The sequence below is a fragment of the Marmota monax genome, unplaced genomic scaffold (assembly GCF_021218885.2).
Source record: "Marmota monax isolate L192 unplaced genomic scaffold, Marmota_monax_Labrador192_F-V1.1 WCK01_AAM20220418_F8-fsc00002, whole genome shotgun sequence".
In the NCBI taxonomy this organism is placed as follows: Eukaryota; Metazoa; Chordata; class Mammalia; order Rodentia; family Sciuridae; genus Marmota; species Marmota monax.
In genome coordinates, this window is record NW_026693571.1 from 9,711,096 (window position 1) to 9,855,274 (window position 144,179).

Consider the following 144,179-nt stretch of genomic DNA (forward strand, 5'->3'; position numbering starts at 1 on the left):
GAAATCCTCCAAGACTACCAAATTTTGTTAGATTTTTTAGCCCAACTTTGAGGCTTGTGGGTTTGTGTGAAGGTCAGAGAAGTCTGTGTACAATCTCACTTATACACATTTTCATATAAAAATATTATGGAAAAAGGGAGAGTGGGGTGCAAATGAATTTTTTTTAAAAAGTTGAGTTCAGGTTTTTGTGAGTTCAAATGGTTTTGTTTTCAGCCAAATTAATATTACAGTGAAAAGTGAAACTATTCTGTTTGCCTTAGTCATGCTGGGTGGTCAGGGGAGTTACTCAAGGTTTATCTACATAGATAAGGATAGGTCCTTATGTCCACTCTGTGGTCAATCAGAGAATGTCCAAGATTCATGAGGTTAAGGAAACAGTGGATCCATGAGACAGTGGATTATGGAAGAGAGTCATGGGGAATTTACCCAGAAATCATCCAGTTGGCAGGGCATGATGACGCATGCCTGTAATCCCAGTGGCTCAAGAGGCTGAGACAGGAGGATCGAAAGTTCAAAGCCAGCATCAACAAAAGTGAGGCACTATGCAACTCAGTGAGACCCTGTCTCTAAATAAAATAAAAAATAGGCCTGCGGATGTGGCTCAGTGATCCAGTGCCGCTGAGTTCAATCCCCAATCCCACCCCTCCAAAAAAGAAATCATCCAATTGGGGAAGCTTCCATGAGAAATAGAAAGAAATGAAACCAAAGTAAGGAAAACAAGATGAAGACCTGGAGACAGGACTCAATGTGGGGGAGTTTAAACAGTAAAATAAAAACCTTGGTATTAAGTACAGGGCTTTTTACCATACAATGGACTTTTTTCTAAGAACTTACATGGAGAAGAAAAAATCCTTTATGGTTATTTTGCAGAGACTCCTTTGAAATACAAATAACTTGTTAATTTGGTCATTTTGTAAGTATGGAATTTCTTTAAAAAGGCCCAACTGTTGCTTGTGTGTCCAACTGAGCCATTCATTGGTAGAGCAAAATTTAGGTTTTGGCCAAATTGTTATTGCTTATCTGTTTTGTGAAAGTGTTTGTACTGTATTTATAATACTCAGTTAAGGGCTGATTGCTATTCTTTTGATATCATAGCTATTTTGTATTTGTCTTTGATTTTTAAGATGTCCTTTATGGAGGACAGGCATTTCAACTAGCCCTCCCTCTACCTGCCAAGTCACAGTGCTGGGGGTGTACAAGTGAGAGGAGTCAGGGGGTTGCTCTTTGACCTGAATGGAAAATATTAGAGGGCAGGAAGGAGCTGGAAAAGCATTGATATGACTAGTAGACATGTTTTCAGACTTTTTGTGATAGACAAGTTCTGCCTTACTGGGAGACACATGAAACCCACTCCTCCAAATATTTCCTGTGGAATCACACCACTAGGCTCTCTTTTTATTTGCATTTAGCCACAGCTATTGGCTCAAGAAAATGGTGTGACCTGTTGTCTTTCCTGTTGTAGACCTCATTTGGCTGGAACAACAGAGTCATCTTTTAGGACTTGCCATCTGAAAATCAATGTAGGAAAGAAAACTGAAGAGTGGAGACAGGCTGGCATTGGAGATGTCCGCCTCTCTGGGACCAGGCACTTTAGATTTAAGGAGCAGGCCCCAGAGTGTTCCATGGCCCATTCACAGCATGGCCACCACCTCATCCATCCCACAGATGGTCCAGGGTGCTTCTGGGTGAGTGGCTGATGTCACATATTTGTTTGATCCAACTAGCTCTTCAGTGTTTGACAAAGTGAGTATGGGGGAGAAATATGGGGACAGGAGGAGGGAGACCCTTTACTTAGAAGTATTTATCCTTTACTTCTGCATTTCAAAAGTGCTGACAATATTATTCCTCACAAGTAATACTGGAAGGTAAATAAACTAATACGAATGAAGGCAAAAAATCCCACAGAGTCTCTGCTCACAAACCATAAATATCTACTGGAGTGAATCGGACCCTCCCTCTTAGTACTGTTGCTAATCCCAGGCTCTGGTGGCAAGTGGCACATGGTGGGAAGCCCAGCATCACTTGGGAATGCATGAATTGCTACAGCCACATGATGAACCTGTGCCCAAATTGGCCATCCTTCCCGAATCTGTTGTGTTACTTGTTAAGAAGCCTCTCAGCTTCAAATCCATCCTTCCATACTCCATCAGGGACCCAGAAAACTACATTTTCCACTTGCCAGTTGGTTCTCTGTGAGATTCTACTGGTAGATTCTATTAGTGGGACACTAGGCAGGAAGAGGGAACATGGTAGCACAATTGGTTTCTAACTCCAGCTTATAGCTGAACTTCCAGAACCTGTCAAACTATCTCAGTATCCTACCATCCTCAGCAGAGAGGCATCCATACCAGCCAGGGAGACCCCTCCTCAGAGGTCTAACAAGTCCCAGCTGTATGGGGTATCTCTTCATTTCTAGGGCCTGGTAACCCTAACATCCTCTCTGTGTTCCTCTAACCTTGAAGTGGGTGCCTTTTGCTTTAATACACTGGATGCTTTTAGACTTTTGTTCTTGAGCACGTGTTCTCTTATTCTCTTACATTTTAACATAGAGCTTAGAACAGTTTGCCCAATGTTGTTTTCTCACATGTTACATCTTATAGATGTTTATGTGTAGAGATTTTCCCCATTCTTTATATTAACTGATAGTATTTCTTTATAGGGATGCAGCATAATTTTTTTAACTAGTCCTCTCCTGTTGGACATTTGTCATATTTCAATATTTTGCCAGTTTAAACAAAGCCTCAATGAATGGCATGGCAAAATGACATACATCATACCATACATCGTTTTGCATACATGCCAGCATATCTGTGGGGCCAATTTTCTGAAATGACATTGCCTGGATCTAAGGGTATGTTCATTTAAATATTGCCAAATTGCTTTCCATGGGGACTGTACCAATTTATACTCACAGTAACTCTGAGCATAAGAGGGTTTGCTCTCCTCAGCTTCACCAACTGGGTTTTATAAACCACCCACTGAAGCTGATAAAAACGAGTCTTTCATTAAGCTCCTGAAGTCATGGCTGTGACAGTTAAGGACCCGCTCCTTTTAAACACCTTAAACATCTAGAACACGACTTTGCTGATCCATACATGGATGCTTTTTCCAGGCATCCAGCTCAAGTTTCCATAAGGAGCACTTGCCTTTTCTTCTTTGTTATCTCAGCCCAGAGTGAGGCATAGAAGTCAAAATCTTCCAGATTCCATTTTAGAGAATGTGATCTTATTTTTCAGGCAGTGGGAATCTGTTCGAAAGATTTCATCAGGAGAGTGATTGAGGTGAACGCACTGATGGTGAAGGGTCCTGAGCCCGGGAGAGGGGAATCTGGGTGATTCATGATGGAGGACCACAAGGACAGTGCAGCAGGTGTACAAGGGTGTACAGAGACTCAAGTAATCAAGAAAGGAAGACCAGCTGATAGAATGGAAAGAGACAGGTGGTCTGAGGAGTAAGGGAGAAGTTAAAGATGATGTCATGAGTTTTAGCTTGGTCTACTTGGTGAATGGTGAATAGAGAAGAAGGAATAAGTAAGAGGTTGAAGGAAGGTTTCCAATTTCAATTTATATTTGGGCTATCCTCTTTCTAATTTTTAATGGAAATTTTAAAAATGTGTAAGAATGTTGAATGAAAGTAGAGTGAACACATATACATATTAGCTAGATTTTTTAAAGTATTAATGTTTTGCCATATTTGATTTGAACCCACCATACACACAGAGAGATATTTATTTTTACAGAAACATTTCAAATTAAGTTGTAGGTATCACAAAAAATTTATCCTGAAATATTTCAGTACGTATCACCCAAGAATGAGGACATCATCTTTCAAAAACACAATGCCATTATCCTGTATAAGAAATGTCTGTAATTTCTCTAATAGTATCTAATTCAATTTTCCCATATTGTACCCCAAATATCTTTTATACCTGTTTTTTGAAAGCAAAGTCTAACCAAGCTTCATGTATTGCATTTGGTCAATATCCTCACCTTAGTTGTTTTATTTCAGAACATTCTTCATTAAAAAAAATAATATTGACACATTATGTTTTTGAAGAGACCAAACACATTTGTCTTATAGAGATCACACAATCTGGATTTGCCTGATTGTTGCCTTGAGATATCATTATCTTGTTTCTCTCTCTCTCTCTCTCTCTCTCTCTCTCTCTCTCTCTCTCTCTCTCTCATCTTTTACACAAGCAGTAAGTTGGAGATACAGACTCGATTATATTTGGAATAAGCATTTTTCCAAGAATAATTTATAGTAATGCCATATAGATGCTGTTTCTTCTCATGAACAAATAAAGAATATCAGGTTGTTTCACAATTAATGATACTACGTCTGATTACTTGGTTCAGATGATGACCATCTTATCTCCCCATTACAACAATACATATTACTTTTTGCAATTTGCAACTGTTTGGCAGGGTGATATTTTGGCTTATGGCAAATATTCTCTTGTTTTTTACAGCCTATGTTTTGGAAAGCTGACCCATGGGACCAGAAGGAGTTGTCCAGTGAGCAACTGGTAGAGCTGAGAGTTGGAGTTCAGAGACAGAACTAGGAGCCATTAGTTGAAGCGAGTGAAGAAGATGGGGTCATCTAGAAAGGGTGTACAGAGAAGATAAGACTGGGGATGTGCAAAGGAAGCAGAGCCAGCAAGAGATGGGGGTGGCAGAGGGGGATCCCAAATGAGACTATGAACAAAAAAGACTGGGAGGTAAAAATTTCAAGTGCAGGATGGAGGGATCTATAGATAGTATATTTATCTTGTGGAGAGTCTCCTAAGACCAAGCCTGGAAGGAGGTCTGGATTCAGAAGAACCTTAGTACAATGCTTGGCAATAAGGACAAGCTGGCTGTGGGGCAGAGTGGGGGGAAAGAGCATCTTCAGAAATATGCACTGTGGTTATGGGGAGGATTATATTTTGTTTGCTTATTTGCCTAATGCAGCATATTTGATCCTATTTGAGGACTAATGGAAAGGAACCAGTAGAGAAGAAGAGATTGTACAGCGATAATTTAAAAATCATGGTGCTGAAGGAGAAGGCAGAGGAATGCTATGGCCCCCTTCAAAACAAAAGCAGAATCAGTGGGAATAGGGCAGGGCAGTTGCTGGGGTTTTTTGTTGGTCTGTGTTTTGGTACCAGGAATTGAACTCAGGGGCACTCAACCACTGAGCTACAAATCTGGCCCTATTTTGTATTTTATTTAGAGACAGGGTCTCACTGAGTTGCTTAGTGCCTCGCTATGTTGCTGAGACTGGCTTTGAACTCATGATCCTCCTGCCTCAGGCTCCTGAGCTGTTGGGATTACAGGTGTGCACCACCATGCCTGGCTGCTGAGTTTTTTTGTTTTCTTCCCTTTTTTTTTTTTTTTTTTGAGTATGGGGTATTGAACCCAGGGGGGCTTTACCACTGAGTCACATCCCTAGTCCTTTTCATTTTTTATTTGAGACAGGATCTCACTACATTGATTTTAGCCTCACTAAATCTCGAGGCTGGCCTCAAACTTGTGATCCTCGTGCTTCAGTCTCCTGAGCTGTTAGAATCTGCTGAGATTATACTTGTGTACCACCACGTCCGGGAGCAGTGACTGTCTGAGTATGCTGGGGAGGGATTTGGAGGAGTCCTTACCCAATGACCTCAATTTTCTCAATGAAGTGAGAGATTATCTCTCACCTTAAAAGACAGCAAGTGTTGGGGTTCAGGGCTCCAGAGAGACTGCAGAGTTTTGAGCAGCTGCAGTTGCAAATGGGTCAGGAAGTTAGCATATGCCCATGTGATATTAGGGAAGAGGACTGCGAAGAGTGCACCAAAAACATGAATGAAAGGTCTGTTCCTCACACATCTGTAGCTCATTAATAAGACTCTAGCTTCCTAAAGGGTCCTCGTTTGATTTTCATCTGCCTCTGGTATAGGTTTACACAGTGGTGTCAGGAAGTTTCCGGAAGTTGCCATTCCCACCCTGTCTGACAGCCATTCCTCAGATAGACAGCCCTCCTGCCCCTCATCTAGGCCCTGAGAGATGCTCGAGAATTCCGACTCACAGAAACCCATTGTGACATGTCCGAACCCACAGAAAATGTTCCTCCTGTGCATTATTTATGACTTTCCTGCATTTATATAATATCCAGCTTCCTGAAAGTAATTTGTTTTGGATTGTGTAGTGCTGGGCAGCACATCAAAGGTATGCTAAGCAGTGGTAATAAAACATTGAGGTTTATGGTCACTGAGGTATTAAATATCACTCATAAATTACAGGGTGAGTATTTTAAATGAGCTATGGCTCTGAGAACAGTAGGCGCCCCATCTCTACATATATTAATTGCAACTGGCTGGCTTATTAATTATCAATAGTTTCAAAGGCTTTGTTGCTGTCATTTTCTTTAAGGAGCCATCCTATGCCCTCTCTATGACTCTGTGAGTGTGTGTGAATAGATGTGTTGTATGCATAAGGTGGCATTGAGCACAATAAAAATGTGTGAAGATACCTTAGAATGCTGTAACACCGGGTAACCTTTCACTTAAAAATCAACTGTGCCTCCACAGGAGCCGCTGGCACCCTGGTTGCTATGTGACAACAAGGGACTGTGCTTACTGCTTTGGACTCCAAGAGCAAAGTTGCGGGGACAGCTCAGATCTGTTTCATTTCAGGTTCTGATCAGGTTGACCTTCAGGTTCTAAGGCTCTATTCCAATGATCGTTGCCAGTTCACTCCGTTGGCATGTCCCTATATTTCATGGGCTCCCTTTCGCTTTGAAAACCCCAACATGCTCTTGATCTGCTCATCTTCACCATTGCTTCACCATGGTCTCTGAGTTCTGGCCTTCTCTTTGCAAGCCTCTGCATATTTCTTCTAGGATGAGTTCTTCCAGATTCTTGGGGTTAATTATCCAATCCAGAAAGAAGCCCCAGAGGGCACCCAAGCACCATACTTGGAAAGGGGCTGTGCCAAGTGGATCACACTATTTCTTAGAAACTTAATTTAAAACAGACACAGAGTCAACACAAGGGAACCTTGAGGTGATTTCCCTAGCTTTATATATTGGGGACCAAAGTTATAACATGTACTTGACTTGAGAGGTTTAAGAAGTAGGTGGTCAAGAATATAAATTAGACTCATTGTTGGAGGCCTTGGCACTTGCTGGCTAACACACAATTTTCACTTCCAGGTGCCTCTGTAGGGCTACCTTTGTCCTATGAGGTGAGGCCAATCTATATATTTTGAGTTTGATTTCAATCAAATGAAAATAGAAATCTCAGAGAGGACAGGTGGTGGACATAGATAATCTTTTAGTACTACAGATTAGACCTGTTCTGGTCAATATGATAGCAAAATGTGAAATATGGTGAGACTGAGGAACTCTATTTATAATTCTACTTAATTAACTTCAGTTTAAGTGAAAAGTCAATACTACATTCAGTTATTAGGGAAATTTTAAGTATGTTTTGAACAAAATAGGTATGTGAATCCATGTTTTCAACTGTAAATTTTATGACATGAACACAAATAAAATATATCTTATGAAAAAATAGATGCCAAGTAGTAAGCCAATAGTCAAGTATAAAATGCACAATAGATTTTTTAAACTATTTAAATATTTATAAAAATATTTAAAATATATTAATTGTATTGATTACTGGTTGCATATTTTGAACATATTTAGTTAAATTAAATCTGTTATTAAAGTTAATTCTACCTGTTCATTTTTAAAACATGTTACTAGAAAAATTCAAATTACACATGCAGCTCACATTATGTTTCTTTTGGTCAGCTCTGTGTTAGAATAAATACTTCTTGGGGAACACAGGGACCCTCTAGCACATTTCTTCTGCATTCTACAGTCTCAATTGTACCAATTGCTTAGCACCAGTGGGGTAGAAAGTAATGATATACTAACTTAAAAGAAATGACGGAGACTGCAAATTTAGACTGAGTTTGAGTTTCTCTCTAGTAATAAACACCAGTTTTCTTGTTTTGAATATTTCAAATGTTATGTAAACAATATTTTTCTGTATGTTTTTGTCATGAACATTGTTTTTTGAGAATGTTCCACAGTGATCCAGAGTGATACTAGTAGCTCTAGTGAATTCAGTCTTACTGCTGTATAGTATATAGTATTCCATTATATGAATATACCAATAGTATATTCAAGTATTCATATACTTGATGAAGGTTTAAAGTCTGTCCACCACTTAGATTTTATCTCTCACCAATACAGACAAATGATGCTGGAATGTTCTTATACATTGTTCCTTGTGCATGCATACAAGAGTTTCTCTATATATAAGTGTATAAGTTTAGATGCATTGACCCTGACTGGATTTGCATTTTCAGCTTTGCTAAATAGTAATAAATTATTCTCTAGGAGTTGTGATGGTAGACACTCTCACTGACAGTGTTGCTTTATTTTCTTCTCTACATGTGGTATTCTCAAATAAAAATCTTCAGCAACTTATAATGTGAAACTGCCTCCTTTTTGTTCATTTAATTTTTATTACCCAGGCATCCTTTCATAGTGATTGAACAGTCAGGCTTCTTTTGTGACATGCCTGTTCATAACCATTGCCCATTTTTCTATTGGGTAACTTGCTTTTATGAAAAACTCTTCTATAGGTTATGTGGAAGCAGACATATAGGGGACAACTTTGAGCTTGTCAATAGCTCATTGTTGCTCCTTTTTCTAGATTTGTGTTTCCTTTTGGCTAAGTATTTATCTTTTCAGTCATTTGAGATCAAAAAAGGACCTCTGTCTTTCCAACTCCCCACCAACTTCTGCATTCTACAGAAACTCTCCACTAACTTCTGCCTTTTCTGATAACCAGAAGGAGTGGCACAGTGAGAAGAATCAGGCAGGATGTTGAAGCCATGTGCTGTGAGCACCAGAAGAAAGGACACAGCAAAGCAATCACGATTTCATCGCTATGGTTGGCAAAGGCTCTTGTGTATTTTTCCTTTGTTAAGGATTGAAGTTGCTTGTTTGCAAGAGACAGAGCAAAAAACTACCATGGTTAGCTCATGTAAGTATTGAGAAGGTTCCATTAATTTCATTAAGAATATAATTAGATAAGAAATATGAAAGAATTTGAAGACTCCAAAATCTGAAAGCAGTAACAACAACTAGTTTGATAATAGCAAAAATGTTTTAAAGCTTTTTTTGATCTATAGCTAAATATTAATTTGAATCCATAGGACTGTAATTTTTAAGTGACAATAGGACACAAAGGTGTCTTGGTAATTCTAGTGTATGTCTTCACAGACACTTGTGAAGCAGCCTTTGAATGCTTTTCTGTGGCTGGGAACAGCTTTTGTTTCTTAGGACACTGGGTACCATAAGTATAGATATGGTTATTAAATGTTAATAGTGATACTTAGTATTTATGTAACAGCTTTCATCCAACAACCTCAAAGAACTGAGCAAACATTAACTCATTAATTCCCATAGGAACCATGAGGCAAGAGTTATTATATTGCTTTTACTGATGAAGGAAGCGAGGCACAGAGAACTTTGGTAACTTTACTTACTCAAGGTCACATAAGACCTTAATGCTTTTACCAAGAACAGGTCTCAATCTTATACTGTTGGTTCAAGTTTGTCTAAAAAGAAATTTAATTTTCAAATAGTTTCTGTTTTTCCTTCCCCCTCTCTATTTTCTCCTAGTGAATTGTGTTAAATAAACAATACAAAAAGAGAAAATACTTAAAAGTTATTTCCAGAAAGTAGCATAATGTCATATATTTCTGGAGACATGTACATTGAACACAACAATAAATGACTGTGGCAGAAGAGAACAAAAGATTATATAAGGCTTATCAAGGATGTTGATTTAAAAAAAAAAAACCTCCAATCATTGCCTTAAAAGTATTGTCCCTCATTTCTTTAAAATTGACTAAGAGCCAGGCATGGTGGGACACACCTGTAATCCCAGCAGCTCGGGAGGTAGGAGGATCACGAGTTCAAAGCCAGCCTCAGCAACTTAGCAAGACCCTGTCTTGATATAAAAATGGGGCTGGGAATGTAGCTCAGTGGTAAAAGCATTTCTGGGTTCAATCCCCAGTACCAAAAAACTAAAAAATAAATTGACTAAGACAACTCTATCATCTAAACAATAAATCAAACATTATTTTTTTTCTACTTGCCTAGTTGCATGGACCTTCACTAGTCTACTTGCAGCCCATTGTATCAGACTCTGAGTTTCTCTTTGTGCTGAGCTAACATCTGATCTCACTGCTCTTAGTTCTGCTTTCTGGCATGACTCAGAACTAGTCTAATCCCTCTTGGATGTGACAGACCTTCATGATGATGACAGACCCAGACCTTTTGTCCCCCCTTGCCTTTTTCCTAGAGCAAGCAGAGTTTCTGCAACTGTGACTCATATGTCACTGTTTCTAGGTACACCCATCACGTTCATCCATATCTGACACACTCCAGTTGATCAAGGACTCTCCTAAAATATGGTACTCAGAACTGAACATAATATTCCAGATGTGGTTTGAGATCGGAGAACAGCTGTTCCCACTAATCAACCACACCAGAGTTCTTCCTTTATTTCAAAACTGTGGTTTAATCTTCCTGCAGACTTTTTTTTTTCTTCAGGCAAAAACTAAAAACAAACAAACAAACAAAAAGCAAAAGCAACCCAATTTACATTGTCATTTCCTAAAGTTTTATTTTTCATTATTTGAATAGTTTCTATGCCCATTTCCTAATTCTCTTTTCCTAGTGTATTTCTAAATTTCATGAAGGTGGACATCATGATCATATAACATTTTAAAACTGATTACAAATGGAAAGCCTAAACTTAAATAAATCCCCCCTCCCAGGCAGCTGTTAGACTATAACCTTAGCACATGTGCCTGGAAATGTGGGTGTGCCTTTAATATGTGTCAGCGAGTTATATGCTAAACACAATAGTGGAGTTTATTGGTAATATATCAATTTAGAAGTGTGTGTGTGTGTGTGTGTGTGTGTGTGTATGTATTTCTGATTACAAAAGAAATGAAGTTTATCACAGAGGTTAACAACCCAAGTTCTTGGATCAGGGTACAAATGTAGGTTTGAATTCTGGTCTTACCATTTATGAGGCCTTGGGCAAAACTATATAAACTTTAGTTTCTTCATGAGTAAAGTGAGGGTAATAATAGGACTTCTCTTATAGAGTTATTGTGAAGCTATTATGTAATAATGAAATTAAAAGTCTTAGCACAGAACTTAAGCTAGAGAAAACACACAAAATATAAACTCTTCTTAAGATGGAAATATTTGGAAAGAAAGAGAAAAAGAAAACACAAGTCTCTTTATGTAATCTCCAGCTCAGTCCAGAAATAACTACTAACAATATTTAGAATATATTCTTTAACACTTTTCTGTGCTTTTTCTACTCCTGAATAAAAGTTTTTTTTGTAGAACAAGCAAGATTTGAAAACAGTGAAAATTCTGATGTATCCTGATAAGCACTAACACAATAATATGTCAATAGTTACTACAGATGTATCTGGGACTCCAAGAAATATACAAATTTTTAGGTCTTTATCATTAGAAGTTGCTTCAGATTAATACATGATGGATAAGCTAGTCTATCTTTTCTATAACTAGCTCAGGAGTGGACATTATTGACACAGTGGGCATGATGAAGGACAGCCTGTGGGGTCACACACACACCTATGCCTGTGTCCAGGATGGGTCTATGAATATGTCAGGACCAAAGAGCATCAGGTAAAGTGTGGTCCTCAGAACCTGTGTGATTTATAAAATTAGATCCATCAGTGATAGCAAATCTATTTGCTGATGATACAAAAGTAGGACCTCAAAACTAGTAATCTAATCGGGTGATTTATATTCTAGCAGTACTTTACTAAAATTTGCTTACTAATTATTTACAAAACCTATCTTTTTAAAAAAAAATGTTATTTTCTTTTTTTTTTTTTTAGTCATTGATGGACCTTTATTTTATTTATTTATTGAGATGTGGTGCTGAGAATCAAACCCAGTGCCTCAAACATGTCAGGCAAGTCCTCTACCATTGAGCCACAACCCCAGCCCCTAAAGGACATATCTTATTGTCCTAGATGGAATCTTGCATTAAGTTGGTTTGATTCTTTCCTAGGGACCCCTAACATTCCCTTCCTGTAATGTGGTCTTTGGTCTGGAAATAAAAATCTATGGTTTCCAAAGCAATTTTGTTTTCGGCTTGTCTGTTGTGCCTGACATGTGTGTTACAAGACACGGGGCCACACTTGTTCAGTGGGTCTGGATGGAGCCTCCAGATTCATTTCACACCCCCTTCACACGGGCTCCTGCAACTGCTAATAATATCCGGCTATTACCCAGCAGGGCTGGACTCCAGCCAAAGTGGGGAGACTCCCAGGCTCAGCACAAGACCCTGAGGCACCCTTTACCATCATTTTCCCAAACCCCTGAGCCACACCATTCCCATGTAATAAAACTTCTAAACAGGGTTTCCAAGCCAAGGGGGCAGCCCTGACTCCAGCAAGCTCTCGCCCTCTTCAGCCACAGGTCAGGCCAAAGGAAGGAAGGCAGAACATCTGCCAGATGGTGCTGCGAGCTGCGAAGACGGCTGGGGTTTGAGGAGCAGAGTGGGAGCAACCATAGCACCGTATTGACTGCAGGGTATCAGCACAAAGGCTGGTGGCCGTGGAGGCTGTTGGAAGAGCGGCCTGGGACGAGGATCCGGCAGAGTGCGTGTGGCGTGAGTCACACCGACAGGTGTGTTATTATCCACGTGATGTACTGGGTCTGGAATGCAACTTAAAAGGCTGTAATGAGACATTGCCCATAAACATATTAACTGCTCCAAATAACGTGGCACTAAAAAGTAAGGGCAGCTCCATTCTGATGAAATCTCTGCTCCCTGGACCCAAAGGATAAAATACAAGTAATGCATAAACCGAAGAAATAAGTGAAGGTCCGGGAGGTGCAACTTCATTTTGGAGCAAGCCACTCTGTACTCCCCATTTCCCAGCATAATCCCTATGATTATTATAAACAGCCTTCCCATGTTGATATCCTGTTAGTTCTAAAGAAAATCTTAGCCCTTTTTTACAATCCCACCCTAGGATGTAAAGTCTTCCTCTTCTCTAAGCTCTCATTTGACCACAGAGGAAAGAGCAAGGGGTCTGTCATAGCTTCCCATTTTCCTCCCTGTCTTCAGGATCATAAAAGGATGTGTTTACAATCCACTTTACTGACAGGGAGGCCTTCTCCAGCCCCAGGCCCTGGATATAATCACTAGCAGTTGTTCCCAGCTTCACTTCGGCTGACTGTAATCCCAGGAGACCTGCAGTGACTGTCCTCAAGGCTGGCTTCCATTAGTCCCTGTAGCTGACACTGCCTGGACCTTTGCCTTCAGCCTATACTTGGCTCTTCTGCACTCTGCAGGCCCGTTTCTATCTGCCAAGTAAACAGGCTCACTGGAGTGCCCCCCGAAAACCCCAAGGGACATTTTATTATTGTCAAAGTTTCCTTAGCAAAAACTGACCCAAAAGGCTGCCTTGACCAGTGATTATAAGTTGGATGGTTACTTGTTCCAGTGCATCATGGATGTTTCCACCTTTGTTTCTCTGCCTATGGGACCTGAATTTACATCTTGAATCCTGCCTTACCTTGTTCCTATTTGACTGTTTTTCCTTTTGCAGCATTATCATCACCAATAATAACACATATAACAGTACCTACATTTGCCCATACTGATTACCTTTTCAAAGTGTTATTGCATATTGCATTCATCTCATTGTTTTGTGATAACTTTATAGACAGTTGGTTTATTTCAAACAAATTCAGTACACTATTAAAGAGTACCAATTGCATCTTAAGATGGTAATTTATTCACTCTCTTCATACAAAAGACATTGGATGCTGGCTTCAGGAATCAGTTCAAACTTTGGCTAGCATCTGATTTGAGAGACTAGGTTTTCCCAAAGATAATTCTTTGCTTACCTAAAGTTTTATTTTGTTTGGTCTTGAGTATAAGAAAGGAGGGAAAAACTAACATCTACTAAGGCCGAAAACTTGGAAGTCACCTTTTCATAACTGATTTCATTGAGTTTTCCACTGATTCTAAAAGATAGTTTATATTATGACCTTATTATAGATGAGAAATTGGCCAGATTGCCTACGGTCATGGAGTTAATACATGGCAGATACAGAATTTAAATTCATTTCTGTAGGGCTCAAAATATTCCAATACCAGGCCTGAGTTTCTGATGTGAAATGCAAGATGTTAAGAATCTCAAAACCATCAGTATTCAGCATTTTAACTTATTTGAAAAATCAAACACAGTTGTCCTTAGGTTTCCATAGAGGATTGGTTCCAGGACCCCCTGCAGATGCCAAACTCTCTGTTTGCTTAAGACCCTTATAAAAAAAAATGGTGTAGCATTTGCACATAACCTACTCACATCCTCCCCTGTACTTTAAATGATTGCTAGATGATTTATAATACCTAATATAATATAAATTCTATGTAAACAATTGTTATATTGTACTATTTAATGAATAATAAAAAGAAAAAAAAAGAAGTCTGTACATATTCAGGCAGATGCATTTTTGATTTGTAGTTGCTTGACTCCTTCTATGTGGAACCCATGGAAATCAAGGGCAGACCATAAATTAGATGAAATCCAGTCACAAGGACAGAAGTAATTCTTTTTTTAACACACATAAAATAAGACATATTTACTGTGCTGAACAACAGATTTTATTCTTTATTTTCCCCAAACACTAAAACAACACATAGTTAGTAATTCAGTGTACGATATAAATTGATATGTACAAGTAGTTGTCCCCAAAATGGCTGTTTTAAGTCTCATTTTGGGAGTCCTAATAAACTTACATTTAGGGGCTGGGGTTGTGACTCAATAGTAGAGCGCTTGCCTAACACATGTGCAGCACTGGGTTTGATCCTCAGCACTACATGAAAAATAAATAAATAAATAAACAAAGTATAAAAATTACCTTGAATTTAAATGACCTTCATTAATAAAGTTAACAACAAACAACCAAAAGGAGTCACTTCAGAATAATCTTAGTGTAAAAGACCTCAACTTTTGTATGGGGGATTCTTGATTTGCCTCTCTATATCTGAGCTACAGCAAAGCCTCAAGTTCCTTTTTATTTAGGGTAACATTGCTAGGGTCCTACTTGAAGGTGATCATTCTAAATTTAATATTGCAGCTTTCACCATAGGGCCTCCATTGAAACAGCATTTCAGTAGGAAGGAAAAGAGTGTGGGAAAAGAAATTTTAATGCAGACCAAAATTATTATATGAAATGAAGAAATGGTAACAGCTCACATGAGATTAGCAAGGCTTAATAAAAGTCTAGTGGGTAAACTTTACAAACATTCACTTCCATGAGGTGATTAGAGACAAGGTGAATAGACAAACCACATTTGGAATAGAAGCTCTTTAGAATGGGTGTAGATCTCAAGATAATGAGGAACTTTGTGTTAAATCACCATGTGCTTATCTGGTATTCAACTGGATATATCAATAATCACCTGAAAGGGTTTCCCAATACTGAGTGTCTTTTAAACACAATTTAAAATATGCGAAAAATTTTCCTTATGCATCGACCAACTTTTGGTGAGTTTGATCTCCACTTACTCTGGTCACATACACAGAAGCAGAAACTAAGCAGTTAGAGCTGTCTGCTTTCACACTTAATGGGAAATAAAAAATTCTAATACAACTTTTAAAATGAATATACTATTTTTATTGTTCAGATTGAACCTAACTTTAGCATCAAGAATTTGCTAATTGAAAGGTTGTAGAGCTAGTAACCCCAGTGTTATCTGCAAACCATTGGAGGAACATTTTACACTTGAAAGTATTTTCTTATATTCTGTCATTTGCATTGAAAGCATAGGTTTTAAATGGTTAAGGAAAACACATCTTGTCTCATCCTCTGGGACTACTTCAGAACAGGCATGCAGTGTTGCAGGCCACATAGAAAGTAGGCAAGATAGTTCCAACTCAGAGCCTAGTCCCTGGGGAGAAGCACTTGGTGGTTCACCCTTAAAAACTCCCATTTCCCACAGTTTTGGATGGCCTTGTCATCCTATCACCCAGGACTCTCCTTTGGGCCTCTGATCTCTGTGACTATCCATGGCTCTAGGCCAACTTCTCAGCTAATCCCTCTCTTGACATCATGGGACACCCCAGCAAGACACTCTTCTACAGGAACAGGAGGATAGAAATAATGTTGCACAGAAATACAACTTTTAACCTTAGTAATTTACTAGGGACATTGGTTTTCAATTATATCACAAAAAGTATAATTAAGAAATAAATCTGAAATTATTGAAGTTATGTCAATGTGAATAGAAAGCTTTTATTATTATATAATTTAAGTACTTCAATTTACGTATTTTATTTTATGTATGTATTTATATATTTATTTTTCAGTACTGGCAATTGAACTCAGGGGCCCTTTACCATTAAGCCACATCCCCAACCGCTTTTTTTCTTTTAATATTTTTTAGCTACACATAGACACAATATCTTTATTTATTTTTATGTGATGCTGAGGATCAAACCCAGTGCCTCACATGTGCAAGACAAGTGTTCTACCACTGAGCCACAACCCCAGCCACCCCAACCGCTTTTTATTTTTTATTTTTGAGACAGGATCTTGTTAAGTTGCCCAGGCTGGCCTCAAACTGTCAATCCTCCTGCTTCAGCCTCCTGAGTGATTACTCAGATGGGATTACAGCTGTGCACCACTGCATCCCAACCAACTTACAAATTTTAAATGATTCACCTGCATTTCTATTTTACTCTTGAAGACAAGATTCTGAAAGTATTCTTAGCTATATCATTCTTACTATAAGACCATCTGTCTACAGATGAGGTAAATTTGGACAAATGTCCAATAAATGCTAGGGTCCATCTTGTCCCCTTTACACTCATGTACACAGGAAATTTATAGAAACTCAAGTCTATAGATTATGCATTTTATTTCATTTTAAAATATATTAAGTATGCATTTTAGATGAAAAATTTAGCTGGAAATGAAACTCAAGCTATGAAGAAACACTGTAAACAGTTTTGGACCTCGTGACAGGGTTTTCTATGGTTTGTGTCCTTAAGAGGATCTGAGATTTTTCTGAGTCAGTTTCCACACTTGGGGAATGGAACCAGATAATTATTAAGGACCCTTACATTTCAACCCTTTGTGATTCTATGGTGCACAGCAAAGTGATAGGCTAAGTTCCACACTTATTTCTCTGTATGACTATTGCTTGGAGTTGCCCAGAACCTCTCCTCCTTTCGGAAACAGCACTTGCCCCTACTCTTGCTTTCCAAATGCTCCTATCTCTGCACTGCCCCAATGACCACCATACACATTGCATGTAATTTTAATGAAGTAGTCATGTGACCTCAGGGTTGAGGGAGTAAGCCTGAGACCCAAGTAGGGCCAACCCAAGCTTTTCCTTAGAATTTTTTTTATATAGAAGGTAGATATTTACTGTTTCATTTTAGAACTCACCATTAGGATGTGGCCCTAGAGCTGACAGTCCTCATATCCCCCAACATGTTAAAGAGCTAGTTAGCAAGGAGTCAGGCCTGAGGCATTGGCCACTGGCATGGGGCAAGAAGAGGAGAGAGGTGTTTGACTGACCGACAGTGCTCAAATTTCTGGACCTGGTTGGCACAGAGGTCAGCTCCAAGGTTGCCTTTCTATGTTTGGTGAGGGGATCTACAAAGACCACTTCTCTGGTAAAAGCTTTTAACTTTAGAGTCAATGTCGTAACCAAAAGGGTCCTAACCAATTCAATTTTCCCTCTCCTCCAACTGTTGATTTTCTGTATTCCAACTCTTGTCAATTTAATGAAAATAGTTTTTATGATTCCAACAGCTTTACAATTCACTGTATCCTCAGGCCTTTTGCTCTTGAGGTGGTGCAATCAAATGATAGACTTACATCAGTGCTGTAAAACACAGTGATTTCAGCTTTTGAGCACTGAGTTTTAAGAGATGGATACCTTTAATCATGAACCAAAGAAATCTCTTTCTCCACACGAACATCTGAGACCGTCTTCAGAGTCTTGATTTTCTGAAAGAGGGAAATGAAGCAAGAAGTAAACATCCAATAAATCACTCAGTCTCTGGATAGAACTTCTTGAGTGAAATTAAAGGGTTGGCAATATCCTCTTGCCAGTGTCCTTTTGTTGATACTAGGATCAACTACAGGAGTTACGAAGGTCTTTTCCTGGTGTTATATGCAAGGCAGCTAGCTGGAAGACAAGAGGAGAGACAGAGCCAGCGGATGCCTCTGAAAACTCTGATTTGGCATCATGGAGATTTTCTGGTCAATTCTGGAAAGATCACTAAGCTTTGCATTTAGATATGGCTATGAGCAACTCTGGCTCCCAGGGAAACCGAATGTGTGGGACTCATCAAGCAAGTAGAGAGAATGATAGGTAGACTCACCTCATTCAAAAGCAAAGGGGGAAAAAATCACAAACAAAATCTCCAATGTACAGCCAAATGTAACCTGGGAAGAGGGGTCTTTCTGCCTCAAAAGTGAGAACCACTCAAAAAGCCCAAAGGAAACCTCTGAGTTTGAGTCTAGTGCATGGCAGAACTTACAAAAGTTACAAGAGCCCGTGAGAAACTGAAAGCAAAGACCATCTCCTCATATGGGAGGAAGAGAAAACCAACCAGAGGTACTCTCCACCAGAGATACTTAAAGAAAGACACTTGTTGTTTTTCATTTTATATATGACTTATTTGCTTTAAATGCACCTGAATTCAAACTGCAAGTTGATGTGTATAAATGCTGAGATTTTCATTCATTTTTTCATTTTCTTTTACTTTTTCTACAGTAAGAGCAGTGTATAGTCTCATAGTTGGGATTTGATTTGTAGAAATATAATTATCACTGCAGCACCTAATAATAATTTTAGGAATGAAAGCTTTTGCATTGCCACGCAGGATTACAGAGGAACTTACTCAAAGAACCACAATTTTGGTTATTGTAAATTCAACCCTGACAGGTTTATAGGATTGAGCATCCATACAATTTATGGGTGCCTCATCCTTTCTCTTTTGTCTCAATCATTTAGATACTTTAGTTCTAAAGTCTTATTTCAGTGATGGGAGGTACCACTGAAATGATCTGGACTAATCTTATCTCTTGAAGATCCAGGACACACAAGGCTCAAACAGATAACAAGACTTGCTTGGTGTCACATAGGTAGTTAATAGTGGAGCCAGAGCTAGAAGTCAGGTCCATGAATGCCCCTTCTCCATTCACACCACTGTTCTGTGAGTTCCTCTGTAGACGATGGTCACTGTGAGTGGAGAGTTTACAAGAGGAAGCAGAAGGGACAAGCACACCTATTCAAAGGGACCAGGATCAATTTGAATAAGCAGATCAAACTGTGGCAAGGGCTATGTTGTGGGTCAGTGGTAGAGTGCTTGCCTAGCATGTGTGAGACACTGGGTTCAATCCTCAGCATCACATGAAAAATAAAAATGAAATAAAATAAAGATATTGTGTCCATCTACAACTAAAAATATATTTAAAAAACAACCGTGGCAAGATAAAAACTTTTTTTTCTTACTAGAGTAAAAACTACCAAGGACTCATTTTCAAGATGTTGAAAAATTAAATTACTGTAATTGCCTTTAGGGCTTTGATAGTAACTAACATTTATGTATAGCCTTTCATCTGTAAGTTCTCAAAAAACAGTAATGAGTATGATTAACTCTGTTTCACAGATGGGGAAACTGAGGCACTGAGTGGAACAAAAAGTTGCCCAAATTTAGACAGAGAAGTAAGAATGAAGCTTAGCTTATGATCTTCCTGTAAAACATAGAGCCATGGAGGTTTGAAATGGGTCTGTGGTTATGATGTGGTTCTACCCTCCAAGGGTGGAAACTGAGGTGTAGAAAGGCCTAATGATCTAAAGTCACAAAGCTAGTTAAGACATGACCCATAATAAAAGACAGGTCCCACTGAGTCCCATTCCCTCCTGCATATGGCCTTAATTCCTGCTCTGACAGATGGGAAGTGAGTCCCAGAAGCGACTTCCTCCTGCCCCGGGCATTTTCCAACTGCAGAATGGTGCTTCTTCCCTCATCCTCACAAGGTATAGTCATCCGTAGGACAGTAGGACAGCTGGTTGTTTGTCCTTCATCTGAGGTGGTGAAGATGCAGCATGAAACCCGGTGGGTAAGGAAGCCCACCCAGCAGCCTGTGCTTTAACCGCTGAGTGGAACCTTCCAGATTCAGCTATTTCTGCTAGAGGGGGATGTTGTCAGGCTTTAGAGTGGAGGTCCAGTAGTTATTGAAGTGGCCCAACAGCGTTTGGTGGCTACAGTCTGGACTTACTGGTTCCACTAAAGATTCTTCATGATGTCTTCTCCTTCAACCTGAAAATGTGGAGGATTCTTCCTTTTACAGGCCTCCCCTCAGCAAAACACCCTCTTATTTGTCCTTGAGTCTTTGGGCCACCACAAGAGATGGCACCTTCACTACAGTTGAAAATCTGTTCCACATCAAAGCCACCCTTTCTTTTCACCGACTCACAGAGCTTTTTATTCCCAGCCCTCCTGAATGCTCTGAACACCACCAGTGTTTACATTTTTGTTCAGCCTACACGTCTTTTCCTGCTTAAGAACCATATGCCCTATCGCTGTAGTCATGTGGCTAACACACCCTGCTTCCTTCCTTTTCCTCCAGCTCTTCTGGCCTCTGACTCAGTTACACCCATCCTGGCTGGTGATACAGTAGGGAACATTTAAAAATATCGGTCCTTGCCAATGCCCTCTGACATAATTGTCTTGTGCACAAGAGAAAATATCCCAGCCACTCGCAGTAGTCCAAAAGTCAGCAGTGTTCCTCATTACTGATCCCTTTTGCTAAGTATTTTGGTAAATGTTCTGATGGTGACCACCACAGAGTTTGTTTCATCTGAAGTCTGTACTGTTCTTGACTCTCGAGAACAGCAGTCGGGAAATAAGTTAGTGATGTTTCAGGTTGGAAAGAATAGAGACACCAAAAAGGTCGTAATGCAGGTCTTACCTCAGATTCAACATAGAAATCCAGACTATTCAATAACACTAGGTGGGAAATTAGCAGCAGTCATATGGGGGGCAGAGCCATTAACAGCATTCTTCTCTGATCCTATTAAGTATGAAAGAGTGAATTTTCCAGAGAATTTTTCACTCTTTCATAGGAAAACCTTTAAAAGATCAAGTCACTCCATCTTCTCAGACTGTGAATAGAACTGTTAATTCAGTCATTTAACAAAAATATTTAGTGAGTATCTGCCATCTGGGGAGATGTGCTCAGTTTTGGAGACAGACTAGTGAGTAGAACACATAGTGCCTGCCCCATGAGGTTTACAGACCAGCGGAAGACTGTGCATTAGTTGCCTACCTCAATTGGCATTAAAAAAGTTAAATATCCCTGGATATTATATAGGGTATTATACAAGAAGATAGAGTGATTTGTTATTGAGGTACTTAGTAATAAGCCCTGCTAAATCTGAGAGCCCCAAACGGCCTTGCCTTTGAACCAGCTGCCTCACCAGCAGGGGGTGCCATGGCACACTTGGACACAGTAGTAAGCCAGCCTTTTGAGCCCTCTCTAGGAATGAGGTGGACTAGAGGACTCTTCACTGCTCTTGAACCATGGAACATTCAAAGCGGGCCCAGTACTCTGTGCTGTGTGCATAATCTAATTTAATACTCACAGTATTCCTAAAAGTAGGTTTCACTGCTTCTGCTTTATGGAGAAATGAAGTCAGATAGGGGAGATTGCTTGTGCAAGGTCAACTGCTAATATGGAGCCTGAGCTCAGATCCATGGACTCCAAAACTGTTACTTTTGCTAGACCATGACATGCTGTCTTATACCAAATTTTGCCAAAATCATCATTTGTGTTATAGTGAAGATGTATTTTCCTATAGAAAGTATGGTTAGATCCACAAAGAGGAGTTTTGAGGTTACATCCATGAGGAAAGATTTCAGTAGTAAACTATATTCCCTCCACCTTTTCTTTTTTGGGGGTCTTTGCAGAAACATTCAGGCTCAGATGCCTTTTGATTACGCCCACACCCCTACATCAGTTTCAAAAGACATATTTCACATCTGGATCTACTATTTCTTTCTTTTCTTTTTCTTTTTTTTTTTTTTCTTTTTGCCCCACTCCAGACCACAGCAAAAAAGAGCAACACAAAAACACGAGGAAGAGGGAACCACTGTAGGAGCACTCACATGGGAATAGTTATTTAGAAATCATGTCCCTGAGCTCCACTTGTTCTGCCTCTCTGATCCAGTTTATCCCCAATTCTCAAGACAATGTAATAGTCTGTCATACCCTAAAGGGGAACAAAACTGTACTTCAAAGCCCAGAAAACTCCACACTAACTTAAAAGAAATGATCAAGCAATTTAATATGAAAATGAGTCAAACTTATTTGAAAAAAAAAAACAAACATAATTTGAGGTCTATTGAATGAAGCAAAGAAATAATTGAGTTTTTTTTTTTTCAAGCAGACTGTTTTGGAAGGAAATCAGGCTTTTGTAAGAAATCCTATGCTTGTTGAGTGTGGTCAGGTGGTTGCAACACGGGCCTAGAGATGGAAGATTCACGGACTCCTCTCTGAATGTGAATATGTGATGAACTCTCAGCCATCAAAAAAGTTGCCTGTTATCTCTGTGACATTGTTTGTCTGTAAAATCAGTATAATATTTAGGATATGATTTTTAAACTATTGATCCTCATAAGATCATGGGAATTTGGAGCACATAGGGGATCATCCTGCCACCATATCATTTGGCTGGTAGAAGGGCACTGTTTGACTAGTCACCAGTGAAAAGGAGGTGTGTGTTTACATCAGTGTTCATGAAACTCACATAAAATGAGTTACTAATGGGCACACAGCCCAACAACCATGAAGACACAAGGTCAGCTTGTGGAAGGAGCTAAGGAGGGAGGTGTGGGGAAGAGCTGTGTATTTAGTTGGAACCTGAGCCATCAGGAGAGGTGCAGGAGAGACACAGCCTGAGTTAGAATGGAGAGCTGGCTATAAAAATGAAGCAATGAAGACGGGAAAGAGATCAGGATTAAGAGTTGGAGTGATGGACAAGAGGGTTGCAGAAAAAAATTCTTTTCTCCATACTAATGAGGATAATTTTGCATTACTATTAATTTGTAAGTACCCACTATATTCTAGAGTCAGTATCAAGCTTGCATCTGACATACTCGTCTTTAAGCAGAGGACTTTCAAGTCATGGCTTGTTAACCTAATACCAGTAACAGGGTCTCGGGCAGGAGCCACAACCCAGAACATTTCCCAGTAGGGGAAAGAATAGGAACATCTGGCATCAGGCACTTTCCTTGAAAAAACTGAGAATCTTGTGACACTACTGAAAACCTTTGGCAGCATTAAAAACGTCCCAATTTAGCAGAAGTACCATCCCAATTAAGAAACTGTTATGGCCATTAAGAGACTCAAATGAACTTGCTGGCTAGGGCCTATTTAAGCACATTTACTGATTTAGTGTACTATAGTGGTTATTAATAATCCTCAGCCACTATATGCTTTTCTCCGTGCTCTGGGGATTCGATTTGCATGGACCCTTGAATGAAGATGATACTGGAAGGGAAAAGGACATCATACTCCAAGGGAAATATTTGGGTATCCAGAATAAGTTCGGTTGGAACTGCTGACACAGATGCCTAAGCTTTTCATGGAATCCGGGGCCCTTGCCTCCCCCTGGCCATCCCGCTGCTGGTGATCTAACCAGCCCTTAAGAGTCCTTTGGTCAAGCTCTCTGGCCCTGCTTCCTCCCTTTGCTTGGCTGGCAACTCTCACATAGACTTCAATGGCCAAAAGCTGTCAACAGTTCGTAAAAGGATCAAACACCTTAAGATGTTGTATACAAGTTCCAGTGATGTTTTCAAATGCACTTCCTTTCCTAGTTCCTCACAGATAACCTTTTGGCATCCAGTGAAGTACTTTGGAGGGTGGACAGCCAGTCCCGATTTGGGGGAAATTTTTTTCTGCCCACTAGTTGTCATCGTGCATGGTTTGGTTGGAGAGAGATTTCATCAGGAGAACCTTGTGACGTTCCCCTTGGCAACCTTCCTCTCCCTAGGGAAGAGGGGTCAAGGAAAGGCCTTTTGATGGAGATCCATTGTGAAGGACTGGGCTCACTTTCAGGCCAGTCATCAGAGCCCCTAACCATTCCTCCCTCCGCAAAGGGAAGTAAAAGAAAACAGCTTTCCTCAATGCCTTTCATGCCAGCCTCATTTCAAGCAAAAAGATTTTCCAAATTATGTAAAGATTGTAGTTTTGCTTGTTCATTTATTTCCAATTCAGAGGTGGAATATTGATAGAGTGCTCAGAGAGGACTGAGACATAGAAAGAGGGTTTCTCTGGGATTGCATCCTTGCTGGTGGAGTTTTCTTGCTTTCTGGAGCCAGAGGCAGTGAATGGAAAAGCTTGCAGAGGAAGGAGACCCACTACAAAGAGAATCTGGTTGACTGTCCCATGAGAAATCTTTCCCCAGAACCTCCACTGCGGCCTGCATCTTTTCTCATTTGGGATTTCTAAGTGACCCACAAAACAGAAAACGACTTAACTGATTTTTTTTTTTGTCTCAATTCTCCCAAAGATGACAGAGAGCTACCACCACCCTGAAGGATGCATAGAAGTTAATTCTTTGTATACAGTGGATACCTTATAGGACATAGGGCTTAATTCCATCCCTGAAAGGAGAGAAAAAAATTGTTCAAGGACCACCATACCTAAGGCCCAAGCCTAAAGACAGACCCGAAGCAAAGTACCTTTTCCAGAGGCACAGTTGATTAAAGACATCTAAAAATAATTGTATGGGGCTGGGGTACAACTCAGTAGTGGAGCTCCTGGATTTCAATCCCTAGCAGAGTATAATAATGATTATAACAACAACAATAATCATTGTATGTACTTGGAGTTTAACTTTCATATAGTCACAAAGTTTAGGGGAAATTATTCCCAGGGAATCTAAGAAAATTTCCAAAGCCTTTTAAAGTTTTAGATGGGAAGGTCAAAACAAAGAGAAGCAGAAACACTCCACTTTGGATTTAAATGACCCAAAACAGCACATTTCCCCATATTAACTCTGTAGATTCATTAATTTCTCCTTCTTTCCAATAGCAAAGAAGCAAACATTTTGTTGGACACTGTCTGGGTGATGGGCATTAGGGGTCCAGTGACTGTTTCAGCCATCAATTAGACCCTATCTGTAGTCAAAGTGTTCATAGTTGGTGCAAGGATTAAAAAATGCATAAACCATGGCCCTGGGAATTAGAGACACAGAAGGATGTGAGAGAGTTGGAAGGAATGGAGTCTTCAAGTTAAACCTATGCATTAAACATATGTATAGATTGTAGGAAGTGACTAATTTGGGGATTGGTTTTCCCAGGCACATGGTGTAGAACTGAATCAGCGTGGTTTATCATTATGTGCCTGGTGGGAGAGAGGGTGATGACTTGCTCAGTGCTGGAGAATCGGAGGTTCCAGTAAGGCATTCTTGCAGAGGGATAAGGGGACGACAGCTGACATAGGTCTGGGATTCAGACCTCACCAGTGATACAGATCTGAGAGTTCTTAGAAGTTCTGGAATATATTTATCTAATTCGTGGAAGATGTGTTTGCTGAGGACAGGAAAGATCCTTATTTTTGATCACTTGATAAACAAAGCTCTATTTTTAGGTAGCAGCTTCTGTCTTGCGCATTCAAAGCATGATATAAAATGCAGCCACCAGCAAAACCCATGATATTGACTTTGATCTGGAGAAATCTTTCCAGGCTTGCTGCTTTAGGCACCAAATTCAACAGCTTTGACACTGTTTTCCTGGACACAACTCTTTTCCATTTTCAAATGTTCTAATTCTCCAGTTTTCCCTACACACTTGACTTCCCTGAGAGAAACCATAAAGCCATCTGTGCTACCAATATGTTCTCTTTGGAAATCCATTTGATTATGCTCCCATTTAAAGGGAAGATTAAATAGGAAGATTAGCTAATAGATTTTAAGATAATTGGGTATCCAAATAGTCAAAGTTTTGCCAGGTTCCTAGTGGCTTAAAAAAAACTAAATTTGCTCTTATATCATAACAGATTACTATAATGATCTGAAATCCTAACTCTGACTCTGACTATAAACCACTATACAAAGAGTGTGCATAACAAATATTAAAATATTGTATTTCTTAGGAAATGCCAAGAAAATAATGTTATTGGAGAAATCAAATTTAGCACAGAGTAAAAATGAGAGATCATAATATCATTATTTTCATCTAGGTAAATGAATGACGAAAAGAATTTCTAATGGTGTTCTTTAAAATTACATGTAGTAATTTATTGGTGCAGAAAAATCAGGGTCATATAGATTAAAATAGCAATTGATTCAAAATAAGACAAACTAATTCTAATATCTTTATAAATGTATTGCTTCTCAGAAAATGTTCTCTATTACCTGGAGACATCCCTGTTCCACATGATCTTAGGCAAATTACTTAGCTTCTGTAAGTCTTAATATTCTCACTTGTAAAATGGGGATGCACTGGAACATTTTGGTTAGAACTGGTGCAAGGAATAAATAAGATAATAGACTGGTACGTAGTAGATACTCAATAAATGCTAGGAGACTATGATAGTGACAAGGACCAAGAAGAATTTTGAATTGAGATGTGACTCACAATCATACCTTATTAAAACATGGCATCAAACAACATTATAAAACACCCTATTTTTTACAATATGATGCAGATGGCAAGTCAGAGCTGCTGCATATGGCAACAGTCTGTGCCCTGCACAATTCCAGGGGCTCCATTCAGAGATAATGACGTGCACAGAGAGTTTTGCATTTATGCAATGTAGTGGTCCTGGCTAGAGCAACAAATTGCAAACCCACTTGGGCGATGCATTTTCTTTTCTTCTCTCCATGCATTAATAAAGAAGTTGTTTTCTCCTCATTTCATCTCAAAGCTCCTAAGCCTATGTACAGTTCTTCACCTCTGATAATTTACCTAAATCGAGGATTCCAAATAAATGCCTCCATGGGGCGGCAGTTAAAATCGTGTGAACTGAACTGGAGGTCCCACCTAAAGGAATGCATGTTTAAATGGTTTTGAAACACTGCGCGGCCCAAATAAAACACATCTGGATGGCTTAGCATGCTGACCATCTGTGCAGCCCTGCCTGAATCACTTAAACTCAGTTTTCTTAACCTAGAAAAGTGAAAGATGGGATCACTCTCTTACTGTGACTCAGGAATGCCGATCACAGATGAGCCCTTTTTCAGTCATCTCAGTCTATCCCCAGAAAGTACAGTCCCTGAGTCAAGCTGAGGACAGGGATTTAGAAAGAACGGCCTCTGCTTTCCCCTCCTCCCCTGGCTTACCATCACTGTCTCCTATTTATTGATTCAAGCATGGCTTTTTTAATTACTTAAGGCATATCCATTGTTGTAAAATACAGATTTAAACAATACAGAAAAGCAGAAAGGAGAAACAAAAGTCACCTCTAGCCACATCTCTAGTACACCCACATACAGATTCGGTTTCCCCTTTGGTGCACATTTCTTTTTAAATTTGTTTTTAAGATATTGATGGACATTTATTTTATTCATTTTTTTATATATATGGTGCCGAGAATCGAACCCAGTGCCTCACCCATGTTAAGCAAGCGCTCTACCACTGAGCCACAAGCCCAGCCCCTGGTGTGAAATTGGGGTCGTTCTGTACATCCTCTTTTATAATCTATCCTATGTGGTTGATATATTTCTCCAATATGTTTTCTTTCATTGAAATAAATGTTTCATTTTCCAATACTTTACAGAAAACCTGCAAAGTTAGTGCAAAGATTTCCACCTACTTTGATCCAGGTCCTCTTATTGTTTACCCCTTTACAATGCTACATTGGCCACAACTAAAGACCCAGTATCAATACATTAACAGCTAAACAAACTATATACTTTATTCAGATTCAGCTAATCCCCCCACCCCCGTCCCTGCCCCTATCCCTCTTCACACCCAGGAATCTGCTCAGGATGCAACATCACATTTAGTTGGTATGCCCCCTTTCTCCTCTTGGCTGTGACAGGTTCTCAGACTTCTTTTGGTTTTGCTGGACTTGACATCAAAGGAGTCCTGGTCAGATATTTTATAGAGTGCCCTTCAATTTAGATTTGCCTGATATATTTCATGGTTAGGCAGGGATTAAGGGTTTGGGGGAGGAGACCATAGGGGTGAAGTTCCATTTTCATCACATCATGTCAGAAATACATGCTATCAACATGACTTACCACTGACAAGGGCAGCTTTGATCATCTGCTTCAAGTCGTGTTTGCCAGGTTTTCTTCACGGTGAAGTTCCTCCCCCACCTTTTGCTCTTTGGGGCGTGTGTATGTGTGTGTGAATCCAGGGGTGGTCTTACCACTGAACTACAGCCCTTGTCCTTTTTATTGGTTTATTTCTTTGAGGCAGGGTCTCACTAAATTGCCCAGGTTGTCCTTGAACTTGTGATCCTCCTGCCTCAGTCTTCTGAGTTGCTGGGTTGACAGGCCTGCATCACTGCACCTAGTTACAAGTTCTGCTTTTTGGAGAACTTGCCCATTCTCAGGGTGTGGAATTAAGCTCCACCATCTTGAGGGAGAAGACTCTACATAAATCATTGAAGATTTTTCTGTATGGAAGATTTGTATTTCGTTTATTTACATGTGCAATCATTTATTTACCTCAGTAGGGATTCATAGCGAATTTATTTTAAACTCTGAGTTATAATCCCATACTATGTTATTTATTTTGTTGCTCAAATTGCTTCAGGCTTGGCTATTGGGAGCCATTTCAGGTTGACTCTTGGGTCCCTTTATCATGCCTTCATCTTTTCTCTTTTAGTACTGAGGATTGAACACTGGAGTACTTAACCACTGAGCCATATCCCCAGCCCTTTTTATTTTTTATTTTGAGACAGGGTTTCGCTAAGTTGCTTAAATCCTTGCTAAGTTGCTGAGGCTGGCCTCGAACTTGCAATCCTCCTGCCTCAACCTCCTAAGCCACTGGGATTACAGGTGTGCACCACTGAGCTCAGCTCATCCATTTTTTTTTTTTTGAGTACTTCATTACTTATTGGCATTGAAAATTGTTCCAGACTCATCTTGTATATCCCAAGTTCTAACCCTAGGATCAGCCATTTTTCTTGATATTAGAAACTAAGATCTGAGCAATAGATGTGTTTATTACTATGATGTCACTGTTTTTAGGCCCTTTAGCAGATAAAGCTGGGAAATATAGTTGTGTACTAATCCATGTGTACACACATAATTGTTACTGTTACATTCATCTATATATTAAGGGAAATATGAATTCATACTGATGTTTCCAACTCTAATTTACCCCCTCATTCTAGCTTTGCTTATCTGTTATTACCCTCTTCAACCTTCAGAAATCTGCCTTCTACCATCTGCTATTTGTTTATTCAATGCCCATAAACATGTACAACTGTCCCAAAACTGTTAACAACTTTACTGACTACAGTGTTTAGGTTCAACTTCTTTTGTCTTTTTAAAATCTGTTCTGTTTAGATATACAAGATAGTAGAATGTGTTTTATTATACTTACATGGAGTAGAACTTCTCATTCTTGTGGTTGTACATGATGTGGAATTTCACTGGTTGTGTGTTCCTATATGAACATAGGAAAGTTATGTTCGATTCTTTCTACTTTCTTTGCTACTCCTACCTTCTCCCTTCCCTTCATTCCCCTTTGTCTAATCCCCTGAACTTCTATTCTTCCCTTTCCCTCCCTTATTATGTGTTAGCACCACATATTAGAGAGAACATTCAGCCTTTGGTTTTTTGGGATTGGCTTATTTCACTTAGCAAGATAGTCTCCAACTCCATCCATTTAGTGACAAATGCCATCATTTTATTCTTCTTTATGGCTGAGTAACTTCCACTGTGTATATACACCACATTTTCTTTATCCATCCATCTGTTGAAGGACACCTAAGTTGGCTCTGTAGCTTAGTTATTTGAATTGAGCTGCCGTTAATTTTAATGTGTGCACATCACTCTAGTATCTAATTTTAAGTCCTTTGGATATAAATCGAGGAATGGGATAACTGGGTCAAATGGTGGCTCAATTCCAAGTTTTCCAAGGAATCTCCATACTGCTTTCCATAGTGATTGCACCAATTTGCGGTCCCACCAGCAATGTATGAGTGAACCTTTTCTCCCACATCCTTGCCAACATTTATTGTTACTTATATTCTTGATAATTGCCATTTATCTTTTATCTTACACTTTCCAGTTAAAACATCAGTTTTCAAAGTTTCTTCGGGCAACATCTTTTTCCACTCTATACTTTCAATGAGGTTATGTCATAATTTGTAATACAATTATATTCTTTTGTTAGAGTCTACATTCTATTCTCAGGTCACTTGACCCCTTCATTGATTTTTTTTTTCATTTGCATGTATTAAGGTTCTCTCTGGGCTGTGAAATTCTCTGGGTTCTGACATTGGCACAAAATCATGTATCTACCACCATGGTACCACACTGGGGGTTTTATCACCCTAAAATTTCCCAATGCTTCCCCTAATCAAATCCTTCTTTTTTCCTAAATTCTTGGCAAGCACTGATCTGGGTGTGTGTGTGTGTGTGTGTGTGTGTGCATGTTCCTACAACTTTTACTATTTCTAAGGTAGCATATGAATTGAATCATACACTCTATAGCGTTTTTCCTCTGGCTTCTTTCACTTATTCAATGCATCTGTGATTCATCCATGCTGTGTGTGCGGAAAAGCACAACCCTTTTATTGCTAAATAGTATTCCATTATATGGATGTTTTACAGTTTGTTCATTCATTCTCCTACTGGAAGATACCTTGGTTACTTCCACACCAGTAATTATGAATAAAGCTAATATAAATGTTTGCACATGGGTTTCGGTGGTCATAAATTTTTAAATCAGTTAGTTCAATGCCTAGGAAAGTATAACAAGTCTGTGCTTAACCTTTTAAGAAACTGCCTCCACTGCCTTCCAAACTGGCTGTGCCATTTTGCATTCCCACCAGCAATGAATGAGAGTTTCTGTGGCTTCACATTCCTCACTAGCATTCAATATTGAAGAGTTTTATGGATTTTAGTCATTCTAATAGACATGTAGTAGAATCTTGTTGTTTTAATTTGTGTTTCCCCGATGACAAATGATACTGAGCATCTTCTCATCTGGTTTTTGCTATCTGTCTGTTTTCTTTAATGGAGCGTTCACTCAGATCTTTTGCTTATTCTTAAATTGGGTTGTTTTCCTATTGAGATTTAGAGTTCCCTATATGTTCTAAATAAAGTCCTTATCAGAAACGTTACTTATAAATATTTTCTCCCAGTGCATGACTTATCTTTTTATGATCTTTTCAGTGTCTTTTAGGGAGCAAATATTTTAAATTTGTTTAATTTTCCAGCTATTTTGTGTGTGTGTGAATTATGTATTTGGTATTGTAGCTGAAAAGTCTTTGTCCAGATCAAGGTCACAAGGATTGTCTCCTATGTTTTCCCTAGATATTATATAGTTTTACACTTCAGTCTATGATACATTTTGAGTATTTCTATATCACATGTGAGATATAGGTCAAAGGTTAAGTTCTTGCATGCAAATACTTAATTGTCAAGAATTATTTGTCGAAAAGAGCACTCCCTCTCTACTGAATTGCCTTTGCACCTTTGTCAAAAGTAGGTTGACTATTTTCATATGGATCATTTATTTCTGGCTTTCTATTCTGTACCCTTGATCTATGTGGAACATTACCTAATTCCATATTGTCTTAATTACTATGGCTTTTTTGTGAGTCTTAAAATTGGGTATGGGAGTCCTACAACTTTGCTGATCTTTTTCAAAATTGTTTTTGCTAAACTAAGTCCTTTGCATCTGTGTGTGTGTGAGTGTGTCTCTGTATTGAAATCAGCTTTTTTTTTTTTTTTGATAGTTTTGGGGATTGAACACAGGGTCTCAGACATGTTAGGCAAACACATTACCATAAGCTATACCCTTTGGTATATCCAAAAGTTGATTATACCAAAAAAAAAAAAGCTAGGATTTTGATTTTCAATCTGTTGATCAAACTGGGGAGAATGGTCATCTCAGCAATATTGAATGTTCTAATCCTTGGACATGTCATGTCACTCTATTCATGTAGATCTTCGTTAATATCTCTCTTCATATTTTTATGGTTTTCAGTATACAGATCCTGCGCTCATTTTGATAGACTTATATCTAACTAATTTGAGGAGCTACTTTGTAAATAGTAGATACATTTAAAACTTGACATTCAACCTAATATAGTCATCCCTCAGTATTTGTGGGCAATTGGATCCCTTGAAGATACCCAAATCTGTGAATGCTCAAGGCCCTAATATAAAATGGCAAGGTGTTTACATATAACTTACATATATTCTGCTGTATAGTTTAAATTATCTCTGGATTACTAATGCAATGTAAATACTACGTAAATAGTGGTTATACTGTAGTTTTAGAGAATCATGACAAGAAAAAATCTGTATGTTTTAATTTCAGATGTGCATTTCTTTTTCAAATTTTTAAAAATATTTTTATCTAGTTGTTGATGAACCTTTATTTTATTCATTTATTTATATGAAATGCTGAGAATCGAACCCAGTGCATCACACATGCTAGGCAAGCGCTCTACCACTGAGTCCCAGCCCTTTTTCAAATACTTTAGATTTTTAGTTGGTTGAATCTACAGATGTGGGGTCCAGGAACACAGAGGATTGAGTGTATAGAGCAATACCTTTTTTAACATAAGAAACAATGTATTTATCTTTATAAATTTTAATTGACACATTAACATTTCTAAAAACATAATATGACTTTTAAACATTGACCTTGTGTTCTGAACCTTTTTTCAGCTCACTTACTAGGAGCTGTTTTATAGATTCTTTGGGATTTTCTACATACACATCTGCAAATAGTGACAATTTTATTTCTATGCCTTTCATTTTCTTTTCCTGCTTTATTGCATTGGCTAGACCTTGCAGTAAAACATTGACTAGAAGTTGATATAGAGAAGTGTTTTGTGTTGACCTCCTCAGTGCTCTGTTCCTCTTTGGTAGCCAGGCTACTGTTCTGGGCTCAGCAGTGTTTTTGTTTGTTTGTTTGTTTGTTTAGCTGTTCCTTTCTCATGGCTGTGCTGAGATTTGAATTTTCCCTAGTGTCCCAGCACAATAGTGTAGATAACCCAACCCCTCACTGATTAAGGGTTTTGTTCTCTAAGTGGGGACCTCTGGGTGGTTAACTGCTTCCAACAGCAGTTGCTTCTCATGGTCCTCTTGGCTGCTCCACAAGAGACACTTTGTTAAAACTCTCCATTCTTTCTGTGGGAGCACCTGGTGAGATTTGTGGAGAAAACCCTAAAAGAAGTAGGAATTCCCCAAATTTCAATGCATAGGCCAGTGTCCTATTGTCCTGTACCATGTCACCAACCACCCTATTACTGTGTCCAGTTGATCTACCTCTTATAAACTGTACATCTACCTCCATTTTCCTTCAGTCACATGGCTCTCCTTGGATTGGAGCTCCGTTGGTTGTCCTGCAATCTCAGCTCCTTGAGTTCAAAGTTAAACTCATCAACTTGCAGTTTGTCTAGCTTCATAAGGATAAGTCCCAAGCTTTCCCAGTTTTTTATATCTTTCAACAGAAATGAAAATACTTTTTTCCTTTCTTTCTTTCTCACCTTCTCTCTCTCTCCCTCCCCTCACCCCTCTCTCTCATGCTGGGATTGAACCCAGGACCTCACATATGCTGGGCAAGAGCTCGATCACAGAAGTACATCCCTAGCCTGAAAATAACTTTTTTTTTTTTAAATAATAGATGAAGTCTTCTGTACGTTCACACAGGGTCCATAAAGATTTGCCTTTGGTTCCTAGCTTAGTGTAAAGAGAAATTTCACAGGGCCCCTAACCTTTGATTCCAACAGATTGAGAAAGAGAATGTCCTAAATTCCTTTCTGCATAAACTTATTTGGGTGGCACTGACCCCTTTGCTTTCAAATGGAGCAGTAAATCCTCAAAAGGATACACTATGGTGTACATTCAATCTAAAAAGAAACTGGAGGAAGTTCTCTGTGAATTTCAGGCTGCTGTGACCATTGAAAACCCAACAGCCATTATCCTCCAGGGACACTGGCCAGGAAAACTGTCCTGCAGTTTCTCTTTCCTGGGATCCAGCCCTTTTACTGGGAACTTTATTCCTTGAAATCTCAGGCATCTTTCCAGGATCCTCCTGTTTTGGTGGTTTTCTATCCCAGGATTAAATGCTAACACTTTCACAGGCATCTGATGTTAACCTGCTCACCACTGCTCTGAGTAACGCCAACCCCTCAGCTCTATGGACACTGAGACATCCTATGCTAAAATGAAGCACATGTTACATGGTGCATGCTGGCTCTTGAGGTCCTACTCCAGTGTGGCACTATTTTCTCTGAGTATTCGTGGGAAGTTCTGCCTGATCTCTACTTCTACAGGGACTGAAAAAGAACAGCAGATTCTGCTGAAAAGGCAGAACCAAGAGGAGTTTCAGGGAGAATGTCTCAGTCTGAAACAGACTGAGTCGGCTGAATTTATTAAAGGACATTCAACTTGAGGTCACAGGTTTGGTGGAAGGTGTCTGTGCCTGTTCAACAGTTGCCTGATGAAGAACAGAGCGCTCAGATTGCTGCTGAGGACTGTTCTGCAGCTGCCCAGCCCCAGAGTACAAAACTAAGGTGGATGGGGAAAAAAATCTCAGTTTGCTAAATAATAATAATAATAATAATAATAATAGCAACTGTAATAGTAATAACATTTGAGATAGGAAGAAATTTAGAGAGATTCCACTCCAAGGGATCAGCAAAATGAGAAATTTTATCTAATGTTTATTTCGCATTTGCTCTGGAACAAATGCTTTTCCGTGCATTTTATCAATCAGTCCTCATAAGAAGACCTAACAGGTAGTACTTTCCCATTTTATAGATGAGGAAACTGAGGCTCAAGCAAGCTAAAAAAGTTGAGCAAAGTTGCAGAGCTAGAGAATGGTCTGTACTTTCACAAAACCATGATGAGGAAGGCTGTTGGAATCTTGATGTTGTCAAGGGGAAAAGGACCCTTAAAGACAATCTTTTTCAATTCTTTTTTTTTTTTTTTAATTTAGACAATTAGGAAACTAAAACCCAGGGACCAACATCTCTCAGGCATTCAGTTACACTGATTGCAGAGGCAGAACTGAAACTCAGGTGTGTTTACTTTTAATCTGGCTCTGTGTCCACAATTCACAAATGCTATTTGATGAGACCCAACAGACTTCAGGAAAGGCTTCCTCTATGTAGTGTTTTTACCCATTGACTACAGGTGGATCTGCAGCAAGATTCACATGAATGTACAAACTGTCTTCTTCCTAAAATGGACCCCAAAAGACTCTCTTGGCAGCCAGTTTCACTGTGGTCATGTCAACTGGCTCTGTGTCCTAAACAATCACTTGCTTCAAGTGTTCCTATCCACTATGGCCTCCATCACCCTGAGGTCCTCCGAGCAAGAGGTACAAGAAAAAGAGGAGACTGGAAAGAAAAGAAATAAGAAAATATTATTCCAAGGGGAATTATCTGTAGTGACAGATAATCTCAAAGACAAAGGAAGTTTAAAATGTGTTTTGAGCCAATATTACCTCGAAGTAAAGTTAAGGCTTCTATGAGTCCTCCTGAAAGAATCACACTTATTTGAATGTTTGCAGTCTGGCCTGTTACTTTAAAAAATGATTCTTATTAGTTTATACTCTCACATCATATTCATTTTCAATCCTTTACAATGCCAAATAAAAGAGAAATAATAACAGCTTATGTTTGTATATTGTTTTACAGCTTACTAAGCACTTTTACAACCATGATCTCATTTGATCCTTATAATAATGTTGTGAAGCAGTGAAGGAAGGTTATTATTAATTCCATTTTACAGATGAGGAAACTGAGGCTCTGAAAAAGTAAATGAGTTGCTCAAGATCGCTCAGCTAGAAAGTGGGGCTAAGGTTAAAACCTGGCATTTGAGACAGATTTGGATTAATGAAGAACTGAGTGTGGCCAAAGATAGGAAAATTTCCATTTCACAGATTCAGGATTCAAACTACAGTTTCAACAAGCCCAGGTCTGCAAGACCTTGAGGACATTTTAACATGGTACTACATGGGGAGGGCAGAGATCTGAAGAGGGAACTGGTTGTACAGCTTTAAGACAGGAATAACTTTTATAATATTATTTCTATAAAGAGAAAGGAGTGAGAGCTAATGAAATGGAAATCCAAGAAAGCCTTAGGAAGGTCACACAGAGCCAATAGCCAAATGACTTCGTTTGCCTTTTCAGACAAAAAAAAGGAAAAATGGAAATGAGGGGAAAATATCAAAGCAGACTGATTTCTCTGGACTCTTTCAAAATTTAACAAGTATTTCTTTAAAAAAATTTTTTTAATTATTTTATTTTTATGTGGTGTTAAGGATCTAAGCCAGTGCCTCACACATGCTAGATAAGCACTCTGCTACTGAACTATAGCCCCAGACCCCCCAAATTACCAAGTGTTTCTAATCCCCCCAAAAGATATACATAACTTCAGAAATACACCCACATACTTCTAGACTAAGTTGTTGGTAAATATTTACATAATTTGGGGATAGAGGAATTTTTTATTTTTGTTTTGTTTTGGTACTGGAGATTGAACCCAGGGGCACTTAACCACTAAGGCACATCCCCAACACATTTTTATACTTTAATTAGAGACAGGGTCTCACCAAGTTGCTTAGGGCCTCCCTAAATTATTGAGACTGGCTTTACCCTCTCGATCCTCCTGCCTCGGCCTCCTGAGCTGCTGGGATTATAGACAGGTGTACCACCACACCCGGCTGCAGGAAGTCTTCTAAGCATGAAACCAAGGTACAAATCATAAGGTAAAAGACATGATCATGCAAAATTTAAACATTCCTCTCTCATACATCCAAATAAAATGAAATGCTAGAAACAAAATTAAGCAAAAAGAACAATTATAAAAATATCTGGAATATCCATGACAAAAGATGAATATATTCATTTTCAAAATCTCTAACAAGTTGATGATGATGATGATGATGATAATAATTATTTAAAAAATAAAGATGAAATGAATTCCCGATTTGAAAAACATGGGCTTATCACCCGAACAGGAAACTCAAATTTTAGAAATATATATGCAGTCAGCATATGATGATGTTTTCTACCACTAGTTATAATTCTATCAAGGTAATCTAAAACAAAAATTTTTTATTAGTGTGGGAAGTTTTTCATAGTAAGTGTACAAAAGTTTACAAGACCTTATGTCCAACACTTTCTTTTTAAAAATGTGCATCTTCAGTACCAAAAGAACAGTGGTAAGATGTAAACAGGGAAGGGAAAGGAGAGACAGCCGCTGGGAATGGGAAAGACAATAGGATGAATGGGACATAACTTTCCTGTGTTCATATATGAATACATGACCAGTGTAACTCCCCATCACGTACAACAAGAATGGGAAGTTATGCTCCATGTATGTATGATATGTCAAAATACACTCTACTGTCACGTATAGCTAAAAAGAACAAATTTAAAAAAAAAAACATGTAAATAAGAGAAAGCAGGTAGTAGGGACTGGAAGGGTAGCTCAGTGGTAGATTGTGTGTTTAGCATGTGCAAGGCCCTGGGTTCAATACCCACCATCACTGCCAAAAAAAAAAGGTAAAATAATAATAAAAGCTGCAAAGGGTCAGATATATCTCACTTATCTGTATTATATAACATACATATAATGAGGTGGGAAATATGTATATTAAATTTTAATGGTGGTTATTTCTGAATCAATGAGACTACAGATGGGTTTATTGTTTATCATTTTGTTTATTCTCTGGTTTTATAAATAAGCACAATTTACTTGCATATGGAAAACAATAAAGTTGTGCTAAACGGAAAGAAAAAGCTGTAAGTAGTAAATCTAGAAGGAGGAGTATGAACATTTTTCTTTTTTCTTACTCAATTTAAAAAAATAATGAACATGAATTACTTTTGTAATAAAGAAACTAAATTGGCCATTACACCCGGAAGCAGGAAAATGGCCTCTTGTTACACAATTATTTCTATTTAAAAATTACATTGAATTTAGAATATTTGGATTTCCAACCTCCTTGTCAGGAGCATACTCTGCCAGAGGTGGGAAGACTCCACGAGCCATTTGAATAAATAGCTGGAGTTGGCTTTCCCCCCACCTGGTGTTCTTGCCCTTCAGCGTAATTCACAAGGTACCTCCTGGCTTCCTAGATATAATTACTATGCTCTACAAGGAAAGGAGGTACCTGGATTATTATATAAACAGACAGCATAATCATAAATGGTATCTTTTGGAATTTGGGATATTGCCTGCTTTAAATTCACAGCAAAAATGAGATCTATATGAATTCGGAATATGCTACGTTAGAAACTTAAAACTTGGGAAGAGGCCATTCATTGAAGTGGTTAATACATAGACTTTAAGGCAACAGATTCCTCCCCTCATGACAGACCCATCTTTCTGGAATAACCTTGCCCTAGGCATCCCCATGGACTCAGCCCCACGAACAAGCACAACCTGCTGCACACACCATTGTTGAACCAGATAACAGATAAGGGGAAGGAGAAAACATTCCCATAGTCAGCCAAGGGACAACCCCAGAACCCAAAGAAATGGCAGTTTGACAAAACTTTATTTTCTGCCTCTACAAATTCCAAAAGATCAGATCACACTCTTGGAAGTAGAGGGATGATCTAATATACTTCAGGAGAGTTTGGATTCTAAGAATGTTCTTTATTTTCCCATAGCTCCTCATGGACAGTAACTTTGCAGAGGCCTTTCATCTTCCTGAAGGTCAGGGTAGCAGATGTGATGCACCCACCATGTTATGTTTCTCCTACCCCGAGGTGAAGACGAGTCTCCATGAGAAGGCCTGGGTAGTGCAGAAGGTTGAAGCAGAGGTGGTTAGTTAGCTCTGCTCCTGCTGAATCACATTCGTGACATACTCCTTGTATACGGGGCCACCAACCACTGCCACTTCTCACCCCCAAATCTGCTATCATTGCCTCCCAAGTAAGAAGGACACTGTCCTTGGTGGAAGTGGTTTATGTTGTTCTCCATCTCCAGATATTCCACTGGGATTCCGTGTGTGTGTGTGTGTGTGTGTGTGTGTGTGTGTGTGTGAGAGAGAGAGAGAGAGAGAGAGAGGAGAGAGAGAGCGCACATGCATGTGCAGGGCTGTGAGGGTCTCATCTGGAACACAGGTAGAAACGTTTGCTTCACTCTGGCAGAACCTGGCCGGTAGCTGTGGAAGATATTTCATAATAATAATGATGATGCCACCTCAGACTTTTCATCTTCAAAGTACTTTACAAACAGTAATTAATTCCTATAATACTCATGAGGTAAGTAAGTAAACACCATTATCCCCATTTTATAGATAGAGAAACTGAGGTGAAGTAGTCAAGCTAATGGCCCAAAGCCAAAAGGCGACTGTCTCTCAGAGCAGGGGATCAGAGGGAAGAAGCTCCTGGTGTCTGCTAATACCCTCGGGCCCACATCAGGAAAAAGTGGCCGTGGAGCTGAAGGTAGCCGGAGGCTGAGGGAGGGCAGGATGTCCCGGCAGGCCCAGCTCCGGCCTCATTGCCCTGGGAAATGAATGCTGCTATTCATGGTGTGGGCAGCTTGTGGGCATGGACTTCAAGATCCCTTGCAAAATAACAACAACAAAAAACCCATTGAGGCTCCTTTCTCCTTGGACCACGTATTTCCTGAGTTTTTCCTTGAAATCAGGAGATGCATAGTACATACACGCCCTCAGGAAGCAAGAGAATTCAGCCCACCCTCCAATTCTTGGGAGGCGACATTCAGCGATGTGACCACAGACCAGGCCGCACTGCAGAAACCTTCTCCTATGGGTTTCTGGCCAAACTCCTTCACAAGACACTGCACAGCCATCTGGCTGGCTGCACATGGAGCGTGTATCTGGGGCCTCCTCACTGCTGGGCCTCCCAGCACCCTCCCTGTGCTCAAGATGGACGCCTCTCAAGTAGCCAGCAATTAGACTGAAACCTTATATTAATGCTGACGGAGGAGGAGCTGGGAGCAAACGTGAATTTAAATGAAATGAAAATGTCTTATCAAAGGAGGAAACTAGTCTCAAGGAAGTGAAAGTCTCCGGCCAAACTTCCACAGGGCTGTAGACCTGAGCTGCACCCAGAACCCCCCTGCAGGCCAAAATCCCAGTCCCTGTGGGTCACAGGGACTATCAAATACCCCTCTCCTTTTTTTTTTTAACACCTGCTAAAAATTGCTGCCACCTATCCACCAGCCTGCCCTTCTCCTTCTGCAGCCTCCAAGTTCCTTCAGTAGCTTCAAGGTGGCCCTGACCACCCACTTCACGTGGGTGGCAAGTCTAGAAGCTGCTGCTGTAAGCCTCGTCTAGATGGCCCTGGTGTTGGGGCTTGGCCCCTAATGAAAGCTAATAGTCTTTGAAGTGCTGAAGCCAACAGAACAAATAGTTATAGCAGGCGGCTCCCTTCTCCCACTTTGGCTCCAGGTTGTGCCTCTGTTTGGCAGTCTGTGCCCTGCAGAGCTGCAGAGAAAGGGGGACTTTCCCTCCGCTGTTCTCCCTGAGTCTCCCATGGATGGAGGGGAGGGTGGATGACCCCACCACCTCATTCACTTCTAACCTGCTCTTGGGACAGCTAGTAGTTTATAGGTGGCCTTCCTAAGTGGGAACTCCCACCAGCAGCCTCCCAAATTGAAGGAACCTACATCTCCAAGACAGAGACGATGTTTACCAGACAGGGCAGCACCACCCATGGCCGTGACCTTCTGCATTCCACCCAAGTGCAAAAAAAAAAAAAAAGAACAATTCTAAAAGTAACCAAGAAGGCTAAACACCATGGTTACAATAGTTCCTGACCCTTGGTTCCTGGGCAGGCAATTCCTCCCATCAGACCAAAGAGCAAGCAGAGCCCTGGAATGGACTCCACATCCCCTCCCTCTCTGAGAGCCAGGAGCCCCGGGGCTGGGCGGGTTCCAGATCTGGGCACCATGCACGTTGGCTCCCCACACAGTGACACACTCCAGGTGAGCACCGGAGAGAAGGGCAGAGCAGCGAGGCATAACTTCTTACCACATGAAAGGGGCGGAATCGGCCTGCTGCCAGATCCCTGTGCACAGTGACAAAGCGTGTCACACCTCGGATTTTGAAGTTCATAAATAGATCGACAATGTTGATACTTCAGGGGGATGGTGGGTGGGAGTTGGATTTCTGTTTCTCCAACTCTGTAATTAATTTATCCAGCAATGAGGCTCTGCCGATGCCAGGAGGAGAAAAAGAAGCCCTCGAGGGGCCGTCTGTGGCTTTTCCTCAGAGTGACTGGGTCCTGCTGGGTTGGGGCTGCAGCCTGGACGTGAATGAACTTGAAGTTCTGTGTGTGTGTGTGTGTGTGTGTGTGCGTGTGTGATATAGTGAAGGGCTATGTGTGGTGTGTGTCTACCTATGGTGTGTGGAGTGCTATGACCTACTAATACCTGTGATATGAGAGTACCAGGTGTGGTGTGTGCCGTGTGGAGTGTGTGTGTGTGTGTGTGTGTGTAGTACATGTAGTACATAGAGGTGTTTGGAGTGTGTGTGATGTGTGAAAGTGTGTGGTGTGTATTGCTGTATGTATGTGCATCAAGTGTATATGTGTGTGGTATGTGAACAGCTGTAGTGTCATGATATGAAGCACAATATGAATGTGCTGAAGCATGTGTAGTCCATGCATGTGTGCTGTGTGTACGTATTTAACCGGGTGTGGAGTCCTGTGTGTGTGTGCTATAGAGGGAATGGGTTGTGTGTATGTGGTCCATGTGTCATTTGGTGTATGTGTGGTATATTTATGTGTGCTGTGTGTGTGATGACAGGGGGTGAGGTGTGGCGTGTGTTATATGTGGTGTCTATAAAGTGGTGTTATTCATGGTTCCTGTAAATGTACAGTGATGCTCTATGTGGGGTGTTTGAGTGGGTGGCGTGGGTGGGTGGCATTTCTGTGTAGGTATGCACAAGTGTGTGTCATGTGTAGTGCGTGTGTGTGGTGTATGCTGTGAGTGTGAGGTTGCGTGGGGGAGGTGTGCGCTCGGCCAGCAGGCACTTGTGCAGACAGGCCAGGCCCTTAACTCTTTGATGTCAGCGCAGAGGCATCCCAGCTGGCTCAGCGTCCTGCCACTCTTCCTCAGGGAGCTAAATCCTGGTGCAGGAAAACGAGCCCCGCCCTGGAGCTCCTGGGGAAGGGTTTGAAGGCGTGGCCGTCTAACTGGGGCTCTGCCAGCTCCTGCCCCCCAGGCTGCACTGCACATCAGTCCTGCAGCGCACAAAGAAAGGGAGCAGAGGGTCAGGAGCCAACTGCAGAGGAGCCCTGGGCCCTGCCTCGCGGGCCCAGGGTTCACACACAGCCCGGGCCCAATGGTAGAAGTATGTCAATTAGCCTTAGTTTTGACATCTGTAAAATATACATAGTAACATATTTCTCTGGTGATGAGAATTTCATAAGATAATGCTGCCTGGTGAGATAATATTCCCGGCTTTGGCTTTCCCAGGAAGATGTGTTTGCTCAGAATTGGGATTCTTTGGCTTTCTTTGGGTGTTTGGAAGTTTCATTTCTCATCTTATACCCTAAAAACACTCATCTCCAAAGCTCAAAACTAACCGGCAAAAAAATATATAGCTGAAGACTTGCTCTTGGCCTCGTTGTCTGTTTCTACAGCTTGCAGAGAGTGCATCAGGCCCGACATCAGCTTTGTCATCTCAGGAACTGGAAAGGGATAGAACAGAAATTCTTTGAGCTGCTAATTCCAGCCAGACATCAGGACCCATATTTTGCCATGGAGCAGTGTTCAAGTCAGAGGGGCACAGAGTTTCAAGTTTGTGCCCATGGATTTCTGTGTGACCTTGGAAAAATTACTTCAGTTCTCTGAGCCTCAGTGTTGTCAGATCTCTAAAATGGGGTAAATTGTGTCTCATTCGTAGCATTATTTAAGAATTTAGTGATGTATGAGTAATCTAGTACTTAGAGTTAAAAATACATTTCTCTTCAGTATGGAGGTTCCTCAAACAGACTAGGAATAGAACCACAATATGACTCAGCTATTTCACTCTTCACAATTTATCCTGAAGAATTAGAGTCATCATACTACAGTGACACACGCATCCCCATGTTATAGCAGCACAGTGCACAATAGCCAAACTATGGAACCAGACTGGGTGTCCATCAATGGATTAATGAGTAAAGAAAACATGGTATATATCCACAATGGAGTTTCATATTGAGTCACAAAGAAGAATGAGATCATGTTATTTTCAGGAACAATAGATGGACTAGAGAACACATGTTAAGTGAAGTAAGCCAAGCTCAGAAGGTCAAGGGTCATATGCTTTCTCTGATATGTGAAAGCTAAAAGAGAAAAAAAGGAAAAAGAATGGTGGAAGCAGATCTCATGATAATCAAAGGCAGATCAAGAGAGGAAAGGACGGGAGGCGGGGAGGGAGAGGGAAAGTGCTAGGGAGGGATATGGGCCAAATTTCAGTGTCATATTGTGTATTGTGTGCATGGACTAATAATATGTAACTGCAAACTCCATCAGCATGCACAACTATACTGCATCAATGAAAAAAGCAGGAAAACACACTCTTTCCCAGCTAGCCCCCCAATGCCCTGGTTAGGCACTCCATCCATCCGACATCCATCCATCCATCTGACAGGTAAGGCCATTTGTCTCAAGTGACAGCTACTAAGCAATGGACCTGGTGCCCAAGGCTGTCTTGCTAGCACTCTGCTTGGTCCTGCTCTTTGTCCCTTCTGTTTCCATCAAAGTCTTCAGAGCCTGTCCTTGTAGCCTTCAGAGCTGCAAGACTCATGGAAGATGGCTGGTTACCAAGAAACTGTCATTCCATTAAGCTTATGTCCTGGAAATATTTTAAGAAGAAACCCACGAAGAAAAAAAAATGGTGCCACAGACTGGCATAAAGAGATTCCCTCCTTTAGTAGGAACTGAAAAATGCCCAGGATGCATTGATGGGCTGGTAGAACGATATTTGGGGGATGGAGAAAGTGTGGCTGAGTATAATCAAACCTGACAACGGGATATGGTAATTACCATTGTGCCTCTGGGCCTTTGCATGGGCTATTCCCTCCAGTAGGAGCACTCTTCCTCCTTCCCCCTAGTCACCACCTATACCTATCCCACTTTGTAGTTCATCACATTGAACTAAGGATTTGTTAGGGGTCCCCGCTGTTGTGCACTGCCAAGGACAGATGCCTTGTTCTGCTCACTGCTGTTTTCCCTGACACCTGGCAGGAGCCCCGGTGCTGACCCATCATCTGTTTACGCAACACACGCAATGTTGGTGGCACGGATGTCGCCCAGTCCTGGGCTGGTGTTGCTGGTACGGAGCAGAATGAGGCACAGGCTCAGGGATGCGGGGTTACATGAGCCAGTGTCCCTGAAGAATGGAGAACCACTTCCGGTGGTTCACAGAGAACTAAATTAATGCAGAGAATTGATTCCACAGGTGTTGGATGACTCAAGAAGCCAAACAGAAGAAAGGAGAAGAAAACCAGATGTTAGCTGCAACTGGAAGCCACGAACACCCCGAGATGGGAGGGACAAAGGAGGAGGCATGAATTCCAGGAGCCCAAGTCAAAACCACCTAAGGGTACAGAGGATGGTCTGTGGGAGCAGGGGCCACCAAGGACGTGCAGCCATGGCCAAAGGCACAGGCCTTTGGGAGAGAGAAGCTTCTCCTTCCACCTTCCAGTCTCTGGCCAGTGCCCCTGCCGGCCTTACCCTGCTGGAAGGCAGTGGAGCAGGAGCCTGGACAGGCCTCTTACAAGGTCAGTCCCCTGCCACACAGAGCAGTGCTTTGGAAGGTTGGGTTGAATCTGAGGGTAAACACACCAAGGTTCAGCCCACAGGGGTGGCATTACATTTTGTGGGAGGGGACAAATCTGGAAGGAATTCAACGTCAGTGTGAGAATAGGCTGTGGGAATAAAAAAAGTCATATAATCTCACTGGTTTCAGGGTAGGTAGGTGGCTGTGAGATCTCGTGTGGCATTGCAATTAGCAGCTTAAAGCAGTGCACATATATGAGTGCCAGTCTCCATGGGCTGGGAGTCTGGGCATTGTTTAACTGGGTCCCTGTTCAGGGTGTTGAGATCAAGATCGTGGCCAAGGTACAATTTTATCCAGAGACTCAACTGAGGGAAAATCCACCTATAAGCTCACTCTTGGCAGAATCCATTTCATCTGCCTGGGAACTCACTCGGGCTATTGGCAAAATCCTTTTCCTACTAGGTGTAGGCTCTGGGCCATGATGGCTGTCTGCTAAAGGGTCTCTTTAGGTGCTAGAGCTGCCCACAGTCCTGAGCCACATGGGCTTGTCCAACGGGGTCACTTGCTTCATTAAGCCCAAAAGGACAGCCTCTAATGCCAGTCTGCCAAGAGCAAGTCTTCTATAACATAACATTGCATTTTCTCTACCAGATTCTGTTGGTTAAGATCAAGTCATGAGTCGTATCTGCACTCAAGCAAGGGGATCAATGAGAGACATGAACTGTATGGAGGTCAGGGATCACGGGAGCACCTAGGAGCAACCCACAGCTGCTCAGCTCACACTATAGTTTCAGGCACATTGGTCCTGAGTTTCTTCTTCTGTAGATGTGAATTCTTCAGAGCACTCACAAATGACTAAAGCAATAGGGACCATTTTGTGATGTTTTATCATCTAGCTCAGAAGATTAGCATTAAAATCCACAGGCACAGCACCTAGTGCAAGCTCAGTGACGGTAAAATAAAAATTTGCTAAAGCAACTCTCATGACAAATGAAACCTTAACTTTTAGTTTTGACTCCTCAGATACATAAAAGTTTTAATATATTGCAAACTCTTTCCAAAAAACATTCCAGTTCTAGGAATTTATTCAAAGCAAATTATCATGGATGAGTTCAAAGATTTAGCTACAAGGACATTAACCACAGCATTGCTTATCATGGGGGGAAAAAACCCTACAAACAAGCTTTTGTTTTACAATAGGGACTTGGCTAGATAAACTGTGATGCTTTCACCCAATCCAGTATGATGCCCTTTGAATAGGATGTAGAATAATATTGAGATACAAGGGGAATTATTTACTATATAATGCTAAGAAGAAAGAATAATCTTTAAACATGATCACAGCTTGTTTTTGCTCTGCTTTGTTTTAGCTTATATAGGCATGGATAAATACTTATTTATTTATTTATTTATTTATTTATGGTGCTGGTGCTGGCGATTGAACCCAGGACCCTGATCATGCTAAGCAAGCGCTACACCTCCAGGCCCCCAGGCGTGGATAAAAGACTGGAAAGATTTCTTCAAAATTATAACGATGATGATATCGTTGGGTAATAAACTCAGATGTGATTTTTATTTTTCCTTATTATGCTTTCTAGATTTTCTACCGTAAACATTTATTACATTTGTAAAAGAAGAATGTTCATTTTAAATATCTGTTTTTCTAAGTAAATATTAAGAGCAAAGGGTATATTCAAAGCAACCTCAATAATTACTATTTTGCGGCTAGTATTAGAGAATGAGATAAATTTGGGTCATAGTTCTCCGGGTTTGCTAGCTCTGTCACCTCAAGCAAATTACTTTCACTACCTACGGTTTCCTTGTGTGGAAAAAATAATACCATTCACTCTATCTAGCTCATAGCAGTGTCTACAGTAATGATTAAATAGATTAAGTAAGATCATGTGTAAGAAAGGACAGGCTAAGTTGTAAGCAGTGAATGACAAAGTATTTTTCTCTGTGGCTTATTCCAGTTAAATAAGGTAAGACATAGAGAGTGTAAGGAAGGCCCTCACACCTGTATGGTGAAGGATGTCATGGAACATCGTTCTGCAGAAGGACCACGTTCAATTACAACCTCTTGCAGGTTTTCAGGTCGCTGTGTCTGAGCAGATGTTGTTTTCCCTTAGGGAGCCGTGTGTCTTGAGTACATCAGTTACTTAACTTTTACTATCCTGCCAAACCTTACAGGTTCCCTACAGGCCTGTTTCTGCCATGAGACTGATTGTCTCTAGAACTTTCTCCAGATCTGTCTATGCTTTAGGGACTGATGTTTTCACAAGTACAGCGTAGCCAAATGGTATCCTCCAACATGGGAAAAATGGGCATCAGATTTTTCCACTCTGAGGGCTGATAACATTCTTAGGTGAGACAAGAGTGAAGGACACAGGTGACACACTATAACAGTGATCTCGAAGCCATGCTACCTTGGTTGAGTGGCAGCACTGGAGAACAAAAAGAATCGTGGGTTCCAGCATCAACTGACTTGATCTCTTGGGAAAGTTTTTTCATTTTCCTGAGTCTCAGTTTATTTCTCTTAATTATTGAGGCAGTTTTTGTTTGTTTGTTTGTTTTGGTATCAGGGAACCCAGGAGCACTTAGCCACTGAGCCACACCCTTAGCTCTTTTTTAATTTTAAATTTTGAAACGGGGGCCAAACTGAGTTGCTTAGGGCCTCTCTAAATTGTGGAGGTGGCCTTGAACTTGTGATCCTCCTTCTAAGCCTCCCAAACTGCTGGGATTACAGGCATGCACCACTGCACTCAGCTTGAGGTAGTTTATAATATACCCTTTGCTCCTAATATTTGCAAATGAACACTTAGATATTTGAAATGAACTTTTTTCTTTTATGAAAATAATAAATGCTTCTAGTAGAAAATACAAAAAGCATAATAAAGACAAATAAAAATCACGTCTGATTTTATTACCAAGCATATCATATGACACTTAAATCTCATGGGACAACACTTAACCTTACAAGGTCTGAGAATTGGGAACCAGCACAGTGCCTTGCACACAATAGGTAGTCATCAATAAGTAAAATATAGCCAAGTGCAATGGCTTATGCCTGTAATCCCAAAGGCTCGGGAGGCTGAGACAGGAGGATTTTGAGTTCAAAGCCAGTCTCAGCAAAAGTGAGGCACTAAGCAACTCAGTGAGACCCTGTCTCTAAGTAAAATATAAAATAGGGCTGGGGATGTGGCTCAGTGGTTGAGTGCCCCTGAGTTCAATCCCTAGCAAAGAAGAAGAAGAAGAAGAAGGAGAAGGAGAAGAAGAAGAAAGTGTAATTATTTGGGACAAGCTGGAATACAGCAAGCAGAGAACATTCTTGATTTACTTCAGTTTCTCATTGCTCCCGGGTAGAGAGGATGACTCCATCATCTAAGACGTGACTTCCCAGGGCCATTGTTTTAGCCACTGCCCACACTTAGGTGACTGGCTATCAAATTCCAATCTTTGGAAAAAAAGCATGTTAAAATAAAATCCCATGTGGCTTTAAAGAAGTCCAGTAGGTGAGAGCTTGTTTCTGCTCACACTTACAGATGTTTTCTTGAGCTTTCCAATAATATGCCTACTTGAGCTTTTTTGCAAGAGATGGAAATTCCAGACCTATTGCCACGAACCTTAAACAGTGAATCAAATTCTATCCTTCAGCCTTGTCCCCAAGCCATTAGTTGAATAAAGAACCATGAAAGTTGCATAGTGTAAAGAAAGAATGCGTTGCTACTTCTATGGATAAATGAACTTGCCATCCATTTGGCCATATCACCTGCCCCCAGCAGGGCCTGGCCTAGAACAGGGCGGGGACAGGTACAGTGAATGATTCTTCAGAGGAGAATAGTCAGAGTCTTCTATGACCAGGATCACTATACGACCAGGATCACTATACCTGTCCTTAGCTAGATCATTCCCAGTGACCAGGGTTTTCCCAGGGATAGCTGGGCATCCTGTCCCTTTGCATTGAAAACTATGGAAATCTTGGGGTGTGGATTTTACCCTTTACAAGAGGAAGGACCCTGATCTATTTTAAACCACCTTGGGCAATTAGTGGCATAGATTGGGTTATGTAGAATAAAATTGTGTTTTGTAATGGGAAGATCCCATGAGCTAAAGATTCTGAATGCATTTCTCCTTAAAAACACAAAATTAAGGATTTTCCTCTGGTGTAAAAGACTGAAAATATAATTTCTAAATGCCAAGGCTATTTCTGCCTAGAAGCCTTTTTTCACATAGAGAATTGCAGAGAAGATCCTCTTTAAGTAATAAGAAATGAAAGAGGTTTAGTTTTACATTATATTAACTTGTTTCCTTCTATTATAAAAGTGATACATGCTTTTGGTAAGAAATCTATTTTCACACAACACATAAGGAATTTAGTATATTTTAATGGCAAAAAAAAGACTCTTCTCTTCAACCTCACTGACCCTCAAAGCCACTCTGCCACCCTCCAGAAGTGACAACTATTAAAGCCAAGTATGTGGGCCTCCAGAAGTGTTGATGCTTATGTGGCATGCATATGTGATATTATGAATTTCAGACTTTTACAAATGAAGCTGCTATAAATATCATGTACCAGTTTTTACATTATATGTATCTTCCATATTTTATCATGTACCAGTTTTTATTTTCATTTCTCAGGGATAAATGCCCCAGAGTACAATTACTGGGTCATATAGTACTTACATGTCTTGTTTAAGGAAATTGCCAAACTATTTTCCAGAGCGCCTCTACTATTTCATATTCCCACCAGAAGTTTGAGGGATCCAGTTTCTCCACATCCTTGTCAGCATTTGGTGTTGCCACTGTTTTTTATTTTCTTCATTTTGAGAGGTGCGTAGCAATATCTCATCGTAGTCTCCACATGGGTTTCCCTAGTGGAAAATGGTGTTGCACGTTGGTTGTTCTATGTGCTTATTTACCACATGTGTATCCTTCTGTGACTAGCTCTTCATGCCTTATGACCATTTTCTGATTGGATTGTTTCTTCTTTTCCTATTGAGTTTTGAGAATTCATTATATTCAAGATACTAGTCTTTTGTTAGCTCTGCAGTTTGTAAATATTTTCCTCCTGTCTCTAGCTTGTCTTTTAAGTCTCTTAACAGGATTGTTCGCAGAGCCAAGTTTTAAATTTTAATGGAGTTCAAGTTGCCAATTTTTTCCTTTTCTGGATCATGCTTTTGGTGTCAAGTCTAAGAACTCTTTGCCTAATGTTAAATCCCACAGATTTCCTCCTGTTTTGTTTTAAGAGTTATATGATTTTTTTTTTGTCTTCTCTATGTCTGCGATCCATTTTGAATTACTAATTTGTGTGTAAGAGTTAGGCTTCGTTTGTTTGTTTGTTTATGTGTGTCCAGTTACTTCACTTCATTTGTTGAAAAGCTTCTTTCCTCTATTGAATTGATTTTTGCACCTTTGCCAAAAATAACTTGGGCACATTTGTGTAGATCTCGCATTGGGGTGTCTACTCCATTCCTTTTCTCTGTGGGTCTCTAGCTCTCTCTGCCAGCACCATGGTATCCATTATTGTAGCTACACAGTGAGTTTTCAAAAAGGACAGACCTAGTCCTCTTATTATTTTCTTCATTTTCAAAAATGTTTTAGCTGCTCTATTTTCTCTGCCTTACTATATTATATTTTAGGATGATCTTGTCTACGTGTCTAAAAATTCTTGCTAGGATGTTGATAAAAATTGCATTAAACCTGTATGTCAACTCAGAAAAAATTTACATTTTTATTATGTTGAGACTTCCAATGAACGTGAATACAATATATCTCACTATTTATTTAGATCTTTGATGTCTTTTATCAGCATTTTATAGTTTTCAGTATAAAATTCCTGAACGTGTTTTGTTAGATATAACCTCAATATTTTATAGTCTTTTGCAATGCTGTTATATTTTTAATCTTGGTGTTTGTGTATCTGTGAGTACTATATAGTAGTATATGTACATCTTCATCCTGCAATTTTGTTGAACTCATTAATCCTAAGCAGTTTTCTAGATTTCTTGGGATTTTCTATATAGACAATCATGCCATCTGAAAATAAAATCAGTCTTATTTATTTCTTTTCTGATCCACATATTTTGTTTCCTTTTCTTCTTTATTGCACTGGTTAGAACATCCAGTACTACACTGATTAAGAACAGTGGGAGCCCCTGTCCTTGCCCTGTTCCTGATGTTAGGGCAAAAGCCTTCAGTCTCTCACCAGCAACCTGTTAACTGCAGGTTGTGTGTAGATGTTCTTTGCCAAGGTGAAGAAGTGTCCCTTTGTTCTTATTTGTCGGAGAACTTTTATTATGAAAGGGTGTTGAATTTTGGCAAACATTTTTCTACATTGATTAATAGAATATGATTTTTTCCTTTAGCTTGTTAATATGATAGATTATGATTGATTTTTCTATTATTGAATTTAAAATTTCTTGCATTCTGCAATAAACCCACTGGGTCATGATATATGGTATTTTTATATGTTGCTGACTTCTATTGGGTAATATTTTGTTAAGTACTTTTGCATCTGTGTTTAAGAGGGCATTGGTCTATAGTTTTCTATTTTTTTTTTTTTTTTGCTCAGACTTTATCTGGTTTTGATATCAGGGTAGTACTGCCTTCATAAAATGAATGGGAAGTCTTCCCTCCTATTTTCTGGAAGAGATTGTATAGAATGGGTCTTAATTCTTCTTTAAACATTTGGAGGAATTCTCCAGTGAAACCATCTGGATCTGGAGATTTATTTGTTGGAAGCTTTTAAATGACAAATTTAATTTCCTTAACGGAGGCTACTCAAAGTCTCTATTTCATATTGAATGAGTTGTAGTAGCTTGTATTTTTCAAGGAATTGGCCCATTTTATAAGTTGCCAAATTAATGTGTAGAGGTAATCATAGGACCTCTTTATTACCTTTTGATGTCTCCAGGGCTTGTAGCGATATCCCCCATTTTGTTCATGATATCGATTTGTGCTAAGTACTAAGATTTACCTCTTCCCTTTTTTAACATTGATCTATATATTCCATCATCGTCAGAAAATACATTTTTATGTCAGTGTTGAATAAGAGAAGCAAATGTGTGTATACATGTGCATGTCTTTATATTTATTACCGTAGTCATGGTATCCATAATGTTTTCAGTCTATATTTTATTGTAGCTGTTTGAGTGATTGCTTTAGGTATTACATCATACGTGGATATAAAAACTTCACTTCCCTCCATGCCCTTTACGCTCCCACATCTATAATGGGTTTATCTGAAGTATTTCCTTTGCCTACGTCCAGAGCCACACTGGAGAGTGTCATCCTGTTTGCTGCAGCTGTCAAACGTAATTTCAAACCCTCGAGAGGAGAAGCAAACTCTATGACAGCACCTCTATTTTTATTCGCCATTTTTAGTCTCAAGATTCCTCTGTGTATTTTTTTTTTCCTTTTTTTGTTTGGAGCATTCTGCTGGTGGCAGGTTCTCGCAGCTCTCCTTCATCAGAGAGTGGTTGTCTTTTTATTCCCTCTGATCTCGTGGTTCCAGATGAGAAATCTGCTGCCCTGGGACCTGCACCTGTGGGTCAGGTGTGGCTTCTCTTCTGCTGCCTACAGGGTTCTTCCTTGCTTTGTATTCAGGAGTTTGACTGCTATGTGGCACAGAGTAGATTTCTTGGAGATCCTACTTGAGATTTACTCAGATTTCTTGAAGCTGTAGATCTATGTCTTTTTCTTTCTTTCTTTTTTTTTTTTAACCAAATTTGAGGTGTTTTCAGCCATTTTGTTTCTGGTGGTTTTCAGCCCTGCCCCTTCTCCTCTCCTCCTAGGACACTGACAATAGGATCATGAGATCTTCCTTTGTAGTCCTACCAGCCTTTGAGAGTCTGTTCATTCCCTCCGAAGTTCAGACTGGGTAGCTGCCTTCCATCTTTAAGTCCATGGATTCCTTCCTCTGTCCCTTCCATTCTGCCATCCAGCCTAGCAGTTGGGTGGGTTGTTAAGTTTTGTTGTTTTGGACTATTGTGTCTTTCATTTCTAAATTTCCATTGGGTTATTTGTATTTTTCTTTTCTAAGACTTTCTATTTTTTAATTTATTTTAATCATGTTTGTGATTACTCATCAAAGCATTGTTAGAAAGTCTGCTTTAAAAACCTTATTAGGATAATAAGGTAACTGGACCATCTCTGTCACCTCAGTGTTGACATCTGCTGACAGTCCTTAATCATTCTGTTTAAGATCTCCCTGGTTTTTTGGTACAGTAAGTTTTGTTTTGTACTAAAATCTGGGTATCTAGGGCTTATATGGTTCTAAAACTTATTTAAAACTTCTATTTTAGCCTACAGCAGCCCCACTCTGGCAGGGGGAGGAGAGCATCGCCTTATTTTTGCCAGGTTGGAGTGGACAGCTGGTCCCTGTCTTAGCCTCTGTGGAGCCTCCAGCCACAGAGGTGGGAATCTTGGCCTCTCCCCACAGGCCTTCTCTGAGGGTCTCCTCTCTGCTGGGCAGTGGCCTCATCACCTCTGGGCAGCTGTGCCTGTCCTAGCTCCCTGCTAGACTCCTCTGACACCATCCTGCTGGGATTGGGCAGTGGGGACACCCATCTAGGCTCTCCCTTTGGCCTTTGCTGGAGGGGTAGGAGTGGCAAGGGATGGTGGTTTGTGGCTGGAATGGAGCAGTTATTGTCTAAGTTTTCTGATTTGCCGCACTGCCTCACGACTTATGCACTGGTTAGAGAGCTAATTTTCACTGGGGCCTCTTTTCTGTCTGTTCCCATTGGTGTCACCAATTACCAATTTCCTCAGCTCCAAGTCTAGGCTAGCCAAGGCAGGGAACTCTCCATTCTGTGGTTTCTAGGGTCCCGGACTCCTTAGCTGGTTGACCTTCTGGTCACCTCCTTTTAGAGTTCTCTCATCTTACACACACACACACACACACACACACTCTTCAGGGTTTTTAGCTGTCCTTGGTGGGAGGAATAGGGAAAACTGTATCTACTCTACCTTCCTGGAAGCGGAAGGCCATGGTTTACTTTTCTTTTAACAGGGACTCAAATAGTACAAGTTTTCCCTTGGGCAATAAAGCATGCAGTTTTAGCAACTACAAAGAACTAACGGAAGACTACAATTAAGGAAATCTTTAATTTTGAAATTAGCTAAATAAAATCATAGTGTCTGTGCGCTTTAATATATAACAGGGAAAACTGAACAATGTCTGTGTATTATAGGCCCAGAATCAGGGAGGCAAGAGAGCTTAAACATTGGTTTAATATTTTGAAACAAGCTTGGTTTAATGTTTAAAACCGTGGTTTAATGTTTTAAACTAAGAGTGCAAATCATTATGTCTTATGAGGTACCAGAACCATCAAAATGAAATTAAAGACCTAGAGTGTTCCCAAACTGTCACAAACTCTGTGTGTTAACCTTTTCTTCTTCTCATTCTTCTTTCTATCCTTCCTCTTCTCCCTCTTTTTTCCCTCCCTCCCTCTCTTCCTTCTTTTGTTCTTGTACTGTTTGTTCCTTATTTTTGCTGTCTTACATTTCTGCTTCCTGACTTTGAGTCTGTCTTGAGAACCAATTGATTTGAACTGTGGTTTAGAAAAATGTCAGAAATCTGTGGCTTATTCCAGACTAATTGCAAGGACATTTTAGCTGAGGAGAATCCTATGGAGTCACCCTGAATGGAAACTTGAAATCTCATTCTAGAGCATCTTGTTTTCTGGTTTTTCCACAAACCCTGTTTAGAACAGTGTTTTCCAAACCTTGTTTACATCCCTTGTTCACAAACTTCACCAAATCTTCATTCCACTTCTCTAAATTTTTTACTTTAGAATTTTTAAACAAATTCTCTTTATAGCTTCTTAAACTTGTTTTAAAAATTGGAAAGAAAAAATGGAGAGAGAAAGAGGGAGGGAGGGAAGGAAGGTAGGAAGAAAGGAAGAGAGAAAGGGAAGGAAAGAAACATTGTACTGGTAAAGATTTATTTAAAAAAAATTAAAATAAGAAGGGACCACAATCTCCCATTGTAAGCAAGCACATATCTAGCAAATTTAGAATGAGGAAATTCTCTGTGCTGCCCAATCTCCCCCTCTTATTCCTGATAGTACTGGAAATTCAGTTCTCTTGATTTTATAAAAATAAATCTCACCAATTTGTTGGCATATATATGATTCATGGCAGAGAACTGTACCTTAACTTTATTCTTGTGTCTCCTTTAAAATCATCTCCTTGCTGGGCGCAGTGGTGCACACCTGTAATCCCAGCTGCTCAGGAGGCTGAGGCAGGAGGATCACAAGTTTGAAACCAGTCTCTGCAATTTAGTCTCACTTAATGGGAATTTGTCCCAAAATAAAATATAAAAAGGGCTGGAGATGTGGCTCAGTCATTAAGTGCCTTTGGGTTCAATCCCCCCCCCCCCAAAAAAAAAGTCATCTCCTTTAAGCATTGTGTCTCCTTTAATCACGTCTTCTTTAAAATTTATTGTCTGGCTACTTGAGAACTCAGCAGGCCCTGTAACTTTTCTGCTTACTCTTAGATAACAAACCATCCTAGAGTCTCAAATCAGTAAAGAGAGTGTGTCTTAAGATAAGAATCAACTCTTCAATTTTCAGTTGAAGACCAGACCTCTCCTTCTCTTCTTGCTGGGGCCTGTAGTTGGAAGCCACCTGCCTGCAGAGAAGGGAGGATGTGACCAGCATCTCTTATCTAGCCATTGATACAGACCCCAGCTGGGTGACAGGGGCAAGACAGGACAGGAAAGTCAGTGCACCAGTCCTTCTTTGGCTGGGTGGCCAGGTGGCAGTGTGCTGTCTGGCACTAGCAGATGATTAACATCCTTTCCAAGATTTTCCTCCTTGGATCCCTCCCTCCAACAACCACTCTGGTGGCCTTGTCCTCATGGACCTCTGTCTCCCTCTTGCTGGGGCACTCTTGCTGTGTTGGACATGAGAAGGCTTCAGTGCATTCACCCCCTCAGATGTGACCCATATCTAGTCCTGGGAGGAGCACCCACACACCGTTGTCTCTGAACAGTTGTGCCACCCACCCCCAACTCAGCATCACACTCCTGCATCTGCCATCGAAGCTCTTTGCCACCTTCTCTTATACTCTGTGCTTCCTCAGGGACCAGACCCAAGCCCACACTGCCTTTGTTCTCCAAGCTCTCTGACTGAACCCCCAACAGCCCCTCCATAAGTAGAAGGTAAGGAGAGTCTCACCCCAGAGGGAGTGGGGGGGGGTCACTCAGCACCAGAGGCTCTCCCAAAAGAAAGTTCCCTACAAATACTTCCTTCTCTTTTCCCAAACCTCTTTTTGGCCTCAATATGGCTGAGGGAGTCATAAAAGTATAGAGCCAGTTCTTAAATTTTTCTTTAAAAAAATCTGAAAGCAGTGACCTTGCACCTCACTTTGGAATTTCAATTCCATATTTTTCTCAGTTAAAAGCTTTAAGTTCACACCCAGCCCAGGAACAGAAACTCCTTGACCCTCTCAAATGACTCGTTAGTATTTCAGGACTATTATTAAATCTTTCCCTGACCTATTCTTTCAGAAGCTAAATGGTCCTATTTTTTTACCGCCATTTCCCCCATTCCTTTAATAACTTGGCTTTCTTGCTTCTGATTTCCCTCATTTCACCATGCTTCAAATAATTTCAACTTCCAGGAGATGAGCACAAAGATGGGTGCATAATGTTAGTGATTTTGTTTTATTTTTATTTATCATCTTTAGTAGCTCCTACCTTCACATATTTCAAAATTCAAATGTTACAAAATAGTATCTATACAGTGACAGTTTCTTTTCCAGCCTTTAAGCCACCCTGCACCATCCCTCACCCAAGAATAAGTACAACTAGTTCCTCATGAATCTTCCCAGGGATGCTCTGTGTACATCCTACCAATTGTATATCTCTATCCTGGCTCCCAGTCACCCTACTTCCACCCTTGTCCTATAAATAATGGATGCTTTCCCCCTCCTATATAAGAATATCTCCAAAAGCCTCCACATCAGAGGAGAACTTCCTCATTCTCCTCAGCAACCACATTGTAGACAGACCTTTGATCAGATGCTCCACCATTTATTTCACCAGTTCTTTAAGTATCTAGATGGCTTCCAATACCTCTCACAATGCTTCGTTGAATACTCTAGTAAATACATCATTTAGCTCATGTGAGAATATATCTGCAGGATAAAATTCTAGGGAGGGAATTGCTGGTCAAGCATGTGTACAGTATCATTCTAATTATGTTGGCAAATTGCCTTCCATTGGGGCTGTGCCAGTTGTCTCCTCCTAGCAACACAGGAGAGTGCCTGTTTTCCCATCCTCTCCCCATTTAGCACCAGAAAATATTAAATATTGATTGATGGGTGAAATACTGTAGCTTAGTTGAGTGAGGCTGAGCAGATAAATGCTGAATACGCTCATTTGTGTTTTCTTATTCTGCGAGCTGTCTTGCACAGGGTATTGGAATGCTTACTTGGGAGGTGTTATGGTTTGAATGGGAGGTGTCCCCCCAAAAAAACTCATGTGTGAGACAATGCAAGAAGTTTTAAAGGTGAAATGATTGGGTTATGAGATCCTTAACCTCAATCACTGAATTAATCCCCTGATAGGGATCAACTGAGTGGTAACTGAAGGCAGGCAGGATGTGGCTGGGAGAGGTAGGGTGTGCCTTTGAAGGTACGCATTCTGATTCTGGTGAGTAAAATCTCTCTTTCTGCTTTCTGATGTGATGTCTTGGGCTGTTTTCTTCTACCACATTCTTCCACCATGATGTCCTCTATCACCTTGAGCCCTGAGGAATGAAGTCAGCCATCTATGGACTGAGAACTCTGAAACTGTGAGCTCCCCAGATAAACTTTTCCTCTCCTAAAATCATTCTTGTCAGGTCTTTTGGTCATGGCAGCAAAAAGCTGACTTAAACAGTAGGATTATCTCAACCGCCATGCAGGTGATTGGCAGGAGATCTTCTATGTACAAGTCATCCCTCAGTATCCTGGAGAATTGGTTCCTGGGACCCCTGTCCCCAAGGGTACCAAAATTCATATATGCACAAGTTTCTTATGTAAAATGGCATACTATTTGCATATTAACTCCATGCACATCCTCTTGCATAACTTAAATCCTCTCTAGATTAATTATAATACCTAATACAATGTAAATGCTATGTAAATAGTTGTTGTACTGTATTGTTACATGTTCAGTACAGATGCAAGTTTTTCCTAATATTTTCACTACAGGGTTGGTTGAGTCTATGACATGAAACTCTTAGATTCAGGGCCAACCGTTTGTGTGCATGTGTGCATGTTTGCATATCTATCTATCTATCTATCTATCTATCTATCTATCTATCTATCTATCTAAAGAGACAGAGCAAGAGAAGGGGCCAGGATTGAACCCAGGAAAATGTCAAGAAACCTGCAAGCAAGAAGCATGGACTATTTGTAGCAGAACATGATGCCAACTTGGACAATGGTAAACTTCATTCAGCAGGGTGCACAAACAGTGTTTAGATCATATCCACAATGCAGGCAAATTCCTGGATGGGTAATGATTCCAAAGAGAGAATTATTAGCAGGTATTATGCTCCAGCTGTATATAGCAATCAGGAAATTGCAATACAGGAAAAAAAAAAAAACCTTGAGAATATTTTGTACCCTCCAAGACAAGACTGTTTATAAAGCAAGTATCATCACCGAAGAAATTTGTTCTTGCAATTATTGAATCTAGGGATATATGTATGAATATATACATATATGTACCCACAGTATATATTCATCATACACATAATATATACGTATATAGAGTGTCAAGTGTCAATCATTGAGTATCTGATGGTAGAACTGTTGTTTGAATTTTAAAGTTTCACACAGTAAACAATTACAAAAATAAATGAACAAAAAAATGATTTCTGCCAGTAAAATGTAGGAGGGGGAGGGCTTGCTGTTTTACTGGAAGAGACATTTTCTTGCAAGTGTATGTGGAAAAGTCACTGGCTAGAGATCCCAAGCAATTGGCAAATTTATTTAAACTTTTACAATACATTTTTAAATACCTTTTTTAAAAGTAGTCTTTTAATTTTAAAATTTTCTGAGAGAAATATGCAAACTGACAAGGTATTGAAAGTAGAGATGCAGGAAAATCTCTTTCCAAGTCATTTTAGCTCCTTTCACTAATCTTTGGGCAAATCGACTCTTGAATAATCTAAAGTCACTGAAGTTGTCCATCTTTTGATTGTGTGACCCAGCCAGGCATCGATCCCCTCAGATGCTGTTATTGATGGCAAATGTAGCTCCTTCAGGGCTTTGTGACTTTGGTCAGTTTCAGCTCCAGGGTGCTTTGATAACACTTTGCATGGTCCACGAGACTCCAGGAGGGCAGGCTGGGATGTGTTTGGGGCTTGAATCCAGAAGGAGAGGGAGTCTGGGAGCCATGTGCATCTAGTTAAGAATAGGAATCAGCACAAAACAATATTAACTTTAGAAATGAGATGAAAGCCCGTGTGTGCCAGCTTTCCCACAGAAGGGGAGACCCTGCGAACCGCCAGCCCCTTCAGCACCGCTTTTAGATGGAAATGATTTTGTGGAATACTGACACAAAAGGAAGATACAAACGAAGTGAAGAGCCTTAGCGAACAATTACATGCAAGTAGGTTACATGAAAATATAGTCTCAAGTGTATGATATCTTGTGAATATTAATTAAGGAAATTATTCTCAGAGCAGCTAGTGTTTAAAACAAGATGTAATCTCTGCTGAGTGGCCCCGCCATTCTTTCTCTCAGTGTTTAACTTCAAAGGGCTTTGGAGTTGGGGCAAATGAGATTATTATTACTTCAATCTAGAGAGGAAGCCTCTTCTAACCAATTGGAGGATAAATTCTAGAATTACACATAGCAGTTAATACAAAGAAGAAAATAAGATTCCACCCTGGTGAGGATCTTCCTGCTAAAATAATGTCTTATAACCTTTTTTATCTGATCTACTTTCTCTCTACAAAAATTCTACATTTCAAATTGTGCATGTCTCCAGCTAGAGAAGGACAGGACCAGCTAGAGATATGATTTTTCCATATTTTTATTGGTGCAATATAATTATACATTATAGTGGGATTGGTTGTTATGCATTTATACATGCACATAATATAACAATGTAATTCGGTCACTATCATTCCCCAGTATCTCCCCTTTCCTTCCCCTCCTCCCTCCACCCGGTCCCTTTTGTCTGCTCCACTGGTCTTCTTTTTGTTTTCATGAGATCCCCTTGAAGATTTTAAAGCTATTCTCCTCTACTGATTTGGGGCCACTAGAAATAATAATATTACTTAGTAATAGTAGTAAACACTCATACAGGTCTGTGTCTGGTACTAAATATTTTGCTTATATTAGCCCCTTTAATCTTCACGAGTTCTTTGGAGGTGTATGTGGGGGGGGGGGTGTTCCATGATAAACAAATGTGGAGATGTAAAGTGGTCCTAATGGGTCAGATGTGGAGCTGGGATTTGAATCCTAGTACCAGAGTAGAAGTTTAGCCATGATACCATGGTATACTCTCCCATAGTTACAGCTCATATGAGAAAAAAATGGAGGGAGGGCAAGCTACGTGTACCAGAATCAGGATAATGATCTGATGACCAATACAACTCTGAAAAGGAGGATAAAGACCAACCTTTAAAATAAAACCACACACCTTATTAGACAGGACCAGTAAAAATCAAATCACATTCACAGATTATTAAGAATGTCCACATGAATTTGGCAGATGCGTTTTGTAAAAACGGTTCTGGGGAAAATAGCCAATTACCTACTGTTAACATTTTAGCTGTTGGTGAAATCAGTGCCACCACCACTCAACTTGTTCCACAGATGCTGGGCATGGATGGGTGCAGATGCACCCAGATGCTGGATGGATACAGCACCATGGAATGCGAGATGCAGATGTGACTAAACTGGCTGCAGACGTGGGTTGGCCGTGGATAAAATCTATCCATGCCAGGTTCCCCAGCAGAGTTTTCAATGTCATGGTTCCTTGATCCTCAGCTGTCACACTCCATAGTGAGTGTCAGAGGAAAGTGAAAGTGTGTTCTGCCATTTTTGGGCCAATTTGAGACTCAGAAAATTCAGATGGTACCAGTTAGAACAGGATCTAGAGGATACTGGATACCGAGGTGGAGGGTGCTTTTCAGAGCCACCTCAATGCCTGGCATTTGTGCCATACACCAGTGGCACAAGCCCACTCCTGGATGTCCAAGTATATTCTGCAGGACCCATCTTCAAGCCACTGGTAGTACTGTCCCTCTCCTGAATATCCCCCACAGCCCAGCTTTCCAGAGGTTAAGACCTTCTCATGACTGACCTTCAACCTCAGAAAATGAGGTAGCCTCTTCTTTACTGTCCAGTGAGTCTTTGTCCTTTTGCATTTATTACTTATTGTATCTATTTCTCCTCCTCTCTCTCCTTCATTTAATAAAGCATAAGGAGACTATGACCCATATCTTTTGCATTTTCACTTCTGCTGGCTCCTGACACAGTGCAGGCACATTGTAGTAACTCACCATGTTAACTGTAGAATGAATGTTTATATCCATGAAATCCAAAAGCCCCAAGATATGCTATCTTTGGTCTGCACACCATTTCAAAAATAATAAATATTTTGTGAATATTAACAATTTCAGAGTTTGCACAGACCAAAAAATGGATTATTGGCATCTCTAAGACAAGAGACCTGACCACATTGGACTTGAATCCCACATATTGCCTTCAGCCGGAAGTAGGAGTTGCTGTCCCTTTTGGGCAACACATTCACTTTGAGATTTTCCCCAGTCACTAGATTGTCTTGCACCCTGCCCTCTTTACTCACTTATAAAACCCTCTTCACCCTCTGAGCATTAGATTTTGCACCCCTAGATCCTATCAGACAGAGCCATAACACTCTCCTTAATCTTGGATTGCCATTTCCAACACATGCACATTATGGTGGTCTTTCATCATCCAATTTTTGTTATAGCAACATCTCATGAACGAAATCTATTCCAAAGGGGCCAACGAGGTAGGAGAAGGACAGGGAGCTAAAGGGAAGCTCAGTACTCTTCTGGCATATCAGCTGTTGGCACTGGCAAGAGGCAGGATTCTGGCCGGGATGGAAAAGTGAGCCAGCTAGGAATGGCACTCCTATATTTCAGCCAGCAAAAGCCTTTGCAAAGCCTGCTTTGCATATGACAGTTCCGCTGACCACACTGGAGTCACAGGGGAATAGTTACCCCTGGAACTTCCTCTCTGCAATAGTAGCACCCTGTTTAAGGGAACCAAGAATGGAATATGATCGTCTCATATATAAGCTGCCATGAGCTTTCAGGCGACCATACTGGCATGAGCTTTCAGCATTGAAAAAACAAATGAAAACTCTCTGGAAATAATAGGAGCCCTGTGTCCTGGAACCCAAAGAATAATAATCCCAGGCTATCAGTCATCCAAGCTGAGAACAGTTTCTTCCTCTCCCTTTGCTGTGCATGAAATGACCTGACACAGATCCTGAGCCCAGGAGCGCTGTGAAACTGGCCCAGGGACAGAGGAGGTTGCTCCCCCCACTGCTGAAATGCCAAGTGACACAGGACTTTTCCTTCCCTATTGGTGAGGGTCACTTCCTAGCTGTTACTAGGAAGCACAGTTTTGGCAGTCAGTTGACACTTCATGAGCCCCTAATATTTGGATTGAAGGGAACCTTCAAGCCTAGATCTGGGGAATTCACAAAAGTAAGACTATATTCCCAAATATATATTGAGCACCGGCTATTAACCAGATGTTATTCTAGGAGCTTAGCATAGAACTGTGAACTAATTAGATAAGAATCCCTGATGTCAATGAGGTTATCTTCTACCAAGTCTGTACTGCATTCCATTTGTGAAGATTGTACCTCAGTTGCTCTTGTTTCTAAAGTATTCAGGGAAAAAACATGAATGTAGGGAGAGGTCTGAGCCTACTTGCTGTATGTACATTTTAAAACTAAACTCAAGGGGCTAAAAAGTTCCTGCTAAACTTGAAAATGAGGTTAGGGTATATTCTATCAGTTTTCCCTGGAGGGGAAAAAATCCCCGATTTTAATTCCCTTCTGAACTCAGCCACATGTTGAGATAAGGAGGGTGGGGTGATAAATCAACTCAGCTCCCTTGGGAGAAAAATTATAGTAATAAGCTTTAAAAAAATGATGATAATAATAAGCTATATGATTTCAAAGTGACTCACCACCACCCCCTCTTTTTTTTTTTCCCCCTCTGACAACTGAAATTGATTTTGAAAGGAAAGGCTGTGGAGATTTTAGTAGAATACAATCCAGACATTCTAAATCTAAACCCTCTCACCAAAGAGACTGCAGGTCTGGAGACGCCTGGGCTCTGTTGATAATGCCCTGCGCTATGCCCGACATACTACACCCACTGCCACATGTCACTCAACATGCCTGCGAGTTCATAGAGGAAGGAAATAGAGATGGAATGATATTAAGACTGAAATCAATACAGCTTTCTTTTACATTTCCCAATAGTCTCAATAACTTCAAAGAAGCAGATATGAATATAATTAATGAACAGAACAAACACCAAGTGGAAAATAAATCTGGACCTTGTTTTATGAGCACTCCTAAAATGATGGATTTAGAATTGCAGACATGTTCATTGGCAAATCTGACCACTCACTCATTTCCAAATGGTACATAGTACTTTGGAGCAATTGAAGTTGCATCAGCCTGGGTGCCCCTTAGGAAGAATATATTGCTAAAACTACTTTGTAACCAACTAAATAGAGCCCTGTACTTTGATGCATTCAGCCGCGATCAAATTTATGTTTGAATCAGTATTAGGGTGAATCCTCTAACCATCTCTCCATTTGGTTGCTTCTGCAAGCTAATCCTGCTTAAAATATGTATATTCCCCGAAAACAGACTTAACTGAATAACAACAATGCTCAGAGGAAATTCACTTTTTCTATTTGTCAAAGAAAGAAAAACTCTTGCTAAGGAGTAGGTTCAAAAGCTAGGGAAAATATGGTCTTGGCTGTATTTGCAACTCTGTCTAACTGTGTGGCCTTCTTAATAGAAGTCCTTCAAACACTCCGATCCTTGGTCTTCTCATCAGTAGTACTAGTAATAATAATTATACAAGTATATTTATGGGGTGTTCAACTATGCATTAGACCCGCCCTGTGCTAGGGGTTCACACGCTTATCCTCTTTAACTCTCTCAACAGCCCTATGTGGTGGTTTATTACATCCCCTTTACGTAGATGAGGAAACTGAGGCTCAGAGAGGTTTAATGACTAACTTGTGCTTTTTGATTTTTTCCAGTACTGAGGATTGAACCCAGAGGTGTTGTACCACTGAGTTGCATCCCCAGCTCTCCCATACCCGACTCTCTTTTGAGACCCAGTCTCACTAGTTTTTTCAGGCTGGCCTTGAACTTTTCGATCCTCCTGCCTCAGCCTCCCAGGTTGCTGGGATTACAGGCATGTACCACCTAGCCAACCTGTGCCTTTTAAGTACATGAAAGCCAGCATTTTAAGTGACACAGCCTGTCTTCAAAACCTCCATTCTTAACCACTATATTCTTCAGACTGCAATCGTAGCTAAGTTGATTTGCTCTTTTTCATCTCTACAACGACAATAATACTTACCTACTTGTCCTCTTGGACTCAGGACATATGACATGCAAGAATCAAAGGAAGAAGAGGAAATAAATGGCAAATTGCCATTGTCTCTTTATAAGTGGTAGAACCAAAAACAACCGGGGGAAAAAATAGTCCTTCTAATTTCTTATAACCTATCTACAACTTCATGAGTTACAAAGACCTGGGTATATCAATTCCATTGCTCCTAACCCATCTCAGCCCATTGTGATCAATTTAAGTGATTATTCAAGTGTACCAAACCAGGACTACATGGCAAAAAGGTAAAAGTCTGCTAATTATTCATAATTACAAACTGTGTGGAATAAATCTAAAGCATTTAGGCCTAGAAATGACTTTTAAAAGCTAAATTATTCACTTTGATCTTTTTGGGGGGTTTTGTTTTGGTTTTTAAACTATGGATTGGGATTGAGCCCAGAGGAACTTTACCACTGAGCTACATCCCCAATACTTTTTTCTTTTCCCTCCTTCATCCTTTCTCTCTCTCTCTCTCTCTTATTTTTTTTTTCTTTCTAGGGTCTTGCTAAAATGCTGAAGCTGGCCCCAGAGTTGCAATCCTCCTGCTTCAGCCTCCCCAGAATACCAGGATTACAGGCACATGCCAATTTACCCATCTTAACTTTGACTTTCTATTCAGGGTCATGTTCACTTTTTTATGCAAGTTCCCTGTGCAGTCAGGTGCTCTGGCGAACTGTCCTGTCACCTCACACCTGTTCTTCCCAAGGTTCATAAGTTTCCACCTCTGTCCCTCATTCTGACCTCTTTCCACCAAAGGAGGAAGACTAGGCTTGATGGCATATGTATACAATAACTTTCAGCTATGCATTCGATGCTAGGGTCGGGGAGAGCAGAGATAGGGATTGCAGATGGGGTGAGGGCATGAGGAAGGGCTGAGAAGGTTGAAGGTGGGGACAGAATGAGCCAATAGCAAGAGTGTATTTAAAGGGATACCACCAGGACTAGGATAAAGCATTACTAGCATACTAATAAAGCATACTAGCGGTAAAGCATTTCCCTAGCATGCATGAGGCCCTGGATTGATCCCCAGTACTGCAAACAGGCACACAAATAAATAAATAAATAAATACCATCAACTCTTTCTTCCCTTTTATTTTTGCAATGTAGTTGAATGCTCCTATTAAATGCTAAATTAAAATTTGCCATAGGCACCTCTTTGGTGCACGCTGCTTACTGTTATACAGGATGAGCTCTCTTTTGTGGGAATTAGACTTTAATAGTGTTTCCTTTGTGCTTTCACCAGTTTAATGCCAGAGCAAAACATAATTATAGCGAAGGCAGTTCACGGATTAGGTGGTGGCTTGTGCGTCTTACTGTGGGCCCGTCTTCCTCCATTTGGCTTTGTGCTGGTTCCTATCATCTTCTAATTATCTTTTCCTCTCTTTGCTTGACAGCCTTAGAAGTTATAAGGGTATTATCTGAATACAAATTAAATGTCTTTTTTTTTAAAGGAAATGAAAAAAAGAGGGGGTTCTTTAGGAGTGGCCCGTTCCACTCCACATTAATAGTTAGGGATCCTATAAAAGCCCCTCTGGTTTTCAAGATCTATGAAGCCAAATCTACCCCAAATTAATGCCAGCCCTACCTTGGATGAGGAGGGCACTTTCAGTCTCTTCTCTACCTCATAGTTTCCACCTGAAAAAGAAAAAAATGAAATAATCACGCTTACTAATCTCGGGGTGGCAATTGGCTGATTTAACAGTGCCCTGAAAATGAGACTCCTCTGTTTAATGAAGCATTTCATTCAAAGGTTCATTTGGCTAATAAAAACCCCGTTTTTCACTTGTGTTTGAAGCCGGCCCATTATTCTTTTGCGCGTGGTTTGAACCAGTTTCCCGTGAGCTGCGGTCGCTCCTGAGGATGGATCTGAATGGCACTTATTAGGAAGGGAAGAGCTCATGAATTCAGATCATCCTTAATGCTGAAATGAGCTGTAATGAAGCCCCAAGATCAAAGTGCTTGAGGAGCAACAGCAGATGAATGGGCCACGGCGCTTGGGTATAGCTTGCTGTAGAAAAGGATTAGGAAATTTCACTGAAGTAGCCAGGAAGGTTTCTGGGCTAGCATGCTATGCATTTAATTGTTTATGGGATTGGTGGAAGAAAGACACTTTTAACAGACACATAAATAGTTTCCCTCAGAGAAAACGGTTCTACAGGTATTTTCTACAAGGAAAGGCTTTAAATTAGCAGCAAGAGCAGAAGCCAGGCCATTCTTAGCTCCTGGGTTAGGGGAGAAGGGGACCGCGGAAGGAAAGACCCAGAAATGAGGGGAAGAGAGAGAAAGGACATGGGGAATGCCATGCCTCCTTTTCCTGTAGCCTCCAGAGGAAGCATAGACTCTCCTTCCAGGGAGAAGCAAATCCCTGTTTTTCTAAATACTGAACACAAGCAAAACAGAGCGCCTGGATTGCAGCAAGGGTCCCTCCATGCCAGGCTTTATAGCAGCAAGATGCAGGCGGGATGGAAAGCAGATGCAGCCCTGTGAGCACGCCAGCGGTTCACTCTCCTTGAAAAGATGTCAAGGATTATTTGTGTTACCAGTCTCTGGAAAAGCAGAGACGTTCTCTTACAGGATGAATGAAAGATGAATACAAAGAGTTAATTTGAAACCAATCAAGGCCCGTGTTCGTCTACTGCTTCAGAAATCCTTCTATTTTAATGATGAATTCATTTTCAAAGCAGTGCCGAGCCTTTGGTGGGGAATTCCACCTCTCGCAGCTGCGCGATCTGCCCTGCAGTGTTGAGCTTTCTCGCCCACCTGCTCTTTGTAAAACACTGTGGACTTCCCAGAGCTGAGAGCGTGCCAAACTGGCTGAGCCTGCCAGAGAGCCATCCCCAGCCTTGCCTCCAGCCCCCTGAGTGTTGGTGAATACACACACACCACAAACCCCTGAGAATCAGGCAAAGCAGCTCGGTGGAGCCACACGACCACACAGCAAAGCCACAGACAGGCTCCCTCTTGCCTTGCAAAGGATCCTGCTGAATTTTCTATGGTTGATCTGTTAACCTAACTTGGCTTCTCCCGCTGCCCCGTTCAAAAGCAGTTGCATTGAAAATATTATTTGCAAACATTTTCTTTTAAAACATCACACCTGAAAAACCCTAAACAAAATTCCTATTTCATAGTCCAAGGGTAACTTCTGAAGAGGCTAGAGGATTCGATCTACTTTAACTGGAATGGCGTAGGCGTGTTTGTTTTGAAATACACCTAGCCATGATTTTAAAAGCTCTACTCAATAGGTTTTGGTTTCTTTTCTCTTCTTCTTTATTCAAAGACACCTAATTGTAATGGTCTGAAATTTAAATATGGTTGCTATGTTTTTGGTTTTCAACAAAGAATTTCTAGATTAATGCAGAAGCCCGTTTAATAGGGCCCAATGCTGTCCCTTTGTGCCTTGGAGGACATCCATAGTTCTGTTAACTAGGAGGATTGGGAGATCTGACCCTTAGCAGTGAAATGCACCTTGTTCCCCTCTATGAAAAGAGGTCTCCTTCATGGAATCATCTGAGATCCACCTAATTATTTCCCTTAACAAAAGGGAAACAGTGTACCAAACTACCTATTTTATGATGGTGATTCATTGAAGTAATATACTATTTATTCTAAACTAATTTTAATCAAATATCCATGTCATAACCTTTATTCTTTTTTCTCCCTGATCAACTTTGATGCCTAAATTTTCACATCCTTATAATTCTCTCAACGTTAACCAAGAAAATGACAATTTGTATGCACAGCTTCACCACGGTGGCAATGGCCTTAGTCAGGACAGACTAAAATCAGAGCGCTACACTCTACTGAGACTTGTTGAATAGGATTTGTTATTGTCACCCTAGAGCATCAGATTTCATGTGCTTTCTCTCAGTCTTTTTTAAGATTGTGAATAAGACAAAGATCACTCTTTACACTATAATATCATATAATTTATAAATATATAAAATGCAGCTCACAAGTGTTTCCCAGAAAACAATTGAAAGATTTTCAGGGACAGCATGCTTCAGTGAAGTAAGGAATGTGTATCTAATGAGTAGGTAAGAATGACCATACCCCAGGTAGTTGGGAGGAACTAAATCTTCAAGATGCCCCTTTAGCTCTCATCCCACTTCCAGTCTTGATCTTGATAGGCTCACTAGTGACCTTCCTGTTGCACATGCCAGCTGCCAGCCTGGTAAAACTTGGCAGGCACAACTTATTGCAGAGAACATTACTGGGCAACAGGGGATGCAGCCATAGGGCAGTGTATTCTTTCCACATTCTCCATCTCCCCTCTGCCATGCCAAAACTCAGTCTGCTTGAGGCTTGAGTTTAACGTACAATGTAAACACCATGATCAATTTTAATTTATGTAGGTGTTTAAATATATTATTTTGTATTATGGAAGCTTAATTGCTTTCCACTAAAATCCAAAGCAGATAGGAAATGGGTAAAGTCTCATAGTGAACCTACCAACTGTGCCTTCTTTCTTATACACAAAATCCACTTGTTGGGAGTGTAAATGAGCAAATTCCTGTGGCTTTGCTAGGCACGGTAGGCTAGGAAATCATCCTAGGAATATCAGAATTATAATTTGAAATTTTGCTTCACCTGTGTTTTTTTTTTTTAAGAACCTCAAAGTTGTGCTGTGAATGTTTAAAACACTTCTGCTTTGGGTATTTGGCTAGACAGGCTTGTTCACTGAAGTTCCTTCAAGCATGGTATATGGCACACAGTAGGTTGAAGCAGAACTGTGCTACTTTCCACCTCTCTTCCCCTGACTGGCACTGTGCAGTTTCTATGGGTTTATCTACCTCTCCTGCAACACTATGGTTTTGATATACAAGTTTCTGTTATCGACAAGCTATAGGAATCAATTTGAAAATGTATTAATTACTGGAGTTTTCATCAATGGTAATAGGCCCTGGTGGGTTAATGAAACAGAAATGGTGGGTATCAGTTTCTAAAAATATTCTACATGCTTCCATACAAACAAAAGATGTGACATGTTGCACTCTGCAAGTATGGAGCAAGGCACAGAGTTTTAAATTGTTAAGGAAAAATGTTTTAAATAAATCCTCTGATGTTCATAGTGGGGAAGCAAGAATATCTCAAAAACAGTGATGGATTTACTCTAGGCCATTGGTCTTCTCACTTGATCTTCCAGGGCCAGGGGCTCACAGCTGCAAGGCAGCTAGTGAGGTGTTACAGACTGGTGCAGTGCCCTCTAAAGACCAGTTTTGTTTGTTTGTTTGTTTGTTTGTTTGTTTTGCAAAGTTCACTGGTCTTCCCACAGACCCTAGAATATGAGCTCCACCAGGACAGGAACTTACTGCATCCCAGTAGCTTGTATGTGACACAAGGGATGTGCCTGCATGTGTACAGTTCATAACACATAGTGAGTCCTAAAAAGTATTTGTCAAATGAATGAATGATGATAATTCATGACTGAGGTCTCATTTGCATTAGTCTTATTCTGAGCTTCATATAACAAGTTGGAGGAAGTGCAAGACATAATTGGGTTAATTTGGGTTTTCCCCCAAGCTGCTCTTTGATCTTCTGGACATTCAACAGATTCTTATATCCATTTAAGCTCTCTCTAGGATGCCCTTACCTGAAGACTTTTTTTTTTTTTATCCCCAATAGAAAACACAGAGAACCTGCCCACCACAGATAGAGGAGAATCAAGTGAGTCTTGTATCTCAAGAAGAAGATGTAAATGACTCTCTCTCTTTTATTTTTTTCTAATTGTGAGATTTTTAGGAAAGTCATATTATTTCTCTGCGGCTCAATTTCATCCCTTGAAGGAAACAGTAGAAACAAATGGTTGGCTTTCTGAGTTACGTTCAATAAAGAGCCCAGGGTATTTTCTGGAGCAAAAACAAAAGGGCCAAGGCCAAGTAGGCAAGGCTTGGAGTCCTCCATTCACACGTGACCAGAGGGCTTCCAACGCTGTCTGCCAGCCTGCATGCAAACCCAGCCCTCCTATTTACTAACTGTGTTGTCTTGCCTCAGTCATTTCACGTTTCTATCTCCTCACCTGTAAATGGAAATGATAATAATACTTCTTTATAGGGTTTTGGAGAGTAAATCAATCAGCACACATAAAACCTCGAAGGTGAACAATGCTATGTAGGTTTTAGATATTGTTGTCTTACCTGTTGGCATCCCCCATGATGTTTGAATTTAAAAGGTTTGAATGACTCTTGCTTCTAACAAAACAAAAATACTCAAAATTTTTACAGTGTTCAGGGTCTTTAACTAGGAACCCTAATTACAAAGGGGCCCAATGTACTGATATTAAACGTCCCTGGCCCCTGCTATTAACACCTAACACCCGGTGTGTTTAAGTCAGCACAATGGGCTGCTGCCACTCATCTGAGCTCGCTGTTTCTTCTGGAGATTATTCTGCAGTTCCATTCAAAGGGACTCTGCGTAGCTGGGTGTCTGATGCCTGGTGCTAGACAGAGAAGGGCTCCGTGGCTAATCGCCTACATTCCTGTGAAGACTGAAGGAAAAGATAAATTTCCTTAACCGGCAACATTTCAGGGAAGGCATTTTCTTAACAGAAAATGGTAAATATCTGAAAAGATAGGAACCTCGGGCAGTTTAAAATGCGCAAGGAAGGAGAGCCTAGCAGTTCAACGGCTTTAAAATTCCTTTTCAGAAGATGCTGTGTGAATCTAAATAAAACCTGAATGATTATGGTAATTAGCCACACTAATAACCTTGCTCATTTCTTTATCAGCCCTTTTGCTTCCAGCACGTGGTAAAGACTGTGAAGCATCTCCTTCCTCCTCTTACCTGGTGATGGAGGTTGAAGGTGATTGACATCATTCTCCAGAATCATGACTATGGTACACTCTATTTTTGCCCCCCATCCCAATGTTTATACCCCCTGACCTGGGCACTGACACTGCCCTTCAGCAACCCCATTTTTCCTAGTTTGCTCCCCAAGCATTGTAATATTGGTCCTCTTTTTTTTGCTTTTTTCCTCTTTATTGTCTCCCTCCTCCCCCACCTTCTCTCCTTGAGCTTACTCAGTATAAAGAAAAAAAAATATTCTGCCTATTCCTTGGGACTAAGTTTGGACAGGGGCATCTCTGTCCCAGAAATATGCTAAGATTAATTCAATTTCCAAGGGCACAAAGGAGCTGTAATTATTTGCGGGCAGCAGAGATGAAACTGACACAGGTACACGAGGTCAAAGAACTGGGCAGAAGAATGGCCAAACGTCAGACCCCAAATGTGGCTTCCCAGGTTCCAGATGCAATTTGTCACCAGTGTGTCCTCTTGAGAAGCAGGAGGGGGTTGAAAAGTCTGTTTTAGGCGTAGGAGAAGTAGAAATACTCTCACCCTTTCCTCTGCCCCTCCCCCCATTTCTTATTGCCACTCTGGCGGTTTTAGGGACCAATCCAGTAGCCAGAAGCCTCCCACTCCTACAGCCTGTCTGTGCCAAGATTTGATGGCTGACTTGGAGTTCTGGGGAAGCAGGAAATTCATGCTCTCTGCCACCCGCCTTCTAACCCCCATCCTCTAAATCTATTAGAAAATGTTAAGGGAATCATAGCTTTTTCCACATTTGTACCAAAGCACATGTGAACAGTTTCAAGGCCCAGGGTTTTAAGAGTGGAGATCTCAAAATCCACAGGAGAGTTTCTAGAATATGTAGCCAAGTGGAAGTTCTGAGTAGGGTTTGTAATATGGAGAAGGGGAAGACACGGTCCAAGACTATTTGTGGAAGCAGAAAAGGGCCCAGCAACAGCGGCCACAAGTATGCAGGGGAGGTGGAGCCCAGGGTGGCTCCCTGGCTGGCTGATTCTTGTGGTGTAACCACGGTTCTGTTCTCTCTGCCAGTCTCTCCTGGCTCTTGTGGGCTTTCCCCACCAGCTTCTCGAATCTTCCGATGATCCTGCAAGACACCCAACAACCTTTCAACAAATTCCTATTTTGACTAAGTTAGCTGAAATCTGCCTAACCACGTTGGTTACAACCACGAGCCCTGACTCATTGACTTTCTTTTCACACATTTGAAGATAACTATTATATACTCTTACTGTTTCTTTTTGACTTTTAGGCTAAACCCCCACAGTTCCTTTGGTGCTTTTCCAGCTGGTTCAGTTTCCCATCCCTTCACCACCCTCCTGGCTCTCCTCCTTGCCCCTGCTATCTCTTTCTAGATCTAGATTGGATATTTTCATTAGTGCTGCCTAGAATGCATAGCCACATCCAACTCTTGACTAGTACTGTCAAGTAGAATCTCCAATTCTTTTTTTCTACATAGCATGGAAAAGTCATGTCACCCTAATTTTATAGGGGTGTGTGTGTGTGTGTGTGTGTGTGTGTGTGTGAATTTGAAAGTCCTAGGTTACAAGGTCAGGCTTGCTCTGCCTTGAGGGATTCCAAACTATCCAATCATTGGGTTTCTGCCCTTTTCCTCCAATGCCTGAGTCCTACTTTACACCCCATTTCCTTAGGGGTAGTTTTCAGTCTTGCCCTGTATCCACCCTCTCCACCAGGCAGTGAGGTAACCTGCCCTTAACTTTCTCTATCTCATACAGGGAACCAAGCCTGATGAAAAACACCTGTACAGTTGCCATCACGTGGCTTCTCCAATCTCTGCTTCAAATACATATGCTGAATGTCAGGCCCAGGTCACTGAGTGGCTTTAGGGGTATCACCCATCCTTCTCCCAGACTGATCTTCTATTTCAGCTAGATCTCAAGGTATGTCTCGAAAAATTATTTTAAAAGGTGTGTTTTATTACCTCTTCTTAATTGATTTTGGACATGGGAGAGCATGCAGGGACAAAAAGGAGATAATATTTCTTGGGTGATTATCATATGCCTGGCCTGGTACTAGACATCTCATAAGCTTTATCTAGTCTATCTCACTAGCTCTCTGTGATAAATATAATTGTCTCAATTGTAGGGATCAGATGAGCACATCTTTGAAAGGATAAATAGCATCCATTAAGTGGAGAATCTAGAATTCACACCCAGGCTTTCCCCCACCCGAACTCTTCTGGACCAGTTCTGACATTGCTAATGGAACCGGAGCGTGTCACTGGGGTTTTGGATGGAGAGCTCACTGCATCAGGCCACACTCCCCTTGCAGATGTATTTTACCATGTTAATAAAGAGTATGAATCTGAAGAGTAACACAACATCTTCGTGTCCTTTCTCCTAAGAAACTATCTCGTAAGCCACCTTGACCTCTAATGAAGATTGGGATCAACGTGCTCAGACAATTATTCATCCTGGGTGTTCCTAATCCTCCAAGAATTTCTTAAGTCTGTGGATTAAGATTGTGACAGGCTTTGTGGTGGGAGGGTCCCACCAGTCCTTCATGCTGCCCAGAGTTTTGAGAGAGAACATAGGATCCTTCTGAGGACCAGCAATGCTCCAATAGGAATAAGCCTAATTCTGTTCTTGGCTCCATCATGTCTTAAGCTAAAAGAGTTGGGGAGGCCTGAGTCCTGCATGGTCCAGCCTGTTGATATTCTCGAACTTCTCTCCATGGGGGCAAAGCTGCTTACAGACACACACAGCCTAAACTTAGTTTGGTCAGTAGCTTGAATCATTTCTGTAACCAAACCTTTTCTATAAAGTGCTTACAAATAGAAAAATTGTCTAGTTTGAATTTTCATTTCCTTTTATTGATTCTGCCAGTGCAAAGGGGGGGGGGAGAAAAAGGTCTGGGTAATCCACAAGCTACAGAATTGGTCTCTGACAAGAGTTGATGATATCTTGTTGGAGGCAATGCAGTGCCAACACCATGGGCCTATTTTTGTTTTCAAACCTCCCCTCCTGGAACCACAATTGCTACTGCTCTGGTGGCAGAAGGAAGATGTTTATCCTTCACAAAGACTGTGAGCTTTCCAGCCCTTTATGTAATCTCCCAGGCCACCAAGGGACCAGCCACATGGTGTCTGCAGATGCGGAGAGAGGCGGACAATTCTCATACCAGGAATTCCTGCACTGTCCTTCCAGTGCGAATAACAGGACTCTTTCCTCCTTCCCGTGGCAAACAACCTAAGGCTCCATTGCTGACTGCCAGCTTCCCGCCCAGGCCTGACAGCAATTTGTAACTCAGCTTATATGGGCTCTCCTACTGTCTGCATTTTTGTTTGTAAAATGAGCAATTTGCTCTTGGGCGCTTGGCTCCTCTGTGGAGTCACTGCACGGGTGGCTCACTCAGCAGGACAGCTGGTCAGGAAGAAGCAAAAGGGGATCCTCAAGCGCCCGGCCTGCCCCTGGCCCCTGCCTGGATCCTGCAAGTAGTTTTGTTACACAGAGTGGCTCTCCAGAAGCCCAGTGCCAGTTCTCCATGTGTGGGATTTGCAGCATCAGAGAAATCGATCCAGGAGGAAGAAACATTTGATGAGATGTTTGGGAGGTCTAGGCAAGCGCAGTGCTCTTCTGGGCAGCTGCTTATTTATTTTTTTTTTTAAGATGGTCTTCTCTGAGAAACGAGGCCTGGGAGTGAGGGAAAGAGGTGGCAGAAATTTGTCCTAGCCCACACTCCAGGGGTAAAACAAAACCAACACACTCATCAAGTGATAAAGACCTGGTGAGGAAATCACAAACCACAGCCCATGCTTAGTCCCTCAACGGCTGTGACATTATCTCTCCACTCCTTCAGAACACATGTTCAACAGTAGCGTGAAGATGCAGGGTCTCAACTGTGCTCTGAGCACAGAAGGAAAGAGGTGGGAAATGCTGCGTGGACAAGACCCACGTGAGAAATCCAGCAGAAATTGGAGGCCTCTCCCCACTAGCCCCCCCTACACACACACCTTAAATGTCCATCCCTGCCGTCTCTATCTTAAGCAAACTATTTTGTCATCATGAACCATGAAGTGTGGCAGTTTCGGCTCCTGGGTGGGACATTCGCAAAGAGGACCTAAGAACCACCTTACTCTCCTCCTGGCCCCTCCCCCAACCTCCTGCCACCCAGGGGAAAAGGTGCAGACTCACACTCTTATCAAGGACTCAAATGATTCCATGGGAACGCCACACTTTGTTCTATTCTGGCTTCCCTCGCTCACAAGGGGTGGGGGGCGGCACATCTTCAAACGCCTGCTGGCTTAAATGGTGACAGCTGCATGCAACGGGCTTGCTTACAGCCCGCCTGGTGCAATGAGAGATAACTGCGGGGTAAGACTTCAAAGACAGACCCACTGCAGCCTTTCCAACAGCCCGGGGCTGCTGCCTCCAGTTGGTGGCTCCCAGCATGCAACAAGTGAGCCAGGGGAAACCAAGAAATGAGGCCTTTCTCACGTGCATTGTGAGTTATGATGCAAAGAGGCAGGATGAACCTGGAGGGGTGTTTAGGGATTTCTGCACAGGCTAGAGTGACACTTGTCTCAGGCAGATAGTGAGGATGAGCAGCTCATCACAGTATGTTAGTTTAGCCAATACTCTTATGACTGTAACAGGTTATACATGACGTTGTTAAGACCTGGAAATGGGAGAGGAGCTAAGTGTTTTGTTTTGTTACATTATATGTGTGTGTGTTTCTCTGGGAGTCACTTTAATTACCCTCCTTGTAGAAATCACTTATTAAAAATTGACTGTATGCTGAAATGTCTGGTGGCCTTTGATCTTCAACTCAGGAGCCGTTATGGGAGAAACTGTCACACAGAAGATTCAAGAGATGACTTGAAATCCTCAGTTCCTTGCAATGGGTAGCACAGATGGCTGTTGAAGGAACCACATTAAAGAACCCCGGTGAAAGGTAGTTATTTCCTGTCTTCTCCATCTGGCAGATCCTAACGAAATGCACCCCAAGGACCAAACTTACAGTGACACCGTATAGACATATGTGGCTAGTCATGTCTTCGGTGAAGCTACTCATTTGGACAAACTGTCTCCCTCTGCTCTCACCACCCAACTCAGTTTCCATTCCTCCTCTTTGCCTGTCAAAATCTTAACTGAGCATGGGCTAGATCACATGGCCTCTCTAAACCTCAGTTTTTCTCATCTGGAAAATGGGACTGAAATATCTTATAATAAAGGTAATAACCTTGTTTTGCCTCAGTTAGGTTTGAGTTGATCCAGCAACTTTTAAGAAGCCTGATTAATAAATTACAAGGTATTCTTGTGATGGAATATAATATAACCAAAAATGTCTTAAAAGAACATGGGAAAATACCACATGGTAATTGTCAAAAGAGCAAAGGTTTTGAAGAATTAATTAACTGACCCATACAGAATGATAATACAGCGTAGCACATGGTCAGCACTTGAAATGTTTACATCACTATCATCTTTACATTGCCTGGGTGCCCAGATGAAATACCATCTCCCTATGAAGCTTTATGGTCTCCCAAAGACAATCTCTCCATACAGCTGTACATAGTCACCCTGTCTTTGGTGCCCATCATTCTACACGTGGAATTATGCTAATTCATGTCATGTTTTATCTTACCTTATAATAAATATTCCTCCTTCTTTATCTGCTTCAGTTAGGTTGACCTGGATTTGAAAGGGAATCAGACTAATAAATTGTGATGTACTCACATAGTAGAATATGATATAACCTGAAATTACTTGAAACCCGGGGAAAATGTTAGTTGTAATTCTTAAGTGATAAAAGCAGCATGGAAAACTGTCAATACATTTGCAATCAATGAACAGAGCCTCCCAAACTTTGTGCATACATACATGCACACGTGTAGAAAGCAAAACTTCCAAGAAACATGCAAAATAGTCATAGTAGATAATATTTAGGGTTATAGTTTCCTTTTTATTACTTATCTTTATATTTTGTTTTGAATTTTCCCATTGCTACTAATCAGGAAAACAAAAATTTAGATGTTCTTATTAAAATCAAATTATAAGGTATGAAAATGGGAATCTAAACAAAAATCAGGGAGTCAGGGAGAATTTCATGAGTTTCCAACTTCATCTGTTTATCTAACATGTTTAGGGTAACTACTGTAAGTACAAGGCTGTGATAAATACTAAGGGGAGAAGACAGACTTATGATAGGTCCTGACCTCAAGAAACTTCATATTTTGTTGGGGAGATGAAACACAGTGAGAGTAATAATATGAGAAGGCAAAAAAAGAAGAGATGAGTGATTTCAACAGCAAAGGTGCTCGTGGATGGGCATTTCCACCTGTCCGCCATCTTGGGGGATGGCTTCACAGAGAGGAGCTTTTCACAGGTCTTAGAAGGCGGCACAGGTTAGTGGCAACCTTGATCTTATTTGATTAAAGAAGTCAGGCATATAAACCTTTTTACTTAAATCTTTAATTTCAAGTCTTCTCCCCATCCATATTTTCCCCCAAATGTGCTACTAAGCAAAATAGCTAGTGTGAGAATTCCATCAACTTTCAATTGACTTGTTAGTGACATGACAAAAAAGGTAAGCAACAGAAAGAAAAAAAAATAAACATTCTTGACCAGATTCCCACCCCCACAGGACATTAAGAGTTATAAAATTCAGTTTTTAGAATGCTATTAATATTTTAGCTTCTGAGTAGATTTTATAGAAATCAAGCTCATCCTGCTTTTTTTTTCTGAATAGGAAATTTGTCTAATTTTCTAAAACCAATATAAGTAGTTTAATCCTTCACCTTATTCTAGTCAAAAATGTCAATAGTCTCTGCAAAGCATGTTAGAGGAATTTATCATGAAGATAGCCAAATTTACTTCACACAGAAAAGTGCAAACTACGAGAGTTTTATTTTGATGGAAATTTTATCTGAGTTCAAAGCTTCTAGATTTTTCCATTCTACCAGATAATGGAAAATTTGACAATCTCAAACCATGGTAAATCCAAATAATTGGCTATTCCTTTGTAACACATGTAGGAAGGTAATGAGAAAGAGTGGTGTCCTCATGATCCTTCACAAAGAAGAAATTGTTGACTGTCACTGGTGTCAGAGGGGGACACCCAGACCAACACACACTAGTTAGTTGAAAGATCTGTCTATCACAACCTCCTATACCAACTTAATCAAAGTTGGCATGTAGGCCAGAAATGTCAAGAAAACCAGAGGCTTCTTGGGTCAAGGCCAGAACTTTCTGATACGTTCCACTAACCCTCAAAACACAGATCTGGGCTTTCAAATGCTTTCAGAAGGCCTTCCACACATCAAAAAGTTTACTAAGAAAATATGTATTTCTGGGTTCTGGAGAAAACCCTCTACCAAGGTCTAAATGAGGATGCTGAGGCCACCACTAGCAACAGTTCCCTATCAGGTTCCAGATGTAGTATTAAGATGTAGACTCCTTCCATTACTTCTCATGTTTATGTATAGTCAGGGGTCAACAATTCCATGCTGGAGTCGAATTCATCCCAGCCCACACAGCCACCAAGCAGATGCAGTCTGTGGAGGCCAATGCCAGCAACAGCTGAGTACTGGCTGTGATTCAGAACCAGTGCATCCCTTCCCCCTCCTCTGGGGCTTCCCCAAAACTTTTACTTCAAAGGCAAGGCCAGAGACTGCCTAGCACTTAGCCCCAGCACCTTAGGCAGTGCAGAAGGTGCCTGAGCTGGAGAAAGCATAGATTTCCCCAACTTTATCTTATTACTCCTTGGTTTACAGAAGTGAAACGGGAGCCTCCTAGGCAGTTTTCTAAAGACATTTTTATCAAGTCATTAAAAATATGCATAATATTATCAGTTACCATTTATAGCTTCTGTATTTCTAGTAACTGGCATTGTTGTTACTTCAGGCAAGCCAGAAAACAAGCATGCCAGGAACTGACATGGTGTGTTATGTCACCAAAACAAAAGAGCTCACACTGATAAATGTCAGGTTGGCTTCTTTGTGGGTTTTCCCCTTCCTTCAATAAGATTTCATCTTCTTTTCCACTCTCAATATGGCGTGAGGCCTTGAGTAACACAAGACACTGGCGTCTGTTTAAAGATACTGTCTTTTAGTGGTAGGTTTATCAAAGGGCCACAATGCAGGTAAACAACTCTAACCGCTTCCTTTGTCTTGGACCTAATAATCTAGTTAGGGTTTTAAATTGTTAATATTCCTAGGTATCAGGCTCACTTGGCATATTCTTCCTGTAGGGAAGAAAACTCATGACCTTTTCTTGCCATTAAAGCCCTCAGGGGCCAGGGCTGGCTGAACAAAGAGAAATAGATATTAGAAGAAAACACGACAGAGTAGGAAGGACGATTTCATAAGACTCAGACAAAGGTGCAGATGCCTCGCCCTTCAGTTCTCCCACCTGCCAATCTCACCCTCTTGGCCTCTTTTCTTTAAGCAGCCTCATTTACAGTCATCACAGACAAAAAGGCAAAAAATCTTTCTCTGCTGGGGAATTTCATTGGGATTTGTCTCTTCTAAACCTAATACACATGACTGTTTTTTGTAAAAGAGGAGCTGGTGTCATTCTTTACATATTTGGGTGCATGACTCTTTGAGAGAGACTGACTGCTGTTCTGGGTAGATGTCCACGTACTGCCTGAAGTATGAAGGAATGTGCACCTACAAACAGTCCCGGGGTGGCAAAGACTGCTAGACAGCCATTTACTGCAATTCTCTTTTCTTTCTGGACACAAAGCTAGACACAATTTAGAGAAAAGCCACTCACTGACCAGGAACACTCATCCTGGACTCTTAAATGAGCATGAAATAGACTCCTACTGTTTAAATTATAATACATTTTTGGTTCTACTTGTGACGATAGTTGAGCCTAATTTTAACAAATACACCCACAGTCATATATTTTATATGAACACACGCATGCGCAGGTGCACACGCTCAGGCCTGCACATACATTTAAGCAGTTGGCTTCAAAGATCAAGTAAGTTCTTTTTAAAGCTAGAAAAACATTTGGTACTCTAAGAACATATACACCTGAAGGGTACTTGCCAGTTGTCAAAGCACTTTGGTGTATATTCTCTTATAGAATCTTTCTAACAATTTTGCAATGATCTTGCGTTACTGTTTACAGGTAAGAAAACTTGGCTGGAATAGCAATGTGGCTCTTCCAAAGTCACCTTGCAAGGAAGAGAAGGTGTTAGGGAGCCCTAGTTCCAAATCTGAATCCCCAGAAAGCCAAAACTCAATTCAAGTTTCACTTCCTGCAATCTTTCTAGAGCTGACCACCTGTTCTTTTATGATCCAATTAGACCTGTATGTACGTCCACCAAGGTACTCACCACATCTTATTATGCTCACTTACTTATGTGGGCTCTAAGGGTTCTGGGTGGAGGAAGAAGGTCTTCCTGCTTCTTAGACCCTCCGCAGAGCATGATTTCAAATCCAACAGTCAGTATGACATGATGATAACTTATATGGCTCTAAGAGTATGAGAACAATGTCAGAGGAGGCTCTTAGCAGTGCAAAAGCAATGTTTCCTTTGATCGAATTTAAGCCTGATACAGGCTAAAAAATATTTTTAGAAGTTACGTAGGAATCAACCAGACCTAATTAATATGAAAAACTAGCTGAAACACAGATCACTCTTGTTTACAGTGGAATTGTTTAAATCTGGTTAGACTAAGTCACTTTTGACAACAAGAATGATATTCAATGTCCTAAATAATGCCACAATATAACTCTGTGAGTATTAATGTAAATAATGCACAAACACATATATGCACATATTAATGAAGAAAAAAGATACTATCTCTCTTCTCCATTTTTTTAATCTCACCATTTTAATATATTTATGTCTATTAAAGGAACCAAGTGAAGATAAAAAATAAAATACTTCACATGGCCCCGCAACTGCACAGTTTAGGAGCAATAATATTAACCTAGCGTGTGCTCAATTATAAGTGAGGCACTTTGGGGTAGAGACTCATTACATTTCCATGAGCCATCCAAGCAGGCAGGCTTAGCTTTTGTAGGCCTAAATGCTGCCAGCAAAATGTATTTGAAGTGACACTTGACTCTTTCTATCAGAAACTTAAGCCATGCTCCTTGCCACACCAAGACAGATAAAAATGGGGGAAGGACCCTTGTCTTCCAGAACCACCTGGGAAATTCTAAAAGACCACCATTTGTCATTCTCAGGAATAAAATTGGAAAGGGCAAGCAGAACTCTTGCCAATGTTAGTTTTCTAGAACATGCCTTGGGCATAGTTAGTGTGAAAGAACTAGAGGGGAAAAAAATCAACTGGAGAGCTTTCCTGGCTGAAAGACAAGATTCAAATAAGCTGTTTAGCCTTAGTTTCAGCGTTCCCAAACATCATAAAGATTCCAGCTCCTGTAAAAAGGAGCCAGTTGTTTACAATAGACTATTCTGGAGGGAGTGGGTGTGTCTCATGAGGCAAATATTTGCCCATAGGAGGTAATAAAACTGTATTAAGCTCTTACCCCACTACTGTACGTGGTCATCGATGTGATTAGCTCACCCAAGTCTATTTTAAGATCCTGTCAGGCAAAAACATTAGCAAGAACCTGGCATTTCTCCTTAAGAATATATAATTGACCTTTCAAGTCCATAATCTCATTTATCAAAGCGGATGGCAGGGATTTATGCAGAATAGTTTGCACACCTCTTTGATTTCAGCCCCCTGAGAACCCAAACACGCATCCCACCCAATCCTGTTTTATTTTCGCCATATCCTGTGTTGTTGAATGGGCCTCTTGTAAAAATGCAATGTGCACCCCTCTTCCATTTTTTTCTGAAGTTCTAAACATATCTTACATCAGTTTTCTGAAATGTGCTGTTCTCTTACATTCCTCAGACAGACTTTAAAGGTCAAAGTTCTAAAGAGTGGAGGAAATCTATTTGCAGGAACAAGAATCCACGTGGCTGAAAGCAAGAAAACAGTTTAATCAACAGTTCATCAAGCCATACAGCAAAATCACCCTCCAGAAAATGATAGGTAGAGATTTGGATGGGTGCATACAGACCTATTCAGGGTGACAGCTTGCTTAGACTATCACCATCTATGAGTGATATCCTTTAGCTGAACTTTCTGGTAAAAATGCACTGGGGTTGTGGCTGGGGTTATGGCTCAGTGGTAGAGCACTTGCCTAGCACATGTGAGGCACTGGGTTCCAGCCTCAGCACCACATAAAAATAAATAAATAAAGGTATAAAAAATGCATTGACCAACAGTACTGCTTCTTCATTGTGGTAACAGTGAAATGGAGTCAGAGAACTGTTGGTCAGGGTGAATCAAAAGAACAGTGGAATGGGCCTGATTGCCTCCATCAGAGCTAAATCCAACTGGTAAAACTCCCCAGAGCATTTGTAATTCTGTGCTTTAACTACTGAGCTCAACCCTGGCTCATCTCATAGTATCTCCAAGCACCACCATTTGAAATATTTTTCTCTTTTCATAAACATTCATAAAACAATACTGCTCATAAACATTCATGCTTTATAAACACTTAGCTCTAAATTCTCTTTCAAGTCAGCTCAGGTGCTAACCAGGATCCAAACCACTCATTGTTTAGGGCTGAATGATGTGCACAATCCAAAGACAGACACTGAGGAAGCGCTCAGCTCTGTTGCTATAAAACTAATAAATAGTGCAATAAACACAGGATACATTCCAGAGAAAGCCTGAGCTCAGAGGGTAGATCCATGACTCAAAGCACTAGGCTCCCAATATCAAGAGTAGTTGGAAGATCGGTGTGAGAATAGGGAAAGGATTACAAGTCATAAGAAAAAGGAAATTATGTTGATAATGATTCCTGGAGTCACTGCCAATAACTTCAGCCAACTTGCCTGCAGGTTCATCAAAATGTGCCAAAATGCAGGTCCAACGCTGTCAGCATTAAGAACATTCTTCACGCAGATCAAAGGAAGACCCTCGGAATTTTTTTTTTCGAATTCAGCACAAATATTGTCCCCAAGATAGGAGATCTCCAGAATGCTAGACTTAACATATATTAGAGCAACTTCCCGGATGACTGTGTTGGTACGAACCTGAGACTAGTTCTTAATATCACCCAAGACTCGTTCGCCTGTTCATTCTTTAGTGTATCTGTTAGGCACTTACAGTTTTGCTATTTCTGTTCAGGATCTGGAGTTGGGAGTCAGAATAAGAACCATGTTTTAAAAGGTGGGCTTTGGTGATATTCAAATCCTGGTCACTTCCTGGGTGTGTTTATTTAACCTCTCTAAGCAGCCTACTTCACAGGGCCACTGTCAGGATTACATGAAATCATGCAGGTAAAGACTTGGCAGAGACCTCAACAGACAGAAGTGCCTAGTACATGTTAGTAGTCCTTATGTAAAGCCATAGTTTCTAGTAAAAGGCAAAGTTTCTGAAAAAAAAAATATATATCTACACATAGGAAGCTCATCCGAATTCTTAACATGCAGTGCTCACACACACACTATACCCAGAACCCTCGCACTTTCTTCTTCAAGTAAATATTTGCTATATTAAGTTTATTTATACATTTGTACTCAGAATACTTTGTTCTTAGGCCGTCTGGGAAAGAAGCAGGGTGGGTGGTTGTGGGGGACCGGCATCTAAGTCACAACAAATCCCATATTGTCTGTATCCAAATGAAACTGCTTCTGGCATCTCCAGGAAAGGGTTTATTCGCCTCTAAATTACTCCATTGTCCATCTGAGAAGGAAGTAAATCAGCTAGTGAGAGGGAAACATAGGGAAGGCACATAGTTCTTTGTGACAACAGAAGGTTTCTTGGTTTTGGGGTTGTTTTTCACAAGTTCCTTTATGTCCTGAGACAAAATAGGAGCTTGTGGCTCTGTCCAGTAATGAATTTTCTCAGAAAAGCCTTGGGCTCTCCAGGCTGTGTCCTCCCCAAACTGCATGCAAAACCTTTTCCTGAAGTGATGGACTCTTCTTTTGCAACCAGTTAGCACCTGCTCTCAAAACTTGATCCCTCCCTGATTTGTTTCAAGTAGAGCCAGGGGATCAGGACTTAATTAGCAGTGATATATCTCTCATACTGATCAGTTCCATCCAGCTTCCCCCGGGGCCCCAGATTTGTCTCTATTTGGAATTCCCGTGCTGGCTGGGCGGCTTGTATTTGCAGTTATCTGGCAGATGCTCCCCAGTGTGTGCGGGGCAGGAACACTCCTCATGGCAGAGCGGGCGGCCCTTGGCGGGGCTGGGTGGGAGGCAAGTCTCGGCGGCTTCATGCACTCCAGTGCCTACAGCCAAGAGCCAGGCCCAGAGACGCACCCCTCCTCAGAGCTTCCACAGACACAGGGATCGGGTCCACTCAGGCTGGGAAAAGACCACTGGAGATGGAGTTACCCTCACCACCGACGGAAGAACCACCAGGCCTCAGTGCTGTGAGCTGAGCTGACAAGTGGCCCTTGGGCTACTGAGGAAGGCTTTTCTCTTTTCTTTTTTCATGAGGGGAAGATGCCTCCTGCTCTGTACCAGCTTGAAGCCAAAATAACATGTTTTGGCAACCATTATTTGGCAATTAGGGCCTCAGCTCACTGAAAGCATTCTTCCATGCAAAATATGCCTTGGAAAGAAAACACTAAACCACATCTGAGTGGAAGTATAGGAAGTGAACAAAGGAGTGACAGAGAAGTGAAAAGCAGCAAAGGGCAGACGAGAGGTGTTTGGAGTCAAGGTACACTGAGCAACTAGATGTCTCCACAGCCCTGCCTCCAACTCTGGCCCAGTCCGGGGAAGGACTGGCAGTATCCTGCATAGTCGGTTCCTTTCTCTGGCCTTCAAAGGAGCCCTCCAGCAGGGTTCAATCCAAGGCAAAAAAAGGGAATAAAGCTGTGCCTGTGATGGTGTTATGCCAGTCAGTGCACAGCCCACCCCAGAGTCCCAAAGGGTGTACACAGGGAAAGGGTGGTGCCTGGGATGCTCCCAGAATTGAGGCTTCCTCCAGGGATTGGGAACGCTTTTCTTGTCTTGCAACTCGGCCTCACCCTATTTGAGCAGAGAATATGGGATGAATATAGCAAGAGGGACTCCTCTTCCTAACATTCCACGGAACCAGCATTTTTTAATAGAGAGAGAGATGGACAGAAGCAGTCCTTACTGATGCCATTTTACAGAGGAATAAATGGAGGCTATGTTACAGGGCACATTATTTCAGATCCTTGTGAGGTTATTTTCTGCATTTTTCTTCGAGATGTTACAAACAATCCTGTTGTCATGTGTCATGGGCTTCTCTTCTCCCTCATAGGGACTGCTTTCTTTCTATCCTATCACCTGACTCCCTGATTTTTCTGGTGGAGAATTTAGTCAAGGAAAGAGTCTGAAAGCAGGAAGCCATGCCCAGTTACACCTTTTACACAATAACATGACTCTACAATGGGCTAAGCCAAACCACATCCTCTAGAGCAGCTGCTGCAGAGGGAGACAGAACATACCAAGACACCTGTCTGTACTCACCTTCCTTAGAACCCAAGTACCATCTGCAGATCACATCAAAAGAAGTACAGATGGATTTCACTGAGTGATAGGACCAAAGGGGTTATTTACTACTTTTACCAATGTGCAAGTATCTCATGGATATGTTTGGTTGAATTTTACAACTTTTCTCTCACTAATAATTTTTCCAACACTGAACATTAGCAGAGGAATTTATTAATCCTGGGTTGCTTATGCCCAGCAACTTTTAATGTAATCAGAGGAATCCACTCATTTCTATACTCCCTATTTCTGTATAATCATTCACTTAAATAAACATGACTTAGCCATTATGCTAGAATTTCTGAATTTGGCTTTCATAATAGAGACTTAGTGTTGGCATTTTAAAAAGCAAAATATTCTTTAATTTGGTTAGCATATCAAATTTGAAGATCCTAGTGGTCATAGACTAAGACATTTCAATAAAATATGAATCAAATATGGTACACCATCTTATAAATATTAAGTGAGCTATAATTTTGCATTAGTAATGTCCTCACCTATGTCTTACTTTTATTTCTGTATTATCCTTTTAACTAACTTAAATGTTGGGTGACAGGCAAAGCCAGACCACACAGATATGGAGGAACAGTCTAGTCAGCTTGCCACTGGTCTTGCCAGATCTCTGTCTCTCCTCTTCTGCGCCTCTTTTTCTCTGTCTCAATGCCCACAATCTGGAAAAGTTATAGAAGCTTGGTGGTATGCCTGCACATTTTGGCTTGCTTTTCTTTTGAAACCTTTAGAAAGAATTCTATCTGCAATTTAGTTGGACCCTAAAAAGGGTAAAGTATATAACATTCTCGCTCTGGGCACTTACCTAGGAAAAGCATTTATCTCACCTATTGTGAGGTCTTAAGGTTCTACAGCAGTTGTGTCTTTCAGAGGAGGCTGTTAGTACTCCATCCCTTCTTAGGCCAGAGACCCCCACACCCATGGGCATATTACACATGTAATTGACTCTTGGAGAGCAACATGTACCCACTGCCAGGAGCAGTAGAAAGAATATATGACTGGTACAGAACTGTATTTCATTTATGTTTTAATTATCTGTAGGATGGAAGCTAGAATATTTTGGCAGAATTCTGCTCTACCCTTGGGATGAAAGTATCCATACCCCAGCAGAAACAGGGGTGACTTTTGCCAATATTTGAAAGGATCACAGGAGTAGAATAGATGATCATAGATTCCTTTCAAAATAATTTTTAATAACCAACCACTCTTGGGAATGTCCAAAGCCATATAAATCCACATTGCATTTTGTAGGAGCTAAATAAATGTGAAATGAAGAGATGAAAATTAAGAGTCTAACAAATCTCATATATGTAGTTTCTAACCCAAGATTTTCAGGGTTTAGAGTTTTGCAGAACCAAGAACCTCACAGTATCATTGACTGATAATCTAAAATATCTTAGGCTTGAAGAAAAATGCTCCTAAGCCATTCTCCTTATTAATTGGTTTAAGTATAACTGTATGGCAGGCTACCCAAGCCCAATGAGTTTTTCTATTAACATGCTTGTTGGTGAGTTACCTGGTAGGATTTTTCTCTTTGCCCACACCTCACACTAAGAACATTACTATAATAACATGTAGCATGGATTCCATTTTTCTTTAGCTTTTTACTTCTTCCTTTCCTGAAGTCATTACGCCTCCTGATGACACTGTCAAACGCTTTGCTAATGAGGTATTATGGTTTATATTAGGTTATTGAAAGGCTGCAATAATTTTAAAATTAAGTTAAGGAAATAAACAAAGGATGAATACAAGATACATCCGGTGAGACATGGTGAGAAAGTGGGCAGTCTGCCATCTTGAAAAACTGCCTGAAATGCAATCAAGCTGGATCTCAGCATAGGAAGAATCTGATTCAGAAAAGTGCCTGTTTGAACAGTGATGGAATTTAACTCCCAAGATCAGGAACTGAATTCTCCAGGAAGAGCTCCTGGAGCAAAATAGACCTGGGTTCAGATCTCAAATTGCTTTGCCCTGGGAGAAGCAGAATTCCCTGACCTTTAACCTCTGTAGTTTGTTGTCTGAAACTATAAGAATAATTATAAGCCTACCCACAGACATGAGAATGAGAAATGAACTGCCATCGGAGGACTTCTAGTGACCTGGATATCGCTTTAACATGAGATTATTTATTGGATTATTTATTTATTATTTATAAATGAGATTATTATTTATTTGACTAGAATTCATATCTCTGTAAAAACCAAAATTGTATACCAAACAGTGCTGCTCTTTGTTCAAAGAAGTTGGTGCACTTGATGTGCCTCAGTAATATTTCATACTCTTTCTTCACTGAAAATAAACTTCTTTAATAGTGAGCTTCATGGTGTCTTTGTGCTCTACCCAAGCTGGGCAGCAGCTAGGCAGCCTGCAGGGCCTAAAAGCCAGGGTTTGTCTATGTCAGTGTGTGGGAACAGTAGCATTTTAATTCTCGACACAGAGTTTGAGAGTTGTCTCCTTTATTTCCTGTTGACTCAGCTATCTTCTTCCCACATTTTGGGGTTTGTGGTAAATGAAGAATTTGTATTTGGCCCACTGGAAACAAGGCCTTTGAATAAACTGAGAATTATGTGGACTCTGAGTTTTCTAAATGATCTGAAATTCTCGTTTTCTCATAGATTCATGAACATTAATAAGAATTACATTTTATTTGCAAAAAGTAGGATCTCAGTGATGGAAGAAAACTTTATATGAAACATAGTTTTAAGATTCCCAACTTCCTTGAAACTTTTTCAAAAAACAAATTATCCCTCATGGATGATATACAAAGCCTTATTTTGTTTCTACAACTTTTCTCTCTTTTGAGAAGCAACAGACCATCAGGGCAAGAAATACTTAAATTCATAATGATAAAAATAGAAACTGGCTACACAAATCCAAGTGTATACTGCAAAAGTACTTTGTGCAAATTTGACCTAATTCGTTAATATTTTTGAAGAATTGTACAACTTTTTAATTTCTTTCTCTTCTAATTTTTTTCTATTTCTCTTTCTTTCCTTACTATGTAAGTGGACAAAGACAAACAATATTTGAAAGTAGGTAATGTCTACAATTTTCATTTTAGACTTCCTGAATTGAAGGAATTAACCCATTTTAATCATGTGTCATTATATAGATAATTACATCTTATCTTTTTAATTTATATGTGTACATATATATAATTTGAACCACTTTAAAGTGTACAGTTTGGTGTTGTGTAAACATTATCACCATCCATCTCTAGAATGCCATATTCTTTTAAACACCAAACTTTAAAATTCTAATTAGAAAGACTTTTCCTGATCCTCAGCACAAAGCCAGGATTTACTGGATCCCAGGAAGGGATACTTGAGGAGGCTAGCCGGTGGGGACCCTGTCTGGTTCAGGTGCTTGGAGTTTGGGCCCCGATAGCAGAGACCTGTCTCCAGCATAAGAGAAGTGGCAGGCGTGGAATAAACATGGCCAAATCTCCATCCAGCAGACAAATAGGATGTATTAAGTCTGAGGGATACAGCAGATGACATCTGCTGGGAGAATAAATGGTGAAGCCAGTGGCAAAGCAAGAGTATGAAGCAGAGGGTGGGTGGGTAGGTTCTTTGTCTTGCAAATTTGAAGAATGAAGTCCACGGACACAAGGGTGAGAGCAAAGCATCAGGATGTATTAGAATAATAGAAAGAAAGCAGAGCTCCCGAAGAGGGAGAGGTATCAAGAGAGGGATGTCAATGGATGTCTATTGTCCAGGGGTTTTAAGGGCTTGATCTGTTCCTATAGGTGATGGGTGGGAGATAGGATTTAGAAAGGGTGAATCCACTCTATTTTGCTAGAAAGGGTGAATCCACTCTATTTTGCCTGGAGAAAAGTGATTTCTAAGCTCGAATCAGCACAAGTGTGTGAGTGAGTGTCTGTTGGCCCTAGAGGAAGTACCTTTCCGGGTTGGTTGTATCTAGAGGATGTTAAGGAACTGTCCTTGTGGCTAGGAATAGTTGGGGCTTGAAGTTTGATTTTCCAATTCTCTCTTCCTCCTTTTCTTCTCCAAGAATCTTTTGCTGGCTGCCTATGGGAGGTCTATCTTTCTGTCTTGAGAGGACAAGGCACAAGGTACAATCAGAGCAGGGAAGTTCTGCAGGTCGATCCTCATGGAAAGCACCCAGGCGTCCTTGTGTGTGGCTGCAGGCCGAGAGCGTCTTCTAAGATAACATTTCTTAACCTGTTTCTTTTTTTACTATTTCAGCTCCCACCTTCCCCATGTTTACTAGGGAAGGAATAAAATCCTTTTCTAGAAATCATGGTTCTATATTGTTACATTCAAAATATTTTGAAGCAAAGCATTTTGAAGAGAAAGAACCAGTACCTAAATATTCTGTGATTGAGATACCCTTACTTCTTTGTTCTCTTCCCTCGCCCATTAAGCTTATCTTTCTGCTTCTATTAATATTGGGTGTGTGAGTGTGTGTATGTGTGTGTGTGTATGTGTGTGTGTGGTTGCTGCCCTTGTTTGAGAGCTGGAGAAGGAGTTTTGGTGAGGGCCAGAAGAAGTTTGAAGGGGCTGGTGTAGATTAGTTCTTATATCTTTTCCAAGAGGTCATTTTTTCATGAAGGGGGTCAGCCAAAAGCTTAAACAAGTATGAGACCATAGATTTAGGAGCCTAGTGATATATTATGGCCCAGAATTATGAAGAAAATTGTCCTTTGCTGGGAACTAGTATTATTTTGATGTCCCAAAGATGGAAGCTTTCATGGCTTTTGTCATGGACACTGCTGCTTACATCACGGGCAGTGGCAAGAGCAACATTCTTCAAGTGGCTTTGTGGTTAATAGATATGGATAGTTGGGAACCAAAGCTAGAAAAGACTGGAGTAAATGCCATGTGGTGGCAATATCTGACAGCCTGATTTGTGGACACAAGAAATGCATTCCTCTAGAGATTTCCATAAATGACCTACAGGGACTGAGAAACCAGCTAGAACAGGGTGGAGACTTTAAGCCAACTGACCCTTATTATACTACTTCAAAATATTGGGCTATTTATTCCTAAACTTCTTCTGCTGAGTGATAAAGATACTAGTTATTATCTAAAATATGAAACTTAATATTCTTTTTAAAAGTTTTATTGATGAATTGTAATTGTATATAAAAGTGGGATTCATCCTTACATATTTGTACGTGAATACAACATAATTTGGTCAATTTCATTCCGCAGTATCTCCCCTTCCCTTTCCCTCTTCCCTCCCTCTGGTACCCTTGAAACAATATTCTATGGGTCAACAATATTCAAATAAAATCACTAAGATTCCAGTAAGAAGTATCTTACAACATTTGCTGAACAGAAAGATCACACACACACACACACACACACTTTTTTTTTTTTTGAGTCGGGGTCAAAGTTGCCCAGGCTATCCTTGAATCTACAATTTTCCTGCCTCAGCCTCCCAAGTGGCTGAGATCACAGATGTGCCCACCATGCTCCACTTGACACTATGTTATCTTTCTGTGGCAAAGATGCTGCAAAATTTCAACTCAGTGCAGAGGCACAAAAGATAGATTGTTCTACTGAGAAACATATTCTGAGATTCAATTATGAGCCAGTCTCCAGAAGTAAGACTAAGAAACAGGATCTGTTCTTTAGACCCAGAGATACAAACCTGAGCATGATCTGTGTAAGATATGAATTCAGTGTAAGGCCAGGAGAAGGTGGCTTGGAGAAAGCATCAGTACTGGAGGAACAGAAAGAGGAAGAGTCCCCACAGGGAGGCAGGAGTTGTTGGAAAAGAGTGTCCTTCACATCTCAGCTCCATGATCCCTCTGTACTTCATCTTCCCAGCGAGGGCATCTCAACATTTTGCATGCCCTGTGGAGGGAATAGGAAGGACCCAGTCTATGGCAGGGCTTTCCTCTACCTACCTGTGGCATTTTCATGACTGCCATCACTCCCTGCCTCATACGAAGGAACAGTCCTCTTTCAGAGTCCCAGTTGAGAAGAACTATACAGATTCAGCCCCAGGGTTACCAGATGTCCCCAGGAGATCTCCATCCTCCATCCTCCCCCGTGCCCCACCCCTGCCCCCACTCCCTAAGCCCAGGAAGTTTCTGTTTCATTTGTTTTGCTTTGCCTTGCCCTCTGGTTTGACAGGAAACCACCACACAACATAGTACATCACCTGTCCCCCTCACTCTATGGTTATCTCTATAAACAATGCTCTTGTTCTCTATTTTGTTTCCTTAGAATTCACAAATAATTTCTTCTCTCAACAAAGACTGGATCTTGCAAGTAAAAAACTGGACTTTCACATCTATTTTCCTGAAATGAGTTTCAGGAGCCCATTTTGGAAGACCAAAGCTCAATAATGACTCCTTTGTTATTGGCCAATTACTACTGTCTTCCACTTGCACAAAGAGATGCCCTTGGCTTCAGAGGGAATCAGCAGGAATACCTAGAAGGAAAAACACATCCAGGGATAGTTTTAAATATTGTCCCATTAGAGAAGAACATCAGGTAGCAGTTAAAGTTGTAAACCCAGAATTTGGAGCAGTGCTATTCTCACATTTTGCATGACTTTTTCTAAAGACCCTTAAAAGATTGAGTTTTAGCCTAGGCGGATTCAGGCTGGGTGTTGAAGAGCAAGTTCTTTGAAAAAACAAAGGGCAGAGCAGTGAGACTGTGGACATAAGAATGATTAATGGATAATGGAGAAAGTCAAGGCAAAAGGGGGCTAGAATTGAGGGAATATTTGAAGATAAAGTGATCAGGAAATTACAGAGTAAGGATGAGTAACATTCCTGAATTTATGATCATTTCAGAGATGAACGGTTTATGGAAGTTTGACTTAGGCAAGGGAATGCCCTTGCAAGCCTACAGGAAAAGATCTTGCTCCTCTCCAAATTAGGTTATGGATACTAGAAGTTTCCTAAAACCTAAATCTCTGTTTTGCATTTCCATTGGGACTCTTGCAAACTGATAGTTGCTGTCAGCATGCAAAGACTTCCCTGCCTTCTTTCCACTCCCCACTACAACACCCTATCCTCACCTCGTAAAGGACTCTTCAAAACAAAGACAAGCTAAGATCATAATGTTGGTAACACCAAAGTCAACTCAGTCTTTGCTGCTCTTAAACACTGTGTCTTCCCTGCTTAGCTTATGGAAAACAATTAAGAGATACAAATAACAATGGATACTTACAAAGCCTTTTATAATTTAGAAGATAGTTTGACTTATTTGTTTCATTAACCTCCATGTCATTATGTTATACCTATTTACAGATGAAGAAATGGAAGATTCCTAGAATAAATTCTTGTATCCATTTTACAGATGAGAAAATGGAAGCTCAGTGAGGTTAAATCCAAGTTTACAAAGCTAATGCATCCTCTTCATCCCTCACCCATGGCCCAGGTACTGTCTCCATGTCTGACACAGTTTCCCATCCTCTCAACTGTACCCCATTGTTCATCTTATCCTTGAGCTACCTCTTGACCTGTCATGCCCCCACACACACCGCTTTCTATCTGACTTATGGCACTCTGCTATGATGTAATAACTCACCTGTCTGCATACATACTAGGCCACTGTGGAAGACCAACTCCTAGCTCCCCTGGCAAGCCTTCATGAGTGGTTCTTTAGTGAAGAAGCGGGTAACTTTGAAAAGAATGCAGATGCTAATGTGCCTCTGTGAACACCCACTGCTTTCCCTGGTCTGTTTGCTGACTGCTCTCGGGCTGTCTGAGGCTTCCACTAGTCTGAATGCTCACAAATGGACTTGTGAAAAGGGCAGCCCTAAGGGCTTGGATTGACCAGGCTGAGTGCACTGCAGGTTATACTACAGGGGACACTGGCATTTAGCAAATGGGAGTTTCAGAGGCCGATAATCTCTCCTGGACCTTTGGGTTTGCAGAAGAAAGGGGCAGGAAGGAGAACAGGATTTTTACAGCCTCGTATTTAAAGATCGTCTTGTAAAACCAAACTTCAAAGGGATAGAGCATATCGTTCCTTTCCAAGGAGTCTCATTAATTATCACAGCATCTCTGTAAGGGAAGCACACTGGAAGGGATGTTTCTTAAATGAAGAAACTGAGTGTGAAATGGCTTGATTACCAACAAACCAGAAGAACACAACACAGGGTATTTCCAGACTCCTAATGTTCCAGAAACCTTCATCAGGCTATTCAGCCCCTTGTTAAAGAAATGTTTATGGAGATCCTGCTTTATTTCAGGCACCATGCCAGGAGCCAGAAAATACAGTCCCTAACCTGGAGGATTCCACATGTCGCATGGTCACCGACTGAGTTTGCAAATAGTCTGAACTGGCAGATACCTGTGACACAGCAGAGAAGTACAAAGATATACATATGAATAAAGAGCAAAAGTCTTGGGGGGAGGAGACTGGTTACTTTTGCCTAGGAAGAATTAGAAGAACTTTAACTGAATCTTTAGTTCACAAGATTTTGAGAGCCAGCTCTATCAAAGTTCTGGATTCATACTATGAATGAATGTGTTAAGTGTGGATAAGCCCATACCCAACAGCACTGTACTTTCATAATCTGACAGACTTAGTTATCCATGCTCTCACCTCTATCAGCCATTAAGATGAATTATGCACAGTTGTCATAATCCTGAATACTTTTTATTCACTACTTCCTAGGTGCTAATGTTATTACATGAACTATCTCATTTAATTTTCACAACAAAATCAGTAAGTAAAAAGCATCCACGTCCCCATTTTACAGATGGAATTAATAGTTTGCATAAGTGTTCACACTGAGAAATGTTCCAGATCTCTGAGATATATTGAGAAGAGCAGCCCCTGCTAGAATGAATGGGGTTGATGAGTATGATCATGTGCATATTGGATTATAAAAATTAGCACTCACTTTTGAGGCTACAAAATTAATTAATAGCATTCATTTAATTAAATAAAGTTAACAGTGACCTTTCATAAAATTTTTTCCTGATTCTTGGTCTATAATGCCAAACTCCTACCCTGCCCAATGTCTTTGAATAGAAATGCAGGTAAAATACCTATTTGCATGTCATATTATGGGTTACATAGTTGAGCCAATGGACCATGGTCCCACATGCTCAGAACACCTTTCATCAAAGAATTAATGGGAAGTTTTACTTAAAGAGGTAAGATTTTTTTTAAAGCTTTGTCTCAAAATATCCTTGACAAGGTTTGTTAAACCAAAGCACCTAATTAGAGATGACTTAGAATAATACCTTCTTTTGTCATTTAATATCCTATAACCATGAAAATCCTGGGGTTTTTACCTGTACCACAGAAACCTCACTTCCAAGGGCATGATAATCCCTGTGGCTTGTAGCCTCCTGAACTCAGACAATATAGAACTCCAGGACTCATCTCCACTGTTCCCAGCACAGAAAATTCCTAATTACCCCACTCTTCCAGCAGAGTTAAGTAGAATCCCACAGCAGATATCCATTTAGAGAAAAACGACTGCCAATGAACTAATTATTCAGTGAGTCAGTATAAATGGTATTTAAATGCTCAACTTTTAGCCTCAAATCACTTGGGTTTGAATCTCATTGCCTCTTCTTACTGAGTACATGACACTTGCACTAGTTATTTGAACTTGCTAAATCGAACTTGCCTCATTAGAAAAATATAGATGATAACAGGTAGAGACTGCAAGTTGCCCAGAGACCTGATGAGTTTAAGATTTCATGGGAATCTGAACAACTGAAAATAAAATACCTTTAACATTGCTGAAAATTTCCCCCTTTTCTACAGTAATAGAATAATAACTGAGCTCATGGCTGCTCTGCTAGACTGTATTTCCTTGTCTTGCACATAGCCAGATGCAACAATGACTAAACTATCTGTAAGGAAACATGACTGGAAATTGGGTGTATAACTTCTAGAACAGGACATCTGGATACTGGAGATCCACTCCCCATATCCTCTTTCCCTTTCCCCCTGCCTACAAATGGGAATCACAACAATCATAGAAGTCATGTGTTGAGGAATCACACTGCTAACCTGAATCCCTGGATGACTATATGGAACGGAGGCATGTTTTTGCTAGACTTCTACTCTGCTTGGGTCATTACTTTTTTTTTTTTGGGGGGGGGGGTTATTTGTACAACAATACATTCTAAATCCAAAATAGTTACAAGAGTTGAAAAACATCAGTGCATGACCTCTTAGCAAGCGCCTAGCACATGTCGTTAAACCAGCATCAGTTATTCATTCAGGAAGAGAGTGTAGGGGGTAAACATGGGACCTCTACACTCAGAGAATGTGTTCAAATTCTGACTGTGTCTCCTATGAAAGAGTTTAAACTGAGAGATGTTTTTTAAGGGTGATAGAAATAAATGAGACCTTTCCTTTCTACCCAGGGTCTGTCTGAGAAAACCTGAGGGCAAAGATGGGAATTCTTCACATTATCATCCTACTGCTAGTTCATCTTTCAGCAAAATCAGGCAATTGCAGAGTTCTAAAGTCCTGGGGCTCCAAAGCCCTTGTGACCCAGAAAACCTCCAGCCAGATTATAGAAGACGCAAGGTCAAATAGATAAGAATCTAAAAGCCAAACAAAAGTCTCTAATTAATGCCAACAATCTGCCCTTTGCAACTTCAGTTTGGTCACTAGTTGACTGTTAAATTAACTATAGTCCATTTCCTAGTACCGCCAACTTGCAATTAGGCAGAATAATGAAGGGAAATAATGGCATTCATGATTTTAAATAGCAAGTAATGTGAAAATCGTCTTATTTGGCTTTGGAATTATGCATGCAGTGTGCACATACATCTACATACCATGTTTTCATCCACACAGGGACATGCCCTCTCTCCAAAATATCAACGATAGGTCCACATCCTTGTTTTTTTCTGTTAATTTCCTATTGTTGTGATTAACTTTATACAATACTGAAATAAAATTATTTGCTTCCAGACTCACATAACCCTGTACACCCATTTCTGGCCTGGTATTTTATTAAAAGATTCTTGAATCTCTTTTAAATTTTCATGAAACCAATCAAGTTTCCTGAAAATGTTAAATATAGCCCCTATGGCCTAATGATAAGCTCTGCTCTCAAAGTGGCTAAAGCATAGTGTCCAGGATTCTGTGTTATCCATCCACTCCTCTCTGTCCCATTCCCTTTTTAATATGTGCCCTGTTGTAAAAGGAGGGTCAACTAAAGACCTGAAATTCTTTAATGAACCATTTTAGGCTCAGCTATTTTATGTTTAGGAGCTTCACTTTTAGTGGGGCTCTTCAGGAAGAATGGTGTTTAAGGACTACAGGAGAGTATTTGTTTCCTAACCTTTTGACCCAAGTTGAGCATCTGGTTTTCTCCAGGCACATTCTATTATCGACAATGGGATATACCAAGGCCACAGGGAGGTACAGAGGGGTTAATTAACATGGGGAGGAGAAAGAAAAATACTCCACACTGAATAGCTACTGATAAGAAAGTAGCAGCATCACCCCCTAAATCAGTTCCTGGAGACACAGAGGAAGTTGGGCCAGTAAACACTCTTTCAAATACTCCCTTCAATTAAATGCTCCCTCAAACATGCAGACTTCACTGGCATTAAAATCAATCTGACAATATCTAATAAAAGTGAAGATGTACATCCCTAAGGACCTATAAATTCTACTCCTATGCAGATATATGAACCAGAGACAAGTTCTCACATATACCCAGAAAATACACACAGATATGTGTTGATCATGCCATTGTTTAGGGAACACTGGAAACAGTCTAAATGTGCACCAGCAAGAGAAGAGAAAAACAAATTTCTGCAATGGACATTTATCTTGTAGTGAAAATTAATAATTTTTTATAAAAATGAATCAACAGAAACATAATATTCAGTGAAAAAAATCCAGTTGTAGACTTACGTGTTCAATATAATATCATTTATAGCTAAGCCTAATGATACAAAATAAAATGAAGTTTTTTGGATGGACAGATATAACTATAGCAATGCATGAATTTTCAAAACATGTGTCTGGAGATAATTAGAGCTCAAATTTATGACAATGGTTATCCCAGAGCAGAGGCTGGATGTAGGAAGAATAATGGGAGGAGGCTGGGGTTGAGGCTCTATGGTAGAGTGCTTGCCTAGCATGTGTGAGGCACTGGGTTTCATTCCCAGGGCCGAATATAAATAAAAATGAATAAAATAAAGGTCCATCAACAACTAAAGACATATTAAAAGAAGTAGGAGGAGGAAGAGGAGGAGAACGGGCTCCAGGAGGGAAGTCCAGTAGCTCAAAATATAAAAATCTTTAATGGTTTATTTCTAACAAAAGATCTAGATAAACCTGGCAAAAGATCCAATTTTGTTGAAGCTTCGTGGAGCATTTCTGCGTGTTCATGGCACTGTTTTCTGGATTTTGCTCATGTCTGAAATGATAGGACTTTCCCAAATGATGTCTTGTTGGATGGATATGACAGGATGTCATTGCCTCATTTACATTCGCCAAAGAGAATGTGGACCATGGCTTTTCCAGACAGCTGGACTATGAATAAGCTAGCACATGGTTAAGGCAGATCCCCACACTAACCTTAACTGCCGCTGAACACACATACAGCAGGCAACAAGGTTGTATATGATGCTCTTGAGGCAGATTGGCTGGGTCGCATGGGCGGAGCCAAAAGAGTCCCCCAATGAACAGCTCCGTGGTCTGAAAGGGCGGGGAAACAGCCCAATGAGCATCACCGCAGAGGAGCCAATCAGCTGGAAGTTTGCTGGGGCAGTCGTGAGCCAATCAGCTGGAAGTTTGCTGGGGCCACTTCGGCTGTGGCTCTCAACAGTATACCGAGCATTTACCACCGTGGGCTAGATTGAGTCCTGTGCTCATTGCAATAATTCCAAGGAGAAAAAGCTATAGTTATCCCCATTCTATAGGTGAGGAAATGGAATTGTTGAGAGTAATCTGGCCAGTCACTTGGTGAGTGGAGAAGCCAAGAGTCAAACAAGTTTCTCTGGATTTCTAACCACCACTCCATCCTTCCTCCTCCTCATCAGTGCCCATAGCCTTTGCAAATAACTACTTTCCAGAACTTTCAGGTTCAAACGGTCATTGAAGTTCCCACTCTAAGATGTGGGAATCACTGCAGAGCAACTCTCTGACCCTGGCTACGCCTCTGCACGGAGCTTTACACCTGCCCTGCCCAGCCCAGCTGCCACAGCAGGCTCAGGACAACACCCCTGTGAACTTGAAAGCTGTCCTACCAGCAAGACCTTGAGTGGAGAGTCTGGTCAGCCGAGGCCTCTCCTCATGACAGCTCTGGAGGCAGCAACATTCATTCACAGTTTAGATCTATTCAGCAGCGGGCCTGAAACAGAGACGTCGCAAATCCCATCAAAATCTCCCCCATTATGTGACACACTTTGTTGGAACAGAATAAGGGGTTCGGCTCTGTTGGACCAAATCAAGTTGGTCTATGTGGAGTATCACATTTTAGATTCAAATCCCTGTTAAACCCTCTGCTTAGGCTCGTGGTTAACAATATTTTTATATCTGTCTGCAGAGATGACAGGCAGCCCAGCTCTCAAGCGAGCCCAGAGGCCTCTGCGCCGCTGCTTTTAGAGGCAGGCTCCACAGATAAAAGGCAGAAATCCCACCACCCCAGTGTCTCCTGATTAGCCTGGAGAAAAGCTGAATGACAAACATGTTTCCAATCTGCCTGGCCCATGCAGGGAAATGGGGCAATCTGGCCTGAAAAGGGATTTAGACTTTTGTTGTGTGCAAGGGAGGGGGGGATGGAGAAAAAAAGCTGATTTAAATCCATCCACAATGCTTCCCACTTGGTGATCTCTTAGATAAGAAACAGCCTGGCTGCGGTTCAGACCCCTGCCACGCCCGTGCATCTTCCCCCTGCCTGCCTTGCCACTGGGTACTCTGGCTCCTCTTACACAAAGTCAAATACTACCAAGATTACCACGATTGGTCACTTCAGAGCACTCACTTGTTCTGTCCAGAATCTTACGATGTGTTTGTTGATTAAGAAAATTGGGGCCTACAGTAAAATTCTCTCTAGACTTTCCAGACTAAAAAAAGAATCAGGAACAGATTAAACGTTACCTGGTTAACTATTTCGATGCTTATGCTACTAGTACTGTGAACTAGTTTTTTGTTGTTGTTGCTGTTTTGTTTTGTTTTTAAGAAGTATAAGATACTACATAAAATGATCACAAGGCCCATGTGGCAAATATTGAATTAAAGGTGTGATTTATTATTGGAGACTGTCTTAAAACAGAATATTTTTGTTTCTCTCTTTCTAGTAGATATTGAAATTACATAATTGATACAGTTTCTTTTAACTGTAGGAGGCAATAAATCAGTTACCACACTGTGTTACCTAATTGTAAATTCAAGTGGGCAGGGCTTGATGCTAAATATTTTATTTTTTTTTAATCCACAAACCACATAGATGGAAACACTGTATTCTGGCTTTCCACAAATCGTCTGTTTCCTTTCTCAATGCATATAGTTGAGCATCATGTTAATGGAATAATGGGCAGGAAGAAGTCTATTCCCTCCAAAGGTCCCTTTTCTAGGTATGGCGTGAATAGCAGCCCCTATAAAATGGCTGCCTGGGTGAAGCTGGGAGCATCTTGCTGCACTGACATCAGTACAGTGCTTCCTCAAACACAATCATCAAGACAGTCTGCAGTACCCTCGTACTGCTGCTGTATTTGAGGAACAGCATTCAGATGCAGATTGGCCTAAATCCTATCAACCCATTCAACCATGTGCCTGAGTGTGTGTGTGTGTGTGCACATGCTCATTTTTGAACATATATCACACATGTATTTACACTTAAGTTCTCCCTAGAACATTTAAAACCCCAACCTAACATGTCCAAATGAGGAGGAATGCTTATTTTCCCAAGCAACTTTGTCAATTGCTCTTGTGCTCTTATAAATATTTCATAGCAAATATTTAACATGATTCCCCAATCGGATCAGCTTTGAAATGCTCCTCAAAGTGAATTCTCCCTTAACAATAGCTTGATGCAAAAGCCTTTTTCTTTTCTTTTCTTTTCTTTTTTCTCTTAAGCGCAGGGTCTGCTGCCATAGCAGCATGAACATTTTTTATTTAATGGAAAAGAAAAGATATTTTCCATTAATTCACTAGTTGGTGAAGGTGGGGGCAGGGAAGAGTGCTGCTCCTGCGCACCCCACCTTGGGCTTCCAATATGGAGGCACAGCCTACCTTGACCTCCCCTCCCCCAGCATGCTTGCGATTATTACCCAGCCAACATTAGAACTGTAATGGGAAGTGACAAGTTTATGTAAATGATCCACATATGGATTTTGCTCTTGTAAAACAGAGCAGTTACTTTGGGCTTTCTAATTATTTCATGCCTTGTGGTTCTCTGATGGGGCAGAGATGACTATACTTGAAAAGTACCCTGTGATTGACAGACTTCTGTCCCCCTGGAGCTCATTAGGGCTTCGGCTTTGGACGATGGGAAATAACCCTACCAGGCACCAAAAAACGAAGAGCGAGAGAAATTTACCCCAGCACCAGTGGTTCAGTAGATTCATTTGTTCAGATTTTGTTTTGTTGGGGAAACAACATTGTCAGGAAAGTGCACTATTACCTTCCAGATCCAACCAGACTCTCTGCTTTGGTGCTTTTGATTTTTAAAAGCTGCATTTAGAGCCACTCAGGCTGTATGATGGAGAAGCTGAGAGTATACAATACCAGTAGTATTTTCACAATGAACTACATTCTCAAGAAGGAAGTAGGGAAGAGAGGGTTGGGAGGGGAGCAATAAGCCATCTAGAGCAGCTACAAAATCTAACTGGACTCTAGTCGGGGTTGTCACTTTGCAGACACAGCATGACCTGTTCCTAAGTCAATTCAGCAGAAAAATCAATGAAGGGAATAAACAAAATGGAATAATTGATTAGGAGAATCTGGCTACCCCCTCAGTAAAAATATACCCTGGCAAGAAGAGAAGAAAGGGCTGGGATGGGAACAAGACTGCAAATATACCCATAAAGCTGGGAAGACTTTGACGTTCATTTATTTTGGCTTCCCTTTTATAGATTAAAAAGTAAAGAAGCAGAGCAATCACACAGCTCGCTAGCAGTATGGCCAGAACTAGACTGTAGCTTCCTACCTAATACCCATTTCTTTGTGGAAGAACTAGGAAGAGGTAGGATCTGGGGATACAAGTGCCATAGTTTGGATGTTGAATGTAACCCAAAGATCCATGTGGTAAATGGTCAGTCCCAGAGTAGTGCTGATGGGAGGTGCTAGGGACCCTTAGGAGGAGGGGTCTATTGGGAGGTTTTTTAGGTCATTGAGGTGGGCCCCTGTTCCCTTTCCTCTTTTTCCTTTGCTTCTGGGCCAAGAAGTGAGCAGTTTCACTTTACCATGTACTCATGCCATGATGTGCTGCCTCACCACAAGCCCAAAACAATAGAACCAACTGATCATTGACTGGAACCCCCCAAACTGTGGTCCAGAATAAACCTTTTCTCTTCATAAGTTAGTTATCTTAGCCATTTCATGATAGTGATGAAAGGTTGACTAACTCACCAGGGGACATGATACCTCCAATGAGTAAGATTCCGAGATGAGGAAGCCAAGTTCTATTACACAGTCCAAGCATAGTGGAGGTAAGAATTCTACCCACAACACTTAAATTAATAAAAATTGGAGGATTCTGCCAGGGGTGGTGATACACACCTGTAACCCCAGCTACTCCTAAGGCTGAGGCAGGAAGATTGCAAATTCTAGGCCAGCCTGGGATACTTAGTAACACTCTGTCTCCAAATAAATAAATAAATAGAGCTGGGATGCAGTTTGCCGGTAGGGGGGTTCCTGGGTTCAATCTCTAGTACCACATAAATAAATAAATAAATAAAATGAAACATTCTTTATATTTCTGTAACTGACCTTGATCTTAGGTCACATGCCACTGAAAGTAGTAAGAAAAACAAATACTTAAACTTCTTTTTTTCCCTATAATCTTACATTTTATATTTTATTGGTTCTTTTTAGTTATATATGACACAAGAATCCATTTTAATATAGTTATATAAGCTTGAAATATATCTTATTCTAATTAGGACCCCTGTCTTGGGAATGTATAAAACAGTGGGACTCACTGTGGCATATTTCTATTATGTACAAAGGAAAATTATGTCAGATTCATCCATTGTGTTTCCTGTTCTTATCTTCTCTCCCTTCCTTTCATCCCTCTTTGTCTAATCTACTCAACTTCTATTCTTCTACTTGACCTTTGGCTTTGGGGACTGGCCAAAGGTCAGGATCTAGTCCCTAGATCCATCCATCCATTTACTGGCAAATATAAAATCATTCTTCTTTATCACTGATTAATACTCCACTGTGTATATGTATACCACATTTTTTTTATCCATTTATCTGTTGTAGGTCACCGAGGTTGGCTCCACAGCTTAACTATTGTGAATTGAGCTGCGATAAGCATTGTTGTGGCCATGTCACAGTAGTATGCCGATTTTAAGTCCTTTGGATCTATGCCAAGGAGTGGGATAGCTGGGTCAAATGGTGTTTCCATATCTAGTTTTTTTTTTTTTTTTAGGAATCTCCGTTCTGCTTTCCAGAGCAGTTGCACCAATTTTCAGTCCTACCAGCAATGTATGAGTATACCCTTTCCACACATCCTTGCCAACATTTATTATTACTTGTATTCTTGATAATTGCCATTCTGACTGGAGTGAGATGGAATCTCAGGGTAGTTTTAATTTGCATTCATCTAATTGCTAAGGATGATGAACATTTTTTCATATATTTGTTGATCATTCATATTTCTTCTTTGGAAAAGTGTCTTTTTCAGTTTCTTTGTCCATTATTGATTGGGTTATTTTGTTTTTTGGTGTTTTTTGAGTTCTTTATATATCCTAGAAACTAACAACATATCTGAGGTGCAGCTAGCAAAGATTTTCTCTCATTCTAAAAGTTCTCTTTTCATGCTCTTGATGGTTTCTTTCATTGTGAAGAAGCTTTTTTGTTTGATGCCATTTTTTGATCCCATTTATTGATTATAGATTTTGCTTCTTGTACTTAGGAGTCTTGTTGAGGAAGCTGGTTCCCAAGATGACATGATAGAGAATTGGGTCTACTTGTTCTTCTAGTAGGCTCAGGGTCTCTGGCTAACATCTAGGTCCTTGATCCACTTCGAGTTGAGTTTTGTGCAGGGTGAGAGGGGTTAAATTTCATTCTGCTACCTATGGATTTCCAGTTTTCCCAGCGCCATTTGTTGAAGAGGCTATCTTTTCTCCAATGTATGTTCATAATGACTTTGCCTGGATGAGATAACTGTATTAAGGTGGGTTTGCCTCTGTGTCTAAAAATATGGAGCATTTCATGAATTTGTGTGTCATCCTTACACAGTGGCCATGCTTATCTTCTCTCGTTCCAATTTTAGTATATGTGCTGCCAAAGTGAGCGAACTTAATCCTCTTAATTAAAATAAGTTCAGTGTCTCTCAGAATAAAACACAACTTTCATTTTTTTTGAAAGGAGAGAGAGAGAGAGAGAGAGAGAGAGAATATTTTTTGTAGGTAGACACAACATAATGCCTTTATTTTTATGTGGTGCTGAGAATCGAACCCGGGTCCTGCCCGTGCTAGGTGAGCGCTCTACCGCTGAGCCACAGTCCCAGCCCACAACTTCATTCTTGTAGGTTAATTTTCCTTTGAATAAATATTCAGTCAAGTTCAATGATCATTTGTGTGCTTTCAAAAGTCCCCCGGTCTCTATGTCTACTTCCTTGAGAGGATCATCTGGGCATTGTGGGACTTTGTCATACCAGAGCAGCAGGTGGATTCACTCCGTGCTTTGGTTGCTTTCTGGCCCTCTGATGCCACTTCAGTTATGTCCACTGTCAGAGGCACAGGCAGACACCCGTTGTCCTTCATCTCACCACCATGAATACAAGTATATTTCTCTTGAGCCCAAGAAGCTATTTCAGAAAGGGAGAGGAGAATATTTACTCAAAATGAGATTGTGTTAAAGTAGAAATCACAAAGCTATTTTTTTTCTATTTTGCAAATGTTGGTACTATCACATATCCTTACATTGTCCTTCCCCACCTCTATCATTGACGATGAAAGGTTTATGAGGAAATTTGACTCTGCTATGAAAAATAAAGTAATTGCCATTAATTGCACATGGGAGCCAAACAGAATAAATGTTTACTCTCTGCTATATATAAGCAACACTGAGCCCAAAGAGAAGGCAGAAATCATAAACTGAAGAAGCTGTAGGTCAAGGTCCAGAAGAGCATATCAGTAAGATATAAGTAAGTGAAAATACAGAAAGAAAAAGAAAGCCATCTCTGCAACAGAGGCATGCTATGAAATTTCCAAGTTAAACAGTACAGAAAACGGGGAAAGCTGCCCAACTCGTGTTAGAAGGCTAAAAAAACATTAATTCTAAAATGAGTAAGGAAAGCATGCGAGAAAAGGTTCCTGGTCTATTTAACTTATGAACGTAGATGTAAATATTCTAAATGAGATGTGATGATCTAAGTAAATCTAATGATGTATTTTAAAAAACAAACCTATATGTAGCTTATCCTAGCAGTGTCAAAATGGTATAATATCAGAAAGACTACATCAAAAGAGAAAAGAAAAAGAAAATCTACCGACACAAAAGAATTTCATGAAGTTTTTATCTACTTATGATAAAACAATAATAGTTCTCAGGTTGCCAGGAATAGAAGAAAATTTCTATCATGGGATATAGGCTTATACCAGAAAACTAAGGTCAACAGGAGAGCAGGGAGAGAAACTTTAGTCCTCTGAGGTTTGGAACAAAGCAAAGTTCCCTTTATCCCTGCTACTATTTAACCTATTTAACCTGTATTTGGATGTCCTTGCCAACAAGAATTTAAAAATAGAAGACAAGAAAAAAAAAAAAGAATTGCAAGATGTGGTGGTTTAAAATATCTCCACATAGTCTGTGAAAGTCTTTGAAAAAGTGAAGCCTGATGTTTTGTCCCTTTGAGTTTGGGCTGAACAAGTTGAGTTTGAGCTGAGCTATACTTACTGAGTTGCTTCTAACAAGTAAAATAAGGTGAAATAATGTTGATGCTGGGTCTTTTTTTTTTTTTTTTTTTTTTTGGTATCAGGGATTTAACCCAGGGCACTAAACTGCTGAGCCACATCCCAGCCCTTTTTTTGTTTTCTTTTGTTTTTTTATTTTGAGACAGAGTCTTGCTAAGTTTCTGAGGCTGGCTTTGAACTTGCGATCTTCCTGCCTTAACCTCTGAGCCCCTGGGACTACAGGTATGTGCCACCATGCCTGGCCTCATTTCTGACACTAGTCAGATCCTGGATTCCTGACCTCAGAGACTTTATGAAAATAAATGGCTGCTATTTTTAAGCTGCTAAGTTTGGGGATCATTGGTTAGCAGCAATTGATAACAAGAGCATGGAAAAAATAAAAGATATTAAATCATCATTCATTTCTAACAATATGATCATTGACATAAAAAAATCTTACAGAATCAACAAAAATTAAAACCAGTGAGATTTTTGATGAATTTGTCCCAATGTGGGATCAACTTATAAAAGTCAACAGTGTTCTTCTATCTCAGCAATAACCCACTAGAAAGGAAAGTACCATTAACAGTAGTAAGAGAACTATAATACATTTACTTAAGTCAACTTTACAATTAATGTACCAGACATTTGTGAAAGAACATTAAAATTCTTTTAAGAGACATAAAAGAATACTGACTAAATAGAACCATATGCCATGGTCATGGTTGTACACTTGATTTTTAAAATATTTTAATTCATCCTCAATTAATGTATAATTAATACAAAGACAAGAAAAATTCCAGACAGAATTCCCACCTTCCTGGATGGCTTGCCATTGCCTATTACTGTGTCCTCCAAACCCCGAATATCTTAAAATACTATGCTTTGCCTTTATTGCTGAGATTCCTCAGGTTGCTTTCACCCGGGTCACTGTCAACGGCCCATCTCACTCCAGGGTCCAGCTTCAGCCTTACGTGCTCTGGCCCATCTTATTACTGAACTCAAAGCTTCTGTTGTGAGTTGGACAATAATAAGAGAGGGCCAAAGAGGAAGGGGAGGGGAGGAGGAGAGCTTTACAGAAGCAGTTATAACAAATTTGGGTCCTGTGAAGATGGATCCCCTTGAAGACGCCCACTCCAGTCAGAATGGCAGCCATCAGGAATACAAATAATAAGTATCAGAGACGAGGTGAGGGAAAAGGAACACTTTTACACTGTTGGTAGAATTGTAAATTAGTACAACCACTATGGAAATCAGTATGGAGATTACACAAAAGACTAGAAATGGAATCACCATATGACCCAGCTATACCACTCCTTGGTATTTACCTTGAAGAATCAAAGTCATCATACTACAGTGGCATATGTATATTTGTGTACATAGCAGACACATATCTGGCTGCCTCAACTCTCATATGTCATGGCAGAGCTGGCCAAGCAGGCCAATCAGCCAGGGGGGTAGGAAGTGCATATGTGTTGGTACTATCACATATGTTTACATTGTCCTTCTCCACCTCTATCAAGGGTCAGTACTTGCAGGCCAAGCAGGCTAGGCGCTGCAATGCCATCGGGCCACCACAGCTTTGGGGACATTGGTTAGCAGCAATTGATAACAACAGCATTGAATACAGCTGGATACCATCACCTACAGCATGAACGACCTACAGGGCATCCTCATCACCTGCAGCATGAACGAGCACAAGTGCTAGGAGGAGGCCTACAGCCTGCTCAGTGAATGCGGCAACTACATGTACTACCTGAAAAGTTTACAGACGGGGATCAGCAGCCAGATGAGCAGGGATCACAGACTAAGTGGAAGTAAGGGAGAAGATGATGATGTGGAAGCTACATTGAAGAAAGAAGTTGGTGACATTAAGGCTTCTACAGGGATGAGGCCAAGAAGATTCCAGGTGGTGGAGAGTGGAGCGAATAAGGTAGTCTTCATCAAACACTTGGGATAGAACCCATGTTCATAGCAGCACCATTTACAAAAGACAAACTCTGGAACTGACCTAGGTATCTGTCAGTGGATGAATGGATAAAAAAAAAAAATGTGGTACATATACTCAATGGAGTTTTATTCAGACATTCACACACACACACACACACACACACACACACACACAAGAATATTAGGCCATTTGCAGGAAAATGGAGGGAACTTGAGAACATTGTGTTAAGTGAAGTGAGTCAAACTCAGTAAGTAAAGGGTCATATTTTTTTTCTATCATATGTGAAAGTTAGAAAGGAAAAAGGAAAATGAGTTGGTGATGGGAGAATCTCATGAAAATGAAAGGAAGATCAGTAGAATAGAGGAAAGAGACCAGGAGGGAGGGGAGGGAAAGAAAAGGGGAAATACTGGGGAACATGAACCAAAATCCATTTTGATATCATGTGCATATATGAATATGTGACAATAAATCCCACTATTATGTATAATTATAATGCACCAATAAAAATATGGGAAAAAATTTAAAAGAAGCCAAGAGACTAGATGATGGAAACTGATTATCAATTTATTCAAATAAACCCATGGAGAATATTTACTTGCAATAATTAAATCCACTGGAAGTGAGGGCTTTTATGAAACATTTAGAAAATATATCACAAAAAAAGATGTCAGAACTGTGAGGTCATTTTAATTAACAGATCAATGCAAACTACATCTTTATCATCCTCATGAATGATATAGTCAGTTAAAAAATTTATAAACTAGATTTGGTGTGGGGGAAAAAATAAACATGAAATGGGTCTCTATTAAAAAAAGGAACAAAGTATCACCTAAATAGTAATTCTTTTTCTTTATTATTAATGAAAGGCTTCAGTTGAGAAGGAACACAGCTCAAAAAGGCTGTCTATAGCTAGGTTTTTATAAATCCATGCACTGAGTTCTGTAGTCAAGTAATAGCTCTGAAAGATTTGAGTCAATGCAAGGGCAAATGTTGGCCCCTCACCTAGAATCTGTCCTTTTCCCAACATATTCAGATTCCTTGGATTATTCTTCAACTCCAATGTCAATAGCTCTGGAAGGCATACCTTTTTACCTTTTCCTGCCACCTCAGTCTTCACTAATTGGCCTTTCTCAATTCACCCTGTATTGTTTGTTTCATAGACCCACTGTACCACCCAAGTACAGTTTGTTAATTCATCAGTTTCCCCATTAGACTCTGAGCTCAGCACTTTAAAAAGTGGGAACTGTCTTTAATTTCTGTTTCCTAAAGCCCCAATCCAACATCTGAAAGTCAACAATCTTCCAATAATATTCACTCAATGAATGAATGAGTGAACGAATGTCATCTCTCTGTAACAAAAGAGAATTGAATATAATTTCTACAAAAAGGTAACATGTGTGCATAAGGGACTAGTGTCACTGAGCCAGATGTAAAGGACAGGTATGAAGAGAGAAAAAGAACAAAGGTACCAAGGAAAGTCATCAGAGACTGGAGAGACAAAGAGGTGGTAAGCAAGAGCTTAAAAATAAACAGAGAATAATAAATAAGACAGTTCAGGGAACTATAGGCAAAGAAAGAAAAAATGCAAAGGATGATATTTCCAGAAGCTAAGGATAAAAAAGATAGCAAGAAGCCAGGAGGAAGAAAGTACCTGTTGATAAGAGGGCAGGTGAGTCTTGGGGACAGAAGGACATAAGACAACAGGGCCCAAGAAAATATACAAGGGGTATAATTATGCCCAAAGAAAGAACAGAATAATAATAGAACATTTGTTGCTCACTTATTCAGGCCATTGTGCTGATTTATGTGTTCCATCCTGTTTACTCTTCATGGTGGTAGGGACCATCTGACAGATGATGTAACAATGACACAGAGAGTTGAAGTATGAAATTTAAATTCACAAAGTTAGAAAATGGTAGAGATGAGACCCCTATTCAGATCTTTCAGCCTCTGAAGCTTAGAACCTGAGACAAAAAATTGGGGGAATATAACCAACTACGGGATGGGGAAGAAGGAAAGACTTTGGGAGGAGGCTCCAGCGTACCAAATGCATTCATCAAATACAAGTAATGATGCACAATTCCAGGCAGGATCCCAAAAAGCAGAGAGCAGGAGACTGTCAGAATTTGATCTTCCATGCTCTAAGGAAGTATGGTGACAAGATAAGAAAGGATGTTTTCTATGCATTTAGGGTCTGAGAATTTCTTTGTAGGAAAAAAACTCATAAATGTGTGGAAACGTGAGGAAGATGGTACAAGCTAGAAGCAAAATCCTGCATCTCTACAGGGGGTCCAAGTTTCATAAGACAAAGAGCAGGTTCTCTACATGATAAAGTAGGGAGAGGAATTTAAATTCTGGGGGAGAAAATGCATGAATAAGAAGGAGAAAGTGAATAGGTAAGGATGTGGCCCTGCGGAGAGAAGGCTGGAGGAAGAAAGTTACCCCCACCGAGAAAGCTGCCCAAGAGAGATGATACTAGAATAGAAATGTCCAATTGGAATTCACAGTCTTTTATTGTGGAGTTGAGTTAAAATTGGGGTTAGAGACTTATGCAATCTTCAACATGGGTAATAAAAATATATTTTAATTTTCTAAATATGTTTGGGTTTCTTATATAAAATGTTGAAGGCTACTGGATCAGAAAACTGGTTTTACATGGAGTCATGGCAGCCTGTTTGACAAGAGGACACCTAAATCTGAACTGTATGTGTAATATATAAATACTTTAAAAACATCGCACATCAAAAACCATCACATATCAAAGGCATCACATATCAAAAGCCTGGAAAACTCAAAGCCATACCTTTTGTGTGAGAAATTGTACTACTTGGAATTCATCTTATGGAAATAATATGAAGAATTTGCCTGCCATTTTTTTCAATGGAGAATGAATGTGAGGAAAATGAACTGCCCAAAGTATAACTGGCTAAATAAGTGATGATGAATCCTTACAAATGAAAACTATCCAAAGTTTACATGGTAAATGTACAAAAATTACATTGTAGAATTGTTCATTCGCTTGAAAATATTGAGTGACATCAGTGTTGCTAGTGTTGTTCTAGGCATTGATGGCACAGCTGAGATCAGGTCAATGTCTCCATTTTCGTGGGATTTGTGTGCTAATGTAAGAGAGAAAAAGACTAGACAAGTAAACAAATAAATAATAGAATTTAAATAGTGATAAATATCAGGCAGAGTAAAAAGGAAAGGAAGGGAAGATTGATTCAAGTATAGAAGTAATAGCCATTTTACAAGGGTGCTCAAGGGAGGTCTCATTAAGCTTTGCCCACAACACTGTGTCCCCTTGGCAGAAGCATCCCCCCCATTGGGAACCAGGATCCCTGTAGCAGGGTTGGGAGTCCAAGAGGACTCCCCATTGGGTAACTTGGAATAATAATGAGTAGGACCACTCCTACTTCTACCTGTGGTTCCATGTATACCACCTATTGGAACACATCTCCACTTATACTTTTTTGATTTGAAATGGCTTTTGCATTCTCAAAGATGGTCTCTTACCATTGCAAGCACCTCTGAGCTGCACCTTCAACCTACTGTTCCATCATTGTTCCATTTTGTTCCATTTTGTTCCACCAGGCTGGCAACTCCTAGATGGTGTTTCACGTGGGATAACCAGTGGACTCCATGAGCCTGTAAGGAAGGGTCTTGGTCTGTTCTGACACTATGTAGGACCCCAGGCAGGTGGGTCAACACTTCGTAAGTTTTTGGAACATGGTGCTGGCTGAGGTTTTGAAGTCAGGAAAGGCAAATATGTTCACACTATGTATCTCTTCCAGTCAAGTTGAATGCTGTCCTTTCTGAGGTAAAAGGGGCCCAACATAGTCAACTTTCTGCAGGTGACTGGTGCCATATCCAGGACCCGAAATTGATCTGTTTGACATCTTGGACATTCAGCAACAACTAAACTGTTTTTAGTTAGTGCAATTGTTGAGGGATCCTCTCCCTAATTCATCTCCACAAAAAAACTTCATGAATTTCAATTCACTTCAGTCCAAGTCCATAGACATTGCTATTCTCCCTGACATCTCTCTAAGGCTACTCTCTTGTCCAGGAAAATTTGCTCAGTTCTCTCCAGAAAGCCTTTTTGCCTGTTTTCATTTTTAACCTCCCTTTCTGCCTCATGAAGACTTTGTTCATGCATTCATTGTGTCAGCACCCAGGGAATGACAGGCTGGCTGTGTCAACTAGTAGTGTCAATCTGCCACTGAAACAAGTGGTTACTCTTCCATGGTTGATGCTCTCTTCGGGGCATTAGTGTGTTATAGGCTATCTTCTACTTCATGTCCATTCCTATGTTGATCTATACCCTGGTCTCCTCTCTTCCAATCTTTCTCCTCCTAGGACCCTGACCTGCTGGCTGAGCTTCGGCCATTGCCATTGAGTCTGTGTATATTCCAACCTCAGAAATCCTCTTCCCACACAACGTGGGTGACCAGGTACACCCAAATCGCTGCCATTTGGAGAATTTTCTACCACCCTTGCATGGAGTAACAGCTGCCATACTTCTTCAGTTTGTACATATATTTCTTACCAGGCTGATACATCCATGAGCCAAAGAGGGCTTTTTCCTCCTCTGATGGCCATAAAGTATCCCCAGGTAGTGGTATATAGTATATGAGCTGAGGAAAAGGGCAGGTGCAACAGTGGTGGGTGACATGGAGACCCGGGCTACCTTGTGCAGCTTACGTGTGCCCTCCAGTATAACTCATTCTTGATCCTGAGTATACCACTTGCATTTATGATGGTTTGTGCTGGGTCCCTCCAAACTTACGACTTGGTGGTCTAAAAGGACCCAACTCAAACTGATCATTTGGTGTCCTATGGTCAAGAACTTCATCTCCATCAGGACGCAAGGCTGGAGATGGGTTTTCCAAAAGGTAGAAAATACTCCACTTCAGAAGACATAATCCTGCTCCAGAGATCCAGAAACCTGTCATGTTACTCTTCCAATGGGACCTGTGAGAAACTTCACATGGTGTTCTTTTCCACCATGACATCACTAATACCATGGGATTTGCTGGATCATGTGGCCAAAGGGCAAAGCTTTTTGCATTGCATGTTGGACCTGATACAGAATGCTTTTCTTGATTTCTACTCAAAGCCAGTGGCTTTTTGTGTCACAGAATTAGATAGATGAGTCAGAACAGGACTTTCAGTGTATAAATTCTACTTCCAGAACCCAAACAGGTGTTATGCTTGTGTGTGTGTGTGTGTGTGTGTGTGTGTGTGTGTGTGTGTGGTGGGAGGGTACAGGTACAAACTTATCCTTTTTTTGGGATTAAGGTATTTCCCCAGGCACATACCACTGGATCCTCAAAAAATTCAGTAATGTAAATGTCTCTGAATCTTTGTTATCTCTCACCCTCTGGAGGGGAGGTTTCTCACCAACAAATTAGGCACTTCTTGATCATTGATCTGATTAGATCATGCCAGTATACCCGTGTGATGTATAGTAGAGTGTCCAGCCATTTAATACTCTTCATATATATGATATGAAAACGCTAGAATTAATATAGTCCTAGGGCAAGGTCATAATTGGAATCTGTAATCTGTTCCAAATGAATGTGAACTGTTTTTGATCCTTTCTCCTGATAGAGAGATCAATGGTTACATATCATGGATCTGAGGTCTTATTAGTCTGCTGTGGCAAAAATACCACATGTCACATAGCAGCTGCAATGGTAGCTACTAGGAGCCAGATTTGTGAATTAAATGGGGTCCATAACCTCAGCATTCTTTACTCTTTAAGGGTGTTTAGCATGTGATATTAATTCTGATTTATTATTTTAGCTGTGAGTGGGGAGTGAGTTGCATGCTGTAGAGCTTCCACTTGGTCTTTCCACTATGACAATTTTTATTCCAAAGGAGAGTGGATAATATGGAGATTGTGCCAAAAGCAAAGCATATCTGTTCACATTACACATTTGGGGAGAGGGAACTGACCCCTGGATGGGTTTGTGAAGCCAGTGAACCAGCTGTGAGCCAGACCTTGGCCAGGATTCTATTTACTTGGCTCACATGACGACACTTCAGGTCTTCAGGTGTCAATGTTAACTTCAAAACTGTGTTTGGGTATTCCTCTTTCCAATAGCATATGGTTGCCCAAGTAAATGGCCATTGGTCTCTTTGGGGAACAGCTGGGGAACAATTACCATGTATACTTGTCATGGTATTGTAAAATCCTTAATCCTGTGGATAGTAGTTCCTTTAATCAGGGATTTCTGAAAATATAAAATTTTTTCTGGGCCTGACAATAAGCAAGAGAGTGTAACTTTTTATTAAGGTGACTTCCCTTGGGGTCCTAATTATTCACCTTTGATTTTGTTTGATGGAATAGGTAGAATAGCACCCTCATTGACTGCCCATAAATTCTTCCCCTAGGATTGCTATGTTCTACTAACCAAGTACATAACTTTCTGTGGAGTAGGCCCAGAACTGCACTTTGGCCTTATTCAACACAATAATGGTATTCAGGTGGCTTCTGATGGTCAGCTGCTACCACTTAACTTCTAATTTTTGATATTCTATTATCTTCATTGCTATTGGTAAGGTCAGTTTAATGTTCTCTACCATGAGCCCTCACCAAGAGGGGAGAGCCATCAATGAACTTCTTGGTGGTCATGGTGATCCCCTACCCACACACTCCTTATTGCTTTGGTAAATGAATCTTCTGCACCTTTCCATGGAATATAGTCATCTAGAGGATTTTGCAGCCTTATGCAGTAGATACATGGTAACATGCTCACTTCTCGGAATCTTTATCTCTCCTTCTACCATCTGCCATTTGTCTCACTCAGTGTGGGCCATCTTTCACCAGGATTCTAGGAGGCTCCTAATAGCATATTTGCAACATTGTTCAATCAATGTCCTTTTCAGAGTGTTAAATCCTATATCACAGGAAATACTCCCACATCAATAAATTTGGTTATGGGGGCTGTTGTTGTGGCCCAGTGGTACAGTGCTTGCCTAGCACATGTGAGGCACTGGGTTTGATCCTCAGCACCACATGAAAAATAAACAAATAAAATAAAGGTATTGTGTCCACCTATAACTAGAAATATTTTTAAAAAATAAACTTGGCTCTTATCCAATTTTATGTTTAATTTGTCCATCCAGCCCCTAAACAACCCAGCATTCTCAGAAGGCATTTTCTTGTGTATTCCCCCCATCTTCTGCTGGGACAAGTTAGATACATCTTATACCTCTTGAGGTCCAGTCCTTTTCCTTCCTTATAAGATCCACCGTGTTCCTTTCCAGATTCTGTTGTGACTTAGCCCTAGTTGTCCTGGTGTTGAGGAAGTGGTGTGGATCTGAAGGAAGGAACATGCTTTCTTGCAGGAAAGAGGCCTCTGCAGCACCTTTAAGCAGGAGGACTATGTCCCCTTTGAATAGTGCACCACTTCTACTAGTTCAAAGGGTCCAGAGGAATCTGACAGCCAAGGCTTTGGGGTTTACTAACACAGAGGTCCATAACTTGTGCATCAAGGTCCCAGCCTTTCCTAGCCTGTCTGCTTAGGTGGAAAATCAAACCTTTTTTGTAGCTCTGTATTTTTATGATGAAATACTGGCCTCTGGCCATAGATGACAAGAAATCTTTATACATTATCAAGGAAGCCCTCTGGCTATCACTCTTAGCATTTAATTGTCAAATAATCATTTTCAGTCTTTTATTATCTCCCTCCCTGCAAATGTCAATTGAGCTTAGCAATAACTATCCTATTCCTCTGGCCTTGTGTTATTTCTCCCGTACTTTTAAACAGCTGATATGTCTCAGTAGCTGTGTGTTTTCTTCCACTAGTATTCCACTCCCCCTCACCCTTCAGCAAAAGCTTAACAATGCTCTGCTTCCTTCAGCCAGGAGTTTGCCTGTGCTCCACCCATCACTACAGAGAGGGTCCTTGCAATCAAACGGTGTGCAAGTGAATCCATTTGCAGCTTCTATATTAACATCTGCTTTTTCAAATCACTCACAATTCCAATTATTAGAGCTTGGGTTCCTCAAAGAGCAAGAGAGAGAGAGAGAGAGAGAGAGAGAGAGAGAGAGAGAGAGAGAGAGAGAGAGAGAGAGAGATTAGCTTACAAGTGGTTGATAAGGGAATATTCTGGAGACCAAGTCTCTGGAAGGAAAGTAATAGTTAGACTGGACCGGGCAGTGTGGAGAAGCAGGGCTGTGAAACAATAGGGAGCTCTGAAGCTGGAGTAGCCCTGAAGAATTGTCTGAAGTCAGAGCAAGGGACATGGCCTTGGCATCCCTACATTTCCACTCTTTAGAAGCCAGCAAATGATGGATATGGGTTTGCCCTTGGGCAAGGCAAATATGCACCTTTTCCCAACAGTTCTGAGGGGAGCTAAAGATGGAGGTTTGTCTGCCAAGAGCAGACAGCTGGGTAAATAAATCTTCTAGTTCTGAAGAAGGATCTGGGCAGTACATCATAGCATCTGCTACAAGTACTTTGGTTAAACCAGAAAGATATTCAAAATAGACTAATAATTTTTTTTAAAATGGATATAAAAGGATTTGTATACATGATCCCTTTGGGAAGAGCAGAAAGTACAGTGATTTCCCATATCCTCCCCACCTCAATGCATGCATGACCTCCCCCATGACCAACATCCCCCACCAGAGGAATACATTTGTCACAGTTGATGAACTTAGGTTGACATAGCAGCTGATGTGTTTTTCTTCTTGTGCGCCTACATGTTCTAATATTCCTTCAATTAATTACTTGGTAAGAGGATACTTTTTAACTTAAACATTTTGTGAGGCTAACATTGGATATACAAGAAATAGAAATAAAATACTTTTAGTTTCCCATTATTATTGTAAGCTATTTAATTGAAAAGACTTAAATCATAACCTTTATTGATTTAGTTGGTAACATCTTTAAAGTGAGTAAAGAGAATATATTGGATTTTTTAATTAGTAAAAATATTCAATCTGCTTAGTTCTTCTAAAATTAAAAGTTAGATTGCCACGATATTGTAGCTTTCATTTGGGCACCCCCAAAATTCTTAATATGTAGTTTTTATAAGTTCTGTTTAATAGATGAACAAAATAACAGGATCCAGCCAAATTCCCACAAATAACTGGCAGAAAACACACTCTGGCTTCTGAGTTGGAGTTCTATTTTCTAATTATTCAGCTATTCTTTTTCCAAGCAAAGTTTAGGTCAAGGGCATTCAATACCCAACTCACTTGTTCTAAAATGGCCCTCTTAATTACCAGTGCTCATTAACTTTATGTGTCATTATAAGAGCAAGGAGGTGGGGAGGGAAGTGGGAGATGTAAAGGAAACAGGAAATAATAAATTAATTTCTAACCAAGGTCAGCTGTTCCCCAGAGCACACAGCAATGGATGGTGGATTGCTCCAGGGGCTTATATTGGCAAGAAAGTTATTTTGACAAAGTTCTTAGGAAGGAGACAGAAAATTCTGTTAATGACACAACATTGTCACCAACTAAAACCTACAGTAAAAAGAGAGAGAGAATCCTGAGTTTAAATATTTTTTTCTACAAGTCCCCTCTTCTACTTATCTATTCTTTACAGAATGAGTTGAAACTAAAGCCACTTAGAGGGGAATAGAATGAAAGGGTCTTAATAGGAATCTGAGAGAGAAGCCTTCAGACACTGAGAGATCTCCAAGAATTCTTTTGGTCTCTCAGGCAGTTTGGAGAAACATTTCAATTTCTTTAAGCAACCTTTAATGCTTTTGAGAGCCACACATTACTACAGTCATCAGTTAAAAAGCAAATAAAACTAGCCTGTTTGGCACAAGCTAACTTTTGCCATACAAGCTACCTAGATGTTAAGGACAGAAGATTTCTACACAGTCAGAGGGTGCAGACTCCACAGATTTTATAGAAAAGGACGGAATCGCTTTCAAAAATTAAAACTCCTTAAACAAGTGATAGAGCTTAATGTTAAGAGGCTCCTTGTGCGATGCAGAGGGAGTGGGTCTCACATGTAGGGCCTTCTTCCAAAGTTTCACCTGGGCCTATCACAGGATTAGCCAGTGCTAGCCTGCACTCTTGCAATGTCATTGTCATTAAAGAACAAAAATTCAAAGGTGGGAGAATAATTTATCATAGGCGAAAGAGGCAGGACAACTTAAGGCCGTGAATGATATTTAAGAGGATTTTTTAGTTTTTTTTTTTTTTTAAGAGAGCCACAGAGAATATTTTAATTGGGTAAACTTGAATATGATTTATCTATCAGACTATGTTATCATGACTTATTTTATGAATTGTGATAATGGTATTTTGGTTATATAGGACAATGTCTTTTCTTTTGGGGGATGTATGCTAAAAATGGAATGGGATTAAATGTGGTATCTGTAATTTACTTTAAAGTGATCAGAAAATAATGAAATGTTCATAAATATAAAGATAAGTGTTTATATACATGTACATATAAACATACATAGAATATATGCACACATACAGAAATGTCTGTGAATATATGGAGAGAGAAGAGGGCAATATAATAAATGCTAATAATTAGTGAGTCTTAGTAATATACTATGCTTTCAATTTTTCTATAGGCTTAATTTTTCTTTTTCCATCCATAAAAAGCTCAGAAAAATATGAAAAAGAAAATGAATTAACTCAAAGTGGAGGGAATTATGCATCAGTGGAACTGATCTATCCATCAAAAGAGCAGCTTATATGGGCTTGGTGTTTTGCAGCCGGTTCTGTGAGCTTGACATTCTTGAGCTACAGGCCAAGGGGAAAGCGCTGGCTCTGAATCCTCAGACTGGAGCCCTTTTCAAAGAATGAACATGCAAAGCAATAAATCTAATCTTCATTTCACTTTATCTAAAAACTGATCAAAAGTACTTCTTGATCTATATGAAATGCTTTCCATCAGATTTACTGTTAAAATTTTATTTTGAAAGAATTAATAGAACTTGCTCTTCAGTTGCTTCCTTAGGTACTAGCAAGGAGACTTTGGAAATACACGCTGCATTTAATCAGAAGCAACTGGTCATACAAATTTAAATTTGGTAGAAGGGGCACCAGTAGAGTAGAGGAAGGGGACCAAGGAGAGGGAGGAGGGGAGAGACAGGGTGGTCCCGGAGAATGAAACTGGCCAAATTATGTTATTTGCATGTACGAATATGTCATGATGAACCCCACTATTATGTATAATTATAAAGTACCAATTAAAACAAACTTAAAAGAAGGGAAAAAGTAAATTTTGAACTGTTGCGTAAATAGCCAAGATTTATTACCATAAAAATGAAATTTTCTAATTTATGATGTTATAAAAATCAGTGAATTAGGTTGAATATATGAATTTGACCTTTTTATAGGTCAAAAATCAACTGAGTACAGGTGATTTAACATGGTTCAACTATACATTTTTCTACAGACTAAACAGATTCAATTCTTCTTTTCTTCTTTTTTTAGAGATCCAATTATAATGTGAAAAAAATGATTATATTAGTTCAAAAAAATCATTCTTCCATGAAGAGAGAGTTTAAATCATTACAAATTATCTGATAGTATAGGGAGTTGTTTATTTTTAACAATAAAATATTTGGGGGATACATTAATCTGAAGTAAGCTCAAACAATGCCTGCTTTGGGGGCTTTTTGCGTTTACCTGCAAGAATTAGTAAACAAACAAACAAACATACCAAAAAAAATCCCACACAGACTAACAGATTTAGTCATTTGATTCCAGAGGAGTTAAACCCATACCCCATAATCTTAAATGCTTGGGATTTCATTTCATTTTTGTCTATTTATTGTAATTGTGGTGAGATATGGAAAACATAAAATTTGCCATCTTAACCATTTCTGAGTGGTTTGGTAGAGTCAAGAACATTCATTTTGATGGGCAACCATCACTTCTATCCATTTCCAGAACTCCTTTCCTTTTGTAGAACTGATACTCTAGACTCATTAAATAACAACTGCCCCTCCTCCAAGCTGCTATAAGCCATCACTTTGTTTCTCTGTGAATTTAGGTACTCCATGTAAACGGATGCAGACAGTATCTATCTTTTCGTGACTGGCTTATTTCACTGAGCATAATGCTCTCCAGGTTCATGCATTATAACATGTGTTGGGATTTCCCATTGAAGGCTTAACAATATTCCAGAATGTGTAGACCACATTCTGTTTATCCATTCATCCATCCATGGACACCTGGGTTGTGTCCACCTTTTGAATAATGCTGTACAAACATACTTGTAGAAATATCTCTTTAAAAGCCTGTTTTCTGCTCTTTTGGGAAGAGGTGGAGTTTCTGGATCATATGCTAATATTATGTGTGCTTTTTGAAAGGAATAACTATAATTTTTCAGTTAAAAAAATAAAAATAAAAATAATTAAACACAGATTTCATAATTATTTCTGAGGTTGCACTACTTACATTTCCACTAATAGTGTATAAGGCTTCCAATTTCTCTACATATTTACCAACACATTATTTTCTAGTTATTTGTTTTGTTTATTTTAAAATTTTTATTTATTTATTTTAATTATTGATAGACTTTTATTTTTTATTTATATGTGGTACTGAGAATCTAACCCAGTGCCTCACACTTTTGAGGCAAGCAATCTACCACTGAGCCACAACACCAGCCCTGGTTTTATTTATTTTTAATAATTATTTTGTTTATTTTTAATTAATTTATGATACTAGGGATTTAACCTATGAGTGCTCTGCCACTGAGATACATCCTCAGTGCTTTCTTCATTTTTATTTTGAGATAGGGTCTTGCTAAATTGTGGAGACTGGCCTCAAATTTGCCATCCTCCTGCCTTAGCCTCCTAAGTCTCTGGCATACAAGACTGTGCCTGACTTTTTTGTTTTTTGATTGCCACCATCTTAATGAGTGTGAGGTGGCCAGTTATATTTTGAACAAGATTTTCAAAGCATACTATAAATTGTTACTTTACAGAATCAAAAGTATACATGTTCAAAAAGATTGTAAAAACATTGTTAATAGCCAGGTGTTGTGACTCATACCTGTTAATCCCAGCAACCCAGGAGGCTGAGGCAGGAAGATTGCAATTTAGAGGCCAGTCTCAGCAATGTATTGAGGACCTAAACAACTTAGTGAGGGCTTATCTCAAAATAAAAAATATAGAGGCCTGGATGTGGCTCAATAGTTAAGTACCTAGGTACAAAAACAAAACAAAACAAAACCCTGTTGATAAGTAAACTAACATGCATACACAGATAGTGAAACAATAGCCGTCAACCCTGAATTTAAAATTTGAGAGATAATATGCTCTGAAAATTATATTCAGCAATTTTTTTAAAAAGTCTCTATGAAGAAAAAAATACAAACATCAAAGCTGCCCACAAATCTGTGTAAAATTGTTTCATGAGATGCAGTAGTGGTACAAAGTAGTATTTCCAAATTAATATTTTAATCATATAATTTTAAGTATGTATGAGTACCAAATTAATAAATTTAAATCAGCTATTGCTTATTTTATTTTTAACCCCTAAAGTTTATATATTCAAATCAGCAAAAATAAAAATTTACTTAAAATTTTATATATCCTAAATTGCCAAAAAAGGGATTACTTTGTATTGGGGGCCACCTTCTACTCAAATGTATATACTGTATTATATTTAATTATTCTCAAAGAAGTTGTTGTTTTCACTCTTTGTGCAGAAACTTTCAGCTTGAGCATATTTTCTGAGTACAAGTCAGAGACAAAATGTGATAAAGATAAATTTGTAAATGTTCAAACACTTTTGTGTATGTGTGTGCTGGGAATCAACTCTAGGGCCTCCTACTTGCTAGGCAAGTGCTCTGCCACTGAGCTACATCCTCAGCCCCCCAATACATTTTTAATGGAAAGGAACATGAGAGGGCCCCATCTCACATCCCCAAAATCAGACTATGAGAGAATCATAAAAGAATTCTTTTGAAGGCATAGGAGGTCATTATCCCAACTTTACATTATATAGAGATGATGGTGGCTCTGTATAGAAATAGGGGCAAGTTTGTGGTAGACCATTATCGCAGTCTGGGCACAACCCAGCTACTGGGCCCCAGAAAAGATCTGTTAAAATCCATGTGGTTCTTCATCCCTCAAGAGCTTATTAACCACTGAAACGGCAGTAATGGTACAGACTGAGGTTTTGAGTTTTCTGCACACTGTAACAAGACCCACACAACAGGGAGAGAGCAAGGACCTTACACGTGTAGTTCCACAAACAATACAGAGTGCCTGACATACCAGGGCTTGTGGTAGATGCAAAGCAACCCAAGACACTGTCAAAAAGAGAATGAGATGATGATGATGATGATGATGATGACGAGGATGATAACAATGTCATTGAGCACTACATTAGAGGCACATTCTGAGCAGTTCATGTGAATCAATTCAAGTAATTTTCACAGCAGTCTTTGCCATCAACTGCTGCCCTCAGAGGTTCTTAGAAAGATTGGCTCAGGAGGACCTCATACTTGGTTGAAATTGCAGCCTTGAAGTTCTTAATATATTTTAAACAAGAGACCCCGCCTTTTTATTTTGCTTTGAGTCCCTCAAATTATATACTTGGTCCTGGCTCCACTTAACAGAGTAAATTTAAAATATCTCGTATGTCCAATACCCTCCACCCTCACCCTTTAGAGTTCTTCTTGACTATTTTTGGAGTAGATAAAATTCTTTTAAATGCCCTGCAAAATCCCTCTTTGTTGGGCCTCAGTTCACCTCTCTGGCCTCACATTGTGCACTTCCCGTCTTGAAGTCTACATTCTGGCCATCTCATAGTTCTTAAATGTGCCACTTTCCCGCTGGCCGCAGGGCCTTGGCCAAGGCTGTTTCCTCAATATACCCCTCCCAAGCCCCATTCCCCAAATCTGGTGACTCCTGCTTGTTCAGACCTTAATTCCCTAATTCCATAACCCACCAAGCTAGAATGAGCCCTACATGATTAATTCTCCCAGTGCTCCTTTTGCATTTACCAGAATTGGTAATTAAATCTTTGTACAATCATCTGCTTAACGTCTGTATTTCCATGTGACTCCAGGTTAAGCCGGGCCTCTGAGTCTTTGGTTCACTTTCGTAAATTCAAGGCCTGCACAGTGCCAGGCACCTAGCAGGCATTCCATAAATCACTGTGAAATGGAAAGATAATGATGAAGCGCAGGACAATACTGTGTGGGGACGTGTGTGCATGGTGGGGGCTGGGGGGTCTTGTAGGCATGAGGGAGAAGGCTGAAAGTAGGAGGTAGGCTGGGGGAAGGTAGCCTCTGGAAGGACCTCGAACAAAGCTAGATGCCCTTTGTCTGTGCCTTCAAGGCTCAGATCCCCAATGTCCCCAATCTAAAAATCACCTTCTGAAGCTCGTCATCTGAACTAGACTTTGATGAGGGGAGACAATGAACGAGCAAAATTTAATCACATCAAATCCAATTCCCTGATGGTCAACCTTGATATCTCAATAATTAGGGCAAAAATATACTGTTAGACATTTCTAATGAGCCTGAGAGCTCCCAGCTTGCAGTGCGGTTGGCTAAGCATTTTTAAAGTTTGGGTTTTCATCTCATCTTTGCCTCCTTTATGTAGTGGTATACTTCCCTTTGGTGGTTTCATTCCCTTTGAAAGATTTGTAAAAGCATTATTTTTTTTTCTAACTCTCTGGTGTAGCTCATATTTTCTCTTTGCTTCCTTTATCTTTTTCTTTTGCAAGCCACCGAAAGTCATGCGCGCTTCTTTGATTTCCCTCTATGTCTCCACATTCTTTTATTGTAAATTTTTTACTTGTGATCTTTGAAATATCCGCCACAAGGTCAAAGTGACTGCTACTTGTTGTTCGGTGGTGGGGGGAGAGAGTCAAGACTCCCTCGGCTGCAGGACACTCCACTTTCTTTTAACTCCCACCTCCCCACCCCCACCCCTTCCACCATATTCCCTCAGGTCCCCAATGTTCTTTGTTTTGCTTCCAGAAAAATAGGGTAACTTTCTACTGCTTCTCTCTGTGGCAGAGACTCAGGTCATTTTCTTTTTTTAAAAAAAAATCTTTTCTATTTACAAGAAAAAAAATTAAGACAAAGAGACGACAACTTTTCTAAGAAACTGCTCACTTGTCTAAGGGTAGAATTTTATAATGAAAATTGCAGAGGCTTCATCAAGGAAGTCTTTTTCACAGACTTATCCGTCAGTTGCTGTCACTGGAATTTTCACTGAGTGTGACGAGGGAATATTCTCCTTTCTCATTCCCACCATATACCCTCCACGTCAGAATCGCCATGAATACAGGCAATGAGCCTAGCAAATTTGATTATTAATCCATATTGGTCCAAATTTTAGCTAAATGATGCTCCCAGTAACTGATGGCTTATTGTTATATTTATTAACAATGGTGTTCCCAGGAACTGATGGCTATTTGTAGAAGAAAAAAAAAAAGAAAGTTTAATGGAAACACGCCTAATTTCAGATGGCTTTGGATTTGGATAAAGGGGTGGATTAATTGTTCTCGTGAATCTTTTTGCTTTCTTAATTAAAAAAAAAATGAGTTTCACATCCTGATTCTTTCCAAGTATTGAGGCAGGAACACCACTTTGTCCCATTTCTCTTAATTCTCTGCCATACCTGTGTGTCTTTTTTATTGGGCTTGATTCTAATTTCCTTAGCACTTTATGCACAGGTCTTCCTGTTTAAATCCTGTTGAAATAGTCCACTAATAGGTCTTTGAATGCAACTTACGATCATTAGCTGTTTGAGCTTGGGCAAGTAACTTAACCTGTCAGAGTCTTGGTTTTCCTCAACTGTAAATGTCAACAACAATTATATCTACTTCCCAGTGGCATTTGCTGATGCATCCATTCATGCATTCATTCAACAAATAATTCTGAGGCTTCTTTTCTGTACCAGGTGTGACTCTGAGCACTGCAGGGATGGAACAATGAATGGCACAAATTCCCCACACATGGTGGGCTACAGAGCCAATAAGCAAATAAATAGGGAAGATGTGCAGATGCATCATATCATTTGAGGAAGAACAAGGTAGGGCAGGGGAGAAAGAGAATGATGGGTGGCGCTGCAGACTGGGGTCACTGGCAGACAGATTCAGAGGTGAGAGTAGCATGAAAGTTGCTTATCAGAAAGTGCTCTCAGGATCAACCCTGGAACAGAAGGGCAGGAGAAGGGAAAAAGACTTCAGCCCTCTCCTCTTCCTGTCTCTGGGTTCATTTTGGTTCTGGGTGCATCAGGATGCCCCTGACAAGGGCCTTTGCATTAGGCCTTCTCTAGGTACACAAGTAAACAAAATGGGCCCTTCATCAAGCATTTAAAAATACCATACAAGGTTTCTGGTGGTAAGATTCTTAATGTAAAGAAAGAGACGTTTAGTTGAGATAAAGAGAAGAGCCATCAGACTGAGTGAGGGTAAACTGGCACCTGAGACGAAGAGCCTCCTTGAGTGTTGGGCCCTTGGTGTTTGGTTTACCTCATGCAACTCCAGCCAGGTCAGGGCAACTCCTTGCAAGTTATGAATCTTAAAGAGTTTTTGTGGAATAAGAAGGCAGCAAGACAGCCCCTATGCCTTTCCTCAAGGAATACCCCCAGATGAACTAGAACAGGCCATCTTTGGAGTGGGGAACACCTTCTGGAATTTGGTGACATGGAGTGGGACCTAGGGAGCTGCCCTCTTGCTGACTTTGACCAGTAGGCTTGGGCCAGGAGAAAGGTCTGGTGATCCCACAGGTATTTGTTTTCTGTTCCACTTTGCATGTTGACCTGTATAGACCTTGGTCAGTTATAAACTCAGGTCAGCTGGCTTCCTTGTCTAGGAATTCAGACAGTCAATTGTTGACAGAAGCCTGGCCACCAGTGTTCACTCGGCCTTACTACGTTCAATTCCACCAAATCTGCACAATACACAGGCTCCTGATGTTTTATTTTTGGTGGTGGGGAAGGTGGGGTGTACTGTGGGTTGAATTCAGGGGCACTCAACCACTGAGCCACATCCTCAGCCCTATTTTGTATTTTATTTAGACACAGGGTCTCACTGCATTGCTTAGTGCTTCGCTTTTGTGGAGGCTGGCTTTGAACTCACAATCCTCCTGCCTCAGCCTCCCCAGCTGCTGGGATTACAGGCCTGCACCACCATGCCCAGCAGACTCCTCCTATTTTATGTGAAGAGAAACAAAATATTAATTCTGCTGATCCTGTCTTCCTTTCTCTGTAAATTTCCTGCCCTCTGAGCACCTGAGTTCTACTACTGTCCTCATCCTTCTTCTTCTGGTCCCTTTACTTAGCTTTTTGGTGCCCCAGTGACCACTAAAAAGCATGACAGGAGATTCCATTAGTGGTCCAGTGGAAGTCTCGCGAGCCACCCATGAGAGACCTGGCGAGCAGGGAAGTTTTCCAAGGGGTAGGGTGTCTTCGTAAAGTCTGACCCGGGATCCCTCATCTGATTCTGTCTTTTGCTTTGTCTGGATTTTTGTTCTCTGGTTGCATTGAAAAGTTCAATTACTGCACAGCAACTGACTTTTCCTGTTGCAGGATGGAGAGGCCGTTATTAATTTGTCCTCACGTTAATATACTTCTCTTCCTTTCATCTTTATTACCCATCTATATCTTCCTCAGAGGTCTTGTTTACATAATACAGGACTCTTGGATGCAGAAAGTACTTAATGAGTCTCCGCGTAACCACTACAGAGCAAACACGGCGCGCTTACCCTTTATAATTATGAATCATTTGACGGTATTTAAAAACGTCTTCAGCAAATGGTGCCAGGCAGCTTTTTTCTAGATTTTTTTTTTTATTACCATAAAGATCAGCCATAAACCAAATTATGAGCTTGGTCTATGACATTCTGGCATTAGGCTGGAACAGAAGGGGAATATATCTTGAACTGTGCTCAGATTATAGGCTTAAACAGTTGGGCTCTTCTTACCCCTCCTAAGTCCCCCCTCCTTCCTCTCTCCCTTCTTTTTTCCTTCCTTGCTCCCCCCTCCCTGATCCCCTTCTTCCTTTCTTTTTTCCCTCCCTCCCTCCCTTCCTCCTGTCTCCATCGTTTCATGCAGTTGAAGCATTACTCACAGAGGAAATAAGACTTGGGGGGCAACAGCCCCCTCAGTCCCACTCACGTGCTGCTCCCTCACTGAAGGATCTCTGCTTCAGCGAGACTGACCTCTGAGCCTGAGCTGTTGACCAGTCAGTCTGCGCCATGAACAGGAAGCTGGGAGCAAGTGGTTCAATTTCAACAACTAGTTTTCGAGCACCTGATATTGTTTTCAGTGCTGATAGAAAAATAAATGAGGGGGGCTAGGTTGTGGCTCAGTGGTACGATTGTTCTATCTTGGTGGGATGAGAAGGAAAGCCTATGAAGTTCAGGGCATGTTTTATCAGAGTCTTGAAGAATGGTTAGGAGTTTGCAGGCTAGATAAGGACGAAGACATGCCAGGTGGAAGGTCCAGGAAAACAAAGATGTAGAAATACAACAACAGTGTATTAGGTTGCGGGGAGCCTCCCATGGCCCGGTGTGACTGGTTTATGGGGCGTCTAGGAAGGTTTGACTGGATTGGATGAGAATGGGTGGCTTGTGAAGGTCTTTCCTGCATATAGTAATGTGGTGAACTCTTATACAGAGGTGAGCTTCTGTAGTCTTTGTGAACTACAGGCATAGTTCATGGGGAAATTCAGAGGTGAGCGATGCAGGAGAACCCATTCTTCTTCACACAGATTCTGAATGCCTTCTGTGTGTGTGGCACTGAACAAGGTGTTAGGGTGAAATAGGAAAATGGGGTCCCTGTTCCTCATAGGCTTACAGCCTCTCTCGGAATACAGAGGCATGTAGCTAACTACAGCCCAAGGCAACGTGAGACAAGAGTGATAGGAAATATATAAACAAAGCAAATGGGAGAGAGCAGCAAATGTCACTTGGAAAGGCTGCAAGAAGGGCTGACAGGTGGGAAACGTGTGTTTAGGGTACATGGAATGGCCTAGAACAAGGACAAGGCAAAGGGGACGGCCTGAGCAATATGAACAGGACATGGAGGATCACGTTGTTTAGGAAAAGGTAGAGCATGGATTTCAGCTTTGAAGTACATACCATGAAGGTAGAAAGATGGGCTCGGATGAATTTCCAGAAGCCTTTAATGCTATACCAAGAAAACTAGGCTCTATTCAGCAAAGTTGAAGCAAATATATTTTATGTTTTAAAAAAAACTACTTTTTAAATTACTAATGGCCAGAAATATTGTCTTAAGAAGGTGCTAGGATGGAATATGGTTTCAATGTGACCTCCAAACTTCACATGCTTGAAGCTTGGTCCCCAGTGTGGTGATGGGGAGGTGGTAGAGACTTTAAGAGGTGAGGCCTAGTGCAAGATGATCAAGTCATAGGGACACCACCCCTGAAGGGATCAATGCTGGTCTCACAGAGTGAGATCTGGAGAGAGAAGGTTGTTACAAAGTTAGACCACTGCAAGCTCAGGCACCTTCTACACCTAGATGGTTTTCCTTATGCTTCTCCACCATGTTGTGATGCAGCCAAGGGGGCCTTACCAGATGCTGAATACATGGGGCCGCCTGATCTTGGACTTTCAGCCTCCAAAACTGTGAGTTAGGACTGGGGTTGTAGCTCAGTAGTCGAGTGCTTACCTAGCACTGAGTTGAGACACTGGATTCAATCCTCAGCACCCCATAAAAATAAATTAATTAAATAAAGGCATTGTGTCCATCTACAATTAAAAAATAATTTTTAAAAACTGTGAATTAAATAAACCTCTTTTATTTATAAAGTACACAGTCTCAGGCATTTTGTTAGAGCAACAGAAAACAGACTGAGATATAAGGATTGTGGGATCAGGGAGGAAGAAATGGATTATTTTATCCATTCAGTTAATTGCCATCACTAGCCTGAAGAACACTCTTATTTGAATAGTAGAGAGCCTCTGGGAAAACGATGGTTAAATTGTCTTTTATTTACCTCAGTAAGATCTCAGAAATAATGGAGCGACATTCATCACAGACTTTTAAAAGAAAGTAATCCTATTCTAATCAACTCAAGAACTGAGATGTCATTAGCTAATAAAAATGGCACGTCCATTGAAGTTTAAAAGACAAACTGTCTTTTACATGAATACAAGACAAACTGTCACTGGTAACTAATAGAGTCATCTCTGCAGCACCCACCACAAAAGGTTTGAAGAATCATAAGTGGATCTCTCTCCATCTTCTCATTCACCACGACTTCTTAGGACTTTGATTCAGTTGAAGTCCTGGGCAGCTCTGCTTTTCCTGAATATCAAAGGACACTGAGAACAAGCAGGGTCAGCTGGCTCTAGGAAACACTGACTTGACCAAAAAAAAAAAAAAAGAAGAAAGAAAAACAACCCATATCAAGTGGGAAACCTTAGAGGAAGACAATAATGAAACAGCCACACAGTCTTGAGATGGAAGAATTGGACTGGTTGTATTCTAGGGTCTAGACAAGGTATTCTTAATCAGGGATTCATATTGTGCCCTCTTCCCCAAAGTAGCCATGGAGTAAATTCAAGGGAGAGGATGGATCTTTAGCTTTAGCTTGGATGGAAAAAATTTACTTCATTTTTTTTTAAATTTTTAATTTTTTGTACCAGGGATTGAGTCCAGGGGAGCTAAACCACTGGGCCACATCCTCAGCCCATTTTATTTTAAAAATTTTATTTAGAGACAGGGTCTCGCTGAGTTGCTTAGGACCTCACTAAATTGCTCAGGCTGGCTTTGAATTCACAATCCTCCTTCCTTAGCCTCCTGAGCTAAGGAAGAGATTACAGGCATGCGCCACTGCACCGGGCTAATTTACTTTTTCATTTTAATGACCTATAACTGAAATTTAGTATTTCCTTTTATGGTAAGTATAATCAACAAAACTCAGTAGTATTAGCAATACTTGTGTTTTTTTTTTCTTTTAACCAATAGAAATCAGGTTATTTTCATCATATCACAGTAGTTGTATCTTGAAATATCGTTTATGGTCATCAGTAGTTTGAATATATGGTAGTTATTAGACTTACTGCTAAATCTTGTTAAATGTCAATTTAAAAGTGCACTCATTACTATATCACATAGTTTGTTTTAATAAATGGACTTTATTAAGAGCAGTTTGGAGTTCAGAGCAAAATTGAGTGGAGATTACAGGGTTCCCATCTATCCCCACCCACTGTGCACACACAGGCCCTCTCCTATCAATATCCTGCACCAGAGTAGTAGATTAATTACGATCCATGGACCAACCCTGACACACCATTATCATCCAAGGTCCAGAGTTTACATAAAGGCTTACTCTTGATATTATGTTTTATGGGTTTCAACATGGTATGATGTTATATGTCCACTATTACAGTATCATACAGAATAGTTTCACTGCCTGTGCCCCACCTATGCATCACTTCTTCCCCCCAAATAAAATTTATTTTATTTGTTGTCTTAAAATTTTTTGATGATTCTTTTCTATCCTATATATTTTATGTCTTTAAAAATTCTGAGAAGGGCCAGGTGTGGTGACACACGTCTGTAATCCCAGCGACTAGGGAGGCTGAGGCAGGAGGATCACAAGTTTAAAGCCAGCCTCAGTAACTTGCTGAGACCCTAAGCAACTTAGCAAGACCCTTTCTCTAAACAAAATATTTAAAAAGAGCTGGAGGTGTGGTTCAGTGGTTAAGCATCGCTGGTTTCAATCCCTGGTACTAAAAAAAAAAAAAAAAAAAAAATTCCGAGGAAGGATACATTGGCTTCCTAACTCCAAGAGTGTCCAAGGCAGGGATAAATTAAGAAGACTGGGTCCCCTCTTTTGCCTGCAGCATGCAGCTTTCTTCTCCATCTTCTCTGTAGTAGACCTCCCATCACTCCTTTTTCTCAATTTCTTTAAGTTTGCATGCTTGATACTTTACAGGAATTTGTTTGTGATTAGTAAACAAAAGATCCTTTAGTTACCCAGATCCGCCCTCCTTAAAGACAGTGGGGATTTATACATAACATTTTTTTCTGGTTGTCATATTCAAATTAAAAGGGAAGATTTATTACTGTCCCAGAACAGAAGCCAGACCAATTTATATTTCACCATTTACATAAGAAGTAATGTGGCAAAAGTGCAGCTAAATGGCACCATACTTCTAATTTCTTCCAGGGGTGTTTTGATACCCTTTCTAGAAAGGCACCTGGGAGCTGGTGGCATGCCCATCTCATGATTAGGTTCTGCCTCTACCTGAAGTGCCCTTTGCCCACCTGACTGGCCTTGTGTCTCTTCTTAGGTAAGGTCTCCTCTAGGACGTGTTGATTCCCAACCCTTTGGGCACCATCAATCTCTTTTCTATGATTCCAGCACTTCTCATATCACATTATAATTGTTAAAATAATGGCTGGGACATATTAAGATCCACCATGTTCCTGGCACTGGTTTTCCCCTATGATTTCAACAGTGGTTTATTAAAAGCTTAACATATGCTGCACTGCACTAGGACTTTGCAAATTTCATCTGGTTTTCACAGCCCTAATGATGTTAGAATCATGCCCAAGTCACACATGAGGAATCTGAGAGCCAAGAAGTTTACATAACACCCCAAAGATCCCACAAGGATGGTCAGCTTAATTCTAAATGCTGAGTCAAAATCTAGAATTTGAACGCTGACTGGGTATATTATGACAATAAGGAATTGTGGTTAACTGTTCTTTTAGCTGAGATAAGGGTCTTATGGGTATTTTGAAAAACGCTTGTGTTTCAGAGATACATTCAAAAATAGTTATTGATTAAAACAGCAAATTAAACCCATTATTCAATCACAGCAGATCCCAAGCATTCCATCACAGAATCATAGAGAATCAAACCCAGTGGCCAGAACAGGGTCCTTCCCTAATAACTTAGTGACCTTGGGTGAGTCACTTCCCCCTCCTTTCCTGTATACATGAAGGAGCTGGATTGATGTTTTCCAGTGCCCTCTTCAGTCAGTGATTATCAAGGGGTGGTGGCTATTTACCTCTGTTTTGGAGGGCAATTCCATCATTTGTAGTGCTTTTTTAAAAGAACACAGACCGTAGCCAGGTATGATCCCATCTGCCTGAGTTTAAATATAATAAAAAAATAGTTTTCTTATTCTATGGGAAAGCCTTGATATTCAAATTTCCTACTTCATTTGTGATTGTTTATATAAGCTGTATAACCTTTTCTTCAAATAAAATATTGCACAGATGGTCTGGGGATATAGCTCAGTTGGTAGAGTGCTTGCCTTGCATGATCAACCCCCAGAATGCCCCCCCTGAAAAGAAAATATATATATATATATATATATATATCACAGATGTCTAGTTTATAAAGCCTTTTTAAAGGGAGCTGAGAAAAATGAAGCTCCCTTTAAAAATTTCACCATCCTTACCACTGAAATACTTTAAAATATATTTTTTTAAATATATAGACACACTACCTTAACTTTACTAAATTTTTTTTTTTTTTTTTTTTTGGTGCTCAGGATGGAACCAGTGCCTTACATGTGTGAGACAAGCGCTCTACCATTGAGCTACTACCCCAGCTCCTGAAACTGTTTTAATGACTCATGTTTGTTTACTAACTCATTTTATTTGCACACCATCCAAATCAGAAGGACCCAATTTGAAGATGAGAAAACTGAGGCCCAGAGAGTTAAGAAATTTTCCCAGTGGCGTAAGTATAGGAAACGTCTGAGCAGCCTTCTCCTGGAACTTGGGCTCTTGCCCTCTTGTTGTGGGTACACAGTTACCTTCCTTATACTCTGTCCTTAAGAAACAGTAGAGGCATGTGGCTTTGTATTCCCACTGCCCAGCCTTGTATCTAGTCCAGAACATTTGTAGAATGAACAAAATTTATCAGGTTTTTTTCACAGGGCAAATCAAAGCTCATTAACTTTATGGGTGTGAATGGGTCATAGAGATCAATGCAGGTTCCTTATTTTAAAGAAGAAAAAAAACTGAGGCCCTAGGAAGTTAAGAGATTTGTTCAAGACCAGCTAATTAGTAGCAGAACCAGAACTAGAATCTGGGTCTCTTGACTAGTCAATTGCTATTCAAAATTATAAAGGGATTCGATTAACAACTGTGTACATCTCTTTCTATCTTAATGCTGTTGTCTTTACAGTTCTAGGATGTTGATGTTTAAAGGAGTGGATAACTGTCCTGATCACAGTAGAGCTGGAAGGGACCTAGAGGTGGATTTAGGGGAGAGCCCATAAAGTGACCCTAGTTGGAAAACGACAAATTGTCTTCTAGCCAACATCATCACTAACAATATGGCCTGGTGCTCCCAAAGTCTACTTTTCCTCCCTGGAGCTTGATCCAAGAGATTACAAACTATACGCTCATTCCTATTCCAGGCCCAACAATACCCAGATTATCATTAAACAATCTCAATTCAATAGTCAGTTTTCTTTGCATTTAGATACTGTGTTTCCTTATTGCTTTTGATTCAAAGCTCTCACATTTTTGCCGATTTTGATTGGACCCTGTCTTCTCTCTAGGGGGCCTAAGATATGGTCTTCATAGTTGGAACACCTAGAAACTGAGCATGTTCAACTAACTTTCCCCAAACCCCACATTATGTAAATGGTAGTGAAGATTTGAGTGGAAATCCATCTGACTCAGAGCTTGTGCCCTTCACCTTCCATTTCAGAGCAAGGAGGCCCAGGCATGAGTCAACCCATCATCATATTACAATCCTGCCACTAATTTGTTGGGTGTCACTTCACCAAATGCCTTTAGTTTTTTTTTCCTCCTTGAAAAATGAGAGATTCTGCCACTTACCACCCACTTACCTGTGAACTGGAATGAATTGAGGTATGCAAAACTTTAGAAAAGTAAGGATGAAAAGTGTTATAAATAGTATTATTACAAGTAGCAATAAATCAGGTCGAGAATGTAATGTGCAAGTTGAAGCATAAACTGGAATTAAGCCTCATAAATTTAAAAGAACCGAAGGCATGCAGTTCTTTGAATTCTAACAGTAAAATGTGTAACCTGAATTTTAGGTTAACCAGGCATCCCAATAGCTGCCTCAGAAAAACTCAATCTGAGAAAGCTAGGGTAGGATAATCATCAGGAACATTTGGATAAGGTGGCTAAACTAATATGTACCTCAATTTTTTTTTTTTAGGAAAAACATATAGCAATAAAATCTGACCATTTTTACTATGTGCCAGGGAAGGTTTTTAAGTTCTTTAACTTTTTTACTCTTTTCAACAGTCCTATGCAGTATGTCATATTATCATGTGGAGCAAGTCATTTGAAAACTAGAGAAACTGAAGAACAGAGTTTGCATAGCTGTAAATGGCAAAGCTAGAATAAGAACCTCAGCAGTCCAGCTTCAGAGAGTATAGCCTCAACCACAATGTTATGTGCTGGTGCTTGCATATTTGTGTGTGTGTGTGTGTGTTTCTTTGTTTCTTTTTAATTTGTTTTTTTCTTTTAGTTATACGTGACAGTAGAGTCCATTTTAATATAATTTATATAAACATGGTCTATATCTTATTCTACTTAGGATCCCAGTCTGGTGGATATACATGATATGGAGATTCACTGTGGTGTATTCATATACACGCACAGGAGAGTTATGTTGATAATTTTTAAAAATCTCTTCCTCTTGTCCCTTTAGCCTGTCCTATTTATCCCTCATCTCGTGTCACCATTATCATCTCTGCTTGAGCTCTTTACCAGGACTCTAATAGCAAGTCAACAAGTGCCACAATAAACTGCATCAAAACAAAACACCATAGTGATGCTTGTCCTTTGTAGTCTTTTAAATGAAGCCATCCAGACAAGAAGGTTAAGGAGGTTTATGTCAAGTTTCCCCCCAAACAAGATGTTCGTACTTTGCCCTGGCACATGGGGAACATGCGGAACATTTACATCAGTTTTTTGTTCCCAGTGATAACTGTTGCTCTTCACAACCTCACATACTTCCTCTCTATAATAATTCTCTACTCTCAATCTCTCATCTAGGCACTCCGTCCATATTGATGTCCTCCAGATAACTTTTTCAATATGATTCCATTTCCAAGTATTTTAGAGTTGGCCAAATTCTTAGAACTCTAACTTGATCCCATGAGACCTGAGAAGTGACTTGCCCAGCAGAATCAATAGGCAAAGGCAGAGCACCAAGAACCATGATGTGCACCCAGGGTGCCCCAGGTCACCAAAGCCTCCCTGAAGGAACAGTGTTGGAGAGTGGACTCAGCTCTTCAATAGACCCCTGTGCGAGTGCTTGTTCCATCGCCTCCTTGATGTGTCATCTAAGAAATTATTTAATCAGACATCACTATCAGGAAGACATTAAAATGTAATTATGGTTGTCCTTTGGTATTGGTGAGGAATATTTCTAGGACTCACCTGGAGATCAGAATCCACAGATGCTCAAGTCCCTTATATTTGCACATAACTTATGCACATTCTCCAATTTACATTAAATCATCTCTAGATTTCTTATAATACCTAAAAAATGCAAATACCACATAAATATTTGTTGTGTTATTTAGGGAAAAATGACAAGGAAGAGTCTGCATGTGTTCAGTACATATGTAATTTTTTCTCATGAATATTTTCAATCCAATTTGGTTGAATCTATGTGTACAGAACCCACAGGTATTGAGAGCTGACTAGATTTGCAAAGGGTATAGGATTGCATATTTAGGAAAGCCAGAGAAATTCAGTAAAAAGCAATTTACTTTCATAGATTTTGACCTCTCTACATGGATAATGAGCACAAAAATTATAACACTCCTGTGTACCAATAATAACTAGTTATAATATTTAATTAATTTCTTCTCAAATAGCTACTACAAATGCAAAAACAGATTTATCAAGAGAGGCTCATTACTTACACGTTGAAAGATAATGTTATTAGTCTGGAAGAAGAAATATGTCTTCTCTAATTGGAAAAAATTAGGTACATAAAAATATCTGATTCTTGGGCTGAGGTTGTGGCTCAGCAGTAGAGCACTCACCTAGCACGTGCGAGGCCCTGGGTTCAATCCTCAGCACCACATAAAAGTAAATAAAATAAAGGTATTGTGTCCAACTACAGCAATAACAACAACAACAACAAAATGTCTGATTCTTCACCAAAAGAATGCATATCTTTTTTTTTTTTTTTCCCCCAGCACTGAGGATTGAACCCAGGACTTCAGGTATACTAGGCAAGTGCTCTAACATTGAGCTACATTTCCAACCGTTCTTGTTGTTTGATTTTTGAGATAAAGTCTTGCCAAATTACCCACGTTGGCCTAGAACTTCTGATCCTCCTGCCTCTGCCACCCAAACAGCTGCCCAGTTCAAAATAATTCGTATTGTTTTACATAAGAATGTAATATATGATATGGAAATATTAAATATGCTTATCAGTGATGGTGGGCTGTCCAGTTAGAAAGTGGGATAAAGAGATAAACTTTAGTTCATACCTTACACAAAATTCAAATGAGTTTCAAATGCTGTTAAGAACTGAAGAAAAGGGCTGGAGACATGGCTCAAGCCGTAACGCGCATGCGCGGGGCTCTGGGTTCGATCCTCAGCACCAGATAAAATAAAATAAAGATATTGTGTCCCCCCAAAACTGAAAAATCAATATTAAATCTCTCTCTCTCTCTCTCTCTCTCTCTCTCTCTCTCTCTCTCTCTCTCTCTCTGTCTCTCTTCTCTCTCTCTTAAAAAAAGAACTGAATAAAAAATAAAAACAGAAAAATTATCACAAAGGAGGGCCTGATGATGATCTAACATTAGGAGAAATTAAAACTTTGTAATTTTGAGGAGAAAAAGAGACCAAATCACTCCATGAAAAGACAGCTTTTTTTAAAAGAAAGCTTAAACTATAAACATGAAAATAAAAGAGTTAGTGGACAGAGAAAAGAAATTTCATTATTTCTATATTATTTTTATAATAAAAAAAAACAGCCAGTTTAAGTCCATTTTTTGGATGAAGTTGAAATGACACTAAAATAAATTATATGGGGTTAAGGATGTGGTTCAGTGGTAGAGAGCCTGCTTAGCATGTGTAAGTCCCTTGGTTCCATCCCCAGCACCACCACAACAAAAAAGAAAAAGAAAAGCAAAGAAGGAAGAATATTTCCTATTAAGACTAAAAATAAGTAAATAATATGAAGACTCCCACACATGGACAAGAAAATAATAATACCTTAATAGTTTGTTAGACAAAGAACAAAACACAGACCATTCATACAAAAAATAGAATTAATAAACAAATCTATGGAAAAATATTAATATCTAGTAATCAAAGACATGCAAACTGCCACAATAATGGGATGCCATTTTCCAACTGTAAAATTAACATTCTTCTTCAATAAAAATCCTCAGTGTTGGAAGCTGTACATGCATGTATTTCTGGTTGCTGTGTAAAGGAAACACTTTAAGTCATAGGAATTTATGAATATATAAGAAACTAAAAGAAAAAAAGGAGGATAAACTGTAAATACAAGGTGTTGACAGTGGTGCCGAGTACTTTTTGGGCTTCTGTAACCAGCTGAGCATGTGCCCCTGCCCTGGGCAGCTTTGCCTCACTCCCTGACCCACTGCTTCCCCACGGGCAGCCACTACAGTGTGATTACCCTGTGTGCCCAGCATTGGCACCTTTAGCACAGGGCCTGCCACATAGTAGGGGCTTGCTAATTATTTCTTAAATGGATGAATGAATCAAAAGAGTTCAGGTTAACAGATTGCTGTAGTATGCTTCTTGATAACATAGAAACCCATTATTTTGCTAATTATGAAATTATGTAGCAACTTGGAAAATGCTTCAGGATAGCAAAGTAAGGAAAAACAAAAAGACACATAATCTTACATATATTTAGATAACAGTTGCAGGAATATGGACAAATCCAGGAAGGTAATATGTATATTTAATATTTTTTGTTGTTTGAATCATTGCACCATGGATGTTTCCATCTCTCTCTCTCTCTCTCTCTCTCTCTCTCTCTCTCTCTCTCTCTCTTTCAGCATATGAGGTTTGTTCTTTCTTTTTACAACTGCAAAAAGGGCAGGGGAAATTTTTCACAGGCTTTGGAGTCAGACTAGCTAGGTACCAGTCTTAGCTCTGCTATTTAATAGCTTTGTGACCTTTGACCAATTATTGGAGCTCTTTGAGCCTCAGTTTCCTCATCTATTAAATGGGGACTATAATAGCTACCTCTCAGAGCTGTTGTGAGGGATAAATGACCTAATGCATGTGAAAGGATTTTATAAACTATAAAGTGCTATATAAATCGAAAACACCCTTATTATTAAGTAGCCTCTGTTTCCTAGGAGAAATAAACATTTTTATTTCTTCCCAATTGCTTGCATTTGGTCACTTACATACAATGCAAAAGTAACTGCAGAATCAATGGAATACACACCATCCTAATTCTACTTCACAAGCTCACGCAGCCCTCTGGACAGTAGTGGGCTTCCAGCCAGAAAAGTAGGAGGGACTTTAGAGATGTCCAAAGTGAATGGATAATAGCCTCAAAGCATAAAACTTTCCCCGGGTAATCAAATAAGGAGAGTCACAGAAAATCTATCACCAACCTTTGAATGTTAATTATTTAATTTTCAAAAATAAAAAAAAAACACAGAAGGAAAAAGAAGGGAAAGCCTGTCTCCTGTTCTTGTTCCTAACCATCCGGTCCCCTTCCTCTTAGATGGGGACTATTACTGATAATAATCGTTATGTGTCCTTCCAGGATATTTTCTGCATATGTAAGCAAACATATATGTGGTTTTTTCCTTTAAAAATTTTTAACAATACATCTTGATGTTATTTACCTATTACTAAAAAATTCCCCTCCTTTTTCTTTGGCAACTGTGTTCAGCCCATTGAGTAAATATGCCTGTACTTATTTAATATATGTCATCACTCCAGGTTGTTTCCAGTCCTTTACTGTGTGCAAGAGGGAGCTTCCATTTTGCCTTAAGCCATACAATGAGGCACACCAGGAGTGTTACAGGAGCAATCCAAGCCTAGAGAGCCCATGTGTGCTTCTCTTCTATCACTGAACCAGGCTTTTGAAATCTCCTCAGTTATTTTTCTGGGCTTGGCTTAAAAGCACATGATTGGTAGAATCTATTTCAGTTAGCCCTTTTCTTAAAACTCAATATAATGTGTGGTTAAGAGTCTGAGGCCACAGTACCTGGGTCTGAGAGTTGGTTCTTCCCATATACTATTCAAATTTTCTCCACTTTAAATAGGGATAATAATAGTATACACCTCACAGAGTTTTATAAGGTTTAGTGAGTTAGTATGTGCACCAGTGGCTTTTCTATCCAGAATTTTTCAAAAGACATTTGGGAAGGAGTTACCAAAAAAATAAAAGGTGTCTTTATGTCAAAAAAATACAACCTAAAACAGTGGTTCTCAAAGTGGGGACTTTGGACCAAGAGCATCATCTAGGAAGTTGTGAGAAATGAAACACTACTGTATCAGAAACTCTGAGGGCGGGACCTAGCAACCTAGGTTGTTTTAACGAGCCTTCTAGGTAATTCTCATGCGCACGAAAATTCAAGGACTATTCCTCTGAAATGTCAGATTTGGCAGGAGAAGGTGGTTTTTAAATATATGCACGTCATGGAACACCTGAGAATCCCATTCTTTGTGGTGACATTTTACTAAAGGAAAAACATGCCCATATTTGTTTGTGTGCTATTCTCTGCCTGACAAAAAGAAATTGTAGAATCGTTTTCTTTAAAATTACATTTCCAGAGTTTTCTCTTTTGTTTGCTACAAATTCAGTACCATTGACAGATTAAATAGGTGTTAAAATTTTAATTAAAAAATAGAGAATAAAAATTCAAAATTATAAAACTTCTATTAAACACATTCTATAATGACAAAATAAGAATTGACCTCTATGATTTAACTTTAGTCATTTTTTTTTCATTTATTTATTCATTTAGAAAACATTTACTAAGTACCAACTAGATGTCAAAAACAGTGCAAAACACTTGGAATTCGAAATGGAACAAGACAGGCAAGAGGAAGACCTGACATATCCATAAATCCATCCTTTGATGTATCCACAGAAAGTAACCATCCAGTTTATGTGCACCTATGTTTCCATACCACTGGACAGAACTTCCAGAAAGGAAAAAGCTATTACTATCCCTATGTTCCTTGGGTCCAGCAAAATGGTTTCCCCAGTGAAGAAATGCTACTATCCTGTAGCATAAATCAAGGATGTCAAATAGGTCTGAGGTCCATTCCAGCCAGTTGGAGGGACCTCCATGGAGCACTATTTTGAGGATTCTGAGATACTGCCTGTTTAGGAAAGAGTGCTGTGACCAAGGGAGCTCACAAAAAGAAGGTAGACTGCATATCAAGGTCTTTTATCTGCAACCCCTGGGTAATGTAGCCTTCCTTTTGCTTTGGGACATGGGAAGCTACTTCTCAGCATTTCTAGTCTCTCCCTGAGATGACAGATATTATTGCTCTTCTCTTTTTCTCTTGTATGTTCCTCCTCCAACAGCCATTGTGAATGGCCTGGCCAAGTTCAGAGTCAGTGGACAGTGGCTTCCTGATGTCAGATATATTAGAAGGAGAATATTAACTCTTTGGTGTTTGAGCTGAGGCCCAAGTGCCCAGCCCTCAAGCTTTCTTCCACTGACTCTGAGACACCTTTCTCCTAAGCGCCAAAACAGCAGGATCTGTTTTCCTGAATGAGAGAGCACACACTTTGCCCTTTGCTGCTTGGTTGGTGTTACACAGATGTGAACAAATGGCCCTTCACCTTCCACCTCCATGTCAACTGACCTCTTAGAATAAACAGAGAGAAGATTCTCACTGCAAGCTTCATACCAGAGAACACAAGAGACCAAGTGGGCATTATAGTCAAGAATGCACTGGTTGGGCTGGTTCTCCATTTGCTCTACAATTAAAAAGGTGTGTATGTTGTTACTCTTCATTTGCTTACATATCTCTTCTACAAGGAGATTGTGAATCTTTGTTTAGGATCATGTGCTTACATCTCTAGGGAAGTTTAATTAGACCAAAATGATTCAAAAGTTCAGCTGGTCATAATCCAAAATATGTGGTATAGCAAACACTGCTTCCAGGAGTGTGAGAGAACACATTTCCAGTTTTGTTATTTCTGTTTTTTAAACACACACATACACACACACACACACACACACACACGGGGGAGGGGGAGGAATGTATATTGAGGAAAGGGAAAATGCCATATCTTAAAGAAGAGAAAAAAAAACCCTGAGACTAAAAGTATGAAAGTCAAAGGTTTTGTTTTCCAGCCAATTTCCTTCAAGAAGAGCCAATATGGAAAATTCCCAGGAGATTCTTTGTTAGCTTTATTGTGAATATATTAACATTATACTTACCCTGACTTGGTAAAACATTAGGAATCATTCCTCCCCACCAAAATGTTATTTCCCTTCTCTCATATGCTGCCTCTTTATTCAACTCCAAACAAGTTCAGAACAATCATTTATTATTTGATATCTTCAGGTATTATTTGGTCTCCATTTCTTGGCTTTCCTTTCTAAACACTTCTGTTTTCTTCACAAGTTTCTTCAGGTTTCAAACATAATTTTTTAAGTTCTTATTTTACATGGAAATGTGCATATACATTCTGTGGTAATCTAATTTTAAACCCAGCACAAAATTATGGTAATCCAATCAATGCATCCCACAAGATAAAAAACTGTAAAACTCTTAGGTCTTCACCTGGTTGGTTCTAATTTTAGACCCCTGTGACATCTGATTTTAAGATTCCAATTCTTGATTACCCTTTTCTAATAATGAATAGGTAGAGTTTCATGTGTTAAAATAGATCACAGACTGCTATTTTCATAATAATGTCAATTTCTCCCCTCCCCAATTTTACTGAAGAGTAAAACTGACCAATGGATGCCCCGTTTTTGTTACTGATTTTCTTCCTATCTTCTTTCGGAGGAAAAATGAATGAAAATAAGGAAACACTCTGATGACAACTTGATTTTGGATCAAGATGCTTCCAGCAATGTGAGAGAACACATTTCCGGTTTTCTTTGTTGCTTGTCTGTTTTTGAAGAGAGAGGAGGAAGGAGAGGAGAGGAGAGGAGAGGAGAGGAGAGGGGAGGGGAGGGGAGGAAAAAGAATGCACATCAAGAAAAGGGAAAATACCATGATTTACCCCTGGAGAGTAAAAAATTGGCTTAGGTAGGAACTTTCAAGATTGTGGACATAATATGTAAACTGTGTCCATTCACTGACTCTAAGCACAGTTTTTATAGCTAGTCATAAAAAAGAAAGTAAAGGTTCATTGTGAAATAGTTGGCACATATTTAACAAAGGTAAGACAAGCTGGCACCACAGTAATTTATACCCATTAGCATGGGGTTCAGTGGTGATCTGATGGTAGAGGGCACAGCTAATAAAGAACTTCAAAAGAAGAGAAACAAATTACAAATGTAGATTAGTGTAAGCATTTACATTTTTAACTATGGTGAAATTAAACTTTACTTGCAAAGATTAGGAAATATCATTCTTAGTTCATAAGAATAACCTAGCCATTCAATACATGAATACAGATTTTAGTGTTGCCATTAAAAAGACTGTTACCTCTATACTATGTAACTTTTAAAAGAAATTAAATCATGGCCCCTGAAAGCACTTAAGAGAGGTTATCTGCCAAATCTACACTTGTAAATATATTCTGTGTAAAGATAGAATAACTTTGCCTTGTAATTCTGCTCCATGTGTCTAAAAATGAGAATTAAATGACTCCTTAATCTCTATATTTACAGCTAATATAGCTCTCTCCATCAGCTTTTTCTTGAACAACTGCTTTCTATCTCTTGGTTACTTGGTTACTTTTCTCTGTGTCTTTTCCCCACTCTCAATTTTTCTTCTTAAAGTAAGAAGTAGCGAGGTCTGACCAAACACCAGAAGCAGTTTCTCATCTTCCTACCTTGTGTTCTTTTCTTTAGGTTTGGGCAATTTCATCAAAAACATAATCAGATACTTGAATTCCTAAGAGAAGAGATTTGATCACAAATCACAGATGACAATTGGCCCTCTGACATCGTACTGGTACCAACCTATTAGAGTACAGAGGGTCTATAAATCATATGACTCACCCTGGAGGCACTCCATTTATCTGTGAAGTGAGAGATTCACAATGACATGGGCTTTCTGCTTTAAGTCACACAACATATAGAAGCTGGGAGAGCAAAATGCTGTGATTAGTGCACTCGATGAGTTGTTTTTAATGTATGACTTTAGTGGTGAGAAGGGTGGATAAGTCAAACTCTTTATGAGACCTCAGGGATCAAAGAGAATTCAGGCCCGTGATCCCACCTCTCACGAGGCTAAGGCAGGAAGATCTCAAGTTCAAAGCCAGCCTGAGCAACTTAGCAAGGCCCTGTCTCAAAATTTAAAAAATGGGGCTGGGGATGTGGCTCAATGGTTAAGTGCCCCTGGGTTCAATCCCTTATGTAAATTAATTAATTACTTAACTCAATAGAGGGGAATTGTTTGAAGAGCAGCATCAATATTATCCTTTACCAGGAGTTCTGGGAAATGTAGGTCCTGACACAATTATTTCTGTAATTGTTAAGCACATTTAAATATCAAGGGAATCTGTGAAGAAAAACCGTAGACGTGACTGGTATGATCTAGCATTTTGCTTTAGGACAGCAGATTGCACCATGGGGCACACTGAAGGTATGTCTTGACATTATTTACTAGTTCCAAAATAGTTACATACTTCAAGTCCCCCAAAGTTATGGGATAAATATACACAAATGTGAAATGCTTGATATTCAAGTCAAAACAGAGATTTATGTTATTGAATTAAAAGGACTATACTTCAGAACTGAAAGGAACACTATCAATTCAAAACTCATAAACCCCCATCTCTAGGCTTATCCTATGTCCTTAAGTACCTCACTACGCAAAGTGTGGTCCCCAGACCAACAGTGTAAACATCACCTGGGAGCTTGAGAGAAATGCTGGATCCCTGACCTCCCCTCAGACCTATCAAAACGACATTTTATCAATATTTTCCAGAGATCTGTATGCACAGTAAACTTTGAATAGCATGACTTATTAGAGATCTTTCTTTCTTTATGTGTTAACAGTCAAACTACTTTGTCCTCTTAAACCTTCTCACAGGGAAGTTAAAAATACTAATAAAAACATGGCACAACCCCCTTGTCAGGTCATCAGCAAAGCCTTCTTGTGTCTCCAGATTCACAGGATGGCCTCCTTCTTCCAGACTCCATGGAAAGAGAAAAAAGAGTTACAAGACAGCTCTCAGCCATCAGAGGTCCTTCTGTATCTTCCCTTGTCTAGTGAGAGAGCTCCTTAGAATCAGCTTCTTTATTT

The 144,179-nt window shown here is 40.2% G+C and overlaps 1 long non-coding RNA gene and 1 other non-coding gene across 2 annotated transcripts; both read right to left on the reverse strand.

The window, feature by feature from the left end:
- Positions 1-58,623: 58,623 nt before the first annotated feature.
- On the reverse strand, positions 58,624-91,930 carry LOC124102633 (uncharacterized). The gene is made up of 3 exons (XR_006854946.2): positions 91,808-91,930; positions 66,228-66,277; positions 58,624-59,393 (listed from the first exon to the last, which is right to left on the reverse strand). It is a non-coding gene; the product is annotated as an uncharacterized LOC124102633 (long non-coding RNA).
- Positions 91,931-104,222: 12,292 nt separating this feature from the next.
- Positions 104,223-104,325, reverse strand: LOC124102779 (U6 spliceosomal RNA). The gene has a single exon (XR_006854978.1). It is a non-coding gene; the product is annotated as a U6 spliceosomal RNA (small nuclear RNA).
- Positions 104,326-144,179: the final 39,854 nt, after the last annotated feature.